Source organism: Neovison vison, chromosome 13 (genome assembly GCF_020171115.1).
Source record: "Neovison vison isolate M4711 chromosome 13, ASM_NN_V1, whole genome shotgun sequence".
In the NCBI taxonomy this organism is placed as follows: domain Eukaryota; kingdom Metazoa; phylum Chordata; class Mammalia; order Carnivora; family Mustelidae; genus Neogale; species Neogale vison.
The window spans coordinates 146,561,520-146,683,415 of record NC_058103.1 but is presented as its reverse complement, the minus strand read 5'-3'; the positions used below and the strand labels follow the sequence as shown (position 1 = coordinate 146,683,415).

Genomic DNA, 121,896 nt, shown 5'->3' with positions numbered 1-121,896 from the left:
GTGCTGCGATGCCATACAGGGGTCCAACGGCGGGAGGAGAGAACGTCTGCACCTGAACGAATGAATTAATGACAAATAGTAGCTTATCTTTCGACCACTGTTACTCAGGATCTAGGGTTGGAAAATCTAACCTCCGCTCGCGGAGCGGAAAGTCTCCTAGTTTTCGTCCTCTCGCCTGTTGGGACTTGCATTGTAAGATCTCTGTGCCCCGCTCCATGAGCAGGTGGGCTTCTCCAGCTCGGAGCATCAGGTGGCCCTTGGTGGGCGGCGTGTCCCCAGAATCCCGCAAGTCTGCAGAGCTCAGCGTCTGCAGCCTGGGACGGCTCAGGGGGACCCCTGCAGGAAGTGTGGCTCCGCCCCCTCGGACAAGGCCCCGCCCGCCCCTCCGCCCCTCCAGCCCCGGCCCCGCCCTGTCTGCGGACAGACTCTGCGGCGCCGCCCGGCTAGCGCCTCCGCCCCCGAGCGCCCGGGCGGGCGGAGTTGCGGGTGAGGGGCGGGATGTTTTGGGGGGCGGGGGTCCCGGTGACGGCATCGGAGCGCGCCGCGCGGAGGCTCGGAGCCTAACTGCACCGGCGGGGGACTGCTCCCACCCAGGCAGGTGGGTGTGGGCCCGGGAGGAGTGGAGGTCCAGGACGGGGTGGGTGGGGGGAGGCGCGCGCTCGCCCCCTCCCCGCTCAGGCCTGGGCCGGGTGGCGGTGGGAGCCGGCACCTGGGGAGCTCTGACAGAGCACGAGGAGCCCCCATCCTAGCGTACCAGCCTCCTGAAGGCCCCTTCCTGGGCGGGCGGGAGCACCCCCTTCCCTAAGCCGGGAGCCGGAGGCCAGCATCCCGGGCCTGGCCGGGAGGAGCGAGCGCCGACGCTGCGAGGGTCTGGTCCGCATTTATAATCACTTTTGCAAACTTCGGAGCCCCTGTCCCGTGCCCGCCTTCTCCAGCGCCCGACCGCACCGGCGGAGTTGTGCCGGCGCCTTCCGTGCGCAGGGCCTCCGGGAAGCCGGGACCGCGCGGCGCTGGAAGAGCTCAGGGTGCGGGGCGCGCGGAGGCGCCCACTGTACTGCGCGACGGTCCCCGCTGTGTCCCCAGGGCCAGGCACCCAGCAGGGACTGGGTGATTGAAGGAAAGAAAGAACCGTTGCATGCGTTGAGAGAAGTTAGTGACAAATCGAGAGCTGTGGGCCCGGTGGGTACGGGGCGGTGCGGGCTGCGGTAAGAAGGGAACCCGGACGGGGAAGGTTTTCGGGGTGCAGTTTCATCATCGCTGCTGGGCAGCCACTAAGCGTCCGACCACGAAGCGGGACAGGAGGGTTCCTGCCTGTGTGTGTGTAGTGCTGGGGGACACAGAGCAGAGGCGCGTCCCTGGCTCCCTGAAGAAGACAGGGCCAGCCTAAGCCCCGGAGACATGGGAGTGTGTTGCAGAGAAAGGTGAGCAAAGGTGGGGTGCAGGAAGTGAGTAGACAAGGTGGGCAGAGCTGTTAAAGTTTTGACTACCAAGGGCAGTGTGGAACCTCTTTTGGGACAGTTTAAGCAGGAGAGTCACAGGGTTGCATTTCCAATTTTGGAAGATGCCCCTAGTTGCCTTGGCGGAGGGCGCAGGGAGACTGAGAGCAGGGAGGCAGCTGGTGAAGGGGCCAGTGGCCAGGCCCGCTCTTTGGCAATAGGATGGCGGGGGGCGGGGCAGCAGGTGAACGTGATCTTAGGATGGAATTGGCAGATCTGGTGGTGGGAACTTGTTCTTGAAGGATCTGACTTTTTTCAGGAAGGTGGGGCAGGGCCTGTGAGGTGACCAAGGCAGAGATCATGGGGGAACCCAGTGGGTAGTAGGGACAGGAGTTCCCTGATGTGGCGGTGGTGGTTGTGGGGTGTGTGTGTATTTTAGGAGATGGGGTCCGGGGGAAGGGTAGAGCGGGAGCAAAGAAGCCCGTGGGAGTCAGGTGCAGGAGTGAGGGCCTATTTTGCCGGTGATGGGAGCCATGACCGGTTACCGAGCAGGTGCGCGTTGGCTGTCGCGGTGTTTGCGCACCAGGCTGGCGCAGAGGACGTTCTGAACGTTAATGACCCTCCCTCCCCTCTCTGGGAGGTCAGGAGCCCCAGGAGCCCCAGAAACCCCAGGATCCGACTCCCGGTTACCTGCAGGGGGCGGTCCAGCCCCTGGAGTACAGGTGCTGACCGGAGGGGTCTCTTTCTCTCCAGGCCCCCACCCTCGCGCCATGGGGCTGGAGACCCAGAGGCTGCCGGCGGCGGCCGAGGAGGCCCCAGTGAGGGTGGGCCTGCGCGTCCGCCCGCTGCTGCCCAAGGAGCTGCTGCACGGCCACCAGAGCTGCCTGACCGTAGAGCCCGAGCACAGCCGCGTCACCCTCGGTCGAGACCGCCACTTTGGCTTCCACGTGGTGCTGGATGAGGACGCGGGGCAGGAGGCCGTGTACCAGGCCTGCGTGCAGCCCCTCCTCGAGGCTTTCTTTGAGGGCTTCAATGCCACCGTCTTTGCCTACGGCCAGACAGGCTCCGGGAAGACGTACACCATGGGGGAGGCCAGTGTGGGTGAGTGACCGTCCTGGAGGCCCCAGCCGCATTGCCGGGCCTCCGTGTCTCTTAAACTTCGGCCTCTGCTAATCCCTGTTGAAGGTGGGAGTGCTGCGCGCGGAGGTTTCCTCCTCGGATCTACGGCCCAGGGTGGGACCAGCCATGTCGGTAGAGTCCTTGGAGGTGGGGGCCTTGCGGTTCCACGGAAATGCGGCCACACTGTGTGGTTGTGGTGATCTCAGCGGGAGGACAGGCAACAGAAGCCGGCTTGTTGTCGGGGTGGCTGCTGAGGGTCAGGAATCCGTGTTTGGGTCAGAGTCGTTGGAATGGGAAGGGTCCTGGGAGAGCCGGGCTTTTTCCACCACGGGGTGAGGGAACAAGCAGCTCCTGGGGCTCAGAAGCAGACTCTTGGGAGAGATGCTGTGGAGCCAGTTAAAGGAATTGCCCCCAATTTAAGTAACACAGACTGCTTTCTCTCTTTCTCTCTCTCTCTCTCTTTTTTTTTTTTTTAAGATTTTTTATTTGACAGAGATCACAAGTAGGCAGAGAGGCAGACAGAGAGAGGGGGGAAGCAGGCTCCCCACTGAGCAGAGAGCCTGATGCGGGGCTTGATCCCAGGACCCTGAGATCATGACCTGAGCCAAAGGCAGAGGCTTAACCCACTGAGCCACCCAGGCGCCCCCAGACTGCTTTCTCTTAGGTTATAAAAGTATCCATATTTGTCAGGAAAAATTAGGAAAATACAGAAAAACATAAGCAGACACACAAAAATAACTTACTTGTTGATTGCTTTTCAGCACTTACCCTGTTAGCATTCCAGTTTTTTTCTCCTGAGGAAATTATTTTACCTTTAAAAAATGGGATTATATTATACCCATTCTTTTATAACCTGTTTTTTTTTTTTTAAGAGTTTATTTATTTATTTGACAGAGAGACAGGGAGAGGGAACACAAACAGGGGGAGTGGGAGAGGGAGAAGCAGGCTTCCCGCAGAGCAGGGAGCCCGATGCAGGGCTCCATCCCAGGACCCCGAGATCATGACCTGAGCCAAAGGCAGATGCTTAATGACTGAGCCACCCAGGTGCCCCTTTTTTTCTTTCCTTAACAACCTATTATAAACATTTCTCTTTATCATTAAATATTCTTCAAGCTAATTTTTTAAAAAAGATTTTATTTATTTGAGAGAGAGGTCACAAGCAGGCAGAGAGGCAGGCAGAGAGAGAGGGGAAGCAGGCTCCCTACTGAGCAGAGAGCCCGATTCGGGGCTCGATCCCAGGACTGTGAGACCAGACCCGAGCAGAAGGCAGAGGCTTTAACCCACTGAGCCACCCAGGTGCCCTGCTTCAAGCTAATTTTTAAATGGTGGCTTAGCATTCTATGGCATTCTATGGTGTATATAATTTATTTAACCAGATCCCCTCTTGGATCTTAGGACATTTGCTTTTTTTTTTTTGAGTTATGCAGAGTGCTGAAGAGCCTCTTATTACTTCCTTGGGATAAATGTAGGAGGTCCTTTAGATAACTGAGCACAGATTATAATAACGAGCTCCCTGTCCCAGGGAGTAATCAAACCAGGAGTATCTGATGATCAGGCAGAGATGTAGTGGAGGGGATGCTTACATCATAAAAGGGGTTGGTGGTACCTTGAGAGGTTTCTTCCAACTCTGACATTCTGTAATTCTGCCTGACCACCCGGGAGTGTGGGCCGGCTCAGGCTCCCCAGCCATCCGGGCCTCTGCTGCTGTCTGCGTCAGCCTCCAGTTGCCGGCAGGGGCCTCTGGGCCCTGAGTCCTGTCCGGCTGAAGGCATGGTGGCAGGAGGCTCTGTGGTGTGTCCCCAGCTTCCCTTCACGAGGATGAGCAGGGCATCATCCCCCGGGCCATGGCTGAAGCCTTCAAGCTGATCGACGAGAATGACCTGCTGGACTGCCTCGTGCACGTGTCCTACCTGGAAGTGTACAAGGAAGAGTTCCGAGACCTGCTAGAGGTGGGCACTGCCAGCCGAGACATCCAGCTTCGGGAGGATGATCGGGGAAATGTTGGTGAGGAACTCCCGGGGCCTCCTCTGCTGGCAGTGGGGCTTCACCAGCTGAGGGGCAGTTCACCAGTCTGCGAGGGGTACCTCCTAACTGGGGAACCCAAGCTCTGGAAGGTTTTGCTTTCCTGTCTCCTGTCTCCCCTGAGTTCAGTATATACGTCTGTACTCAGAGTGCAAGGCATCGAGGTGGGCTTGGGGCAAGCTGAAGCCCCTCTGTCTGGGTCAGGATGGGCAGGACCCCCCCCCCCGGGGGCTCAGTGGGCATGGGGAAGGGGCATCTGGGTCGGGAAAAGCCGTAGGGGGCCAGCCCTGCTCTGTCTGCCCTCCTGGACGGTCAGTCCCGGGCAGCCCCCGCCCCGGGCTCACCACCTTCCGTGCCCGCAGTGCTGTGTGGCGTGAAGGAGGTAGACGTGGAGGGCCTGGACGAGGTGCTGAGCCTCCTGGAGATGGGCAACGCAGCGCGGCACACGGGGGCCACGCACCTCAACCGCCTGTCCAGCCGCTCACACACTGTGTTCACCGTGACCCTGGAGCAGCGGGGGCGCGCCCCCAGCCGCCTACCCCGACCCACCGCGGGCCAGCTGCTGGTCTCCAAGTTCCACTTCGTGGACCTGGCGGGCTCAGAGAGGGTGCTCAAGACGGGCAGCACAGGCGAGCGGCTCAAGGAGAGCATCCAGATCAACAGCAGCCTCCTGGCGCTGGGCAACGTCATCAGCGCCCTGGGCGATCCCCAGCGCCGCGGCAGCCACATCCCCTACCGGGACTCCAAGATCACCCGGTGAGGGCCCTGCGGCCGATGGCCCACGCGAGCAGGGGCGCCTCTCTCGGGCGGCTGGTGGGGAAAAGGGCGCGGGGTAGGGGGAGGCGAGTAGGGGATGGGTCCGGTCTGGCTTCCCGGGCGCGCCGCCCACCAGTCCGAGCTGCCGGCCCGCGGGGTCCGATTCAAGGTCCCGGCGCCCCGGGGCCCCTGACGCGGCCCACCTGGCGTCCTCAGGATCCTCAAAGACTCGCTGGGCGGGAACGCCAAGACGGTGATGATCGCCTGCGTCAGTCCCTCCTCCTCCGACTTCGACGAGACCCTCAACACCCTCAACTACGCCAGCCGCGCCCAGAACATCCGCAACCGCGCCACGGTCAACTGGCGGCCCGAAACCGAGCGCGCCCCCGAGGAGGCGGCGGCCGGCACGCGGGGGCCCCCGCGCCACCGCTCGGAGACGCGCATCATCCACCGCGGCCGGCGCGTCCCCGGTGCCGCCAACGCCCCCGCCCCTGCCGCCGCCGCCGCCGCCGCCGCCGCCGCGCGTCTGGGCGCCGAGTGCGCGCGCTACCGGGCCCGCACCGACGCCGCCTACAGCCTCCTGCGCGAGCTGCAGGCCGAGCCCGGGCTGCCCGGCGCCGCGGCCCGCAAGGTGCGCGACTGGCTGTGCGCCGTCGAGGGCGAGCGCAGCGCCCTGAGCTCCGCCTCCGGGCCTGACAGCGGCATCGAGAGCGCCTCCGCCGAGGAGCAGGCCACGCAGGGCCCCGGCGGGCCGACGGTGGCCAAGGGCCAGGTGTGGCCCCGGGGAGAGAGGGAAGGGGAAGGAAGAGGTCCTTCATCAAGCCAGTTGTGCCCCTGCCCCGTGTCCATCGGCAGAGCCCATTCCCGATTCAGAGACCCTTCTGCTGATCACCTCGATTGCATTCCCTACCCTCCCTGAGCCTCAGATCTCAGTCTGGGAAATGGGGCTAACGTTGGTATCTACCTTTTGGGGATGTTATAAGGGCCGGAGGTGTATAAAGGGCCCAGCCCAGCACGCTGTGGAGCCTCAGTAGGTTGGTCCTAGTAATAGCGGTGATGTTATTATTGTCAGTAAAAGTGTGATTAATAATGGCAAGAGATGGCCGCAATAGCTTGCAGAGGGGACCACTGGCAGGGTGGGCTCTGGAGCCCCGATTGCCAGGCAGGGCCTGCAGTGGAGTCGCAAGTTGGACTAGGGGAGCCCCCAGCAGGGCAGAGGGAGGGCTGGGGTGTCCCAGAGAAAGGCAGGCTTGTCCTGCCAGCTCGTGTCCCTGAAGCCTCTCTCCTTGCCCGGTAGGACGAGGACGGGGCAGTGCAGCTGCTTGCACTGCAGAGCCAGGTGGCCCGGCTGGAGGAGGAGAACCGAGACTTTCTGGCCGCACTGGAGGACGCCATGGAGCAGTACAAACTGCAGGTGGGCGGCGGGCTTCCTCCAGGGGAAACTGAGCCGAGCCTCTCCGCAGCAGAGGGAGTTAGCCAGGGCAGGCTTCTGAGAGGGTGGGAAGAGATAGGGGAGGCATAACTGGGCAAAAGCGTGGAGGTGAGGAACAGAATCAGGTGGATGGGCGCGCGGCGTGGCAGTGAGCGGGCATGGGAGGTGGGACTGGAGGGGCTGCCGGTCTGTCCCTGGAGTCAGGCCTTTTTGTCCCAAGGTAACTGAGTCAGCATTGCTGCTGGCGCCCTCTGGCGGCTGTGATTGGCATGGAAGTGGAGGATTGACACAGAGGACGGGATAGGGCCTAATAGGATGGGGAGAGAATTTGACCCTGAACTAGTGCAGCCTGTGTTGGGGGCGTGCGGCGGCCCAAGAGGTGGTCAGAGATATGTGGCTCTTCTCGGTTTTAGCCCAGAGAGGGTGGGGTGGCCTCAGACCTGTTCTACAGTTCTCTGCACTTCTGCCAGTCAGCGTCCATGCACCCTCCGCATCCGCGTCCCCCATCAGCCCTGGGAACTTGTCTTGCAGAGCGACCGGCTGCGGGAGCAGCAGCAGGAGATGGCAGAGCTGCGGCTGCGGCTAGAACTGGTGCGGCCTGGCTGGGGGGCCCCAGGGCTCCTGCAGGGTCTGCCTCCTGGGTCCTTTGTGCCTCGGCCTCACACAGCCCCTCTGGGGTGTGCCCACAGCCACGTGCTGGGCATGGTGCCTCCTGCCTGCCTTCCTGGAGACGAAGTTGGCCCCGAGAACTGGGGAGAGGTGAGGAAGTGGCGAGGCAAGCTGTCTCTTGAACTGGACAGGCTCAGACAGGGGAAGGGCAGTGCTGGGGAATGTGCCGCTCACCCTGGGCTTTCCTGGGACCAGCTGTGAGACGCCCCTTTCCAGTGCCCCTAGGGGAAGGGCCAAAATTTGGCCTCTCAGAAGGATCTGCTGTCATTGGGCATTCCGGGGCTGGCTGGAGATTGTGGAGTGAGGAGGTTACAGAGGGGATTCTGGCTTCCGGTGCTGGCTGGAAGCTTGTATACCTCCAGGGATGGGGAGCTTATCACCTCTCAGGCCACCCCTTTTGTCTTTGCAAGTATACTTTTCCAAAGGCCCTAATCTCCCTGAGCTTGTCTTCCTACTTATGACCTTTTGGACAAAGGCTGTTCTGGCATCTTCTTCAAAGCTCTGAGTCATGTCGGCTGTAACAGCCCGATGCACAGAGAGGGAGGGCGTGAGTCTGGCAGTAGTCTGTTATACACCCGGTGCTCGGGCAGGTGCAGACTTGGGTGCCGAAGGCCTGTATGCAAAGGAAGGGCAGACTGTCACCTGAGGAGTCCCAGGTGCTGTGGGTGCTGTGGGGAGAGAGGGGGAGCTCCTGCTCCAACTTGGGATGGGCGGCGGGGAGGGGAGGCATGGGATGTGCAAAGACTGGTGATGGGAAATGACTGATGGAGGCTGCCCTGGAGCTTCCTGTCCTGAGGCCATCGGCACTCCACTAGCAGGTGACAAATGGCAGAGAGGCCGGAGCCAAGGGGGAGGCAGACGGGCCGGGAAGTGGAAGCTGCTCATCGGCGGAGGCGGAGGGGGAGGAGGAGGAGGAGGAGCAAGCGGCTGAGCTGCCTCGGACCCTGCACCTGCGCAGGTGAGTGGGACCCGCCGCCCACCTGACAGGAAGCAGCTCAGCGCCCAGGCTGGGCCCAGGGAGGATCCCGCTGGAGTGCCGGGCTGTGCTCACCTCCGGTCCTGTTGGGAGGTACAGATGGGGGCAGTGGGCTTGGAACCCAGGGTTCTCACTGGGGTGAACGTGCTGTGGGATTCAGGGTTCCCAGCCTTCAAGGCGGCCCTCAGTGCCCCCAAAAGCTCAGCCCTGTGCCTCAGTTCTCCCAGGCTGGCACCCTGGGTTCCACTGACTCTGAGGGGACAGAAGGCCCAGTGGCTTCTCTTCCTTCCTCGTGGGGAAGGGTACAGACTCCTGCTTCTGTCTTCCAGAAACGGAATCAGCAAGTGGAGCCAGAGGGTGGGGGCCCGCCCAGAGAGTCCACTCGACAGGAAGGGCCCAGAGCTTACCCTTGAGGAAGTGGGTGCAGCCATCCCGGGGCCCAGAGGTGAGCTGGGTCTGGGGCAGAGAGGGCTCTGACCTCCCCTCCGTGGCCCTGCACTGCCCTCCTGGACGGTCCATGCCTCGTCCCTGGCTGTCTGGCCGCCCCTGCCCAGGGTGTGCCTCTTCCCTCCCCCACCTCCCCCTGTGGGGGCAGCGGCCTTGACAGTGAGCTTGTTACAGTCAGTGGTGGGAGCAAGGCTCCGGCTCGACCCCGTCAGACCCCAGCGGCCATGGCGTCTGAGTGGCGGCTGGCCCAAGCCCAGCAGAAGATCCGAGAACTGGCCATCAACATCCGCATGAAGGAGGAGCTCATTGGCGAGCTGGTCCGCACAGGTGAGGTGGTGGGCTCTCGGGTGGGGCTCCCACCTGGCGGTGGTTAGGAGCGGGGGCCAGACGGCTTGGTAACCAGCCAGCCTCTTCCAGCTGGACGACCTTGAGCAAGTAGGATAGCGCCTCTGTGACTCGGTCTTCTCATCTCTAAGGTGGGGCTGGTAGTTGTACCTGTTTTATGGGTTGTTGAAGTGAGTTAATTCAGCTGGAGTGATGAGGCTGATTCGCATTACCTGGTGGTAGTCGCAGGGTTGTATTCATTAGTGTGCTGGGTTAGGCCCCATGATGCACACGGACTCTCTTGGTCTCAGGGAGCAAACAGTGTCCCCAGATCACGCTGTCCGCCACCGGCGATGCGCGTCAAGGGGCTGGGAATGGTGTGAGGTAATAACCAGCTGAGCCTTTTTATTTTAATAGTTATATATTTATTACAAAATTTCAAACCCACAGGGAGAGACTGGACCAGTGGGGCCCTTACCCACCACCCAGATTTAGCGTTACGAGCTTTTCCCCGCATTCATCTCTCCCTTTTCTCTTTGCTGAGGGTTTCGACGCAAATCCTTGGCATCTTGTCACTGGGCCCCCACACCTTTCGGTATGCCTCTTTTTGGACATTTTAACCGAAATGCTGTGAGCGTATCTAACAAAACTTACTGTCACCTGGATGCCCAAGGCACGGGCCCGTCCCCTCAGTTCCTCGGCAGTGTGTGCAGACCGCTTGTTTGCTGGAACCCAGCTCCCCATGTGTCCCACGTGCTGTGCGTGCTTGTTAGGCCTCTGAAGTCTCCCTTCTAGCTCCTTCTCACGTGTCTCAAACCCCCCACCTCCCAACCCCTGTGTTCTGGGTTTGCCTATTTGCTTCCTTGTGGTGTTATTTAACTTGTTCCTCTGTCCTCAGATTTCCTGCAAAGGAAGTTAATTCTAGAGGCTTAATTATATGCAGGCCCAAGCTCTGTATTTGTTAGCATGTATTAGGTAGAACTAAAGCCAGTTTATCCACAATAGCTGTTATCAATAAGGCTCATTTAAAAAGCGAGCGATTTAAAAGAAAGTAGTTTAAGTAAGTAACTCACGGTACCAGTGGAACCAAAGTTTGGCAAAACCCGTGCAGGTGCCCATGGCGGACAGCCGTCTGGAACCCCGCCCAGGGGAGCGAAGGGATGGTCCCCCCTGGTGGAGGGGGGCCGCCTGTGCTGAGGAGCATGCCCTCCCCCGTCCCCTTTCTACCAGGGAAGGCGGCCCAGGCCCTGAACCGCCAGCACAGCCAGCATATCCGGGAGCTGGAGCAGGAGGCAGAACAGGTGCGGGCTGAGCTGAGCGAAAGCCAGAGGCAGCTGCGGGAGCTTGAGGGCAAGGAGCCTCAGGACGCAGGCGAGCGCTCCCAGCTCCAGGAGTTCCGCAAGAGGGTCGCCGCCGCCCAGAGCCAGGTGCAGGTCAGTGTTGGGACCTTGGGGTGGTGGCTGGAGTCCTGGGATCGAGGCACATGGGCCCCAGGGCCCAAGTTCACTGGAAGCAGTGGATGTTCAGGCCCTCGTGGCCCTGGCTTCTGGCTGCTTTGGTGAATGACCTCCCGGCCTCCCAGGGTGAGGCTGGTGTTCCACAGAAGTCGGCAGTCCTGGGGGAGAAGGGGTCGGCTCAGCTTTAAACACAGCGGGGGCAGGAAGGCTACTCCTGCTGCAGACCAGTGAGAGGGGAAGGGTGGGCATCGAAAGCAAGGTACCCCTTCCTCATGCCACCCTCTCTCCCGCTTCCCTGGCCACTTACCTCTCTATTCCATCTTCCCTCTGTCTTTCTACCCATCTGTCATTTTGTCTGTCTCATCCATACACCCCTTTTTCATTTTGTTGGTTTGTAACCCACTCTGGAGCTTCCCAGGGATAACCCAAAATGGGTCCCACACTCAGAGGGCAGGGAGAAATGGGAGAAAGAGACAGCCACTCCAAGTAGGGAGGTGGCAGGTTTACTAAGCATGGGAACTTGTCTTGGGTGCCCCTCTTTCTGCAGTGGACTCTGACCCATCAGCAAGGCATTGGATTCACTTCAAGGTAGCTCTTTTCATGGCCCTCTGGCTATCTTAGAGGCAGATGCCCCAGGAACAACGTAGGCACATGTAAGAGAGAATACAGAATAAGACACTGATTCCAAATTCCAAAATCAGTCACTGCTTTTTCTAAGAGCCCCATGATGTGATCAATGATTTCTGAGTCCCCAAGGCTGGCGCTGGGATCACTCGGTGTTCACTTATGTTCTCGTGTGACTTAATAAAGCCCATGCGTCAGCAGACTCAGCTGTGAACACACTGCAGTCTGTCTGGATAATGGCACAGGTGCCTCCTTGTGGAGTGACAGTGTCCCAGGCCATGCTGTTTTGGAGGATAGCTGTTCTCAACAGAGACATCAGTGTTCAGTAAGAACAGACTCTGTGGGCTGTCCTCTAAGGCTTGCTGGATGAATTCAGTAAGGGCTTCTGTGTGTGCTGTAACCACCAGGCCAGAGGAGGGAACCAAGATGGCGGCCACATCGTATTACTGGAAACAATGTCCACCTGGCATTGAGGAGATGCAGGTTGGCCCCTTTAGGAAATTGGCCTGGTTGTGCATACCGTGCATGTTGGCTGGGAGAGGCAGCACAGTCTGTGTAAAGAAGGACGGGGGTGGGATGTACCCAGCCCCCACCTTCTTCCCTCCCTCAATGGTGCATATTCCGTTCCACCTATAGTGCATTTCAGCAAGTCCAGCTTGTAGCAGAACAACAGAATCCCCGTGGAGATTGGATAGTTCCCTTTCACCTGAGGGTGTGAAGTCACTCACCCAACCTGATGGGACATCCCAAGGCAGGTTCTGGTAGATGATCCCTTTCCCAGGCATGATGGGGCTTGGTGTTCTCAGCAGCACAGCAGCTTGCTCTTTGGGAAGAGTTGGGACCACGGCTGTTTCCCGTGACTTCTATATCTTTACAGGATTGGGTGCCTTGCTGGGGTCCCCAGTCCGACATATGGGGCAACAGACCCTACTGGTTGATCAGCCAGATGTACGGAAGCCTAGGGCAATACTGTAGTCTACCCAGCCAGACTGGTCTTATGTGTTAATAGTTTAATCTGCTGGGGTTTGGGGGTTTTTTTTGGAAGTATAGTTGACATACAATGTTACAGTAGTTTTAGGTGTACAACACAGTGATTTGACAAGTCTGTGCTTGTGCGGGGCTCACCACAAGTGCAGCTGTCACCTGTACCACCCCACACTGTTCCAGTAGCACTGACTATGTTCCATATGCTGTGCCTTTCATCCCTGTGATTTATTCATTCCCTAGCTGGAAGCTTGGACCTCCCACTCCCCTTCACCCATTCTACCCATTCTCCTTCCTGCTAGCAGCCATCAGTTTGCTCTCTGTGCTGGTGGGTCTGCTTGTGATGTCTGTTTGTGCTGTTTGTTCATTTGTTCTTTAGATTCTGCATACTGGCAAAGATCATATAGTATTTGTCTTTTATTTCACTTAGCATAGTACTCTCTGGGTCCATCCATGTGCTTGCAAATGGCAAGATCTCATTCTTTTTTTAGGGCCAAATGATAGTCGTTGTGTATATATACCACATCTTTATCCATTCATTTATCAGTGGACACTTGGGCTGCTTCCGTATCTTGGCTATTGTAAATAATGCTTCAGTGAGGGGCGCCTGGGTGGCTCAGTCAGTTAAGGACCTGCCTTTGGCTCAGGTCATGATCCCAGGGTCCTGGGATCGAGCTCCGCATCAGGCTGTCTGCTCAGCAGGGAGTCTGCCTCTCCCTCTGCCTTTCCCTTCTGCTTGTGCTTTCTCTCTCTCGTTCAGTCCCTCAAATAAATAAAATCTTTAAAAAATAATAATAATACTGCAATAAACATAGGGGTGCTTGTATCCTTTCAAATTAGCATTTCCATTTTTTTTAGGTAAATACCGATGACTGGATCATATGGTATTTCTGTTTTTTTTTAATAATGTATGCTACTTTTAATTTTAATTTTTTTTGAGATTTTATTTATTTATTTGACAGAGATCACAAGTAGGCAGAGAGGCAGGCAGAGAGAGAGAGGGGGAAGCAGGCTCCCTGCAGAGCAGAGAGCCCGATGTGGGGCTCGATCCAAGGACCCTGAGATCATGGCCTGAGCTGAAGGCAGAGGCTTAACCCACTGAGCCACCCAGGTGCCCTGGTATTTCTGTTTTTAATTTTTGTGGACCCTCTAGACTTATCTTCCATAGTGGTTGCCCTGATTTGCATTCCCAACAGCAGTTCATGAGGTTTCCTTCCCACCCACCACCCTCCACAACACGTGTTACTTTTTAATTCTAGCCATTCCAACAAGCACGAGGTGATACCTCATTGTGGTTTTGATTTGCATTTCCCTGATGATGAGTGATGTTGAGCATCTTTACATATGTGTGTTGGCTGTCTGGAAGTCTTCTTTAGAGGAATGTCTGTTCATGTCTTCTGCCCATTTTTAATTGGATTATTTTTCTTTTTGGTGTTGAGTTATATAAGTTCTTCATATATTTTGGATACTAATCCCTCACTGGCTATGTCGTTTGCAAATATCTTCTCCCATTCCATAGGTTACCTTTTGTTCTGCTGATGGTGTCCTTGCTGTGCAGAAGCTTTTTATTTGGATGTGGCCCCAACTTTATTTCTTCGTCTATTTCCCTTGCCTCAGGGGCCTAGCTGGAAAAAAGTTGCTATAGCTGATGTCAGAGAAGTTACTGCCTGTGCTCCCTTCTGTGATTTTTATGGTTTCAGGTCTCACATTTAAGTCCTTAGCCCATTTTGAGTTTAATTTTGTGTGTGGTGTAAGAAAGTGGTCCAGTTTCATTCTTTTGCGTGTAGTTGCCCAGTTTTCCCAACACCATTTATTGAAGAGATTGTCTTTTTCCTGTTGGATAGTCTTGCCTCCTTTGTTAAAAATTAATTAACCCCATAAGCGTGGTTTATTTCTGGGCTTTCTATTCTGATTTGTTGATCCATGTGTCTTTTTATTTATTTATTTATTTGACAGACAGAGATCACAAGTAGGCGGAGAGACAGGCAGACGGGAGGGGGGAAGCAGACTTCCTGCTGAGCAGAGAGCCTGATGCGGGGCTCGATCCCAGGACCCTGAGATCATGACTTGAGCCGAAGGCAGAGGCTTTAACCCACCCAGGCGCCCCTCCAAGTCCATTTTGGAAAGCTTCCAAATCCATTTGAGGAGATCAGCACTACCCTGATACTAAAACCAGATAAAGACGCTACCAAAAAAGGAACCACAGACCAGTATCTCTGATGAGCATAGATGCAGAAATCCTCAACCAAATACTAGTGAACCAAATCCAACAACACATTAAAAGAAAAATCATTCACCACAATCAAGTGGGATTTATTCCCAGGATGCAGGGAGGGGTGGTTCAATATTTGCGGATCAATCCATGTGCTACATCACATCAGTACGAGAAAGGATAAAAACCGTAAGATCATTTCCACAGATGCAGCAAAAGCACTTGACAGACTACAACGTCCACTCACAATAAAAACCCTCAACAAAAGTAGGTTCAGAGGGAACAAACCTCAACATAATAAGGCCACAGATGATAAACCCGCAACCAACACCACACTCAACAGTGAGAAACTGAGAGCTGTCCCCCTAAGGTCAGGAACAAGGCAGTGGTGTCCACTCTCCCCACTTTTATTCAACACAGTGCGGGAAATCTTGCCCCCAGCAATCAGACAACACAAAGAAATAAAATGCAGCCAAATTGGTAAGAAAGAAGTAAGACTGTCACTATAAGCAGATGACATACTAGGTACAGAAAACCCTAGAGACTGCAACCAAAGAAACTGCTAGAACTGGTAAATGAATTCAGTAAAGTTGCAGGATACAAAATCAAGGTACAGAAATCTGTTGCAGCTCTCCACACTCATAATAAAGTAGCAGGAAGAGAAATTAAGAAACTAATTCAGAATATCTAGGAATAAACCTAACCAAAGAGGTAAAAGGCTTGTAATCTGAAAATCAAAACACTGATGAAAGACATAGAAGATGACACAAATGGAAAGACAGACCATGCTCACAGACTGGATGAGCAAATGTTGTTAAAAGGTCCGTTCCAGGGGCACCTGGGTGGCTCAGTAGGTTAAGCCTCTGCCTTTAGCTCAAGTCATGATCTCAGGGTCGTGGGATCGAGCCCCACATAGGGCTCTCTGTCCACCGGGGAGCCTGCTTCCCCCCACCCCCACCTGCCTCTCTGCCTACTTGTGATCTCTGTCAAATAAATAAAATCTTTAAAATAAAATCTTTTTAAAAAATGGATTTGGAATAGTTTGGGAGCAATGGGTATTAACACTTCTTTAAATATTCAGTTGAGGGCGGCTGGGTGGCTCAGTGGGTTAAAGCCTCTGCCTTCGGCTCCCAGGGTCCTGGGATGGAGCCCCACATCGGGCTCTCTGCTCAGTGGGGAGCCTGCTTCCTCCTCTCTCTCTGCCTGCCTCTCTGCCTGCTTGTGATCTCTGTCTGTCAAATAAGTAAATAAAATCTTAAAAAAAAAAAAATGTTCAGGTGAGAGGAGCCTGGGTGGCTCAGTCAGTTAAGTGTCTGACTCTTGATTTTGGCTCAGGGCATGATCTTGGGGTCCTGGGATCAGGCCCCGTTTCGGTCTCCCCACTCCGTGGGGAGTCTGCTTGATTCCCTCCCCCTTTGCCCTTCCCCCTGCTTGTGCTTTCTCCCTAAAATAAAATCTTTAAAAATAAAGAAATAAAGAGTTGGTAGAATTCACCTATGAAGCCATCTGGTTCTGAACTTTTTTTGGTTGGGAGTTGTTTTTTGTTTTTTTTTTTTTACCAATTTAGTTTCATTGCTGATAATCGGTTTGTTCAAATTTTCTATTCCCAGTTCAGTTTTGGGAGGTTATATTTCTAGGAATTTATCCATTTTTCCTAGGTTGTTCAGTTTGTTGGTGTATCATTTTTCATAGTATTTTTACAGTCCTTTGTATTTCTGTGCTGTTGGTTTCATTTCTGATTTCATTTCTTTCATTTCTGATTTTGTTTGTGTCTTTCCTCTCTCATTTTTTTTTTTTTTGATAGGATCGGCTAAAGCTTTATCAATTTCATTGATCTTTTCAAGGAACCAGCTCCTGGTTTCATTGATTTGTTCTGTGGTTTCTTTAGTTTCTATATCATTTATTTCTTCTCTAATTGTTCTTGTTTCCTTCCTTACGCTGTATTTGGGTTTTGTTTTTCTTTTTCTAGCTCCTTTAGTTATAAGGTTAGCTTTTTTTGAGGTTCTTCTTGCTTCTTGAGGTCAGCCTGTGTTGCTATCAAACTTCCCTCTTAGGGGAAGAGAACCACTTAGAACCACTTTTTTTGCATCCCAAAGATTTTGGAGTGTCGTGTTTTCAGTTTCCTTTGTCTCTGTGTATGTTTTGCTTTCCTCTTTGATTTCTCAGTTGACCCCTTCACTGCCTCGTAGCATGTTTAACATCATGTACTTGTGTTCTTTCCAGATTTTTTTCTTGTGATTGATTTCTAGTTTCACAGTGTTGTGGTCAGAGAGGGTGCACAGGATATGACTTTGATCTTTTTGAATTTGTTGAGATTCGTTTTGCGTCCCAATATATGCTCTATTCTGGTGAGTGTTCCGTGTGTACTTCAATGTATATCCTGCTGATTTAGGATGGAATGTTCTGGATATGTTTGTAAGATCCGTCCTGGTCCAGTGTGTCATTCAAAGCCACCGTCTCCTTGTTGATTTTTCTGTTTGGATGATCTGTCCATGGATGTAAATGGCCTGGTAGAGTCTCCTAATATTATTGTATTAGTATCGATTGCATAAATATTTACAGTTGTTCTATCTTCTATCTTATCTATCTCCAATTCTTGTTGGATTGTCCCCTTAACAATTGTGTAGTGTCCTTTTTTGTTACGGGCTTTGTTTGAAATTCCTTTTAGCCCCATGTCAGTGCCGCTGCCCGGGCTGTCTTCACAGCCATTGCATGATGATGGTATCCATCCCCTCACTTTCCATCTGCAGGCGACTTTCAGTCTGAAACGTGTCATTTGTAGGCAGCACACAGATTGGTCTTATTTTTTTATCCATCCTATATCTTTGTCTTCTGATTGGAGCATTTAGTCCATTTACATTCCAAGTAATTACTGATAGCTATTGTACTTATTGCCATTTTGTTACTTATTTGTTGGTGGTTTTTTGTAGTTCCTCTTGGTTCCTTTATTCTCTTGCTCTCTTTGCATGGTTTGGTGGCTTTCTTTAATGATATACTTGGATTCCTTCCTCTTTATTTTTTGCATATCTGTTACTGGTTTTTGATTTGCGGTTACCAATACATTTGTGTATTATATTCTCTGCACTTAGCATTCTATCTTCAGTTGAGGGCAGGTTGAGTTTGAACCCATTCTTTACTCCCCTGCCCTCCACAGTTTAGGTATATGGTGTCATAACTTTACATCCTCTGAAGAGTCTCTTCACTGAGTTTTACAAATAAACTTATTTTTACTGCTTTCGTGCTTGATACTTTTTTTTACTCTTACTTAACAGTCTTTCCACTCAGAGCCACGTTGAACATTTCTTGCAAGGCTGGTTTAGTGGTCATGAGCTCCTTTAGCTTTTGTTTGGGAAATTCATTATTACTCCTATTTTAGGAGGCCACTTTCTTCTGACCTGCAAAATTTCTGCTGAAAAATCCCTTGTACGTAACTGTTTTCTCTTCCCTGCTTTTTAAAAAAATTTATTTATTTATTGTTTTAAGATTTTATTTATTTGAGAGAGAACGAGCAAGAGTGAGAGAGAACATGAGTTGGGGGAGAGGCAGAGGAAGAGGGAGAAGCAGGCTCTCCACTGAGTAGGGAACCAGATGTGGCGCTCGATCCTGGGACTCAGGGACCATGACCTGAGCCGAAGGTGGATGCTTAACTGAGCCACCCAGGTGCTCCTCTTAACTTTTAAAAATTCTCTCTTTATCACTATTTTTTTTGCCATTTTAATTACCAAATGTCTTAGTTTGGGCCTCCTTGGGTTAATTTTGTTGGGGGAGTTTCTGTACCTCCTGGATCTGGATCTTTTTCCTTCCCCAGATGATGGAAGTTTTCAGCTATTAGTTCTTTTTTTTTTTTTTAAAAGATTTTATTTATTTATTTGACAGAGAGAGAGATCACAAGCAGGCAGAGAGGCAGGCAGAGAGAGAGAGAAGCAGGCTCCCCGCTGAGCAAAGAGCCCGACGCAGGGCTCGATCCCAGGACACTGAGATCATGACCTGAGCCAAAGGCAACGGCTTAATCCACTGAGCCACCCAGGCACCCCTCAGCTATTAGTTCTTGAAATAAATTTTCTGCCCTCTTGGGGCGCCAAGAAGAGGACATAGTCCTCTGTCTCCTCATTTTGTCTGACTCTGTGTCTGTTTCTCTGTGTTCAGAAAGTTAGCTACAGCTCCTGCTCTTGAAATCAGTGCCCTTATGATGAAGAGGTCCCATAGTGCCTGCAGTGCAGTGTCCCCTGTCTCCCAGAACCTGACCACATGTCTGCCCCCAGCCCACTGATGGGACTGCAGTCTGGTGTGTGAGGTCCCAGGTCCCTCTCCTTGGTGGCAAGAGTCACTTTGGAGTGGTGCTGCCTCCTGTCGGGGCTGTTTGCACACTGCTACGCTTGTGGCCCAGGTTTGGATGGGCTCCTCCTAGAGCCGATTAAAGGGGGCAGAGATGCGACCTCCACAGGGACAGGGCATCCAGTTTTAGTAAGGTTTGCGGACTGGTCCTCTGGTGACCGGGAACCTGCCACCATGCCTGGGACCAACTGCGGGGTGGGAGAAGGTGGATCTGTAAAGCACGAGGCACAGAGTGTTTGCAAGTTTTGGGGCCTTCTTCTGGGGGAGGATTCCTGTCTTGCTGGGAGTCTGGCAGCCCTGGCTGCAGGGGTGAGATCCACTTGAGCATGGTGGGATGGGATGGGGCTCAGTGTGCATAAGTTGAGTAGTAAATGTTGGTGCTGCCTGGTTCCTGAAGATGGCCGAGCACTGATGCTGGGGGCAGAAGAGGGGGAGGGTGCCTTCCAGCTCCTCTGTTCTGGAGGAGTCTCCCAGTGACCTCTGTCCCTCCAGAACACCTCCGAGATTAGTGAATTACTCTCCCTCCTGTATGCATTTTTTCAAACCACTGCTTCTGTGCTGTATCTCCTTGGCTCATGTGTTGTGCTGTCTCTGTAAGTGCAGGGATTTAACTTCCTGCCACCCCCGGGGCTCTCCCCTGAGCTGAGCCTGCTGAATTGTATAGTTCCAGGCTCTAAATATGCTAGTTGCTAGTTGTAAGAACTCTGAAAATTTGCCCCCTCCGGTTTTCAAAGCCAAATGCTATGGTAGTTGTCTCCCGTGGTGGCTCCCTGGTGTAAGGGTTTCCCTCCCTTCTTTACTTCCTTGGCATCTGTCCCTCCCGTGGACAGTCCTGTGGTCCACTTAGCTCCCCACACCTCCACCCTTCCCTCCCTTTTTGATGCATTTAGTTGTGGCGTTTGATCTGCCATCCTTGGGTCATTTTCTGGGTCTTTTGGACCAATGCGAATGTTACGTAGCTGTACCCTTGGACGAGGCGAGCCCAAGGTTCTGCCCCTCCCCAGTCTTCCCACACCTCTCCTGCAACTTCCTGTGTCCATTCGGCTTTCGTTGCGGCCATCTGGCCGAGAACCACTGTCCACCCGCACCCATACCCTTCCATCTTCCAGAAGCTCTGGACGGGACTTGGGGCAAGGAAACTGAGAGCAGTTTGCAGACGGTCTCCCCCACTTTTTTCTTTAGTCTCTGTGGGCAGGGCTTTGGAAGATACTAATTTAAGGGGCAGAGAAAGCGTGCAAGTTTTCTTCTAGAAGTTTTGGGGTGATTGCTCTTTCAATTTTTGCCTTTGTTGGGGCGCCTTGGTGGCTCAGTCAGTGAAGCGTCTGCCTTCTGCTCAGAGTCCTGGGATCGAGTCCCACATCGGGCACCTTGCTCAGCCAGGAGTCTGCTTCTCCTTCTGCCCTCCCTGCTGCTCCCCCTGCTTCTGTGCTAGCTCGCACTCTCTCTCTCTCTCTCTCTCAAAAATCTTTTTAAAAAAAAACAAATTTTTCCTTTGTGTGGGGGCATGGGCCACATTGTCCGTTTCCTCCTCAATTACCACAACGTCCTCCTCTTTATTCTGATCGCCTCCTTAGAGAGTCCCTCTCTTAGCGTCTGAACCAGGCTTTGTCCCAAGCCCGGATGTCAACCGGAGGTGTCTTGTGCCCTCATCCTCATAACTTGCTTATTACTCTGCTCTCCCACTTTGTCCGCCAGCTCAGAAAGCAGTAGACTGGGGGACATTCCCGCGTCCGTCTCTAATCTCAGCTCTTCTAACTCTAACTCAGGCCAACGCCTCTAGCTGGGTCTCAGCGGCCACATGAACTGCCCACAGTCAAGGCCAGCCCACTGCACAGCCTTGCCTTCTGCTTCTTTACCCCAGCCCACAAATCCCTAAATCAGCCAGCATCTTCAGGGTGCCCCTGTCCTCACGTGGCCATCCATGAGTATCTGACGTAGGGGCTGCCCCTCCCCGCCACACACAGAAAGCTCTGTGACCAGCTCAGGATTTCCCCTGATGCCTTTTTCCCCAAGGTCCATTCCTTCAGAGGTAATCTCCTTGGGAGCTTCCCAGATGTAACCTTAAATCAGTCCCTGCATCTGGAGGGCAGGGAGAGACCAAAGAGGCAGCCACTCCAGGTTGGAAGGTGGCAGGTTTAATAAGCAAAGGGAATTTATTGACAAAGCTTATCTTCGGTGGATCCCCATGCCCACCTGCTACATCTTGAAAGTTTATCAAGAGGCCTTCACTGGGTTCCGTCTTAGGAACCGTGCAGCGTTCCCAGCTCCTCGTCACTGTCTCAAGGCCATGTCTTTGGAGCCCCCTGTGAGAGCGGGAAAGGCAGGCAGAACCCACATTCCAAGGACAGGGGAGGGGGTGAGGTGCCTCTGATCACCCAGGTCCAGCCCATGGGTCAACCATTGATCACGTCTTTTGATGATCTTCCTCAGCACCTTTGGTCCCAGTGGATGCGACCCACTGTCCGTTTATCTGTCCATCCATATGTCTTTCTCTTGCCTTTTTTTTGATGCTGCATTATCTCTTCATCCTGTTTTTTACCCTTCTGTGATCCCATCCATCCATCTGTCCAGCTGGCCATCCCTCTTTCCTTCCTTTTCTCAGTTCCGGTGTCTGGGAGACACATAGTAGAATGACCGGGAGTGCAGGCTCTGGAACCCGACTGCTTGGGTTTGAGTCCCGCCTCTGCCTTTTACTAGCTGCGTGTCCTTGCTCGGGTTTCCTGACCTGTCAGTGCCTCAGTTTCCTAAGCTGTAAAGTAGGCATAATGGTAATCCTGCTTTTCCAGAGGAAGGTCAGGATCGCTTGATACAGAACATCTGCCGGGCGCCTGGTCCCTAGTTACCATCAGAATGCCCCCATCGCCAGTCTGATGTCCTGGGCCCATGCACATCCACCCGCGCCCACGCCCAGGGGCATGTGTCCCCCTCTGTCCGCCCCTCTATCCCTTCCCCAGCCTTGGGTCCTGCCCATCCTGGTGGAGTGTCCGGCGTGGGGGGTGCGGGCGGCGGCCCAGCAGAGGCTGTGTCGGTCTAGGTGCTGAAGGAGAGGAAGCAGGCGACGGAACGGCTGGCGTCGTTGTCGACGCAGCGCGAGAAGCGGCTGCAGGAGCTCGAGCGGCACGTGCAGCTCATGCGGCAACAGCAGGGGCAGCTGCAGCGGCGGCTGCGCGAGGAGACGGAGCAGAAGCGGCGCCTGGAGACCGAGATGAACAAGCGGCAGCACCGCGTCCAGGTCAGGCTCCCGGCGGGGGCAGCAGGCTACATCTGGGGGAGGCCCCCCCTCCCGCTCCACTTGGGGCTGTGTGACCTCCCGAGCTGGTCGCTTGGCCTCCCTGAGTGTGTCCTCCGGCCTGGGGGAGGGCGGAGGCGGGCTGTGCGTGGAGCGGGGTCCCGTGAGATGCGGGGCGGCGAGCCTATCCCCACAGGGACTTTGGGGAGTCTAGGCAGCTCTTGGAGAGACCCGGCGCACTCCCCCCCCCCCACGCCCCGCCGCTGAGCCTCTCGCCTGGTGCATCCCCAGGAACTGGAGCGAAGGCACGAGCAGCAGCAGAAGATCCTGAAGATCAAGACGGAAGAGATCGCGGCCTTCCAGCGGAAGCGGCGCAGCGGCAGCAACGGCTCCGTGGTCAGCCTGGAGCAGCAGCAGGTGGGGGTCCGCTGCGCCCATGGCGGGGAGTGGGGGGGCCGTTCTCCCCGCTCTGACCCTGGGCAGCCGCCCACCAGCCCCGTTCCAGAGCTGTTTCCCTCCCTGGACCCCCCACCCTCCTACAGAAGATCGAGGAGCAGAAGAGGTGGCTGGATCAGGAGATGGAGAAGGTCCTGCAGCAGCGGCGGGCCCTGGAGGAGCTGGGGCAGGAGCTCCACAAGCGGGAGGCCATCCTGGCCAAGAAGGAGGCCCTGATGCAGGAGAAGACGGGGCTGGAGAGCAAACGCCTGCGGTCCAGCCAGGTGAGGTCCTGCCAGGTGAGGTCCGGCTAGGTGAGGTCCTCCCAGGAGAGACCTGGCAGCTGGGTTTCTGCTAAGTGAGGTTCTGCCAGGTGAGATTCTAATAAGTGGCTCCTTCCAGTTGAGGTTCCTCCGCCAGTGGACAGTAATCCTGCCAGGTAAGGTCTAGACAGGTGAAGCTGCTTCTGGGTGGCGTCCCTGGCAGATCAGTCCCAGCCATGTGATGCTCGGTCCTACAGGACTACAGCCTGCGGGCCCCTGGGGCCTTGGGGGCATCAGGGTGTTTACGCTGCAGGCTCTGATGTGTGGGTAGAAGACGCTGGTTGGGGCTATGCGGGCAGAACGAGGACTGGCAGGTGAAGAAACAGGACGGCCGAGAACCAGCCCTCCCTGGTGCTGGACGCAGAGAGACCCGGGCACGTGGCCCAGCCCACCTCTCTCCACCCCAGTGTCATGGCTTCCTCCTAAATAAGACCTTCTGAGCCAGTTTCCACCTCAGTCGAGCGGAGTCGAGCAGAAGCCCCATGTTGCCACGCAGATGGCAAGGGGGTGTCAAACACAGAACCAGAGCCTGGGCCAGGAGCCGGTGCTCCCGTGAGGTCCCCACAGGGCTCCCAACCCGTTGTTGCTGTCACAGAGCACTCTGGAGGCCAGGAGCACTCGGCACTGCCGGATCGTCCAGAACTTCCCTGTGCTCGCAGAGTCCTCTCTTCCTCCCACACTGGGCTCCTGGAAGGGCCTGCTTTCTTTTGGTCCATGCCATCCTCTTTTTTTTTTTTTTTTTTTTAAGATTTTATGTATTTATTTGACAGAGAAATCACAAGTAGATGGAGAGGCAGGCAGAGAGAGAGAGGGAAGCAGGCTCCCTGCTGAGCAGAGAGCCCGATGCGGGACTCGATCCCAGGACCCTGAGATCATGACCTGAGCCGAAGGCAGCGGCTTAACCCACTGAGCCACCCAGGCGCCCCCATGCCGTCCTCTTTTTTCCAGTATCTTTTCCCGTGCTTGTCTGTGTCCTGGGCCATCCCTGGGGGCCAGCCCCTCCTCCGAGGCCCCACTCCCTGAGCCCCCGCAGGACAGAGAGCCAGGCCTGCCCACTGAGCAGTGCTTCTGGCTGGCAGGCCTCTTGAGGGAAGCTCCAGCAGCCTCCTTTGCCTCCCCGGGTGGGGCTGGGCCACTGGTGTCCACCTGCTCCCGGGTGGGTGGACGGGCCCACTCCCTCCCTGACCCCTGGCGGTGCCGCCCCCAGGCCCTCAGCGAGGACATCGTGCGCGTGTCCAGCCGGCTGGAGCACCTGGAGAAGGAGCTGTCGGAGAAGAGCGGGCAGCTGCGGCAGGGCAGCGCCCAGAGCCAGCAGCGCCTGCGCGGGGAGATCGACGCCCTGCGCCAGGAGAAGGACTCGCTGCTGAAGCAGCGCCTGGACATCGATGGCAAGCTGAGGCGGGGCAGCCTGCTGTCGCCCGAGGTAAGCCCTGCGGCCGGGCTTCACTGGTCCCTCATGCGTCCATGCTCCGCGGCCCAGCCCGGTGCTGGGCCCTGCTGCTCCCCAAATGTGCTTTTCCCGCCAGTGAGACCCAGAGGTGGGTGGTGGCTGGGGGGATGCTGGCCTGGCCCTGGTGCCAGCTCTGGCCCCCTGGGCTGGGACACATGGGCCGGGGCCTTGAGGATCCTACCCAGGAGGACCCCGGGTGCACCCCGCATCCTGTGCAGTGTTAGCCACGTGTGTCGCGCCTGGGCTCCCCGGGTGGGAAGGAGTGTCAGCAGCACAGCCCCGCAGCAGGGAGAGCCTTGCTCAGCCCCGCAGACCCGCTGGTGGCTCCACGGCAGTCCCGCCACGCCTGCCCTTCCGTGTAATGTTCTCGGCTTCCTGGTGTAGACGGCGGGAGAGGCAGGCAGTCTGCTGCGGAAAGCGGCTTCTCAGAGTCCTGGCGGCCCCCTGCGGTCGAGGCTGGACTCCCCCGGGGTCGAGGCTGCCATACAGGGCGGGGACTCTGTTCCTGACATGATGACTGCCTGCTCAGGACGAGGGGACATGCTGTCTCCCCTGTGGCCGGACGCTGGCATTGTCGGCTCAGGTCTGTCACTTGGGGAGTGGGTGCGAGAAGCCAGGCCTCCCCCTGCACACAGGCCTGTGTCCCACAGGAGGAGCGGACGCTGTTCCAGCTGGACGAGGCCATCGAGGCCCTGGACGCGGCCATCGAGTACAAGAACGAGGCCATCACGTGCCGCCAGCGGGTGCTGCGGGCTTCCGCCTCCTTGCTGTCCCAGTGTGAGATGAACCTCATGGCCAAGCTCAGCTACCTCTCGTCCTCAGAGACCAGAGCCCTGCTCTGCAAGTATTTTGACAAGGTGGGTCACTGGCTCCCAGGCCTCCTGTCGCCGCCTTCTGGTGCTTGCTTGGAGGGGAGCGGCAGGGGCGTCTGATGGCAGCTGCAGAGAAGGCCCTGTTTCCTCCCAAGGGCGGGGACAGAATCAGGGCTAACTCGTCTCCAGGACTGCCTCAGACTATTCTTCCTAAATCCTTTCTTAGTGAAAGTAAGACCCAGTCCTCTCCTCACTTTGCCCCTGTCCATTGGTCCCTTCAGTGTACCCATTGGATCAGTGGTTCTCAGCAGGGAGGGTTTTGCCTCCAGGGGACATCTAGCCGTGTCTGGAGAGGCTTCCAGTCACCACCGCAGTGGGGGTGCGGGTCGAGGGATGCCACTGACTCCCCTACAACCTACCAGACAGGCACCTACAACCACACATTTTCTGCCTACCATGCCAGTAGTGCCAGGGTTGAGAAATCCTGGCCACAGGGAGATCCCGCCACTCGAGGCTCTGCCTGGGTGCTTAGGAGCATGTGACAAGGGAGGAAGGAGGTTGAGGCAGGGACAGAAAATAATCTGGTTAAAAAAAGCGCGGACTCTTTTTTTGGCATTGGGCCATCACTGCCTAGAAGACTGTCCAGGTGTCCAAGGCCGTCTTGGCTCAACAGGACCCCCTGGCGGTTTCCTGGTGACCTTCACTGTGGGGCAGCGGTGGTGGCGAGTTGGCCCCGAATCCCGGTCGCGTCTCCCCCCCATCCCGACCCCACCGCGGGCACCATCTGGGGAAGGGAGCCGCCAGGGCCAGGGACCAAGTGTGTCTGGGTTTGGGACAGGTCGTGACGCTCCGGGAAGAGCAGCACCAGCAGCAGATTGCCTTCTCCGAGCTGGAGATGCAGCTGGAGGAGCAGCAGAGGCTGGTCTACTGGCTGGAGGTGGCGCTGGAGCGGCAGCGCCTGGAGATGGACCGCCAGCTGACCCTGCAGCAGAAGGAGCACGAGCAGAGCGTGCAGCTGCTACTGCAGCAGAGCCGAGGTGAGCGCCCCGCCGGCCCCGCCCACCCGCCGGCCCCACCCCCGCTGGCCCCACCCCGCCCGCGGCCCCTCACCCCTCCCGCTCTGGGTCTGTCCGGGGCAGATCACCTCGGGGAGGGCCTAGCAGACAGCAAGAGGCACTACGAGAGCCGGATTCAAGCCCTGGAGAAGGAGCTGGGCCGCCACATGTGGCTGAACCAGGAACTGAAGCAGAAACTCGGTAGCTGGAGCGCTGCGGGCCCGAGCAGGGGTAATTCTCCCCCGAACCAGCGAGCGGCCCCCGTTTGCCCGCTTTTTGCCATGTCGGGCTGAGGCCTGCGGGGAGCTGGGACACCGCGCTAACCTCAGGTTTTCATGGGCGGGTCACGCGTCGCTCGCGGCCTCCGGCTCTGACAACAGCGCCCTCCCTCCCAGGGCCAGGTGCGGAGAAGAGGACGCTGTGCCTGGAGAGCAGAGCGGCCCCCGGGACCGAAGAGGAGCTCCCCGGCGCGCCCGAGCTGCTCCGGCCACAGCCCCTCCCTGACGGTGCCCCCCGCGCCCGGGAAGAGGTGCGGGACTTGGTCCGGGCCCCCCTCCCGCTGACGTGGAAACGGTCGAGCCTGTGCGGTGAGGAGCAGGGCTCCGGGGAGGAGGCGCGGCCGCGGGAGGCCCCCCCCCCGGCAGGGCGGGTGCTCCCGGGTGCGGAGGTGGCTCTGCCCTGGAACTTCGGGGTCCTGGCCAAAGCCCGGCGGGACCTGCGCAGAGCCAGCCCGGGAATGATTGACGTCAGGAAAAACCCCCTGTAGGCTCGTGGGCAGAGCCCGCCTTGGGGCGGGGGACGACCCTCTGAGCCCCCTGCGCAGTCCCGTTGCCTGCCTCTGCTTCTGGGAAGGACAGTCTCGATTTCCCACCGCAGATCCAGGTCCTGATCTTGACCCCGTTGGAGTCTACAAATTCCGGCTACAGCCCAAATGAATGGGACTCAATTTTTTAAATATGCAGACTGATGCCCCCTTTTTCCTTTGAGCTGTGGTACCATATTGCCATCTTTTGGCTTGAGAGTTTGCAGAAGGCACTTCTGGCCTCAAGCCTGCGTCTGTGTGCCTGTCCTTCTGGAGTTCAGCCAGAGCCAGACCCAGAACCGTCAGTGCCATCCGGGTAGGGTTTTAAATGGTCTTAGGTTTATGGTGGGAATGGGGAAGCTTTGCCTATTTTTAGAGTTTTGTAAAACCATTTTATAATAAAGGAGTGTCTCTGAGAGGAGAAATAGGAGTTTGACTTGGTTTCACCTACAAGACAAGAGAATTTGATGAGGACATGACGGGCTTGAAAGCATGTCAGACCCCTGAACCAGGGCCAAGTGAGACCTGCGCCCCCCCGCCCCCGGCCCGTCCTGGGTTGCAGGGCTGACTTGGAGATGAGACACGGCACCAGCTACCACTGGAGCTCTGCCAGGGTAAGTCAAGCTGAGGCCTCGAGGTTTAAACAGAAAGGCACTGAATGCTGCGTAGCTGGAGAGGGTTTTATTAGGACGTGAGGAAGTTAAATTCATTCTCTGTCGGGCACAGCCTTCAGCTTTGGGAGGGACCCATAAGGAGCCCTTTCTCCCACTTCCCAAGTGAGGGGGTGGTTGTTGGACTGGCTTTGGTCTCCCAGACGTGGGGGCTAGAAGGGGAGCCTGCTCTAAGTCCTTGTCTGCCTCCCCTAGCAAGGGGCAGGGCTGGGCGGCAGGCCTCCTGGGAGGGGGAGTAAAACCCGGAAGGGACTCGTGGGAATCACAGAGACCTGAGACCAGGCCCTGGTATCTGCAGGCTCCTGGGGACCAGGCTGACTTCATCTTTTGAGCCTCCTCTGTTCAGAGCGCCCCGCTTCTTCCTGTTTCTGTGCAGCCGGCCCAGGGTGACGTGCGACAGAGTAGTCAGGTCCTGGCTCAGAGGAACTGAGTTTTCCTCTCTGACTGGAGGCCAGAATTCCTGAAACGGCCAGAGCAAACAGCTCTCCAAGCACTGGTCTGTCCTGGGAAGGTGGTGGCTCTGGCCAAGCCCGGCGGTGGGTGTCCTATGAAGTCCCCCACCCAGGTGCATCCCAACTAGCTTATCAGCTTCTTCCGGGTGTAAGTTCTGCTGATGGCGCGTCTCCTGGAGAACGCTCGGCTGAAAGGAGATTCCTCGGCCGTCGGGGGGAGGACCTCTATGTCCTCATCTAGACAAGACAGAGGGCATGCAGGACGTGAGCATGGAACAGAAAAGGGGCTTGAACGGGAGGGGGGTCCACATGCAGAGGACTCCCCCCGCCCCCCCAGCCCTGCCTGCAGCTCACGTGCTAAGGAAGGGCAAGCTGCGCTTTCTGCTGGGCTCTGTGCCCTCACGCCAGCTGGGGCCGGTGGCGGTTAGTGACTGAGAAAGCACGGTACCATGGTCTAAATTCCTTCAGCTGGTTGTACATTTAAATTCTGGTCTTGGGGGTTGTGGCCTCCTGTGTTCCTCTATAGTTCTAGATGTTTCTACCCTGGTAGTGCACTGAGCACCTGCAAGCCAGTCCCGTCCCAGGTGGAGTCGAGGAAAGGGAATCCTCGTGTCCGGAGGCTGAGCACAACGGCCGGTCTCTAATCCTAATCTAAGGACAGAGGTGTGACCCTGTGGGGGTTGGCGCAGACTGCCAGCGCGTCACCTGCCACCTGTGCTGCCCGACACACGCTCCTCAGGTGCCCGGGACTACACCGCACAGAGGTCACTGCTTCCAGAAGCTGTTTCACGACACACTGGAGTTCCAGCGGTGGAGTTTCTCTGGGACGAGCACAGGACCCCACAGGGACAAAGTCCTCTGTCCCAGCTCGGGCACTCCTTCCGACTCCTCCACGATCCCACTGTCTGGCAACCCTGAGCTACCTCTGGGGAGTCCCCCGAAGGAGCCACGTAAGTCTCCAGGACCCTCGCTTAACGAGTTACCTCTGGCCTCGTGATGCTGCGAGGAAGGCGTCCTCCCGTGGAACAGCAGCGGAGAGTGGGTGAGAGCCTGCAGGCCGCTGGCCGAGAGGCAGCTGCGCAGCGCCCAGCCGGGCGGGGGCGTGGAGGCTACGGGAGGGGACAGGGTGAGCGCGGCCCCGCGGCACCCCCAGACAGGGGAGCCTCCCGATGCCTCTGTGCCCAGCACCGCCAGCCGCAACCCCAGGGACGCAGACTCACCCGGAAGGAACACGTCGTCGTCGCCCGCGGAGGGCAGGTGCCGCCCGCTCGCCCGCGGAGATGGCTCCCTGCTCCCGCTAAGCTCTGCGTCTCCTCTCGGCTCCTCACGCGCTCTCTTGGCTGGACCCTCCGCTTCCTCCTTGGCAGGAAGGAGCCTCTTCCTGGAACCCAACCCGAACTGTCCCCAGGAGGCTTCCTCAGCCTGAGGCGCACAGTCCCTGGGAGGTGACTGGTCCGGTAGCCGGCACACCCCCTCAAGCTCAAAATCCCCCAAGAGGGGCGTCCTGCTGCTGCCGAGTTCAAGGCCTCCTCGCTCCCTTCTCTCCTGCTCGAGCAGGGACACACCTGCAAGGTCAGTGCCGCCGCCCACCGCCCTCTTCCTCCGCGGCCAGTCTTTAATGGTGTCGGGAGTGGTCTTCCCGCTGTGCTTGGGAGACGGGGTCCAGGGAACACCGACGTCTGTTTGAAACGGAGAGGGGGTGCTGGAGGGGCAGCGGGTGGGGGTACAGGACTGGCAGATGTAGGTCTGTCCCCCGCTCTTGCCGGGGGTGCTGTGTGAGGGGCGAAGGCAGGGGGGCGACACGTAGGTGGCTTCAGGTTTCCCCGAGGCCTTGGTGGCCCCAGGCATGCTGAGTGCAGGGAGGGCGCTCTCCTCTCCCGGGGATGTCCCCTCCTGTCCCAGAGGCTCGGCTTCGGCTAGGGAGCTGGGGTCTATCTTTTTAATCCGCAGCTTGGGCAGGCCGGAAGCTTGCATCTCCAGCTCCACCTCATAGGCCTGGGGGCTGCCAGAGGCTCGGGAAGGCCGGGTCGGAGCTTGCGGGTTCTCCAGCTGCGTGGCAGCCCGGTGCTGCCTTCTGTCCACCGTGCGGCGCAGGGCATAGGACAGGGCCAGGGGAGAGCTGGGCCCGCAGGAACGAGGGGATGGAGCACTCCCGGGGCTGGACGGAGGCTTCTCCCGGGCCACCACTGTCCTTGACGCCTCACCTTCTTCCGCTGGCATGACGTGACCTGGCGTGCCATCGCTGCTGTGGTGCTCTGCCTGGTCCAGGAGAGCGAGGTCGTCTGTGTCACTCGTGACAAGAGGAGAGGACATACACCAGTCACTCGTGTAGCCCGTCCCAGAATAACTGTGTCTTTCCGGGGAAGGCTGAGGAGAGAGGGTCACTTCCTTCTGGTTCTTTCTAGTGTCTGTGAGGGCAGCTGGGTTGCCAGCTGTGGGAACCCTAGGCACAGCTGAGGTGCTCGGGTCCAGGTTAGGGGTCTCTCTCTGCCTTTTTCCAATTTTGGAAGGGGGCCGAGGGGGCACGGGGCCAGACTGGGTTATCTGCGAGATTCGGGGGGGAGTAGAAGGAACAGGACAGGAGAGAGACAAGGCTCCAGTGGGTGCTTTCAGGGGCTCTTCCCAGTCCAGTTCTTCAGGGGGAGGAGAGTCTATCGAAAATTCCCGAAATGGACTCTTGGAAATCTCACCTAAGGGAGAGGTCAAAGGTTTTTCTAGAGAAAGAGGTGGGGGAGAAGTCAGATTGGTGCTCCTCGGTGTCTTGGAGATTGAGAGGGCTTCACCCTTCCATTTCTGCACGAGCGCCTCTGCCTGAGGAGGACTGTCCTCAGGGACATGGGGACGATAGTGTGTTGGCTCCGGAGCGGCTTCCTGTAGCGCCCCCGAGGCTGCTGCTCTGGGAGGCGTCATCAGGGCAGACCCGACGGGCGTCAGACTCTCACTCCTGATCAGGGCTTCCGGGCCGGAGGGGCTCTCGGGACTGGAAGTCAGTGAAGGTGGCCAGGAACTCAGAAATCCAGGTGACTGACCCCTTGGCCTTTTGGGAGCTCTTGGTGTCTGCTTTTCAAGAGGAGAGGTTCCTCCTTTTGCCAGGGATTGTCCTTTCCGAGGAGTGCCTTTGGGCGGAGACGGTGAGTCCCAGCTATGTGAGGATTCTTCTAAGGACTCCTTAAAAATGACCTGTTTCGCAGGCGCCACCTCCGTCGGGGGCTTCTGCCGACTTTCAGGGGTGCGCAGTGGTATTCGTGGGGAATGAGGGAACCTTCTTGGTGTAGCTTTAGAAGAGCTTGGAGATTTCTGGTTCCTCTTCTTAGGAGTCTACAAAGAGATACTTATTTCAGTGCCTAAATACAATAATAACCTGTACTCACTGTGGAGTATTTTAGTCCTCTCTAAAACAGAAAGGCAAATGGGAGATATCTGGGCAGCCGACAGAATGACCATAAGCTGGCTTTCCAACAGTGACACGTTTCTGCTTCCAGCCATGACCCAGATTTCACTTGGCTACTTTTTCTAGCGCCAAACGTGGAGTCTAATCTTGGGTCTGGGACAAAAAAAGTTTTCATCACATGCACAGGCCAGCTAAACCAGGCTTTGCCTCTAACAACGTATCCCTCCACCGCTCACAGATCCCTTTCTCTTCAAGGAGACAGCTCCTTCCGATCTCTGACTTGGGTCTCCCTCTGCTGTTCACCTGCGTTCAACATGTGCCTGCCACGCCCCCACTATGTGCCAGGCCCCATGCGGGTGTGGGACGGAGGGTGGAGCGTCGAATATACAGACATAAGGTATAGACAACATCTCAGGGAGGAGATCTCCCTCTCTCCCTTTCTGCAAAACGCAGTGACACACTCCCGACAGGTAGAGGAGATCAGACACCTTTTGTTTCTACAACCTTATCTGATTATCTTAAGGGAATCCTGGTCGACTGGGCATTTCACGTTCAATGAGGCACAGCCAGAGAAAACACGGTGTTGCCAGTGCACCGGACAGGGCCGTGCATGGGACAATGTGGGAGCACAAGAGCGGGCCGGCTGTCTAACCCAGCTCGCAGGAAAGGGGGACAGGAACAGGGAGTCGGGTCTTTAAGAATGGGTGTCAGAGGTAGAGGCCAAAGGTGGGGAAGTGGGGAAGAGGGAACTCTTGTGCCTTTGCTCTATAGTCTTCTGTGCCTACAGTGAACAGCAGCAGCTGCGTGCACTCTGATGTTGCTGGGAAAGTGGATTATTGGTTTGGGGGGCGGTGCAGTAGCAGCCCACAGAGGCCCATGCTTGTCTGGGGAGGACTGAACCTGGCCCTAGAGATCGGTGTCTTCAGACCCATCCCCAGAACTTTGTCCTCCCCCAACCTCTAAGCAGTTTATTGGGTTTCCAAACAAATATTTTTTTAACACGAGGGTTCCATTTTAGGAAAACCTAGAAAACCCTGCTTGAGCAAAGAATGGTAGAGCTTTAAGCATAGTGATGCGGTGTGAAAGATCACTCTGGCCTCTGGGGGCAGGATGGACGTGAGAGGGAAAAGGAATGCAGGCAGGAACTGCACAGGAGGGAGAAGAGGGAATGAATTATGAAATTCAGTCTGTAAATAAAAGTGGCGGGACGGACTGATTGGCTCCATCCCAGAACAGAGAGCAGTCCAGAGTGACTGGGTCGGGCGGGCGATGTAAGGGAAACAGAGGACTGACCCCTGCACATTTCAGAAAGATATACACGTAGCGTATGATAAAAATGGTGGGTGACCCCAGCAGACTGGAGGAGAGCACTTCTATTTTCTCCCCCCACCCCAACAACAGCCCCAGCCAGACGGCTGCCTCACGCCCCCACGTACCCAATGATCATTCATCTCGATCAACCCCACCAGGCCTAAAGAGCGAGTAGTAGTGACAGATCACCTGCTTACTTGTTCATCCCTGACAGGCTCAGTGGGTTTTCTGGGCCATGTCTCTGTTTTCCCCTCAAGACCACACTTTTTTAAACACCGAAGAAATGTTATACCTGATAAGCTGTGGGTATCTCAGAGCCTGGTGGGTTTCTGGAAGATCTCTGAATTCGAGCTGAACCCTTCTCTGAGGGACTGACCATCTCGGACAATGCCCCGAAAAGCAGCCTCTTGGGAGAACGAATACTTTGGTTTGGAGAATTTTCTCTTTGGCCTGTAAGTCAAAAACAGTGAGTCTTTCTCAGCTCCTGCCCTCCCAATACTAAGAGAACAGCCAGTCCATAGAAGATGACAGTTTGACAGTGTTTTAAAGCAAGTAAGAGTGGGGAGGAATCCCACCTAGTTATGCCAGTTATGGCTGCCATCTTGAATTTTAATAAGCTGGTGTATGAACTTCATACATATAAGCCCTTATATGTTAGGCAAGTAAAACTATTTGTAAATATAAAAGCACATGACTGAGGTTCCAGACTAATGGATAAAAGCATGAAGGCCAAACCTGTATCACCTTCTAGCTAGGACATCTGAGTGCAGAATGTGAGCACGGGTGGAAATAATGGGTAATTCCTGTTGAATGGATAATTATCCCGTAAGGATAGTGTGGACGACCAGCTGTAATAATCCAGAGGGAGGACACTGTTGACGAAGGTCCTGGATTGTTTGTCATCCTGAACCTCTCATGGACATACCTGTTCTACTGCTCCAGCATCAAGCAAGAAAATGTCAAATTTTGTACTTTTCCCAAAAACACTTCCTGCCAAGTAGGCCTAGACTTCTGAAAGCAGATGAACAAGCATCTTACCTGACTTTTCTTGCTGGAATGAGTGAACTCTTTGCACACTTCGAGACGTTGGCTGAGATCCAGAATAGAAGGAACCAGAATTTGTCCTGCTGAATGACAACTGTTTGATTCGAGGACTTCGTCTCAAGCTTACTTCTGCAAAACCAGAATCCCATTTAGTATCCAGGGAGAAATGCAAGCTTTTTACATTTTCCCATGTATGAAATAGATAAAATTTATGTAATACCACATACAAGATGGAAATTTGACAAAGATGGAGACTTCTGAAGTGTCGTAACAAAGCTACAAAGGTATGATGTATGGCCCCAAATGGTACAAAAAAAAAAACCATTGCCACTAGACTGTCACCCTCACAAGTCTCAACTGCCAGCCTTTTAACCACAATGTTGGGTGGGGGAAAAAAAGCTTTGTATAGTGTGACTCTCGTAAAAAATTTTTTTTAATTTAAAAATTGTAGTTTTCTTATTTATGTTACATACATTTTTACAGAAATGGCACCTGTAAGAGTATTATTAAAACTAAAATGTTAAATAGTATTTCTAAGTGGTGGGATTATGAAGTGACTGTTAAAATTTTGCTTCTGTTTTCTGATTTTTATACAATAAGCAAATTACTTGAATCATTAAAAAAGGTTTTTTTAGGAAACCCCTGCATCACTTTTTTTTTTTTTAAGATCTTATTTCTCAGGGTGCCTGGGTGGATCAGTGGGTTAAAGCCTCTGCCTTCCACTTGGGTCATGGTCCCAGGGTTCTGGGATCGAGCCCCGCATCGGGCTCTCTGCTCGGCAGGGAACCTGCTTCCTCCTCTCTCTCTGCCTGCCTCTCTGCCTACTTGTGATCTCTGCCTGTCAAATAAATAAATAAAATCTTTAAAAAAAAAAAAAAAGATCTTATTTCTAAGTAATCTCTGCACCCAACACGGGGCTCGAACTCACAATTCCGAGATCGAGAGCCACACCCACTGCCCACGGAGCCAGCCAGGTGAGCGCACACGCACTTTTAAAATAAACCACAGCTCTTTGTATTACACAGTGGTCGGCCTATACCCTGAATTCCATTTCTACTGTGGAAAAAGATTTCTCCAGGAGTCCCCTTGGTAAATTCTGTGTAAGAGACCATTTACTAATAAATATTTACTGATCTATACTGTGGACTCAGAGTTGTCACATCTGTAAAACATCTCGGGATCTGCTAAGCGACAGACAACTCAAGTACAGAAAGGTTTTCACAGAAACTAGTTGAAATGCAACACAGAAGAGGGGCTCCTGGGTAGTTCAGCTGGTTAGGCATCTGACTCTTGATTTCGGCTCCGGTCTTGATCTCAGGGTCGTGAGTTCAAGCCCCGTGTGCGACGCAAAACAAATGGAGGCAATACCGTCTGCTCCTTTTTCTGGGGACTCTTCAACAACTTCAATATCAGGACCAGGGTCAGACGACCTTAAGGAGTGACAAGTGTAAGGGTTATCCAGTGTCCCTCGTCATCACTCATGCTCAGTGCACATTAGAGACCCAGCCTCTCACCTCCCACAGCAGCGAAGACCATAGGGTTTAATACCGCCGGTGTTGGCAGGCTCGCGCACAGTACGGTCCAAAGTAAAATATTTAGGACGCTTTTTTGGAAAGCAGTTTTACAATATATAAAAACTAATTAGAAATATGTATGCCTTCTAACCCACCAATTTCACCTCTTGCAATTCGTCCTACAGATTCTTAAACAAGTATGTTAAATCTGTACACAAGTGATGTCTAGACGAAGCCTTGCCGGGGCTCCCCATTGTTCCTGTGAAGGGCAGCTAAAAACCCAGGACGTTATACATAAAATGAATACAGACTAAAAGGTGGTGAAAAGAGGCAGACTAGCTGGGGACCTCAAGATCCCAGGAGAGACAGGACAGTGAGCTCCTGGAGTTACCTTTTTGCTTCATAGCTCCCAGACTGGGTGCTGGGGGGACGGCAGCCCAAATACATCGACAGGTACAAACACTGCCCTTCAAGCCAGTTCTCGCAGCTAAAGAAGCAGGAAAGGGGCAGCCTAGCAGGACGAACTTTCAGACACTAACTGCCGTGGAAAACTGTGGCCCAACCACACCCACAGGCCAAGTTGAGATCCTAGACTTCCAGCCTTGCCCAGCAGCCGTGACTCCCTCCGTCCAATGATGAGTGGTTTTAAAAATGTTGAATATGTACTTGATAGAAGGCTGCTGAGCGCTTGGGCATGTAAGTGCGCGTGGACACACACACACACACACACACACACACACATGAACTATGGACACATGCAACACCACAGATAAATCTCAAAATAATGATGCCAAGTGAAAGAAGGAAAAGTACATTCTGTGTGGCTCTCCAGCCCTCCAAGAATTTACCGAGTGCTCAACACTTTGGTTATAAGCAAGACAGTTAAGACGTGAGTCACAGGAGGCTTGTGGAGACGGACAACAAGCCCATAAGACCATTAGCAAGGCCGAGGCGGTGCACAAAGCAGCTGGACAAGGATATTACTCACCTGCCCTTGATTTGTCTATGAAGGAGCCTTCTGGACACTTGCTTGTGTACGGGAGTCTCAGCCACGCTCCTCGTCAGCAGTCTGTGATAACCTAAGATGTAAACAGCCCAAATGTCATTTAACCTTATCAAAAAGCAGCAGCAAGCCCCAGGGGGACAGTCTGAACTTAGGTATGGCTTACTACTCATGCCGGAGTGGTTTTCGTTTGCACTTCATGGATTCTGGGCTAATGTCTGACCAACCACAGGACTCGATCTAACATGATAACAACAGTTTATCAGCATTACAGACTAAATAATAAGCCAATGTAAAATACTACAAAACTCTTCTCTAATAGGCAATCCTGAAAAACAAAGCAAAAACACTTATACATTCACTCATCAGTGGTTCTTATATGATTAAATGAACTAAAGTATGCAAAAATGCTGATATGCTGCACAGCTTTAAGGTATTTAATAATAAGATCCAGCCAGCTGGCATAAATTTCTACAGTAAAGTATATAACTAAGCTGCTCATGGGAGGTTGAGTTTATGGGAGTTAAAAGTGGCTAGGAAGTGGGATGCCTGGGTGGCTCAGTCAGTTGAGCATCTGCCTTCGGCTCAGGTCATGATCCTAGGGGCCCGGGATCAAGTCCCATATCGGGCTTCTTGCTCAGCAGGGAGCCCGCTTCTTCCTCTGCCTGCCCCCCCCGCCGCCGCTTATGCGCTCTCCCTGTCTCTGACAAATAAAAATCTTTAAAAAAAAAAAAAAAAAAAAGATTCTCTCTCTCTCCCTTAAAAAGAAAAAAAGTGACGAGGAAGAGAAGGGATATCAGCTGGAATGTGGCATAAGGACCTCTAGAAATAACTCTCCTCCATAAAAGGAATGAGAACACTGGGCAAAAATGGGCAAAATCAGTTTTAGAACACTGGAAATTAACCAGTTTATAACAACCCGCGGAGTATTTATGCAAGAAGAAACACTGAATCCTAGTAACACAAGCTTCACAGAATTTTATCTTGCCTGGGTCCTGACGCCCTCTCCCCTGCCCTGCAGCCGTGAGAACCAACTGTCTGCAACCGCCTGCAAACCAACAGCGCGGGGGCCTGTGAATGGGCTGAGCCGGACGGAGGCTCCTCCAAAGTGCCACTCCCAGCTCTCATCATCTGAGCTGTCTGGCAGCTTCCTGCAAAACCCCACGCACAAGGGTGGTCTCTGTTGGACCTCGGAACTCAGTGAGAGCAAACCACCTCTGTCCAGGGAGCACTGACTGAAACCACTTGGCAGTGACCGTAAACGTTAAGCTGCCAGAGGGAGTGGTAACAGCGGGGGCCGACATGCTAACCAGGAGTTCAAAAGGGAACACTGGGGAAGGAGATGTCTACAGGAGCCTTTGCAAACCTCCAACATACTTCTGGGAACCTCAAATTCCATGCAATGTAGGGGCGTGTGCGTGCCCTCGAGAAACCTCTGAGGCCTGAGCTGTCAACCGCGACTAACCTCGAGGTCTCCAGCACTCAGCCAGGCGGCTTACATTTCTCTCTTAGGGCTTGAGCCCAGGCACCTAGGACCCTCGGCAAAGGCTGAGAAACTTACTGGTTCCAGGCACTGAAGGTAATCGGTCCCATCACCAGTGGGACCACTAAGCTAACTGAGCAGACGTCAGCAGCCACACAGGACAGAATACAGGCTTTAAAGAATTAGTTCAGGAAAGTCACCCAGCAAACAACGGCACCAATGGTAACAACCAACCCTGGTTGGGAGGGGCAGGTCTGTCAGAACTGCCTTGTTATGTCCAGCTGTCAATAAAACATGAGACATGCAAGAAGCAAGAGAGTTTGGTTCAGGTGCAGGGAAAGAGAAAAACCAGTCAGTGGCAGCAGTCCCTAAGGAATTCCAAACACTGGATTTGTTAGACCAAGACTCTAAATTAGCTGAAATATGTTCAAGGACCTAAAAACACCACCTTCAAAGAACCAAAGGGAAGTAGGAGACTGAGGACTTGCCCCAAAGACAGGATCAATAAAAAGACAGAAATCCTAAAAAAAGAAACAAGCAGAAATTGTAAAGCTGAGAAATGAAAATATCAGATTTTCATTATCATTATCATTATCATCTGCTTAGCCACAGATATGAGGTAGGAGAAGAGTCAACAAATTTGAAGGGAGCTTAATTTAGATTATCCAGTCTGAGGGGCAGAAAAAGGATGAGAAGAAACTGTCTCAGATACCATCAAGTGCAACATCCACATGAGAGGAATCCCAAGAGAAGAGAGAGAAGCACAAAGAACTTCTGAAGAAATATGGGCTGAAAACTTCCCAGCTTTGATGAAAGACATTACACATCCATGAACCTCACTAACCCAAGTAGGATAAAGTCAAAGAGAGCCACACTTAACAAATCCTAATCAAACTATCAGAAGTCAGAGAGGGTCTTGAAAGGAGCCCAAGATCAGGGAGTTCCTCAAGTACAAAGGAACCTCTAGAGGGGCTACAGCTGGTTTCTTACCAGAAAGGAAGGACAAAAACACTGTGATGATGTACTCAAGGGGCTGAAAAGACTTAGCCAAGAATTCTCTATCCAGCAAAGTTATTGTTCAAAATGAAGGAAATTAGCACATTCCCAGATTAAAACAAACTCCCCCCAAAAAACACAACAGAGAATTTTTAAGTAGAAGACCTGCCCCACTAGAGGGGGTCCTTTAGACTGAAAGGGCACTCAAGGAGAGAGGAATCTGTGGGAAGAATTAGCACCAATGAAGGAACTACATAAAAAAATAATAAAATGCACAACACAAAAGCATTTTTTGTTTGTAACTGTTTTTCTCCTAGGAGTTAAAAGATAAAGCAATAATTATAAATCGGGTCGATGGGGAGCCTGGGTGGCTCAGTCAGTTAGGTGTCCGACTCTGGATTGCGGCTCGGGTCTCAATCCCAGGGTCCTGAGTTTGAGCCCTGTGTTGGGACACCACACTGGATTATGGCACCTACTTTAAAAAAATAAATACAAATGAAAAATAAATTGGCGTTGATGGGCATACAACGTACAAAGATATAATGTGTATAACAGTATAGCACGAAGGAGGGAGTAGGAAACAGAACTGAATTTATAGGAGCAAAGTCTTAGAATGCTACTGAAATCAAACTGGTATTAATCTGAATGAGGCTGTTATAGGATATTAATCATAATCGGTAAACAGGGGTGATGTCCCACAAACTAGTGCCATAGAAGCTCTTGGGGTTGGTCTCTCCACCAAAAAACAACTAGTAAGCCGGGGGGGATATGATCAGAATCAAGTATTTTGGAACTATGGAACCCGACTGGACACTTGTAACAATAAGGGAAATGCTTTATGTGAAAGAGAGATGCTGATTTTCGGGAAGGGAATGCCATGCATGGATAGCTCTGATCTCCTTCCCTCAGCCCTGCTGCAGTGGTGGGGAGAGGCCCACATTCTGGGAGCAGCTGGCTGGTGGTAGAGCAGAGAGACAGTGGGGACTCTGTCCTCCAAACGTGGGGTTGTGTGCTTTGTGGACTCCTGAGTGCAGACAACTGCCTTGGTTTTGGACCTCTCAGGATGCAGCAGCTTTCCCTCAATGCACCCTGGGAAGATTTTTTTTTAATTTTTTTTTTTAAGATTTTATCTATTTATTTGACAGACAGTGATCACAAGCAGGCAGAGAGACAGGCAGAGAGAGAGGGGGAAGCAGGCTCCCCACTGAGCAGAGAGCCCAATATGGGGCTCGATCTCAGGATCTTGGGATCAAAACCTGAGCCGAAAGCAGAGGCTTTAACCCACTGAGCCACCTAGGTGTCCCTACCCTGGGAAGATTTTTAAGATTTTTATTTATTTTGAGAGAGAGAGAAAGAAAGAACATATGCAAGTAAGAGAGAGAGACGCTCAAGTGGATTTCATGTGGAGCACAGAGGCCGACTCAGGGCTCCATCTCACAACCCTGAGATCATGACCGGAGCTGAAATCAAGAGTCGGACGTTTAGCCAGCCGAGCTACCCAGGCACCTCATCCCTGGGAAGATTTTTTTTTTTTTTTTTAAAGATTTTATTTATTTTATTTGACAGATAGAGATCACAAGTAGGCAGAGAGGCAGGCAGAGAGAGAGGGAGGAGGAAGCAGGCTCCCTGCTGAGCAGAGAGCCCGATGTGGGGCTCGATCCCAGGACCCTGGGATCATGACCTGAGCCGAAGGCAGAGGCTTTAACCCACTGAGCCACCCAGGCGCCCCCCTGGGAAGATTTAAAGAGACAAGAATACCTTCTTGTTTTTCCCTTTTTGGAGTCAGACATTTAAGGAAATCTTTGTCAGGTCACTGATTAACCACAGATAGAAACTTCCGTGACCACACACAACATGGAATAATATATGCCTTACAAAAAGTTTGGAAAACAGAGCTGATGCCCTCAATATGTCAAAAACAAAAACAAACAAACAAAAAAACCAACCAGAAAAAACATTAAGGACAGCAAATCAAGTTTGTTTTTTTCTTTTCTTAAAGATTTTATTTATTTATTTGTCAAAGAGAGAGACACGCAGAGAAAGCACAAACAAGGGAAGAGGCAGGCAAAGGGAGAAGCAGGCTCCCTGCTGAGCAAGGAGCCAATGAGGGACTTGATCCCAGGGTCCTGGGATCATGGCTTGAGCTGAAGGCAGATGCTTAACCAACTGAGCCACCCAGGCGTCCCCAAATCAAATTTTCTAAATATGCCTAATGAGCTCAAGAAAATAATGAAGAAGTAAATGAAATCAGGAAAACAATGTATGACAAAATGAAAATATCAATAAAGTGATAAAAATTATTAAAAGAGGGATGTCTGGGTGGCTCAGGTCATGATCCCAGAGTCCTAGGATCAATTTCCACATCAGGTTCCTTGCTCAGCAGGGAGCCTGCTGCTCCCCCTGGCTTATGCTCTTCACTCTCTGACAAATAAATAAAATCTTCTTAAAAAAATTATTAAAAGAAACCAAATTCTCAAACTATTCCAAAAAATAAAACAGGAAGAAAATTCCTAAACTTATTCAACAAGGCCAGCATTATCCTGATGCTAAAACCAAAGACACTACAGAAAACTACAGGCCGGTATCTCTGAGGAGCGTAGAGGCAAAAATCCTCAACAAAATATTAGCAAACTGAATCCAGGAATAAAAAAAATATTCACCACAATCAAGTTGGATTTATTCCAAAGAAGCAAGGGTGATTCAATATTTGCTAAACAATGTGATCTATCACAGGAACAAGAGAAAATACAAACCAAATGATCCTCCCAAGAGATACAGAAAAAGTATTTGACAAACTACAGCATCCACTTATGATAAAAACTCTCAGCAAAATAGGTTTAGAGGGAACATACCTCAATGTAGTAAAGCCATAGATGAAAAGCCCCCACAGCTAACCTCATACTCAATGGTGAGAAACAGAGCTTTTCCCCAAGATCAAGAGTGTCTACTCTCAACTGCTTTTAGTCAACACAGCGCTGGAAGTCCTAGCTGCAGCAGTCAGACAAGACATAAAAGGCATCCAAATTGGGAAGGAAGAAGTAAAACGGTCACTATTGGCAGATGACACAATACCATATAGAGAAAACCCTAAATATTCCATCAAAAAGCTACTAGAACTGATAAATTCAGTAAAGTTGCAAGACATTAGTATGCAGAAATGTTACATTTCTTTTTTTTTTTTTTTAAGATTTTTTATTTATTTCTTTGATAGAGACAGATCACAAGCAGGCAGAGAGGCAGGTAGAGAGAGAGGGGGAAGCAGGCTCCCTGCCCAGCAGAGAGCCCAATGTGGGGCTCGATCCCAGAACCCTGAGATCATGACCTGAGCCAAAGACAGAGGCTTTAACCCATTAGCCACCCAGGCGCCCCAGAAATGTTACATTTCTACAAACAAGTAATGAAGTAGCAGAAAGAAAAAGAAAACAGGAGCACCTCGGGGGTTCAGTCAGTTAAGCATCTGCCTTTGGCTCAAGTCCTGATCCCAGGGTCCTGGGATCAAGCCCTGCTTTAGGCTACCAGCTCAGCGAGGAGCCTGCTTTTCCCTTTCCCTCTGCCCCTGCTTGTGGGCTCTCTCTCTCACTCAATCTCCCAAATAAATAAATAAAATCTTATAAAGTATAAGAAATTAGAAAAAAAAATCCCATTTGTAATTCTACCAAAAAGAATAAAATACCCAGGAATAAACTTAACCAAGGAGGTAAAAGACATGTATGATGAGTACTATAAAACACTGATGAAAAAAAATAGAAGATGGCACAAATAATTGGAAAGCTAGATCACGCTCATGTATTGGAAGATTTAATATTGTTAAAATGTCTATACCATCCAAAGCAACCTACAATCTCTATCAAAATACCAACAGCATTTTTCACAGAACTAGAACAAATAATGTTAAAATTTGTATGAAACCACGAAAGACCTCAATTAGCCAGAACAATCTTCTCAATTCCAGGTTTCAAGAGCTACTACAAAGCTGTAGCAATCAAAACAGTATGGTACTAGCACAAAAACAGACTTAGATCAATAGAACACAACAGAAAGCCCAGAAATAAACCACCCGTATGTGACCAACCTACAACATAGGAGGTAAGAATATGCAATGGCAAAAAGACAGTAACTTCAGCAAATGGTGCTGGGAAAACTGGACAGCTACATGTGGAAGAATGAAACTGAACCACTTCCTTACACCATACACGAAAATAAAATGGATTAGAGACCTAAATGGGAGACCTGAAACCGTAAAAATCCTAGAAGAGAGCGCAGGCAATAACTTCTTCGACACCAGCCTTAGCAACTTCTTTTTTAAATATGTCTCCTCAGACAAGGAAAATGAAAGCAAACAAATTGCTGGGACTACACCGAAATATAAAAAGTTTCTGCACAGCATAGGAAACCAACGAAACGACCGGGCAACCTACTGAGTGGGAGAAGAGATTTGTAAATGACATATCCCAGCAGGGGTTACTATCCAAAATAAGACCTCGGGCAAGTCAACGCCAAAAAATAATCCAACTACATGGGCAGGAGACCTAAAACAGACATTGCTCCGAGGACATCCAGATGGCCAAGAGACACCTGAAAAGATGTTCAACACCACTTATCATCAGGGAAATTAAAATAAAAACTACAATGAGCTATCACATCACAGTTGTCAGAACGGCTAAAATCAACACAAGAAACAAGTGTTGGCGAGGATATGGAAAAAAACGGTAGCCCGGGCACTGTTGGTGGAATACAGGCCGATGCAACCACTGGGGAAAACAGTATGAAGGTGCCTTAAAAAACTTAATAGAATGACCATACAATTCAGTAATTCCACTACTGGGTATTTACCCAAAGAATATGAAACCACTAATTCAAAAAGATACAAGCACCCCTGTGTTTACTCCAGCTTTACAGAGAGCGAAGCAAGTGTCCACTGACAGATGGAAAAAACTGTGGTATATATGCAATAGAATATTACTCAATCCTAAAAAAGAATAAGATCTTGGTATCTGTGACGACATCAATGGTCCTGGAGGGCATTTTGCTAAGTGAAGTTAAGTCAGAGAAAGACAAATACCATATGGTTTCATTTACATGTTGAATCTAAAAAACAAAACAAAAACCCCAGACTCTTAAATACATGGAACTGGGGGTTGCCTGAGGGGAGGTGGGTGAGGGATGGGTGAAATAGACAAAGGAAACTCATTTTCTTTCTTTTTTTCCCCAGAGATTTTATTTATTTATTTGACAGAGAGAGACACAGCAAGAGAGAGAACACAAGCAGAGAGAGAGAGAGGGAGAAGCAGGCTTCCCACTGAGCAGAGAGCCCGATGTGGGGCTCGATCCCAGGACCCCAGGATCATGACCTGAGCCGCAGGCAGATGCTTAATGACTGAGCCACCCAGGAACCCCAGGAATTAATTTTCAATTATAAAATAAATAGATCGGGGCACCTGGGTGGTTCAGTGGGTTGAGCCTCTGCCTTCCGCTCAGGTCACGATCTCAGGGTCCTGGGATTGAGCCCCTCATCGGGCTCTTTGCTCGGCGGGGAGCCTGCTTCCCCCTCTCTCCTTGTCTGCCTCTCTGCCTGCTTATGATCTCCCTCTCTCTCTGTCAAATAAATAAATAAAATCTTAAAAAATAAAATAAAATAAATAGATCAAACAGATGAATAGTAATGCACTCCACCCAGCAAAAGGTGAATGCACGTTATTCTCAAGCGTACACAAAACATTTTCCATTAACAGAACAAATGGTAGAGCATAAAATGAGTCTCAGTAAACAAGATTAAAATACAAGGTTTGTTTTCCAGCCACAATGGAATGAAATTAAAAATTAACAACAACAGGGGCGTCTGGGTGGCTCAGTGCGTTAAGCCTCTGCCTCCTGCTCGGGTCATGATCCCAGGGTCCTGGGATCAAGCCCCACATCGGGCTCTCTGCTCAGCAGGGAGCCTGCTTCCTCCTCTCTCTCTGTCTGCGTCTCTGCCTACTTGTTTTCTCTGTCAAATAAATAAATAAAATCTTAAAAAAAAAAATTAACAACAGCAGGAAATTTGGGAAACACAAGTACAGGGAGGTTAACACATTCTTAAATAACCAATGGGTCAAAAAAGAAATCACAAGGGAAATCAGAAAATATTTTCAGATAATGAAAACAAAATACACCCAGACTTAGAGGATATAGTTAAAGCAGTGCTTCAAAGGGAATTTGCACCTGTAACGCCTGTATTAAAAAAAAAGAAAGATCTCAAATCAATAACCTAAACTTAACCTTAAAAGCTCAAAAAGATCAAACTAACACCAAAGCAAATAGAAGGAAGGAAAGGATAAAGACTGCGTAGGAAACCAATGAAATCAAGAATTAAAAACAACATTAAAAAAAATCAATTAAAACCAAAAGTTAGTTCTTTGAAAAGATCATTAAATTGACAAACCTTTAATTAGACTGACCAAGAAGAGAAAAAACCCAGCCTCCCACTGGGAAAGTCAGGGGAAAGGGAGTGACCGCTAATGGAATGTGGTTTCTTTCTAGAATGATTAAAAACGATCCGCAATTCATGATGATGGTTGCATAACTTTGGGACTCTAACCAACACAGGTGAATCATATTTAATTACTAAAAGAACAAAAAAAGCAAAAAGTAAAACAAACAAAAACCTCCAAAAGATCTGAAAACAACTGGTCACTATCCTTCCTTTCTTTTTCAGTGGTTTTGTAAACTAGATGTTTGTCTGTGGGGTGTACTGGGCAGACACCAGGATTAAGTCTTCATGCAGGCTTGGAGGGAGAGAGACCCCAAGGGGAAGACTGATGGTAACCACAGAGAGGAAAACAGAAGATCAGTGAGCTTCTCCAAGAGTTGGGAGGCTGCTTTGGATACAAGAGCCCCCTTTCTCTTGGCTACCCTAAAATATAGTACCTTTGGTCCTTTTGCCATTGTCAAGTTTACACTCCAGACCTTCCACTGCAGACACGGAGTGGCTTCTAGGCAACCCTCGCTTTGCCAATCTCTTTGAAGGAGAAATCATTTCCTGGTTGAAGAGATTTCTTCGAACTTTGGTCACTTCTGAAAGCATCAAAAAAAAAAGAAAAGAAAAGCAACATTTACTAATATTCACATTTACTAATAGATTTCCTTAAACACTATACTCACATGATGCAAACTATTACCCTTACAAATTCAGTTTATTTATTTATCTGTTCATTTGTCAGAGATAGCACAAGCAGGGCAAGCAGCAGGTGCAGGGAGAGGCAAGCTCCCAGCTGAGCAGAGAGTCTGATGTGGGACTGGATCCCAGGACCTTGGGATCATGACCTGAGCCCAAGGCAGATGCTTAATCAACTGAGCCACCCAGGTGTCCCACAAATTCCATTTAAATCCAACTTTTCAGGAACATAAGTAAGGCCCACATCACTTAGAGGCCGTTCTCATTGTAAAATGGACACAATCCTTAAGAGGTTGGCTAATGTAGATCAGAGTCCTTTCACTAAACACCATTACTATGATGATTTTCCTCGCTTTTGACTACTTTGTATTCCGCTCAGCTCCAAGGAGAGGAACTGCTCCTTCTAATTCCACAAATCTCATTCTTCCTCTTATATTTTACATATTTGCTGGGCTATGCTCTTCCTGACTCCAGGGCATGAGAACTGTGTGACCACTCAGACTCAAAGTTAGGAAAAACAGCTCCCAAGTCAGAAACTACCTGACAAAGCTAGCAGGACGGCTTCTAGTCTGAAGCAAGATGTCCCAGAGGCGGCTACTCAAAAACTCACGAAGGATTAAACTCCTCTTAGAGCAGGTCATTTAAATACAAACCAGGGGCACCTGGGTGGCTCAGTGGGTTAAACCTCCACCTTTGGCTCAGGTCATGATCTCAGGGTCCTGGGATCGAGTCCCATATCGGGCTCTCTGCTCAGCGGGGAGCCTGCTTCCCCGCTAGCTCTCTGCCTGCCTCTGTGCCTACTTGTGTTTCTCTGTCAAATTTAGAAAACAAACAAACAAAAATCTTTAAAAAAATAAAAAAATAAATACAAACCAAATTAACCCTGACCCACAAGCTGGGAGGAGCCCTGATATTTACCCACTGGTGACCGACATTACTGTTAAGGACACCAAAAACACCCAAGTTTCAAAAAAAATACCTGAAATGGATTTAGGACTTGACAGCCAAGTTTGATTTGTTCCTTTGTTTTCCCGAGGTTTTAAAAGTTTAATAGTGACAGAAAGCTTCAAAGAATAACACATTACACATAGACTCAACACTAAAATTCATCAGCCATCAAAATTTGATTTTCTCCCTGCACCTCTCTATGTTTACACAATTTTTCCCCACCGAAGTTGCACAGTAAGGTGAGGACATCCCAACCCGTTAGTTCCCTGCACTTCGGCGCTCATCTCCCAAGATCAGGGGCAGGGCACCCGGCATACTATCCATCCTCCCATTTCTCTCATGGTCTCAGCAATACCCTTACCACACCCCCCACACCGGCCCGTGAAAGTTACGATGGAAGCAGGGATCACGTGGCGCACTCGGTCACGTCAAGTGCTTTCACCCGAGCCAGTTCAGCACCGCTTCGTTTCCTCCTTGTGGCTTTCACAGTAATGGTGTTTTTAAGAAAGATTTCTGACCAGTGATTTTGCAGAATGCAGTGTTTTGAGACCGTGTGAATATCTTATTCTCCTAGCACCGGACATTTGGACGTATTTCATTAAGCAACGATTACACAAAATTCTCATTTAAAACTGTATGCAGCTGCTAAAATATATGCCATTAAGCTGGGTTCGTCACGTCAGTGAATAAATGTGTGCACTGCGAGAGCCCGGCGTACCTTGTACTGGATCTTTCAGCGGAAGTGGAGGCTGCTGAAGAGGACAGAGGCTCTCCTGGAAGAGGAGGAAACCGACGTTCATTTAAAAGAATAAAAATTTCATGTGAAATCCTCTGACCCTTGCAGTTCCACTTGTAGGAATCCCTAACAGGAATACTTATAAAATGCACAAAAACAGATATAGGTTCTAAGGACACGGAAGCCTGCATTATAATACAAAATAAGAAACATCCTCAGTATCCATAGTGAGGGGCACCTGGGTGGCTCAGTCGGTTAAGCTTCTGCCTTTGGCTCAGGTCATGATCCCAGAGTCCTGGGATCGAGTCCCGCATCGGGCTCCCTGCCCAGCGGGAAGCCTGCTTCTTCCTCTGCCTCTGCCTACTCCTCCCCTGCTTGTGTCCAATCTCTCTGACAAATAAATAAATAAAACTTTAAAAAAATATATCCATAGAGTGAAACAAATTTTGATACATCCATCCAAAGCAGACATTAAAACATCAGAAAGACCTCTAGAAATAGAGAAGGAAGGAAGGCCTATCTGTACGTACACAGAAACAAGTCAATGATGGGGAAAAAGAAAAAAACAAACAGAATGAGTACAACAGGTTTGTACAATTGTTTGTAGTGTGTGTGTGTGTGTGTGTGTGTGTGTGTAACAGATAATGAAGACATCTTTGATGTGTGCTATTGGCATATATAGAAAAGGGCCTGGGACAGACACAACAGTCATCAAGGATTCCTTCTGGAGAATGAATGGAGGAGGGGGCAACTGAGTGGCTCAGTCGAGGAGCACCAGACCCTTGATTTCGGCTCAAGCCACTTTCTGAGGGTTTTGAGATTCTCAGGGTTGTGAGATTGGGCCCCTGCGGCAGGCTCCGCGCTCAGCGGAATCTGCTCAAGATTCTCTCTCACCCGCTCTTCTCTCCCCACCCAAAATAAATAAAATCTTAAATTAAAAAAAATAATAATGGAGAAGACACACTTAAGGGTAAAGCTATATAAACCGGAGGATGACTACACACTTTAGGACTTCACTGATCTATTGACTATTCGATAGTCTAAAAATCTAGATGCATCTAAACAACAGAATTGTTTTTAAAGCTTTTCTTTCCAATTATGCCAATATATTTTTTTAAAAAATGAACTACCACATACAGCCTGACTTAAGGAGTGCTAGAAGGACTGCAAATCATTGTAACATCTAGAGAGAAAGGAGGTCTGACACCTTTGTTGCCGTCCACTTCTGGATTTTCTATGATTTCTGATCCGGATTCCAAGGTACACAAGATTTGCATCTTTTTTCAAGGCATACTAAGGATGCGAAAACACCTAACTTTTTTTTTTTAATAATTTTTTAAAAGATTTTTATTTATTTACTTGACAGCGATCACAAGTAGGCAGAGAGGCAGGCAGAGAGAGAGGAAGGGAAGCAGGATCCTTGCCGAGCAGGGAGCCCAATGCGGGGCTTGATCCCAGGACCTTGGGATCATGACCTGAGCTGAAGGCAGAGGCTTTAACTGACTGAGCCACCCAGGCCCCCGAAGGGTAAAATGGTTTATCTTTAACAACTCTGTAGTTCTACAGTTGTTAGATTCCAGTTGAATACTCATTCATAAAACCCTCTCGTTTTATTTCTGTATCCCCCAGGGTCCTACTCCCTCAAAGCAGAGGCACTCCCCTTCAAGCTTATTTATTGTATCAACTCGTGCTAGAAGGAACAGATCTGGTGGCACTACCTCCTGTCCCTTGGAAAAAACTTACGTTTTTTGTAGCTCTCTTGGACACTTTGGGGATCTCAATTTGTCGAAGATTCTGGGAAACCTCTGCAATGCTTTTATGTCTTATTAATGCGTTTTTCCTTTTAAAAATAGAAACAAACAGGCATTACACATTGAACAGAGGTTATGGGTAAACTAGAAAAGAATCAGAGTTGAAAATAATACACTAATTAATAAAAGTCAGTTATCTTGCCATAGGTTTGAATTTGCAGCAAAACACGGCAACCTCACAATTTCCAAAAGTTTACTATCAGTTCAACTAGTTACGAACAATAGGGAGCATCAAGGAAAACAAAGTCACCAAAGCCGGAAGCTTATCTCCTAGAAGGCTCCTAGCTCCTGGAGACCCTACGTGGACAAACAAGGGCACTGTGGACTACATCATCAATCCTGCATATTCGCTGGATAAAATACAGGACGTCAGAGGCTGCATGTTAGGAACGCCTATAGATGGCTTCTGGGATTCAGACAGAAGGACAACTAGTAATTCAACAAATTCTACACCAAGACAACTAACCGCCCTCTGTCCGACCTACAACAGAGCACATAATTCCTTCAACTCCTTGAGCTCCTACCTTCTTTTCTTAGCCGATCTGGTGCGAAGCTCTTCTAGCTGGTCAGACTCCGTGCCACCACACACTGATCTATGAGCACTTGATGGAAGAGGCTCAGAAAGAAGAGGTGATATGTTTTCTTGTGTCACGGAGTCATCACTGAAAAAATCTAGAGGAAGGACACCAGCCAGTTTCTGAGGAATCATAAACCCCAGGCTGTCATAAAGATTTCCAAGTGTCTTCGGGATGGAGTCAATATACCTGCGGAAGAGATTGGTTAACTGTGCGACAGTCACCATTCAGCCCTCTCTGCTCCGCCCCACATCCAGCAGGACAGACAGTCCTTAGAATTCCGTAATTCTCACATATTACCAACCACATGCAGTTCCTGGTAAGACAGTTCTAAAGTTAGTAGTCATCAAACTCACAATCCCAAGATTTCCTCCAGAAACTTTGCTAGGTATGCCGAATCCTCAGTCAAACACACAGTGCGCAGCAAGCCTGTCACCTGAAGAAGATAACCGAAAATGACCACGTGCCTCCTGCAGGGAAGCAGAGAGCCTTTCGGGCTCGTCTCCGGCGGCGGCGCTGGGCTATATACTTGCCTCCTTCACCACCTGCTCCATCTCCGCGGTGCTTTCGTGGACGGACGGGCACTGCAGACACAGCTCCAAACGAAGAAACACCTGAAGCTGGCACCTTGACAGAATGAAATACTTGGGTCATATCCATCCTGAGCGCCATTTAACTACACGCTCCCTCCTTAAGCAAAGATCTGTTTACAGAAGAACTGACAACCGAAAAGGAGAAGAGACACTGCTTTTAAATAGAGTAGCTCAGACTGCACACCCCAACATCGCGGAGAATCAGCCTCTAGGAGCAACTGGCAATCTAGTTTGTATTTATTTACCAATCAGTCATCAATCCATTTTAAATGGATCCAAGCAAATCTTGGAGCTGTTTTGGAGTGACATAAATAAATAAATAAATACACACATACACACATACATACATATATAAAGTAAATATATCAAGGTAGTTACTTACTCTCTGACTTTATCTTCATCTAGTTTTTCCCCAAGATTCTGCCGAAGACTTTTGCTAGTTTTTAAGAGGCTATTTTTCACTTGATTCACGCAACTCATCTGAAAATACAAAATTATTACATAGGAGACTACTGGGTTACATATTATTTCTAATTTATTTCACAGCTGATTAACATATTAAGAAGGCAAGTATGTTCCCTTACGAATTGCCCCCTTATTTCATTTGAATAAAAAACAGTGAAATGAATGTGCAGGGTGCCTGGGTGGCTCAGTCAGTTCGGTGTCATCTTGGTTTCAGTGTAAGTCATGATCTTGGGGTTGTGGGAACCAGCTCCCCCACTGGACTCTCTGCTTGATGAAGTCTCCTTGAGATTCTCTCTCTCTCCCTCTGCTTACATGTTCTATTTTAAATAGTCTTTAAAAAAATGTTCTTTCTCCTTATCTTCAAAAGCAACATGGTAAAAAGTATTTGAGAGCAAGGGGACATGGATACAAGCCTGCATATCTGACCTTTCTTTATTATTATTATTAATTTTATTTTATTTATTTATTTGACACAGAGAGAGAAATCACAAGTAGGCAGAGAAGCAGCCAGAGAGATAGGGGGACTCGATCCCAGGACGCTGAGATCATGACCTGAGCCAAAGGCAGAGGCTTTAACCCACTGAGCCACCCAGGTGCCCTGACCTTTCTTAAGAAAAAAAAAAAAAAAAAAAAGATTCCGTAGGGGTGTAAGGGTGCCTGGCTGTCTCAGTCAGTAGAGCATCTAACTCTTTTTTTTTTTTTTAAGATTTTATTTATTTATTTGATAGACAGAGATCACAAGTAGGCAGAGAGGAGAGCAAAGAGAGAGAGAGAGGAGGAAGCAGGCTCCCTGATGAGCAGAGAGCCAGATGCGGGGCTCGATCCCAGGACCCTGAGATCATGACCTGAGCTGAAGGCAGAGGCTTTAACCCACACTGAGCCACCCCGGCACCTCCAGCATCTAACTCTTGATCTCAGGGTTATGAGTTCAAGCCCCATGAGTTCAAGCCTACAATCAGTCAATCAAACTAAATAAATAAATACATACACACATGAATAAGGACCATAAGCAACTCCTGTCCACTTGAGAGGAGCCTGGCTTTCACCACTAACCATGAATAAAGACAATGACAGCATGGTCTAAACCAGTGGCTGGCAACACTCCCTGTGCATAAGAATCATCTAGTAAGCTTTTTATAAGTACATATACCCAGGAACAAGCCTCAGTTGGTCTTGAAGAAACCAGGCATCAGCATTTTTTTAAATATGTTCCGGGTGAATCTGGGTAAGAACCACCAGCTTAATTCATGCAGCTAACGTGCAGTTCGGGACAGAGATTTCATTAGAAAAGAAGTACGTGTAATTTCCACTACCCTCACTTGGCCTATTTCCTGGCTTTCTGCCTTACCAGTTCACCATGTCCACCTTCCAAGGTCTGGAATTACGTTCACCCCTTTGCTTATCTTACCAGTGAATCACACACCACGGAACAGTCATTTCCCAACACATCTGGCCAAACATGCCCATAAGCATCCAACCGCCCCATACTCTCTTACTTCTAATTCCTTGGTGCCTTTGGATTTTAGGAATGCTTTAATGGTTGAGATCATATTCTGAGCGCATGAATGCAACGTCTTTTCTCCTGTGGCCACAGTCTTTTGGTAATTTTCATGTATGTAAGACAGGAGCTCCTCTTCTGTTTTAAAATCTATGAAAAAAAATCAAACTGATCATCACATTTAGCTGAAGTCATTGTATTAAGTCAGTGGTCAACTGGGAATTTTTGCCTCCCAGGGGACATGTGACTGTGTTTGGGTTGCCAGCCCGGTGGGGATCTAGTGGGCAGAGGCCAGGGATGCTGCTAAAAATCCTACAGGACAAAGGACAGCCCCTACAAGAGATTATCCCACCCAAAATGCCAATAGTGTGGAGGATTAGAAACTGCAGAGATGGTCACTTTAAGGCTTTGCAAGTCAAATGTGCATGTTACAAATTTAAGGATAAACCATTATGGGAAAACAAACAAACAAACAAACAAACTCTAGGGGTGCCTGGCTGGCTCAGTCAGTGGAGCATGTAACTCTAGATCTCAGGGTTGTGAGTTCGAGCCCCACGTTGGGTGTAGAGACTACTTAAAAATAAATTCTTAAAAAAGCAAAACAGGGGCACCTGGGTGGCTCAGTTGTTAAGCTCAGGTCATGAACCTGGCTGGAGTCCTGGGATTGAACCCCACATCAGGCTCCCTGTTCAGCAGGGAGCCTGCTTCTCCCTCTCCCACTCCCCTTGCTTGTGTTCCCCTTTCTGTCTCCTCTTTCTCTGTCAAATAAATAAAATCTAAAAAAACCCAAAAAACAAAAAAAGCAAAACCAAACAAAACTATGTAACCTCCAAACCTAGCAGAAAGGAAAAAGAGGAATAAACAGAACTTGATTAATCCCAAAATCTGCTAAGGAAAAAATAAAAACTATAGAAAGCACAAAATAAGACACTAAAAAAGTCCAAGCTTATCAATAATTATAAACATTTATTTTACAAATGTGCTTGCTGAGTAAAAGAAACTATCAGATTAGATTAAAAAATTCCCTCACATTACAGATGTCAGAAAATATTTAGAATTAAGTATCAATGAAAACAGAATATGACAATCTTGTATAATGCAGTTAAACTTAAAAGAAAATTCATAAACTTAAATAATCCCTTAAAGAAAAAAAAAAAAATAGGGGCACCTGGGTGGCTCAGTCAGTTAACTGTCTGCCTTTGGCTCTGGTCCTGGGATCAAGCCCCATATTGGGCTCCCTGCTCAGCAAGAAGCCTTTTCTCCCTCTGCCCTTCACCCTGTTCATGTTCATGCTCTCTCTCTGCACCCCCCACAATAAATAAAATCTTTTAAAAATAAATAAATAAATAAAAACCAGGGGCACCTGGGTGGCTCAGTGGGTTAAGCCTCTGCCTCTGGCTTAGGTCATGATCTCTGGGTCCTGGGATCGAGCCCCGCATCAGGCTCTTTGCTCAGCAGGGAACCTGCTTCTCCCTCTCTCTCTGCCTGCTGCTCTGCCTACTTGTGATCTCTCTCTCTTTGTGTCAAATAAATAAATAAAATCTTAAAAAATAATAATAATAATAAAATAAAATAAAAACCGATCAGCTAAGGGTCCAACACGAAATAACATGAGAGTAAACCCCAAAAATAGAGGCAATAAGAAAGATAGGAACAAAAATGAATAGGAAGAAAAAAAAAAAAAAAGAAATGAGATCAACAGAAACAAAACAATGATTCTCTGAAAAACCAAATCCAGAAACCTATAGTAAGTGTGAGCCATTTTAAACGGAAGCAAGCATAAATAAGCAACATTAGAATGAAAAAATCTAGAGCAGAAATTTAAAACACTAGGAAGAGGTAAGGTTGAAGTTCATTTTCTCCATAAAGATACCCATTTGTTCCCACACCATTCGTTGAAAAGATTATCCTTTGCCCACTGAATTACTGGGGCACCTTTGTCAAAAAGCTGTGTGCCACTGTCGGGCAGGTCTATCTCTGCTCAGAATCTAGTCTAGAAACTGTTAATAGCACATGGTCTTGAATGCTGTTAATTTTGCTCTCTCTTGAATGAAACATCCACATTCTTGAATACTTTTACTAGCTCATTAAAGACATTCTGTCTCATTCAGACTGATGATCATCTATGAATCTAACATTCCACAGGCCCAAAAAAAAAACCCTTCAAGGAGCAGAATTTATTTATTTAGTTCAGAATTCTCAAAAGAAATCAAAGGTGACATCATGCAGTTATTGCCCGAAGTCCCTAAGCTATCTTTACAGCTCTACCACAGGACTGGCTCTAAACGTGCCCTGAGAAGGAGAAACCTACTGCAATTCTATCCCTCCTTTAGAAAAGAAAGAAAGAATGGCAAAATTAGTATTACTGGATGAAATTCTTCTGCCCAACTCTGAAAGACTTCAATACCCTAGATCGCTGCCAAAGCTTTCCCCTTCCCTTTCTTCCTCCATGCAGAAAGTTTCTTTAACCACTTGTCGTATGGCTGCGCCATGGCCCTTTTGTGACTTTGCGTAGGCCAGTCCGCCATCTAGTACGCCCTCTCTTACTGAGCTGCCATCTCAACAATGCTCGCCCCTCAGCATCCAGCCTGGGCTCCTCCTGGCTCCCAAGAAGCCTCCTCAGCCTATTCCGGCCCAAGGCTGCCCTCCCTGTTCTCCGCTCCTCACATATCTTTAGTTCCCTGATGAGCAAGTCCTTCCTGTTGGAGATTCCTGGCTCTCTTGTGTATTAGGCTGCCTCAGTTCATTGTGTATTTTATATATATGTGTGTGCGCATCTACATATATGAACTATTATCATCTTCGTGGTTGCATCATAATCTCAGACCAGGACATGATCTTCTTTTTATTGTGTTCCCCATAACACACTTTGAGGAATGCAGCCGATGTCTGATAAATGTTCGTTAATTGAGGGATAAAATTAACACTTATAAGAATCTGAGGGTATTAAGAGTCAACCTGGCCTTAGACACCAAAAGGCTATGGAACTGAGGAATACCTTTAGGCTTAGAGCTTCGTAGTGTCCTCCCTCGGTTTTCCCATTTATCTGCTGTCCTCCCACTGGCTGCCCTTGGGACGCTCTTCTCCCCGGCCGCCTCTGGACCACTGTCGGGACACAGTTTCTGCGCCTTCACATTCAGCCTCGCCACGTTCAGCATCTTCAGGGAGCGACACATGGTGCTCATCTTCCGCCGCACGGGAGTCCGAGGGACCCCTCCTTCCAAGACAACAGCGTGCAGAGAAAAGGAAAATAGCTTTCACTTCTGGCAATTTAGGAACCACTTTAAGATGAAGCATTCTGTGAGAGTAGAAAGCGTAGCCCATCGGTGGTTCGTGCATCTCTCTGTGCCTCCAGCCCAGAGTAGAGAGAGAGCTCTTCTTTAAACTGAAGTTTAGGAATGAAACATCGCAACAGAAACCGATGATTTTTAGTAAGGCCAATGCCAGACCCGTTTGGTGTTCCCCGATGGTCAGAGTTGCAACGTAACTCTCCTGAAAGCTACTCTCTCCCACTTTCTGGTACAGTAACTTGTTCCTGACAACTTATTCTAAGGAAGGCACTCAAAGAATAAACCATCTGCATCATGTACACTCTAGTATTTATAATGATGAAAACTGAAAATCTCTTGGACAACGTAAGATTTTTGTAAATTTTGTGAAATTATGAGGCAGAATAGTAACTGAAAAGGCAAGGAAGCAGATAGGTATTTATAAGCAGCACACAAAGCTGGATTTGGAGTTCTGTCGTAACTAAGAATGGAAACAGTTTATTAAGAAAGTAGGATTGTGGGCGATTTTTAAACATCACTTTTGTAATTAATGTCATCTTTTTCAAATTTGGAATAGAAGAACCTGTCCTTCTCTCATTCAGTTACCATTTCAACCTCATTTTAGGGAAAGTTAATCTTTTAAAACATACACGCTCAAACAAGACTGCCTCAAGAAACAGTCGGTGTGCTTACGTTTCTTTTTGCTGTCTTCCTGATTGGACACAGCGGATTCTTCCCGAGACTTCCTCTGGTAGAGCTTGGACAGGCAACACGTTAACTCGCTTTCAGTTTTGGAAGACTCTTCCTTATCAGATGAGGCAGCATGTAGTAATCTGTGAACAAAGCAAGAGGTCCAAGATAAAGCTGAAATTCTGGTATTTCCAAAACGCTTTAACAACAAAATTCACTATCCTTTTAAAAGCTAATCAAAAGATGTCTGCACAAGAAGGCTTCACAAATATTTTTTGCTTGGAAGGGAAAATATCCCCCTCTTCTCACAATTTAAACACTTACACCAGAAGATAGGAGAGAAACATGTAGTAGACCCCCACACACACCCCCACAGCTCTCAGAAGAAACCAACCCATGCAACAGACTTAATAATCACACTTGTAGACTCCATAACTGTGACACAATAAATGTATGTTGTTTAAACCCCTCAAAAAAACAAAAAACAAAAAAACACACAAAAAAACCCAGTCAGAAACGGAAGCTACCTATTCACAAAACCATTAAACATGACACACAGGACTGACTTACTACCAAGATTCTTCACGTCCAAGGATACATGCAGGCAACTATCGCTTAGTTATTTTTTACTCAGTGTCAATAAGTGTAAGACGGTGTAACAGAACATGGTCACAGTGACCCCTAAATCATTCTTTCACACTGTAGTAAACTGATCTGGGATTGTGAGAAGGGGATGAAGCAGGCCGGAGGGGGTGATCACGTGTCCAATGCTTGTCTGCCTAGGTCTACGTGTCAGTCACTAAGCAAACTAAGAACATGGCAACACTTTCAAAATGCATTACTTGTATTTCACTGTCCTCCGTTATGTGGTATTATCTGATTTAAAGTAGGAGGAGGTTATGGCGATGGGCGTTGAATCTGCTGAGGGTCTCAGCTTCACACACGTAGCACGTCTGAAGCAGAGGATTTCTCCCCAAGTGTGTGGGATATCCTTTCACTGAGGGGAGGGTTTGTTTTTCTGTTAATTTAGAACCTATGAACCTTTCAAATACACAGTAGAGAAAGCATTATTAGCTATGTACATCCCAGCAAGATTAAATGTTTGCTAATGTTTAACCCTATCTACTTCAGATTTTTAAAAAAAATATTTACGGCTCCCTGCTGAGCAGAGAGCCTGATGTGGGGCTCGATCCCAGGACCCTGAGACCATGACCTGAGCCAAAGGCAGAGGCTTTAACCCACTGAGCCACCCAGGCGCATTTACTTCAGATTTTTTTAATGAAATTAAGCATTATAGACACAAAAAAAGCCCACTCTATCTTTTCCCATCCCTTCCTTCCAGAGGTATTCCTAGACCTGTGTTTATTCATAGAGACATACATATGTACGGAAACCAACATAAGTTGCTATTTATACATTCTAAGTTTTTAAAAATATCATATATCACACCCATCCCTCTGTACTTTTTTGTCTGAAAGCAACATATTTTTCACGAGCATATAAGTAGTTCTAGCTTCCTCAGTTTCACTACTCTGTAATATTCCCTTGTGTAATTATACCACAGTTCGTTTCTCCATTTCCCCACTGAGACACAGATGATTCTTTCCACTTTTTCACTTTTAACAACTGGCAGTGAGCAATCAACTGTAGCTCTCACGTTTGTGCAAACTTCTCTAATGCAGACACGTGTAAGTGCAATTGCTGGCGGTCAGTTTCTGCTTTACTAGGAATACAATCTGCTCTCTGAAACGCTTGTAACCATTTATAATTCTATCGTCTAAAGTGTTCTCATTTTCCCTCGTGCTAGACCGGATTTACTGACCTAGGACAATCTACTGGTACAAAATAGAATCTTGCAGGTTTTTTCTTATTGTGGTTTTCATTTCCATTTGAGCATTTTTTTTTTTTTTTAAAGTAAGCTCTATGCCCAATGTGGAGCTTGAACTCGGAACCCCAAGATCAAGAGTCACCTACTCCTCGGACTGAGCTGGCCAGGTGTCCCAGCGGTTTCATAGCTTTTCAAATTACTGCTCTGTTGGATGTCATTGCGTGAATTGCTTGTTTGCATTCTTTGCCCAATTGCTTGTCTTTTCCTTGTTGAAAAGGAGCTCTGTACTAATTTGGATACTAGTTCTTTGCTAGTTATATGGATTATAGTCACCCAGGCCTATGACTAGTCCTTTACATCATACAGAAAATTTTAAATTATAGTCATCGATTTTCCTTCATGGTTTGAATGCTTGAGGTTTTATGCAAAAAGATCCATTCCCAGCCTCAACTACTCATTTTCTCTTCTTACAATTTTTATTTATTTATTTATTTATTCATTTTGTGGGGGGGTGGGGGAAGCACGAACACGGTCCCCCACTACCACGAATTATGCAGTCGAGTTTCTCACATTGGCGGAAATTGCAGGGGTCAGCACATCTGGAGTGCAATGGATAAGCCTTGCCCTGGGAAAACCACCTTTGTGATCATGGTATCTCCCCTGCCAGGTGGAGGGGAGATAATTTCTTTTTTTTTTTTTTAAAGATTTTATTTATTTATTTGACAGTAGATGGAGAGGCAGGCAGAGAGAGAGAGAGAGAAGCAGGCTCCCTGCTGAGCAGAGCCCGATGCGGGACTTGATCCCAGGACCCTGAGATCATTACCTGAGCCGAAGGCAGCAGCTTAACCCACTGAGCCACCCAGGTGCCTGATAATTTCTTATAATTTTACTTATTTTTTTTTTAAATTTTTTAAGGTTTTATTTATTTATTTGACAGAGACACAACGAGAGAGGGAACCCAAGCAGGGAGAGTGTGGGTCAGAGAGCAGGCTTCCTGATGAGCAGGGAGCCTGATGCAGGGTTTGATCCCAGGACCCCGGGATCATGACCTGAACGGAAGGCAGACAATTAATGACTGAGCCACCCAGGTGCCCCCTTCTTAAAATTTTAAAGCTTTACTTTTCACACTTGTTTTTAAAATTTTATTAGGAATTTATCATTGTGTATGCTGTGACGTAGAAATCTAATTTTAATCATTTTTTCTTCTAGAGAGCCAACGGTCACACCACCATTTATTGAAAAGTCTGTTATTTTCCAGATTTAAAATTCTGCCTCTGTCATATGCTGGGCTCCCATACAGGAGCGGGTCATTTTGGGGGCACTTTACTGTTGCATGGGTCTCTCTGTCAAATCATTGCACGCATCCCACGCTGCCTTACTCACTAGAGCTTTATGGTAAACACTGCTTTCTTATAGGGGAAAGTGCACCTGTTCCATCTTAGCCCTTTTGAGCTGTACCATGTTCATGAATCAGAAAACTCGTTATTAAGTCAGTTCTTCCCAGACTGACCTACAGACTCAATGCACTGTTGGTGAAAAATCCCAACACCTTTTTCTGGTGGAAATTAACAGACTGATTCCATAATTTACATGGAAATGCAAAGGATCTAGAATAGTCAAAACAATTCTGAAAATAAAACAAAGTTGAGAGGACTAAGACAACCTGATTTCAGTACTCGAGACAATGTGATATTAACACACTGTCCAGACCAGATTCTTTTCAGAAATAGACCTAGATGATGGTGGCCAACTGATTTCGACAAAGCTGCCACAGTAACTCAGTGAGATTATCTTTTAACAAATGGTGCTCGAACAACTGGTTATCTCTATGGCAAAAATAAACCTTAGCTTTACCTCTTAATACTAATTTGAATTTCTTCTATATCTCTTACATTTTTTTTTCTTTTTTTAGGATTTCTTTACTTGAGAGAGAGTGAGGGCGGGGGGCGCGAGCAGAGGCAGAGAGAGACTCTCAAGCAGACTCCCTGCTGAGCACAGAGTCTGACACAGGGCTCAAGCCCAAGACCCTGAGAACATGACTTGAGCCGAAACTAAGAACTGTAGGCTATACTGAGCCTGGGCGCCCCTCTTTGACATTTCTAATGTGGTTTGTCTGGGTGGTTCAGCCTATTAGGCATCTACCTTTGGCTCAGGTCATGATCTCAGGATCCTGGGATCAAGCCCCAAATCGGATTCCCTGCCCAGTGGGGAGCCTGCTTTCCCCCCCTCCCTCTGCCTGCCACTCCCCCTGCTTATGCTCTATCTCACATAAATAAAATATTATTTTTTAAAAAACCTGATTTTGCTATAGATAATTCTATTTTATTTGGCTTCTCAAAGAATCACTTTATGTTTGTTGATTTCTATTGTTTTTTTTTCCCTGTGATTCATGTTTGTTCTTATCTTTTATTACTGTCTTATTTTGGGGGTTTACTCCCTTGTGTTACTTACTGTACTGGACCCTTAATTAACTGGTTTTTAGCTCTTCTTCCTTAAAAGATAAGTTCTATGAATCTTCCTTGAAGTATACTTAGCTACATTAACCAAATGTTATTTTTCATTTTTACTGAGCTTTAATACTATTTTCTGACTTCCATAATGAGTGCATTTTTATTTTTTCCAATTTTTTTTTTATCATGGCAAAATATACATGCCATGAATATAACATCCTAACCACTTTCGAGTACAAAATTCAGGGGTATTAAGTTGATTTATAATTAAGCTACCATCAATCACCTCCATCCATCTCCAGAACTCTCTTCATCTTGTAAAACTGAAAATCTATGACCATTTGAAAATGTTCTCCATTGGGGCGCCTGGGTGGCTCAGTGGGTTAAGGCCTCTGCCTTCAGCTCAGGTCATGATCCCAGGGTCCTGAGATCGAGCCCCGTATCTGGCTCTCTGCAGAGCAGAGAGCCTGCTTCCTCCTCTCTCTCTGCCTATCCCCCTGCCTACCTGTGATCTCTGTCTGTCAAATAAATAAATAAAATCTTTAAAAAAAAAAAATGCTCTCCATTTTCACATAGTTTTAAATATTATGGGACTATACTAAGAAAATGTGGTATGTCACACAAACCAACCCATACGTAGAGAGAAGTGAGTTGATTTCATCAGTCAATATCCAGAGAAATAAAAAAGGTTTACCCAAATGACTCCATCAAACTTGAACTGGCACCACTAAGGTTAGAGCTAGAAAACCACGTCTCCACAACAGCCGCACTCCAGGGATCGGTGCGGCCAAGTTCCTGCTGGGCCCACTCTGGAACAGGAGCAGCTACCGGGACAGGAGCAGCGGTGGGAGAGGACGGAAAGAAAGAGAGGCATTAGGCCCAAAGTGGAAGCACTTGCCCCTCCTTTGAACAGGTGGCACAGGACACACAAAGTCACATCATTAACAACATTCCTTCGTCCACATCAACAATTCCAGTAGGCCTCTGCTGTCTATAAAAAATGCTACCCAGCAATGTACAAACGTAGGCGAACTCACAGTTCCTCAGACGCACCAGACACACGCCCTTCTCAGGGTCTTGGTGCTTGAGTTGCCTCTATCAGCAATGTTCTTCCTGTATTTGCAACCCTCCCACCCCTTACACTCCCCACTCCTTTTTTCCTGCTTTATTACAATGGCACTTATCTCTTTCAAACATACTATGCAACCTCCTTAGTTATTGTCTTGTTTCCTGGACTAGACATATACTAAGAACAGAGACTTCTATTTTGTTCTCTGACACATTGCCATTACTTAGTACAGCGTCTGCCACAGCAGCCACTCAATAAATCTGTGGAATAAATATCAAATTGATTATATTTCTATCCACCTAGCATAAATAAGGTTTGTATTGTGTTAGTAACAATTCAACAGACTGCAAGGTAGACAGAATCACAAGTTTTATATACAGTCTTCATTAAATATATTAATACAAGGTTCACCTTATACCTTTGATTTCAAAGCAGTTTCACAGAAGTGCTTTAGAATTTCTATAAATAATACTGATTTAAATTGCCTGAAGCTTGCTTGCAAGCTTAATTGCAAGCTTAAATTGCTTATAGCTTGCTTTTATCTGTTTTATCTGTTTCATAATATATATTGAGGTTCATAAAGAGCACAGTGAAAAAAATTCTGACAGTGGAAAAAACTATAAACCCACTGCCCGGGAGTATGTTAGTTATTGGTTGCAAAGCTTACCGCAGGTAACAGGATCTTCAAGTGAATTCTGAACCTGATTCAAGACACTATCCATAACATCAGAAACAAGAGAAGCTGTATCCTGGGGGCTCTCTGCCACAACTGTTTGGAGAAAAGGTCTTTGAAATTCAGCCTCCTCAGTGCGGAACACGGTGAGAATTGTAGCATTGGTGGAGAGGGGGGAAATAACTCCCGTGATTGGGGGCCAGCCTTCACCAAGGTCCACACTGGCAACCTATGTCAGAAGTTCTAATTAGTTGAGAAGAATGTTGTCCTATGGCTAAAGAAGAATGTAGCTTAGTAAAAGACAGATTGATAGTTTCTCCTGATGATTATTATTAGAAAAGTGAAAACTGTGGAAAAGACAGACTGGATGGGTATAAGTGCTAGAATTGAATTTAATGACCATATTACCTTAATCTCTCAATTTACAAATAAAAAAAAGCGAAGGTTCCCAGGAACATTTACTAAGCACTTACGATGAGATTATAACTCACCGAGTCCTCAAAACTGAGGACCTCACAACATTACTCTGAGGTAAAAATGATTATTATCTCTCTTTTACAGAGGAGGAATTAAGGCTGAGAAATAAGTAACCTGCTTAAGGTCACCCAGGTACTAAGATGCAGAAGCCAAGAGCACATGAATTCGAAACCCATGCTCTAACCCAATACTATGACTTAAGGGATTTATTCAGATTACACGGTTGGGCAGCAGAGCTGAGACCCAATTCAGACTGCCTGACTCCCTACCCAGTGCTCTATCAGAACAGACAAATCTTAGAACACCGGTTCAGAGACTATAGAGCTTTTCTTTAAGTGTCTCACAATGGGATCCAGAAGATGGAAGCCTTCTGAGGTAACAAAGGCAAAACACAAAGTAAGGTGAGAAATTTGCTCGTCATTTAAAAATAACCATCACCTTTCAACAAAATCTGGATAAATATGTATTTTTCAGAAGACACTATTACATCTACTGTTGTAACTACTGAACACTAGTTACTAGTGTAACTACTGAACACTATTACATCTAATGTTACAGTGCAGGGCTTTTAAAAAATGATATTGATTATATAAAGTTAATAAATATGTAACAGGAAGCTTGCAAAATAACTAGAAACCAGACATTACTTCACCGCCCTAAACTAATATTTGCATTCGGCCCGCTGCCTTTTTTCCCCACGTGACTAAATTTAACTTAACTGGGATCAAGGTACATGCAGTTTTATAAACTGTTTCGTCACTATGGGGCACTGTCATGATGCTACACGTGTCACTGAAACCACGCCGTGTAGAACATTCCTCGGCACTTCATAAACACACTAATTTCACCTCACCAGTGTGGTTTTAGATAAAAAGGACTGAGCATGCGCCAGGTACCTACCAGGTGTAACTCTTCAGCAGCCAGCCTGCTTACCAGCTGCTGGAATAACACCCTCTGAGTTGACCTGTTCTCCGAACTTCGTAGCATCCAGCTCTCAGTGCCCAAAGTGCTGCTCGCTGGGGGAGACCACTGGCTTGCCGTGCCTTTGAGAAAAATTCTGACTGGTTTCTGGAAATGTCTCTGATGCATGGCCAGGGGCTCTAGAGTGACTGTCCATGTTTCTTGAGTCTCTTTGCCTGTTAGAGATAAGGAATATTAAAATTCTAATGTAATCATTACTAAAAATAGATTTAACAGCAAGAAGAAAAAAAATGAGATTGTCAGTGTAGTACTGGTACTGTCCCTTCAAGGTTCATCCCACTGCCGACAGGCTAGCAGAGCGAGTAAGTTTCGTTCTATAGGAAGAGTTACATGTGAACAGAATCACAAGGGTCCAACTGAATGTCAGAAATTCTCAGTAATCATGCCTGAGAAAGAAGTATTCAGGCAATACTCGAGACTTACAAAAAAGACAACATAGCTTAAATCCGTAAAATAGAGTATATCACATCATAAGAGAATGTTGAATTCTAAAGGTTATGTATGACAAAACTACTCTTGGGGCGCCTGGGTGGCTCAGTGGGTTGAGCCTCTGCCTTCGGCTCAGGTCATGATCTCAGGGTCCTGGGATCGAGACCTGCATCGGGCTCTCTGCTCAGTGGAGATCCTGCTTTCCCCTCTCTCTATGGGTACCTCTCTGCCTACTTGTGATGAATCAAATAAATAAAATATTTTTTAAAAAAATTACTCTTGAAATTTCCTTAAACTGTACACAATGAATGTAACTAGTTTTATGTATACATCTCTACAGAGTAGAACTTCTGTGTGGATACGGGATTCAGATGTGAAATTCACTATACAACAGATCATGCAGTAAACTTCTGAGGAGTCTAACATGCTGGCCCTTCCCAGTAAAAAGCACCATTTTCAGAAGCTGGTCACTGATTTGTTATTTCTTCTCTCAATCATTGCTTCCCTATGGCCTTCCATTTATCAGTTTCTTCTATGGGGCGGGAAATCTTACCGCCCCTTTGTGTGGGCACCTGAACAGTATTATCCTTCTTTTCAACAGCTGGAAAATTCTTTAAAAATCACTCAGTATTCTTTTTAAAGGGGAGCTGGCAGTTACCCGGCGCCCGTGTTTTAACACTTCCCGGTGCTACCTGATTCTGCACAGACACCTTTTTTTTTTTTTAAAAAAAGATTTTATTTATTTATTTGAGAGAGAGAGAGTGAGAGAGCATGAGAGGGGGAAGGTCAGAGGGAGAAGCAGACTCCCCATGGAGCTGGGAGCCTGATGCGGGACTCGATCCTGGACTCCAGGATCATGACCTGAGCCAAAAGCAGTCGCCCAACCGACTGAGCCACCCAGGCGCTCTGCACAGACACCTTTTAATTACAAGCATTAATCGAGTGCCTAGACTGTTGGAAAATCGAAAGTGAAAAGCACAGGCTTGCCTGAAAGAAATCAACGTACTGAGACCATAACGCTCCCCGAGAGAGAATATCTGCTTACCTTCAACAGGGAGAAATAATGTTCCTTCCATCCGTGGGAAGGAGGCTTCATAGGCAGAATTATAGAGCAAACAGTTCAGAGTGGCATCAGGTGGCAGAGCTGAAATCCAGGAAGACGGGGCAGATTCACTTGCCAGCTTTTTTTCACTACCACGCAGCATTTCCCCAGCTTTAGTACAGTCCTGGCTGAAAGTTTCGGATGGTAAGATCGTGCCGCCAACAACGTGGAGCAGTTCACACACGGCCCAGTACCCGAGGTGGTCCGGGGAGTCCCACAACTAAAGCAAAATGACAAAGAAACGCAGGGGGCTATAAATGAAGCATCCATAAATCAAGTTTGACGGGAGTGGGAGAAAGTAAAGCTGACATCTACATTAAAGGATCAAGTTATTCGATTACTGTACTTATTAAGACACAAACCATGGCCAGTATCTCGTCACCATGCAGGCTGCTCTCACCACAGCCCTTGTCATCTCTTGCCTGGACTCCCTGCACAGCCTCTCCCTCCTGGGTCCGGCCTCTCCGGTTGCTCTCAGCATTCTCCCAGATCATGGATCTGATCGTGCGACTGCTCTAAAAGCTTTCAAGGACTTCCCGCTGCCTCCACGGTAGAGCAAGTCTTGGGCTTAGCCCAGCCCTAAGCAACCTTTCCAAACACATCATCTTTCCCTCGCCCACCGCTACCCTCCAGGCGCACTGAACCACTCTCTGTTTCCTGAACATGCTGTATTTTATCCTCCATGCTTTGATTCATTCTGTTTCCAGTGCTTTCCCCCTTCTTCCCCAACTTGGGTAATCTAGCTCAAATCCTGCTTTCTCTGTAAAAGCCAGCCTTTATTTCCTCACATAAACAACTGTTCATTCAACCTTCTTTTAACAAACTTTAATGGAGCAACCTTTATATGCTATGGATTAGTAAGACTTAGTCTCTGTCTTTTAGAATCTTAAAGTTGGGGGTAGAGTGAGTAAAACCACAGTAACATGAAATATTTAACTCAGCATCACAGTATAACATGACAATATTCAAACAGTATAGGAACATGACAGAAGAGTGCCTACCCCAAAATAGTTACCCTGCTGGTTTGCTTACTCCACAGGACTTAACAACTGTGGATCATAAATTGCTATGGAATGTGAGGTCTTGCCGGTCATCTCCAGACTTCATATACTCAAGTTCAAAAAGGGCCGTAAGAGTACCCAAGGTCACAACAAAGCAAGGACTAGTCCAAGAACCAAGAACTATCTTGGAGAGTGCTATTAAAATGAGGGTCATGACCCTTTGGCGGACTTGGATGGATCCTTTGATGGATCAACTGACTGGCTCGTGATCAGCATCAAAAAAAAAACCAGAATAGAGTGAGAGAGCCCTGGGGGGAAGGGGTACAAAACAAACAAACAAACAAACAAACAACAACAAAAAAAACAGAATAGAAAATATCAGAGCACAAGAGAAAATATCTCATATAGTGAAGATAAACAATATATTATACAATTTTTGTTCCAGTTATGCATGCCAGCTTGGAAATTAACCAATTAATATTTGCTGTTACCATCTATATGTCCATGCCCATGTTCACCGCTATGGGGAGAATGGTAAGCTAGTTCATATACCATAGATCCTGATTAGGATTTTCTGCCAAAGGGAAACAAAAAATTTTTTGAAATTGTTAGATATTCGGGCTAGAGGACAGCTAGGAAAAAAAAAAACAAAAAAAAACAAAAAAAACTGCTTATCAATTTAAACGTAAAGCTTTTTATTTTTATTTTTTTTTAAGAGTTTATTTATTTATTTATTCATGAGAGCGAGAGGGAGAGAGGGAGAGAGAGGCAGAGGCAGAAGCAGGCTCTCTGAGAAGCAGGGAGCCCAATGCAGGACTTAATCCCAGGACTCTGGGATCATAACCTGAGCCAAAGGCGGATGCTTAACCATCTGAGCCACCCAGGTGCCTGAAAGGTAAAGCTTTAATAAGAGTTGAAAAAAACATCAACTTTTGATGAGAATATAAGCATGATTAGGGACGCCTGGGTGGCTCAGTTGGTTAAGCGGCTGCCTTCGGCTCAGGTCATGATCCCGGCGTCCTGGGATTGAGTCCCACTTCTGGGATTGAGCCTGCTTCTCCCTCTGCCTCTGCCTGCCACTCTGTCTGCCTGTGCTTGCTCTCGCTTCTCTCTCTATGACAAATAAATAAATAAATAATCTTTAAAAAAAAAAAAAAAACACAATCACAAAACAAAAACAAACACCCACAATCACTATGTAGCGGATGGTTACATTTTTCATTTTTATGCATGTAACAGATTAAGTGAGAGACAAGTTTTAGTGATAATTTCAAATCTGGAGATTTATAAACATCCACAAGACTATAAATTCAGGGGCACTTGCTTGGCTCGGTCACTGGAGCATGGGGCTCTTGATATCGGGGTTAAATTCGAGTTTTACATTGGGTGTAGAGATTTGTAGAGATTACTTAAAAAAAAATAATAAATCTTGGGGGAAAAAAAGACTATAAACTTCACAAGAGCAGGAACTACATCTGTCTGGTTCACTAATGGTACACCCAGCATCCAGCAGATATGGAATATGTACGTTCTAAATAAATCAGAGGTACCAAGTCAAAAGCACGCCAGTGGTTTCCTGCGCTCCCTTCTATCCTGTAAGAGTTCTGTGCTTGGATCCCTCTCCCCAAGTCTGTGGGTCCAGGTTCTGTTTCTTCCGCTTCTGTCTCTCAAACTATCAGCTCCGCAAGACAGGACCTCTCCTTCCCTTCTCTCTACCCCTGCAGTGAGAGCTCTCCAGGGACTAACCTAAAACTCCCTTTTGTCTCCACAATGTGGTGGGGAAGAGGCTTTTTGAACAGGAAAAGATGAATCTTCACCAGAAAAGAAAAAATTCCAGAGAAGCTTGTTTGATGGGCATTTTCTTAGGGTAAACAACATAGCAGATGTGAGAAGGGAAACCTCAGAGAAAACCTATCCCCCAGATGGTAGAATGTCAGAGCTGGAAGAGATCTTTAAAAAGACACCGTCAATTTACTTATTGAAATGCTGTTCCAAAAAGAAAAAAAGAAGACTCTCCAAGCCCCATCTGCTAAGATTTATTTCTAGCCAGTATTTGATATAATTCCAGAATAAAGTCTTTGGTGTGATTTGGTATCCATTACCCCAAATCACACAGTTATGTGTTGTGTACTATGTCCAACACACGATTTGCTGCCTTAACAAATTTTAAGTTCTAGGATTCCATTTTCTCCACCAAAGGCCCTTAAACACCTCTGTTCTTTCCTTTTCTCTGACAAGCCACTGCTGCCTTATTTTGCATTTACCATGTCTTTTTTGGGCTTTGTATGTGAAAGCACATTGGAGATTTTAACTTTTTTTTTTTTAAAACATTTTATTTATTTGACAGACAGAGAGCACAAGTAGGCAGAGAGGCAGGCAGAGAGAGGGGGAGGCAGGCAGAGAGAAGGGGGAAGCAGGCCGATGCGGGGCTCAATCCCAGGACCCTGGGATCATGACCTGAGCTGAAAGCAGAGGCTTAACCCACTGAGCCACCCAGGTGCCCCAGGAAATTTTAACGTTTATCATTCTTTAAGTACCTGCTCATTTTCCATTTGTAATCCTGCAATTTAACCCACTCCTAGTTTAGTCACATGTGTTTCCAGTGAGTGGAATCACATCTTTCATCTGATTAAGCCACTGCCCATCAATGAGAAGAAAATCTGCACTTTGACTGCCTAGGCCCTACAGACATGTGCTTTCTGAAACAAACTAAGCTCCTTTCCATTTCAAATCTTTATACCTGCTCTTTGTCTGGAATGTTCTCTCCCAACCTTCCTGTTCCTCCTCCTTTACCTCTCCCGCTCATGAAGCTCCCTCTGCACCTTTCCACCTCCTGTTGCTCACCTGTTTGTTCTTATCTGTTTAATATATGTTCCTCACTGGAAGGTAAACCACCCCAGCTGGCCACCACACCTTCTGCAACTTTTACAGTGCAGTAGGCACTCAATGCAATGGCTTCTCAATGACTTTTTGTTAATTAAATGAAGGTGACAGGAGGAAAAATGGCAAGGGGAAAAGTACTTATTGTGGGCCTGGGTGGCTCAGTGTCTGCCTTCGGCTCAGGTCATGATCTCAGGGTCCTGGGATCCAGCCCGAAGGAGGAGGGCACGCTGCACTGCAGGGAGTCGGCTTCTCCCTCTGCTCCTCCCCCCACTCCTAATCCCTTTCAAATAAATAAATAAAACCTTAAAAACAATACAAATTTATCTCGGGGTACTTAACAGGAGCAGGGGGTCCCACTGCCTAACAAAAATCTAAATGAGCCATTTGTGACTATAATTATCTAAATTTATTCCTTTAGTCAACAAATAGTTACTAAACTGGCACAATGTTCAATACGCATCTTCAGGGGAAACAAAGCCTTTGAGGTATTTTCAGACTAGATGGACGGTGAGAGACTCGCACAACTGGAAGATCTAAAGGGGACAGCGGGAGTGCCACAGAAGCGCGGGGAAATTCGGAAGCGGAGACAGTAGTGGTCACGGGACAAGGCGTTCTAGGTCTGGGCTGGCATAGAAGAGGGAGCACTGGCATTCGGGGTGACCGGGGACACAGAACACGGAGTCAAGGTTTGTCGACCGACTAGGCGATGCTTCCATGTGCCGAGTATTCGTCCTGGGTAGGAAAAACAGCCCCTGCGGAGGCAGAGAAGGGCCCAAATTGGGAAGGGCCTCACACGCGTACCGTAGTGTGTACCAAGGACCTACCTGTCGTCGCAGTTTGCGACCCCGGGACTTCCCTTCTGAAGGGACCCGTGCCGGGGGTGCGTCTCCCCGCTGCCCTGCAGACGCTGCCAGGTTCGGGTCCGCCAGCGGGGCACGGTGCGCCCCGTGCGAGTTCCCCGCGGACTTACCTTCGGCCCCTCGGTGGTATCCAGCCAGTACAAGGTGATTTTTCGGGCGATCATGACCTCCTGGACCCTCCTGGGCAGCAACTTCTCCATCACCTGCTTCGGGGGAGGCGGCAGGCGCCGGGCCTGCGCCTCGCAGCCGGCCACGAACTGCAGCAGCTCCCTCTGCGAATGCGGACAGGGGGCCAGCAGGAAGACCGCGTTCCCAAAGCCCCCGAGCGCGGTCTCGGCCTCCTTGGCCTCGCCCTCCACGTCCAGCAGTCTCCTCCCGCTGCTGCGCAGGATCGGCTTCGTGGGCGACGTGATCTCGGGCCGGTCCCACTGGTAGTCCAGCAGCGTCTCCATCAGGGCGCTGTGCGTGTGGCTGGCCCGGGGCGCCGGGCCCGGCAGGTGGGCGCCGTGGGCGCCGTCCCCGAGCCTGGCGTCCAGCTCCTCCTCGAAGTCCTCCCAGGAGCGGGCCCCCAGCTCGCGGAAGTCAGACACGCGCGACGGCCGGCTCCGCGCCCCCTCCGAGTCAAAGAACTTGAAGGCCCAGCGGACCCTCGCCAGGCCGAATCGGCAACTCAGGTAGGTGAGAAGGCGCAGGGCGGCCCGTCGGACCGGACTCCGGCCGGCGGCGCCGCCCGCGGTGTCCAGCAGCAGCATAACGTTGTGACAGCAGGCCATGTCGGTCGCGCCGCCGCCCCGGGGCTCGGGCCGGGGCCTGCGCGGCTCTCTTCTCTGCCCTAGCTTCCGACAACCAGCGCCATTCAGCTCTTCCCTCAGGAGCTCTCATGGAAAAGCTCCCGCGCTCTCCAAGTGCTCCTGCCATTGGCGGAGTTGGTTCCCAAAGTCAGCTCCTATTGGTCGCTTGCCTTACGTCGCTTACGCGAGTGACTTCCACTCTTGGCGCTGATTGGAAGGGAGGCGGAGAAGGTCTCTGCCTGATTGGTGGAGGGCGTGGCTCTGAGCGGAGCTCCGAGTTCCGGGGGAAACTTAACATTCATTGGCTTGGGCCTTCGTTTTAAAATTTAAAGAGGTTGCGCTTCGGGGGCGTGTCCTTAAGTTTCCCTTTTGGGCCGGAGGCCTGCGTTGGGGCGGTTGTGCGCAGGCGTGGGTGCGGGCTGCTGGGAGGTGTTTACTAAAACTTGCAAACTTGGTACTGGGAAGGCATTGGGGATGGTAAGAAGCCTCCCTCGACTGTCCATGGGGTAGAATCCGATGATGAAGACTTTCGTTTTCTTGTAACTTAAGAAAAAATTATCAACAATTTAAAGTTCACCTCTTTTTCCCCGATGATTTCAAGGAGTTTCTCTGAAGGAGGTGATTAGATCCAAATAAAAGACGTGTACGTACATCATAGTTATCTGACTTGAGAAAAACTGGAAAACAGCGCAAGTGCGAATGACTCAAGTACAGTACACCCTAAAGGGAAGGAACATCATGTAGCTTTTTATAGGTAACACTAGATGAAAAAAGGACCGCGAAACAGTGAGAACCCCCGACTTTTTTATGTGTATATTTTTAAACTGTTAAAACTGGACGGAAAGTTGTCTGTGATGGTGATGACATTATGCTGATTTTTTAAAGTATATAACACTTTTCTAAATTGTCTATAATTCTGTATTGCTTTGTTTCATAGTCGGAGGGGGGAGGGATAATATTTAATGACTAAAAAGTATTTCCTGTTGGAAATAGAAGAAGCCAGATTTCCAAAAGGGCAAGAAGTTAAAGGGATATTCAGGTGGAGTCTAAGGACAAAGGGGGGGGTTGTTTATGGTATACTGTAGGAAGGTCAAGGAAAGGGGGGACCGTGGGTCAAGGTCCCCTTAGAGGATACGCAGAGCTGTCAGGGAGTTAAAATTCAGATGATGAAGATGATATTGGGAGGCTTGGTAAAAGCTGTGGGTTCAGTGCAGGACTCCAGCCGTCTGCAGGGTCTGCAGTGAAACCTCTGTTTCATTCTTGATATAGGTAATTTGTGTTCTCTCTCTTTTTTTAATATCAGTCTAACTAGAGGTTTATCAGTTTTATTGATCTTTTCAAAGAATGAGCTCGTTTCATTGATTTTTGTTTGCTTGTTTTCAGTTTCATTGATTTCTGCTCTTTCTCTTTATTTTTAATTTTTTTAGATTTTATTTATTTATCAGAGAGAGAGAGAGCGAGCACAGGCAGACAGAATGGCAGGCAGAGGCAGAGGGAGAAGCAGGCGCCCCGCCTAGCAAGGAGCCCGATGTGGGACTCGATCCCAGGACGCTGGGATCACGACCTGAGCCGAAGGCAGCTGCTCAACCAACTGAGCCACCCAGGCAAAGATTTTATTTATTTATTTGACAGAGACAGAGATCACAAGTGGGCAGAGAGGCAGGCAGAGAGAGAAGAGGAAGCAGGCTCCCTGCTGAGCAGAGATTTCCCCATGCTGGATCCCAGGACCCTGAGATCATGACCTGAGCCAAAGGCAGAGGCTTTAACCCACTGAGCCACCCAGGCGCCCCTCTCTTCTTCGTTTTGCTTTACGTTTATTTTGCTCTTCTTTTTCTAGATTCCTTAAGTGAGAATGTAGATTATCGAGGTGAGAGTTTTCCTATAATGTGGTATGGAAATATTACCTCTTTCCTAAGATACGCATTTAGTGCCATAAATTTTCTCAGCACAGCTGTGTCATAAATTTGGACACCTTATTTTTTTCCCACATATCTGCATATTTTAAAATTTCTCTTGAGAATTCCTCTTTGACCCATGGATTAATTTAAGTGTGTTGTTCAGTTTCCCATTGTTTGCAGATTCCCTGTTATCCTTCTATTTTTGATTTCTAGTTTGATTCCATTGATTTGGTGGACACACTCTGTATGATTTCAATTCTTTTAAATACATTGAGGTTTATTTTATGGACCAGGATATGATCTATCTTTATATATGCTCCTTGAGCACTCGAAAACAGTGTATATTCTGCCACTGTTGAGTGGAGTGTTCTAAAATACCAATTAGATACTGTTGGTTAGTAGTGTTTTTGAGTTCTTCTGTGTCTGTGCTTTCTGTCTAGCTGTTCTATCACTTATTGAGAGAGATGTTGAAATCTTCAACTCTAATTGTGGATGAGTCTATTTCTCCTTTCAGTTCTATCATTATTTTGCTTTATGTATTTTGCATCTCTGTTGTTTGGTGCATACACATTTAGAATTGCTATGTCTTCTTAGTGGATTGACCCTTCTATCACGATGTAATATCTCTCTCTATAACTGGTGATTTTCTCTGCTCTGAAACACTTTGTCTGCTATTAATATAGCTCTCTTGCTTTCTCTGATGAGTGTTTGCATAGTATATCTGGTTTCATTCTTTTTCTGTCAACCTTTCTATATCATTATATTGAAGTGAGTTCCTTTACATGACAAATAATTGAGTCATTTAAAAAAATCTGTTCTGCCAGTCTCTTTTAACTGATGTATTTAAACGATCTGTGTGTAATATATAAGGGCTTAAGTCTACCATTGTATTTTTTTGTCTGTGGGGTTTTTTGTTTGGTTTTAGTTTTTAGTGTCTGGTTTTCTGTTCTTCCTCCTGCTTCCCTCATGAACATTTAAAATTTTTTTTTATTTTTTTAAGGACGTTATTTATTTATTTGAGAGAGAATAAGAGTGAGAGAGATCACAGAGGGAGAGAATGGGAGAAACAGACTTGCCTCCGAGCAGGGAGCCTGACAAGGGGCTTGATCCCAGGACCCTGAGATCATGACATGAGTGGAAGGTAGACACTGAACTGACTGAGCCACCCAGGTGCCCCAGTTGAACATTTTTTTAAAAGATTTTGTTTATGGGGCACCTGGGTGGCTCAGTGGGTTAAAGCCTCTGCCTTCGGCTTGGGTCATGATCCCAGCATCCTGGGATTGAGCCCCGCATCGGGCTCTCTGCTCGGCGGGGAGCCTGCTTCTCCCTCTTTCTCTGCCTGCCTCTCTGCCTACTTGTGATCTCTCTCTCTGTCAAATAAATAAACAAAATCTTTTTTTTAAAGATTTTATTTATTTATTTGACCCATGAAGTGTAATTATAATGTGGTATGGAAATATTACCTCTTTTTGAGTCCCTTACCCTCCTCACTTAAAATTGTCTTAACTATTTCCTTTGAAAATATTGATAACCACACTAGTTATCATTTTTGCCTTAACCATCAAACTAAACTTATAAAAAGAAGTAAAGCTTTTTTTTTTTAAGATTTTATTTATTTGACAGAGAGAGATCACAAGTAGAGAGAGAGAGAGGAGGGAGCAGGCTCCCTGCCTAGCAGAGAGCCCCATGCAGGACTTGATCTCAGGACCCTGAGATCATGACCTGAGCTGAAGGCAGAGGCTTAACCCACTGAGCCACCCAGGCAGCCCAAGAAGTAAAGCTTTTTTAAAAAGTACCCATACTTTTCCTCTTTCCATTGTTCTTTCTTTCTTCCTAATGTTCTCAGATTCCTTCTTCAATCCGTTTTTTCCATTTTACAACTTCCATTAGCCATTCTTTTAGGGTAAGTCTGCTTGCAGTAAATTCCTTAATTTTCCTTCATCTGAGAACTTCTTTATTTTCCCTTTATTCCTGAAGGACATTCACCGGATATAGAATCCCGGATTGACAGTTCTTTTTGTTTGTTTTTTCCCATCACTTGAAAAATGTGGGGCTGCTTCCCCCACACACACACTCTGTGATCCCCTCCGCTGACACTGCAGGTGGGGGAACTGCGTTATAGGGTGGGGGGTGCCCTGTTTCTCCCCTGTTCCTCCTCTAACATAACCCAAGAAGGGCAGGGAGGGCATCTTCTTCCCAATGGATGGATTTGGAAGTTGAGGTACCCTCAGGGATCTCCACTGCCTCCTTATGCCTGGCACCTGTTAAGTATAGGCTCCCACTTGGCTGAGGGGGCTGGGATATCATTTGTTTGGGGCTTTTGTTTGTTTGTTTGAATTTGACTGGACTGGAGTGATTAATGTCCACAAGTTTTCTGTCTTGTCTGCCCCTGTCCTGTCTTTTGACTAGAGAAAGCAGACTTCTCCTGGGGCTTTTTGTGGGCTGCAGCCATTGAGGTATTAGGACGCAAGCTTCTCCAGGATCCAGTCAGATCTAAAAGAGCAAAAGAAAACCCAAGAAACTCACTGCCCTATCATTCTTGGCATCTCAAGTTCACTAGCAAGTCTGTTTCTTCTCTCAGCCTCAAAGAGTCTTCCCATGTCTGGTTTACACAGACTGTCCAGGGGTTTTAGCTTTACTTAGTGGGAAAAACAGGAGTAAATATGTCTAAACCCATTTTGTCTGGAACCGGAAGTCAGGAGGCTTTTTTATTATAACCTACACATTACACTTTATTCCGGCCCTTTAAGATTTCGCTTTACTTTCTTTTTTTTCCCAGATTTTATTTATGTTTTTGAGAGAGAGAGAGAGAGAGAGCATGACCAGGAGAAGGGGCAGAGGGAGAAGCAGACTTTCCGCTGAGCAGGAAGCCCAAAGCTGAGATGGTGACCTGAGCCAGAGGCAGAGGCTTCACCAACTGAGCCACGCAGGCTCCCAAGTGTTCGCTTTACTTTCTAAACTTTGAGTTCTTAGAGGGCAAGAACTGTGCTTTATTTGTCTATGTATCCGTAGTGCCTAGCAGGGTAGCAATAAATTATTTTTGTAATTGAAATGTAGTGTGTTATCAGGCATTTTCCCAGGGTGGGAATTTGTGCAGAAACCGCTATACTACCACTAGAGGGCAGTAGCAGCACCCTTCACTAGGGGCTCCCAAGCCTGCGTGCCCCACTGCAGAATGAAAGCTTTTCCCAGAACTGCTTGTCCTTCCTCTGGGTGAGAAGAGCCGAAGTCTGGGAACTGTCATTGGGCCTCTCAGGGAGAAGAAAGGACCTTGGGGTGGCTGGCAAGGCTGCACCTGGAGCACACGGGTCCCATTCTTTTGGAGCACAATGTGTTCTGTGTTCCTGTAAAGACCGGGGAAGTCATTCATGTTATTTCTAGCATCTCGAGGGACAGTCGTGGTTCTGGGCACTCGTCACCGTAATCCTGCAAGGCAGAATTATTTCTTCCCCTTTACTGAGGAAACTGAGGCTCAGATGGTCTTGCACAGCTAGTTAGAGGGAGCACTGAAACTCATACTGCTTCCCACCTGGCGTTCCAAGGACAGATCCTCCCTGGACAGGGTGGTCTGGAGAAGGGAGACTAGGCCAGCCCCCCACAACCAGCAAGCCTCTCTCAGCCCTGTGTTCTTCATCCTTCTCTAATGGGATGATAATCCACTTTGCTTTTAAGAACTGTGTGATTGGGTTGCCTGGGTGGCTCAGTCAGTTAAGCATCTGCCGTTGGCTCAAGTCATGATCCCAGAGTCCTGGGATCGAGCCCCATATCAGGCTCCCTGCTCAGCGGGGAGCTTGCTTCTCCATCTGCCTCTGCCTGCTGCTCCTCCTGCTTGTGCTCTCTCTTGCTCTCTTAAATAAATAAAATCTTAAAAAAAAAAAAAAAGAAAAGAAAAAAGAAAAAACAAGAACTGTGTGATGTAGATCCAAGAGCCAGCAGGACCCAGTACAAAGTGAAAATGTAGGACCCCTTATTAAAATAATTCAAAATTTCAAAACAGTAGAGCATTAAACCAAGCATGGGGCCCTTCTAATCATGAGGGGCCTGTGTGACCGTCCAAGGCACGCATCAGTGAAGCCAGCCTTGTCTAGAGCAATAGCAGAAATAATGAAATCATAATAGCTTCCTTCTTTAGCGCAACTACTCTGAACTAAATTCTTTCACTTTAAATATTTTCTTTCAGCCTTTCTGGGGGTTTCTCCCCCTTTGTGTGGGTTTTGTTTTTTGTTTGTTTTTTCAGAAAGAGGGAGAGAAAATCTTAAGCAGTCTCCATGCTCAAGCCAGCGGGAGCGTGACGTGGGGTCTGATCCCACAACCCTGAGATGATGACCCGAGCTGAAATCAGGACAACCGAGCCACCCTGGCACCCCTCCCCTTGTATGTTTTTATCTCTACAGCGAGGAGGTTGGACTAAACCAGAAGTTCTTAACCCTGGTTACACATTAGAAATACCTAAGGACTTTAAAAAACCATCCAAACCTGGCGATTCACAGACCTATACCCCTGGGGCTAATAATACATCATATGTTAATTAAAATAAAATAAAATAAAATAAATAAAATAAAATACATCCAAAGCTGGCCCTACCCACTGCCCCCAAAGACTCTAGCTGAATTGGGTGGCAGTGGGGTGCCAGGCTATGTCACTAAACTCCCCCCCCAGTTCTGAGACTCTGGTTCCTACTTGAGGGCAATGATGATAAAAATGTCCTTCCTCGGGGGCACCTGGGTGGCTCGGTGGGTTAAAGCCTCTGCCTTCGGCTCAGGTCATGATCCCAGGGTCCTGGGATCGAGCCCCACATCGGGCTCTCTGCTCAGTGGCGAGCCTGCTTCCCTTCCTCTCTCTCTCTGCCTGCCTCTCTGCCTACTTGTGATCTCTGTCTGTCAAATAAATAAATAAAATCTTTAAAAAAAAAAAAATGTCCTTCCTCGGAACGCCTGGGTGGCTCAGTTGGTGAAGCAGCTGCCTTCGGCTCAGGTCATGATCCCAGTGTCTGGGATCGAGTCCCACATTGGGCTCCTTGCTCAGCAGGGAGCGTGCTTCTCCCTCTGCCTGCCTGTGCTCGCTTTCTTGCTCTCCCTCTCTATAACAAATAAATAAATAAAATCTTAAAAAAAAAAAAAATGTCCTTCCTCTGCTGGCCACCCCCCCCCGGCCCCTGACCACTCCTGCTCCCATCAGACATGGAGCCTTGAGGTCTCAAGTCTGGGAATTTTGACTGGCAATGACATGAAGAGTGTGTGTCCTTGGTAGGTCTGGACAAGGGGTGGGTCTTCTGCGGAACTTGTTTCTCTGCCACAGCGGTCATTTGCTCAACTCTCCATTCTGCTCAGGGCCCCAGTGCTCCTGGGGGTCTCGGGGGAAGCCATGCATTTGTGGCGGTCTTCCTAGGCCTGAAGGATAAACGATGGCTTCCCTGACCCTTCTGGGAACTGTCCCCTTGCCTGGCTTCCCTGACAGAGCCAGGGCTATGTGCATAAAGCCATGAGGGAGAAGAAAGCAGAAAGGAAAATGTTTATCACACACTTTCTGTGTGCCTGGCATTGCACTAGGAACACTCACATTTAATCTTCCAAACCCCTTCTAGGTAAGTATGTTTTTAAATCTCCATTTTAACAGTTCAGAAAAGCTAAGTAAGGTGCTGGGTGTCACACAGCTCACGGAGTGGTCCCTCTACTTACTGGAGGGGCAGGGCTGTGGTTCAGACGTGTGGTGGAGTGGGGGGTGAAGGCTGGGTGGTCCTTGGTTCACCCCTGCCCTGTCATCTCTCTGACCCCTGCTGGCCACAGGCCTGGGACCCCAATCTCTTGTTCAAACCTCATGTCTACTCCTACCCCAGCAGTGTTCTCTGGTTTCCTGGGTCTGAGGCCAATGTGATCCTAGGGTCTGTGGGACTGGCCCTGTTTTCTGGCTGAGAAAACCAAGCTGTGGTTGAAGCCAGTGAGGCATGGCCCAGGCCTGCCTTATCAGGCTGGCACAGGGCTCAGAAATCCTTCACCCTGGGTCCTGTGGAAATGGTTTGGAACACTGGGTCCATTCACTGATGTGAGAACCCAAGGATGAAAGGAAGGTCCCCTGGGAAGGAAGCCCAGGCTCCTCACAGAAGCCCATTGGGAGATGGGGCTAATGCAGCAATCCTGGGGCCACTGAGCGGGCTGAAACTCCTTCTAGAATCGAACTTCTCTGAAGTCAGTTATACTGCCCAAAGCCTGAGTCTGCTGCACATACTAAGGCAGTTCTGGGAGAATGATCACCAGCCTCAGGCTCCGCCCACCGGAGGTTAGACTCACCTTTGAGGAAGGGTCTCAAATTCCCCTCCCTACACTTGGCAGGGTCTTGTAGAAGCTCAGGAAGACTGTGGGGCCTGGCGGATGGAAGAGCGGGAGGGACGGAAACCCCAGACAAGTTAGGGGGGTGGGCAGGACTGCAATCTCCCTAATGGATCCAAGGCCAGACCAGAGAGGAAGGCTGGAGCTGATGTGGAGGCCCCACCCCCTAGGAATCCACCCACCCCACCCCTTCAGCAGGGAGGACCTGGGCTGGGCTGAGCCAGTGAGGCCTGGACAGGCCAATAGGTGCCAGGACAAAGGATTTCTATCCCATTGTGAATCCCAGGGCTGCCAAGTGGTTTAGGAGTGAAGAACTGGGGAATCTTCTTTTAGTTCATTCTTCAAAAGCATAGGTCAGATGAAAAATATTTTGTAAGATGAACTGTGATATGGGATGAGAGACAGTCTTGGAGATGGAAGGGGGTGATGTTTGCACAACAGTGTGAATGTACTTACTTCATGCTGCTGAACTGTTCACATTAAAATTGTTAAAACAGGGGTACCTGGGTGGCTTAGCCATTGGGTGTCTGTCTTCGGCTCGGGTCATGATCCCGGGGTCCTGGGATCGAGCCCCGCATTGGGCTCCCTGCTCGCCAGGAAGCCTACGTCTCCATCTCCCACTCCCCCTGCTTGTGTTCCCTCTCTCGATGACTCTCTGTCAAATAAATAAATAAAATCTTTTTAAAGATTTAAAAAGTTGTTAAAACAGTCAATTTTATGATATATTTCACTACAACTAAAAAAAGAGGAATGTGTGAAACTGCAGTTCTCTTAGAAAGCATGTCAGGCCAGTCTCATCTGAGGCTCACGAGAGGATTCCGTTGTGCTCTATGAGCACCGGCGGGCTGTGGCCATTCAACTTTTGAGGAAGGCATTGTCTTCTCCTCAAGGCTCACAGTGACCCACCTAAGGGGTTAGAAATGGATTTTAAAGAGCCTAACAGATGTGCCTCTCTCCTCACTCCTTCTGGCTATCCTTAGGTCCATGAGACAGGATTTTCTTTCTCCAGTACTACTTGGGGATGAGTGTGATGAATGAGCCAATAGATCAGGTCTTTGTTCAGGAAGCTGCTTTTTTTTTGGCCATTGTGTTTTAGGACTGATAGGACTTATTTTTACAAAATCACAGCTGATTTGATTGTGTGGAGTTTGTAGTGGAGAATGTAGGCATCCAACCTCAGAGAGCCAGATAATGACCCAGAGGAGAAGGCACTCTGGGCAGAGATCCCATAATGCTCTGTGTAGGGGTCTGTGGCCATATGCTAGGAGCACAAGGAGCCCCAGGAAAGAAGGGACTTCCTTGCCTGGAGCATATCTTAAAAACTCACAGGAGTGGATCATATTGTGTTTTTAGACTTTGGCAACTTGTATACTGAAACAGGAATGATAAAGATTAACTTGGTCCCTGCACGAGGATGGAATCAAATTTGTGAAGCATTCCATATTTTTTTAGTATTAGATAGTTGAAAAGTAAAATTTAAAAAACAATTCAATCTGGGGGTACCTGGGTGGCTCAGTCAGTTAAGCATCCAACTCTTGATTTTGGCTCAGGTCATGATCTTGGGGTTGTGAGATCAAGCTCCACATCAGGCGCCACACTGACCTGCTTAAGATTCTCTCTCTCTCTACACCTCCCCTCCCTTAAAAAAAAATTCAATTTACAATAAAAACAAAAAACCAGAAAATACTTAAGAATAAATTTAACAAAATATGTGCAAAATTTACTCGGAAAACTAGAAAACATCCCTGAGGGAAATTTTTAAAGGATCTGGACCCATGGAGAGACATACCATGTTCATGGATTAGAAGACTCCGTACTGTTAATTCTCCTCAATTGATTCACGGATTTAATTCATAAATCATAATCTCCATAGCCTTATAGAATCAGGAAAATTGACATGCTGATTCTAAACCTTATGCAGAAATGCAAAGGACCCAGACTATCCAAAGCAATCTTGAAAAGAAGTTAGAAGTCTTACATTACCTTACTTCAAGACTAAATATAAAACTACACTAATCAACATAGCATGGTACCATTTTAAGAATCAACCAATAAATCAACGAGCAGAACAGAAGCTGAAAATAGACTCCCCCTTATTTAGTCATTTGATATTTGACAATAGTGCCAAAGGAATCCAAGGGGGAGAGAAAAATCCTTTCAATATATGGGGCTGGAATAACTGGTTATCCAAATAGAAAAAAAAAAAAATGAGCCTTATCTCCTACTTCACACCATACACAAAAAGTAAGTAACTCAAGACAGATCATAGTTGCAAGCATAAAAGCTAAAACCATATAAAGCTCTTAGAAGAAAACAGAGAATATCTTCGTGGCTTCCTAGGAAACACAAATGTTTCTTAGGAAAGCGAGCCTGCTCCGTGGGGAGGCTGCTTCTCCCTCCTTTCTGCCTACTGCTCTCCCTGCCTGTGTGCTTGCACTCTCTTTGTGTGTCAAAATAAATAAACTCTTTTTTTTATTTTATTTTATTTATTTATTTGACAGATAGAGATCACAAGTAGGCAGAGAGGCAGGCAGAGAGAGAGGAGGAAGCAGGCTCCCTGCTGAGCAGAGAGCCTGATGTGGGGCTCGATCCCCGCACCCTGGGATCATGACCTGAGTCAAAGGCAGAGGCTTTAATCCACTGAGCCACCCAGGCGCCCCAAAATAAATAAACTCTTAAAAAAAAAAAGATTTGGGGTGCCTGGGTGGCTCAGTTGGTTGGACGACTGCCTTCGGCTCAGGTCATGATCCTGGAGTCCCGGGATCGAGTCCCGCATCGGGCTCCCAGCTCCATGGGGAGTCTGCTTCTCCCTCTGACCTTCTCCTCACTCATGTTCTCTCTCACTGTCTCTCTCTCAAATAAATAAATAAAATCTTTAAAAAAAAAAAAGATTTTTTTTGGAAAAAGACTTTATTTATTTATTTGACAAATAGAGATCACAAGTAGGCAGAGAGGCAGGCGGCAGAAAGAGAGCAAGGGAAGCAGGCTCCCTGCTGAGCAGAGAGCTCCATGCAGGGCTCGATCCCAGGACTCTGGGATCATGACCTGAGCTGAAAGCAGAGGCTTTAACCCACGGAGCCACCCAGGCGTCCCCCCCAAAAAGAAAAAAAGATTAGAACAGATGTTTCACAAAAGAGGATATATGAATGGATAATAGGAACACTAAAGACAGTATTATTAATAATCAGGGCAATGCAAATTAAAATGATAAGATCCTACTACATAGGTGATAGAATGGCTAAAAATTTAAACAACTGACCCCCACCAAAGGTTAATGAGAATAAGGAACAACCAGAACTCTCATATATTATTCGTGGGAATATAAAATAATACAACCACTTTAGAAAAAGCCAGTTCTTTTAAAACTAATTATACACCAACCCTATGATCCAGGAATTCCACTTCTAGGTGTTGACCTGAGGGAAATGAAATTATGTCCACAAAAGGACTTACACAGGAATGTTCATAGCAACTTCTTCACAATAGCCAAAAAGCTGGAAACAACTCAGATATCCATCAATAAGAAAATGGGTAACAGTGCTATATTCATAAAATGGAATATTACTCCAGATTAAAAAAAAAAAAAGAACAAAGTATTGGTACGTGTAGTAACATAGGTGACTCAAAACCATGATGTTGAGTGAAATAAGCCTTCACAAAAGAGTATATTCTGTATGATTCAATATCTGTAAAGTTCTAGAACAGGTAGAACTAACCTATGGTGGAAACAACCCAAACAGTGCTGTCCTCTGAGAGGCTGGAGGCAGATATTGACAAGAAAGGGCACAAGGAAACGTTCTGGGATGCTGGTAGGGTTCTAGGTCTTGTTCTATGTCTTGGGGTGTACAAGTTTATGTATTTGTGAAAATTGGGCAAATGCACACTTAAGATTCTCTGTTTCATTGCTTGTAGATTTCACTTCAAAAAAACTAAAAACAGGGGCGCCTGGCTGGCTCAGTTGGTAGAGCACGCAACTCTTGATCTCAGGGTCATGAGTTCAAGCCCTGCATTGGGTATAGAACCTACTTAAAAATGAATTTTTTTTTAAACCATAAACAATACTGAGCTCTAGTTAAAGATAAATATACTGAAGTAACTAGGGGGAAGTTACTGATGTCTGCAATTGACTGTGAGATGCATAAAAAAAATAAAATGTATTGACAGAAGGATGGAGAGGTAGGGAGATATAATAAGGCAAATATAATACAATGTTAATAGTAAACATTGGGGGATGGTATAGGGCTTTTTTCACTGTGAAAACCATTATGTTTGAAATTTTTCATTAAAAATGTTGAAAAAGGGGGTACCTGCGTGACTCGGTCAGTTGAACCTCTGCCTTCAGCTCAGGTCATGATCTCGGGGTCCTGGGATCGAGCCCCACCTCGGGCTCCCTGCTGCTCTGCAGGGAGTCTGCTTCTCCCTCTGCTCCTTCCTGCACTCATGCGCTCTCTGTCTCAAATAAATAAATAAAATCTTTTTTAAAAATCTTGTAAAAAGACATATAGCTATACCATGGAGTAGCATATACCATTTATGTGAATTTTATCACAGACCTGTACCCCTGGGGCTAATAATACATTATATGTTTATTAAAGAATAAAAAAAATTAAAAAAATATGTGAATTTTATATGCTAGAACAGGAATGTTCCAGACAATTCTTGAATATATATTTCCTTTATTGGCCTGAAGTGCCCCTTCCTCCCAACACTTAACCATAGTGATTCCCGCCCCCCCTTTCTCTTGGGAAACAAAACATCCAGCAAATTGTGCCTCGTGGCTCTGGTTCTCTCCGTAGCCAAAGATTCTGATTCTGGCAGTTTTAATTTGCTACTAGAGACTGGAGGGGACTGCCCACTGTGCTTGTCTAAAAGAGGTAATCCAGTTAGAGTTGACTATTTAGAGGATATCAAGGCCTCTGGAGGACAGATCCTTCAGCATTCGCCAAGTGGAGACACAGCGGGGACCCGAGGCTGGAAGGCCCAGCACCCCACACCGGGCACTGTGCAGAGGCTGACTTTGGTCTGGAGCTGGAGGTCTTTGGAGGAAGGAAGCTTTTTATCCCAGCCCTGGGGGAGTAAAAGCAAGAGTTGGGGTGGGGTCTGCTGAGCCCATGCTGGGGAGCTGAACATCAGGGCACCAGGCCAATGGGACCCTCCCAGGTCTCTATGGGCCCTCCCTGCCTCCTGGCCCACTGGCTTTTACTCCTAGGTTGGATGATTGCTCAGTTAACCTGAGAGCCCAGGGGACCAGCCTGAACTGCTCTTGCCGGAACTGGCAGGGCTTGGAGTGGGGATAGGGCTGGCTGGTGAAAGGCGGTATCCACGGGCAGGGACAGAGGAGGGAAAAGACAAGGACGACTTGACTTCTCTCAGCTGAGGGCCAGTGGCAGCCTGCCTGGTCAGCCCACCCTGCCATTAGTGTGGTAACTGGGAGTCGTGAAGATGACAGGCAAGGAGAGTGGATGATTAGGGGTGCCGTGTCTCCCCAGGGGCCTCCAGGCCTGGAGTCCTTGGATTTAAGCCTCTCTGACCTCGTGCCCATGACCATGGTCACCCCCATTCTGTGTCCTTGCTTGTTACATCTATTCTTTGAGTGTCTTTGTGTGCTTTTCCTGATTTCTTTCCTTAAAAAAAAAAATTATCTCTCATAAAAAAGTAATATGTACTTATCATAGAAAATTCAGATAAACAAATTAAATAAATGGAAATAATCACCCAAAGGTAACCTCTATTAAGCCTGCAATGTGTTTTCCTGACAATGTTTATTTCCCAATGGGTATCTACCTAATTTAAAAAATGAGATTATAATATGTGTTCTGCTTTGTAGCCTGCCTTTTCTACTTAACAGTACATCATGGAGGTCTTTCCTGGTCATGAAATACAAGGAAATAATGATCATTTTCGCTTGCTGCTTAGCTTCCCAATAACACGGATGTGCACTAAGTTGTTTAATCTCCTCTTAGTGGAATTTAGATTCTTAAAGTATTTTGCTATTATAAACAGTGCTGTGACTATGAACATCCTTGGACTCAAATCTGCCCTAGTCTGTGATTTTTTTTTTTTCAGGAATTCTTTGATGTGGAATCATTCTCTTAGATGGAAGGCAGACTGCTTTAAAGTCTTTGTTGACTTTTTTTTTTTTTTTCTGAATGTAAGGGACATCTGATGTGCTTCCCTGCTCAGAATTCTTTGTCCCGCTTCTTCCAATAACAGCCTTTTGCTTTTCCCTTAGGGAGCCACACCTCCCCTATACTCTCTGGCCCTTGTGGGCTGTCAGTCACTATGAACCTCTCCTCTACAGGGCTGAACTTGCCACTGGAGGCAGCCAGAGTACTCTCTTCCCCTGCCTGCATGTTCAATTCAGAGATGGGCATAAGATCCAAAAAGAGTTAATCAGAGTACTCCCTGAGACTTTACATGAAGCTTCTGTGAGAGGGGGCTTTTTCTCTCCCTTTTTGATCAGAAGCCACAAAGATACAGGCTTGAGGCTCTAAGACGCCATCTTCCCTGCCATGTAGATCGAGGATCATGAGAATAAAGCCGACACAGTCAGAGAAACAGTCAAGAAATAAGGAGTCAGAGCCCTGATGGTCTTAGCCATGTCCTGAATCCAGCTGTGCCTGAAGCCATCCCTCCCTCGGTCTTCCCAGTGAACTGAGTCAATGACTATCCTTTGCTTGTTTGTTTAAGCTAGTTTTGTACTAGGATTTTGTAAACTAGTTTTGTCCTTGGATTACTGTCACTTGTAAATGAAGAAACCCTGAATGATACACCATGCTGTCCTCCTGAAAAGTGACACAAATGTACACTCCCGATAGCATGGGATGAGAACGCCCATTTCTAAGGACCTGCTGCTTGTCACCCACGTAAGAGTATATCATGGAGATCTCACCTTGTCACAGTCAGGAAGGTATGAGAGGGACACAGCATAATCCCAAGGAAGTGGGACCAAATGGGGCAGCTGACAAGACAAACCTAGATGATTAGAAAATTATTCCTTGGGACGCCTGGGTGGCTCAGTGGGTTAAACCTCTGCCTTCGGCTCAGGTCATGATCTCAGCGACCTGGGATTGAGTGGCTCATTAGGCTCTAGGCTTGGCGGGGAGCCTGCTTCCTCCTCTCTCTCTGCCCATCTCTCGGCCTACTTGTGACCTTTCTCTCTGTCAAATAAATAATAAAAAATCTTAAAAAAAAAAAAAAGAAAGAAAGAAAATTATTCCTTAGGATTCTGCATGAAATGAGCGTATTCACAGGCTACAGTGAGTGGAGTAGTTCATGGATACGTGGGTCCTGCACTGATGTCTATTATGTTTAAGAACAAGTAATCAGGGCACCTGGGTGGCTCAGTGGGTTAAGCCGCTGCCTTCGGCTCAGGTCATGATCTCAGGGTCCTGGGATCGAGTCCCGCATCGGGCTCTCTGCTCAGCGGGGAGCCTGCTTCCTCCTCTCTCTCTGCCTGCCTCTCTGCCTACTTGTAATCTCTCTCTGTAGAATAAATAAATAAAATCTTTAAAAAAAAAAAAAAGAACAAGTAATCAACAAGTAAGAACGACAACACAATGACAGCAACAACAAATGCAGAGACATTTGATTGCCCGTGTCTCGTAGCATAAAACCACAGAAACTGAAAACCCGAGGTGGCAAACTAGCACACCATAGGCTGTATCCAGCCGAGGAACATGGTTTATTTAACCTGTCCACGGCCTTTAAAATACTTGGAGAAGGAACCTGAAACTCCTGCAGAAATGGCTAAAGTCAGGGCTGGAGCAGGAACAGTTCCCTTGGGAATGAGAGACATCAAGTTGTGCCTGGAAGGGGAAAGGTGACCAAAGGCAGCAGACAGATGTCAAAAAAACAAAAAACAAAAAACAAAAAAACAAAACCCGAAAAACAAACGAACAAAAAACTTCCCAGAGAACCATCTCGAAGGGGTCTGCTGGCCAAAGGCAGTACAATTTGAGCATCGGAGAAGAATAAAGGATGTCATTGATTACACAACATCGAATACAGAAAAATCCAGCCATCCACAATGATGCTAAAAAAGGAGAACACTTTGTCATTTCAGTCATTCCCCCTTATCTGTGGTTTCGGTCAACTGCAGCCTAGAAGGAGACAATCAGAAGGCCAGTAGAAACCTAAGGCTAAGCCACTGGCCCTACGTCTCCCACTTCGCTTCATCTCGTCACACGGGCATTTTATCATCTCACCTCATCACAAGAATGAGTACAAAACAATGAGGTATTCTGAGAGAGAGACTGCATTCCCATAAGTCTTATTATAGTATATTACTTACATACGATATATTACATACAGTATTACTGCTCTTATTAGAATTGTTCTATTTTATTGTCATTTATCCCTTACCGTGCCTAATTTATAAACTAAATTTTATTGTAGGTATGTATGCCTAGGGAAAAACATAGTATATCTGTGGTTCAGTACCATCCATGGTCTTAGAACATACCCCCAGGGACAAAGGGGATACGGAATTGGCCAAAGCTCTTACGCCAGCTCCTTACTCTGAGAAATGTTAAAGCCAAAACATGACGCGTTTTTTTTCTGTCTTCCAGGAGGAACCCATAGTTCCAGTTTCAGGAAAACCACGTAGCCCCAGTTGATGACACAAGAAAGCTCTTCCATCCTGAGCAATGCCGGCTTGTAAATGTTGAAGGCATAGCAACCCCCTCTTGCGATCCCTAATGAAGTAATTGATTAGGGCAAGGCGTACCAATGGAGGCTAACCCATCCAGTAAAGTGTTTCTGAGGCAATGACGGATCTAAGGAAGAAAATACGTAATTGTAAGGTAGGGAATCATCTCAACCTAGTGTTTCATCGGACATCTGTACTAATAGCAACAGCAACCTGGGCCTTCTGAGATCACGGATTAGGCATTCCGCATCACCCCACGACACATTCTTGCCAAAATGCTAACATAAATTTAATCCAGCCTTTAGATCTAACTTCCAGTTTGCAGGAAATGCAAAAGATAAATGAACAAGGTAAGTGACACCACAAGGAAACCATCAGACCTGTCTAGATTAATAGCACCGTCGACAAGACACTGGTCTGAGTTCTTCAAATCGGTGTCCGCAAAAGCACACACACAAAATAGCAAAACAAAACAGACGGTCTCTTCTAGATTAAAGATTCTTAAGACACATAACAATCAAAACCAATTCTTGGTCCTCGATTGGACTCTGGTTTGAACAATACATCTAAAGCATCACCTTTGGGGTAGCAAAAGAAATCAGAGTAAAGATTGTTAACTTTAAGTATTATTAAGTAGCTACTACTTGGGAAAGTATCTGTGTTTTGAAGAGACACCTATTAAAGTACTTAAGGATAAAATATTTTATTAGCTCTTCTGATTTTGTTACATTAAAATACTTCAACAGGATGGGCCTCCCTGGCTGGTTCCGTTGGTGGAACGTGTGGCTCCTGACCTCGGGGCTGTGAGATCAAATCCCACATCGTGTGTAGAGAGGACTTAAAATAAAAACTTATAAAATACATAGGCAGGACAAAAGTAGATGAAACATGGCAAAATGTTCAAAGTGTTAAATCTGAGTGACGAGTGTATTTGGATGTGGTTGTTCATTATACCATCCTTCTATTTTTCTGTACATTTGGAGTTTTTTGTAATAAAATTTTTTTTAACAGATCAAGAATATTTGACCAGTTATTGTTAAATCTGGAGGTTTCATGTAGAGAAATCCACAGAGTTATCTGGTCACTGGGTCCGTATTTCCAGGTGGAAACATCTGAGGAAAGGCCTCCCCTTCAGTCTTTCTGCCCCGAGCACACCCTTCTGTCCACTTCCTTCACTCATTTACCTGCCTGGCCCTTGAAAGTATTTGCATTTGCCTACAAAGACCCCAATCAAACATTCGAACAATAATTAAAGCATCACTTATGGGATACAGAGAGGATGCAGTCTCCTGGCAAGGAGGCAGGACCAACTTTAGGAGCAAGAGGGTGAGTATCTCGGGACCCAGGCAACAGGGTCGGGGCCCAGGGGCCATTCTCAAGGCAGGTCATTGGCTCCGGTCATTGTGATTTTAGGTCACTGATTATGTGTGAATATTTATCCTTCCTCTTGGCTGCCCACAAACCCCTTTCTGGTGTTTAGGATGGCGTCCACCTTCGGAGTCTGTGTCTCCCTAAAGTAGAAATCAGAAACGTACCTTCCCAGCTTCCTTCGCAGTTGGGGCATAGACGTGTGACCGGTGTCCACCGATCAGATGCTTGGAGCCTAGCAGTTGGGGGGTGAGTGCCAGTTTGGGGGTGGCGGCGGCAGAGCCGGGTGCTCAGCATCGGCCCTAGGAGGGCTCGCATCCGGCCACACTCCACTGGGGCGGCCATGAGGTCTCCTTACAGTAGCTCGGCCTTGTCCCAGCGCTCAAGCCCAGCCTCTCGTCCTCACAGCGCTTCTCAGAGGCACACGAAAGCCTTTTCTGCTTACACGCACACCAGTGGCTTGTTTGCAGCCAACAACCCTGAGTATCTGTCACCTAATCTGCCCAGGCCTGTGACTGAAGAGTGAAGGAGAAAACATTGGTGGGAGAGAGTCAGAGCCCATTTCATCCACGCCCTCCACTTCCCCCAACCCCAGTCATTTGGGGAGCGAGCCCCCACAAAGATGTGAAGTCCCAGGGTGCGGGAGGGGCCTCAGCAAGACAGGTGCTGAGTGAGGGAATCCCTGTTCCACTGGTGAAGTCTGCCAAGCGCAGTCTTGTCTACCTTGGCAATGAACTTCACGTTTCTTGGCACGGAAGGGTCAGTCTTCAAAATCAGGTCATACAAAGGAGAGCTGAATGCCTTCCAAGCCAGCCCAGCACATTTTCCCTGGGGCCTGTTTCAAACTTAAGGATCTCCTGTGATGAATGCTTCCTTCCAGATGTTCCCAGAGCCCAAGGGGTAGTATCGCCCTGGTCCTGGGACCCCATGCGCCTTTGATCCCCAAGATTCCCAGAGACCAGCTGCAGTAGATATGGTGGTGCAGGGGCGGGGAGGAGGGGAGGAAAGAAAAAGAAAACCACGTCCATAAATTTAGAATTTGGGGGAGCTATCCAAATCTATTAGCAGAATGATAGAGAGGAACCGTGTCTAAACAGTGCGCTCTGACTCAGCTCTGTGGGTGCCATTGTGGGGATGGAACCCGTGCCTGTCCTGGGCCCCAGCTGTCTACCCAGAGGCCCCTCGTAGCACACGGTGGGCAGGAGGGGAAGACATTCGCTGCCCGTGACCCACTCCCCCAGCCCAAACTCCTCCCTAACCACCCGGCTCTGCCCACCTTCCTGCCTCTCTCTGGGACCTGACCCAGGAACGTAACTCTCCAGGCACATGTGGAGACAAGCCAGCCACCAGCTGCACTCAAACTCAGGAGTCGTGCCCGGGTGACTTGGACCGCAGATAATAGTAAATAATAGCCAGCATTTCGGTAGCACTTTCCATGTGCCATGCACTGTTCTAAGAACCGCAAATCAAGCCTTGGTTTAATGTTTTATTGTCTCCACCTAAGAAAGTGATGGGAAAATGATCATAATTCAGATTAAACTGCTAAGTGTGTTAGGTCTGTGGCCATTACGCTCAGAATAGCACGCGCACACACACACACACACACACACACACACAAGCCTGAGGAAATATTCTCTTACCACTGGAAAATAATTCTCTGCTAAAGCAAAGCAACAGCTCACGTTACTGACTAGTGAGTGAGGTTCCAACAGTTCCAACACGTCTTGCTTGTTTCATTTCCTCTTCCTCGTTCACATCAACGAGAAAAGTGTTCACCAATTTTTACGTTAAGACGACAGTGAATGGCAACCGTAAGCTGGCTAAGGAGGCAAGAGTTTGGCAAAAATCAACCAAAGCATTTGTGTGAATCAACTGTGTAGAATTTATAGTAAATAGGGGTGCCCAGGTGGCTCAGTCGGTTAAGCGTCTGCCTTTGGCCCCGGTGATGATCCCAGGGTCCTGGGATCGAGCCCCACATCGGACTTCTTCCTCAGTGGGGAGTCTGCTTCCCCCTCTGCTGCTTCCCCTGCTTGTGCTGTCTCTCTCTCTCTCTCTCTCTCTCTCTCTCTCTCTGATAAATAAAATCTTCATAAAAAATTTACAGTAAAGTGTATGTTTTATTATTATTTATAAATGATGGGCCATACAGTCTTTGCATCAGTAAAATACATGTATATATGCATGCATACATTTTCCCCTACATCCTGGGTGGACCCAAAGGTTTATCTTCTCGTCTCTCACAGGGTGTTGGGGAAGGGAAGGCAGCAGAATGCAAGCTCATGGTCTCCAGCGTCCTACAGAAACCCTCAAAGTACTGGCAGGCTCTGGGGCTTCTTAACTCCAGTTTGCAGGTCTGTGGATTGCTCATTTTTGTGTTAATTCAGTGATTCATTTAAAAAGACACTGTGTTTCATCTTTTCCTCAGCATTCAATTTTTTAGTTTTTTTCCCCTGGGAGAACTTCTCAGGTATCTGATCTACCACACTCCTATTTTTGTACTGACACAAAAGCACAGGGGGCCCGGCTAACCTAGGAAGCAGGCTTTGTTTATTTGTTTTCTCTGTCTCGCCCACAAGGACGAAGACTCAGTCATCTCCGAACAGGAAGCAAATTAGTGGATGGTACCTGATTACTGTGTCATTTCCAGTCTTCTCATGAAACGTGTGGATTTAGGGTGTGAGGTTTTGGGTAACTACATTGTCCTGAGCTTGTTTTGTTGGGTTTTCATTTTGTGAAGGGTATAGGTGGCTTTGGCTTGGGGGTGAATTATTATTGCTACCATCACCATCAACTTCGCCACTATCATCAAGACCACCATGACCGTCACTGTCATCACCGTCACTGTCATTACCATCCTCTTGGTTCTCCTCCAGCCGCACTCAGTTTGAACCACATTCCATGCAAGGGGGGCCATTCATTTTAATTGTCACCCTTGGCTAACTGGTACCAGCTGGGTCCCTGCCTTAGTTTGCTGGGGCTGCCAGGACAAAGTACCATAGACACAGACCAGGTGGCCTAAACACCAGAACTTTATTCCTCACTGTTCTGGAGGCTAGAAGTCCAAGATCAAAGTGCTGGCCAATCTGGTTCCTGGTACAACCTCTCTTTCTGGTTTGTAGCTGGTCAGCTTCTCACTGAGCCCTCCTCCCACAGAAGAGAGAGGACGCATCCCTCTGATACCTCGGCTTATAAGGACACTAGTCCTATCAGATCAGGGTGCCACCCTTATGACCTCATTAAACCTTAATTACTTCCTTACTCCAAATGCAACCCCGCTGGGAGTTAGGGCTTCACCTTTTGGGGTTTTTTTTGGGGGGGGGGGTGGCACAATTCATCCCGTAGCTGTCCCTCTGTCCAGCTGAAGGCCCAGCATCAGCTATAGAGTTGGACAGACCCAAGTTCAAAGCCGAGCACTGCCACTTACTTTGTAAAATATTTCACCTTTCTGACCCTCGGTTCCCTATTCTGAAAAGTATATGTTACGTCCCAGTTCAGAACAGCGCTATAACTAGTACACAGCGCAAGGGCAGGCGGAGCTTGCACAGCGCCTGGCAGACCTCAGGGGCTCTGTAGGCAGTTTCCAGGATGTCACTCCAAATGTGGTTTTTGGCCCAGCAGCATATCGCCTGACATCAGGACAGAAAGACAGAATGCCAGGCCCCATCCCAGACCTGACAAGTCAGAATCTGCATCTTAGCACCAATCCCAGTGATTTGAACGCACGCTGAAGTGTGCGAAGCACTGAAGGACTTAAGGGGTGTGACTTGCCCCGGCAGGGTCATGAGACAAAATTCAGGGGGGCTGAGGGAGGGAGCCAGGGCCAGGCTGCACTGTGAGTTCCCTTGGCCAGCTCAGCCCTGAAGAATGCTGGATGGGAAGAAAGGAAGGGAGTCTGAGGAATGGGGACCCCTGGCAAAGCTCTCAGCCATGCACTTGCACTGTCCAAAGGACCCCACTGGTCGAGGTCCCCATAGCTGTGCTGCTTTCCAAGGAGTCTGCCTGCAGCTCGGGCCGGTGGTCACTGGCGGCTACAGAAGGCCAGTCCTCAGCCAGTTCCTCTCTGGTCTGAACTCCTAGTTGTTCCCAGAAGCTGCTGTTTCTCATCTCTGGGGCTTCACACCTGATGCTTTCTCTCCCTCCTCCCCCTTTTCTGCTGGCTCCTTCCTACTCCTCTCCCGAAAACTTGGCTTGAAGGACACCTTGGAGTAGTGGCTACCCTTCCCTTAACTGCTCCCTTCCCAGCTCCCTAGCCCCGGCTCAAGAAGCCTTGCCACCCACAGGGAAGGGGTGTGGGGCCCCTGCCCACCTTCCCCTTTGGTTTTTTGGAAAATTTTCTGTTCCGAGGTTGAGCTGGAGCTGGAAGGCTGCCTCTGCCACTTCCCAGAACAAGTCTCTGAATTTCTAGAAGCTTCACTCTCCTCATCAGTGAAATGGATACACAGTTCCCTTGAGAATTAAATAAGATCTGGGTGTAGGGCCGGCAAGCTTTGCAGCTACTACCAAGAGTACGAGAAATAGCACGTCTGCTCATTCTCTCAATCAGCTTACGTCCAACTACCAGTAGGCTGCAGGGACACTCAGTCTCAGTCCTTCCCAGGGCCTCCTTCCACCCTCTCCCCTCCACTGCTCCTGCCACTCACACAGGAATCTTGGCAACTTTCATGATGTGTGGTGAATGGGAGAAAGGCCCTAGATCTCGAGTCCCACTGTGGACGTCAGCGATTGGCGTACTTGAGCGTGTAGGGTAGTGTAGTGGTTGAGAGGGAGACTCAGGGGTGGCTCCCCACTCCACCACACACCAGCTGTGTGACTACGGGAAATTCGCTGGACCTCTCTGATCCTCAGTTTTCGAATGAGGATGTTGATAGTACCAACCCTAGAGAGTTGTTCCAAGGACTCAAGCTGATCCACAGAAAGCACTTTAGTAAACGTAAAGCTCATGGCACCTAGAAAAGGTTAATCCAGGGAAGGTGATTATTATTATTACAGCGCACAATGTGAGATCCCTGAAAATAAAAATTGTCCAAAGGCACCTGGGTGGCTCCGTTGGTTAAGCCGCTGCCTTCAGCTCAGATCATGATCCCAGAATCCTGGGATCAAGTCCCACATCAGGCTCCTTGCTCAGCGGGGAGCTTGCTTCTCCCTCTGCCCCTTCCCCACTCATATTCGCTCTCAAATAAATAAATAACACCTTAAGAAAAATAAATAAATAACACCCGCTGGATTAAATTTAAAAAATGAATTTCATGGAAACCTTTCAAGTGAAGAAAACTTCTCATGTCTCCTGTACATGCCCCCCAGGGACATGATAAAGGATGCAGATGAACAGCCAGAAGAGAGACACATGGGGCGGGGCAGGGACTGGGCGGGTCCCTAAGGCAGGAGCTTCTGTCCCCCTGGCGTGGGGATGCCTGACCCTCCCCATGTGGACGTGTTCACCAACCTGGAAGCCTGCCAAACCCTGACTGGGGATTTTATGGCTGCCTCATGTTGGCAAGGTCATTTCCAGCCCCCCTCCCCTCTCTGCAGAATGGGGTGCTCCTGAGAATTCCAAGTTTCTGATCATGGGTCAGTCTCTCTGATGAGCAGCCTAGAAGCTATCTAGGAGCCCACCCAGAGTTATTGCCCGAGAACAAAAGACGCCCCTGTGACCCAGGAAATTCCAAGGGATTTAGGAACTCTGTGTCAAGAGCTAGGGTCAAAGACCGAATATTAGAACAAAAGATGCTCCTAGTGGCCTTGTCACTTAGCAATCTACAAGGGTTTTGTGGAGTCCCTTAAGGGGAACTGGACAGAGACACAGATTTATTTATGTCGCATCTTTACCTTGCTTTCACACCCAGGAAAAGATGACAAAGGGGTCACTGCCCAGCCCTGCGGATCAGGTGCTGGCTGACTTCCTTAGACTCTGGTTCTCTCTCTCTCTCTCTCTCTCTCTCTTTTTTTTTTATAAGACAGAGAGAGCAGCAGGTGGTGGGGTGGGGTGGGGGGAGAAGAGGGAGAGGGGGCTCGATCTCACAACCCGGAGATCATGAGCTAAGCTGAAGTCAGGTGGGGCCCTTAACCAATTAAGCCACTCAGGCACCCCTGGACTCTGGCTTCTAATCTCAAGCCAAACAAGGCCCCAAGTCAGATCCAGCAGAGAACTGGCCCAGAGGTCCCTTGCCATCTTCCCTAGAAGCAGGAAGGCTTTCTCCAGATTCTACCTTTTTTTTTTTTTTAAAGTAGCATGGGGTTCAAACTCACAACCCTGAAATCAAGACCTAAGCTAAGATCAAGAGTCCGACGCTGAAATAACTGAGCCACCCATGAGCCCCCCACATTCTTATTTAGGACCTTTCCCTTTTCTGGGGCGCTCCAAGGAGCCAGGGCCCTGGGTGAGGCCCGGGGATGCTCTGGGCAGTCTGGCTTATACTACCAAACAGCCCCCATTCTCCCACCTCCCTGTCTTTCATCTCTGAGACTCCACACACTGTTCCCCTCTCTGCCTCCGTACCCAGCAAGGCCCCCAAGAAACCTTCCTGCTCCCTCTTATCCATGTGCCTTATCAACATCTCTTTTTAATCGGCTGGCCTCAGCCACTTCCAGTCCCCAGAGGTGAAGGAGGCACCTCTCAGGCCGTCTGGCGGAGCCAGCACCTTGTCGCACATGGCGGGACCACTTCTAGCCTTGGTTTTGGGGAGCGGCCCCCATGTCTGCTCAGACTGCCATTCCTGGAACTGTCTGGCTTTCTCACTACTCCAGGTACCTACACCATGTAGCTGTACCCCCCTACTCAGGACACAGGGAGAGATAGACAAATCCACTCTGAGACAGACATACGCTTCATAAAGAAAACAAGCATCCACTGGGTTCAGCAGGGTCCATGGTGGTAGCTGATCCTTCATCCCAGGTAAGCACTCTGGGGCCTAGAGGAGCCCAGGACTTTTGGACGCCCTTTCTTACGTTATAGAAAACAACATTTTAAAGGATCCCCCCTTCCACACACATTTCACATTAAGTATAAACTTGACATAGAATTGTTTGAAATGATGGGGGACATTTCTTTCTCTTTTTGTTGCCAAAATATATTTTAAACTTTCATTGCATTTTTCATGTTAAAAAAAAAAGAAATACAGAATTAGCTTTATTATTATAAATAATAACATGGTATGGTAGTCACCACCCCACCCCACTTAGAAATAAAAAGTTACCAAGAAAGTTGAAACATTCTGTAGTCCCCTCTCCCCTCCCTGCAGAGGAAAGGACCATCATGAATTTGGAGTGTCCCCATTTCTTTAACCTTTTTTTTTTTAAGGACTTTTTTTTTTATTTAAGATTTTATTTATTTATTTGACAGAGCTAGAGAGCACAAGCAGGGGGAGCAGCAGAGGGAGAGGGAGAGGGAGAAGCAGGCTCTCCACTGAGCAGGGAGCCACTGAGGGGCTGGATGCCAGGACCTCGGGGGTCAGGACCTGAGCCAAAGGCAAACACTTAACCATCTGAGCCACCCAGGTGCCCCTCTTTAAACTTTTTATATATAAATATTTACATATCTATACATTTTAAACAGATTTACATTTTTTGCATTTTTCAACTCCATCCCAGTGATCAACTTAAACGATTTTTACAATTTTTGCCTTTCAGGTATTTGGTTACAAATTACTTAAATTATGATTGGCTCTGATTTCTTATCATCCCTGCAATTCTTGCAGGATAAGAAAGCCTGGCCTAAAAGGAATTTCTAATGTCACTAAATGTTTAGGAACGCAGTTCATAATGTTAAAGTGATAGTGCATTTAACAAAGCATTCACTAATTTTGACTTTACAAGTTTCCTTTCATAGTTCGAAGCCAGTCATTTTTCTCTAGGTCTAATGGACGTTTCTGCAGATCAGAAAACCTCTCAGGCCCTACCCTGCAACTAGAGTTTCTGGGAGCAGCACAGAACGGGGTGGGGGGGGCGCTGGGGCAAGAAACAAAGGCTGCCGCTTTGCCACGCCCACTGAGCCCAGCTCGGCCAGAACCCTCTAGGATCTGAGTTCACTTACTCCAATCAAGCGCAATCAGGCGGGTGCTACTGCTCCCCCCACCAACCAACCCACCCCCACTCTCGGGTAGAGGAAGTAAGCATTCCTGAGCCAGGAGGAACCAGAGCTAGGACTTGAACCCAGGCAGTCTGAACCTTTCTTGGAGCTGCCTTCTCTGTCTGAGCCACCCTTGTACGTACACGGATGTGAATTTCCTCAAAACCCTCACATGGGCTAAGGGATCCTTAGCCCCATTTCACAGGAAGGCAAACTGGCTCAGAGAACCCCAGGTCACCCGGCTGATGGCTGACGGTGCTGGCGAATGCGGGATTTGAATCCGCATTTGTGTGATTCCAGATACTGCCTGTGCTTTTAAAGACACCAAGCTGCCACCCCTCCTGAACTTGCCACTTTGTAACCAGGCCGAGTCCCCTCCTGGTCCCTTGTAGGGGCAGGGCCCTGCAGGTGTTGAAGGGAGGTTAACAAGGGGACACCAGAGGCCAAACCAGTGGACCATCACCACGATGTCCCGCCTCTGTTAGCAGGAGGCCCCTGCAGGAGTGGGGCAGAGAGAGAGACTATTTATTTGCCAGTCCTTGCCCCCTGCTCCCTCCTCCGTCCGCCCTCTCCTCTTCCCTCATCGCCCCAGCCCAGGGCCCCGTGCTGGTGGCTGGGAACCGGCTAGCTGTTTCGCTTGCTGCCGATAGTCTCAGCTGAGTGCCTCTCCTCCCCCCGCAACTCCGGCAACTCCCGCTTATCTTGGGCCATCAGAATCTCTCCTGCCTTACCCACCACCACCCCCCTACCCCAGCCCAAGGTCACCTCCAGAGGGCTTGGCGCCTCACTGCACAGGCCCCCTTCTGCCTGGACCTGGGGGATGGTTTTAAAGCGCCAGCCCCCTTCCCTGAACCCTCAGCTTTCCACGGCAAGGAACTGGGTCAGAGTGACCCGTGCAGGGGAAAGGACGGTGGGCGATAAACTAGGATTTTGTCCCAGGCTCTGAGCCTCACTCATTGTATAACCTTGAACTAGTCACGTCCTCTTTCCTCTTTCCCGGATCCAGTTTTCTCATCTGGGAAGAATGTGGCTGGACCAGCGGCTTCTCCAAGATCTTTTCCTTCTAGGAGAATGTGTGACTCAGTCTCTACCCTTCACTGTTGAGACTGTGACAGGCATATGTATATATGGGTGTGTGTATATATATATGGGTTTTTTCTTCAATTAGTAGTACTACTGGCAAACTTGTCCCCTACCACCCAGGATGAAGTCTCACTGACTGTTCAGCCCAGAGAGGGAAGAGAAGGCCGAGAGGGAAAACTGAAAACCCATCGGGGTGGGGAGGTGGGGAGCAGAGGCTGAAGCAGGAAGGGGAAGGGAATCCCAGCGTTCAAATTTGGCAAGGCACCAGAATCAGAGATGGAGCTTTTGAAAGCGGGGTGCCCGAGTCCTCCTACAGACCCATTAATTCAGACCTTGGCGGGGGCAGGGGGCTTGGGTGTTCATGTGTTTTAGAAACTCCCCAGATGAGTCCGTGGCACAGTGAAAGTCCCCACACTGTTTGGGAGCACTGGTTCTCAAAGTTGAGCTCATCTCTGCACCCCAGGAAAGGCTTGGGACACACAGGGAGGGTGCTGGGCCGCAGGGCTATTTCTGACTCAGCCGGTGGGGGGGTGGGGGGGGTGTTGGAGCCCATGTTAGTTTCCTACTGTTGCATTTTTCTTTAATTGATGCAGAGTCGACACACAGGGTTACAATGGTTTCAGGCGTACGACCTAATGATTCACTCTACGCTGACGCTGTGAGCCCGCAAGTGTGGCTATCACCTGTCACCACGCAGCACTGTCACAGCATCACCGACTATGTTCCCTATGCTGTGCCTATTATTTCCGGGGCTTATTCGTCCCATAACTGGAAGCCTGTATCTCCCACTCCCCTTCACCCATTTTGTCCATCCCTCCTCCCCTCCGGCAAACAGCAGTTTGCTCTCTGTATTTATGGGTCTGTTTCTGATTTTTTATTTGTTTTGCTTTGTTTTTTAGATTCTACCTATAAGCAAAACCATATGGAATGTGTCTTTCTCTGTCAGACTTCTTTCTCTTAGCGTAATGCCTTCTGGGTCCACGCCATTGCTTGGTTTAGCAGATCGCCACAAACTTAACGGCGTAAACAACACAAATCTATTACCTTATGTGCTGGAGGTCAGAAGTTCGAAGCGAGCCTCAGCCGGCTGACGTCAGGGTGCTGGCAGTTCTGCGTTCCCTCTGGAAGTACTGGAGGAGGCAGGTTCCCTTGTCTGTCCCAGCTTCTGGAGCCCCTCTGCCTCGGTTGGCTTGAGGTTCCTTCCTCATTCAGAACCCACAGTGGTATCCTCCTGCTTCCCCTTTGTCCACATCTCCTCTCTGCCCCCAACACACCTGCCGCCCCCTTTCACTTGTAAGGAACCTCTTGATTTTACTGGGCCCACTCAGATAACCCAGGATAATCTCCCCAGGTCAAGACCCTTAATTTAATCAATTTGATGGTCCTTTTACCAAGTAAAGTAACATTTTCACAGGTTCTGGGAATTAAGAATTGGGAGGGGGGCAGTATTTTGCATACCACAGGTCCCAAGAATTTACATTTCTAACAGGTGTTCAGGTGAGGTTACATGTAGTTGGACTGGCGAACCCTTTTTTTTTTTTTAAGATTTTTATTTATTTGACAGAGAGAGAGATCACAAGTAGGCATAGAGGCAGGCAGAGAAAGAGGGGGAAGCGGGCTCCCTGCTGAACAGAGAGCCTGATATGGGGCTTGATCCCAGGACCCTGAGATCATGACCTGAGCTGAAGGCAGAGGCTTTAATCCACTGAGCCACCCAGGTGCCCCATGGGGGGACCCTGCTTTGAGAACCACCAATTTATAGTTTACAGAGAAGGGGAATCCAATGAGTCGAAGCCATACTGAGAAGTGGGTGTCTAGGGGAGGACTTTGCCTGACATTAGGGGAGATGATTTCGCTTTTCTGCCCTGACCCCAAGTCCAGGAAAGCCTCCAGGAAATGCATAAAGAAGACATTCGAAGTAATGAGTAATAAAGTAATCAGTGTTTCCTTTCCATGTGACCATGGGGAGACCCACCCCAGAATGAGAGCAAGTGGAAGAGAGGATTAGGAAATCTTTCTTCCCATGCCTTGGATGCTGCAGATGGCCCCCCACAGGACAGAGCCATGTATTATGAAAATTCCAGAGGTCCAGGTGACACCGAGAAAGTTCATGTCCCTGAGGACTGATACCTTTTGGCCCTACTGCCTGGAACGTTCCCCTCCCCTCTCCCGACTCTAGGACACTAAGTCTCTTCCTCTTTCCCTTCCCTTCCCCTCCCTCCAGGTCCTGTCCAACCTCCAGGAAAGACTGCCTTCTGGACCCCTTCACAGATTTCCCTTCAGTGTTTCACCGCGTCTTCCAGGTGCTCAACATTTTCCCTGACCACTGAGAATAGCACTCATTTCCTTACTGTTTCTCTGTTTTGTACTTATTTGTATTCGGTTTGGGTTCAGAAAGGTCTTAAAACAGATTCGCCCATTGACTCACATCTCACATTAACTCCGCAGCTAGAAGAGGCCTGCCTGATGCAACCTCTTCAATTCAGCCAGAAAAAACATTCCAAGGTTCCCACCCTCCTTCCCCCGCCCCGTTTGCAGCAATGGGGCAAGACAAGCGTCTCCTGGACACGTTCTCTTTTAAAAACATCTTCCTGGGGCATCCAGGTGGCTCAGCTGGTTAAGCATCTGACTCTTGATTTCGGCTCAGGTCATGATCTCAGGGTTGTGAGATCAAGCCCCACGGTGGGCTCTGAACTGGGTGGGGAGCCTGCTTAAGATTCTCTCCCTCTTCTTCTCCTCTGCCCCTCCCCCAGCTCCTTCTCTTAAAAAAAAAAAAAAAAAAAAGTCCTCTTCCTTTGGTTCTGGGGATCAAGTGGGACCATAACTAGGGTGACCCTAGTTATCACCAAAACCAGAGTGAGAGGGGCCAGTATTAATAATTACACCAGGACAGCAGGTGTAAACAGGCCTGCCTTGGGCCATGGGACACATGATCACTCTAGCAGGACGGCTGAACGCCACCCACCTGCCCACCAGGAAAGCGTCTTCGTAGCCTTATGACTAAAGGGACCCGAGAACTTATCCTCCTCCGCACCCAGTGAGGGGCTGGAGGACCAAAGAGCCGTGCAGGTCTGGCCTTCCCAGAGATTCTCAGGGCGCCCTACACCTGGCTGCTCTCTGGATGGCCTCCCTACCCGCCCAGAGCTGTGTACACATAAACAGAGGCCCCACTCGACTGCCCCTGCCTAGGAGAGGGCAAGTGCCCCGCCAAGTGCAGCAGAGCTCCGGTTTCGGGTGCTTCCCTCTGGGTGACACCCACTGAACCAAAGCTCTAGGTTGTGCAGTTCGAATGGGCTAGAGCCGCGCCCCCCTCCCCCGCCTTCATTTTCACTTGCACAGCTAGTGCGGGTTGGAAATACACGCAGGGCTCTGAGATTTTTCTTACGGAGGGACCCCTAGGCACGCTAGCCCTGGCTTCTGCCCTTGACAGCAGTGTCCCCAGAGGCCAAGCCCCACACCCGGGTGCTTCTCACGCCGTGATTGCATCATCACGCTAGCTGCCTCGTCATTGGCGCACGCCGGTCACGTGGTCGGATCCCGGCATTAAGGGGGGGGGGCTTGGCGGAAGCACGTGGCTCCAGAGACCCAGTGAATTGCGGGCGGCCTGTGACAGTCTCTCGCGATCAGTAACAGACACCTAGACCCATGCCATGTTATGACTGCTCTGAAGGCAGTGAGCCGCTGCTGAGAGACGGTCAGAGGAGGGACTTCCGTAGGTCCATGGGGACATCGCCCCTTCTCTAGTGTTGTTGACCTCATGGCCTGCTGGGGACCCCACATCCTGCTAGTTCTTCCTGCAGGCCCTGCGCTCTGTGCCCACAGCCCACGGTGGCTCCTAAGCTTGTGTCTCAGCCCAGGGACTCGCTGGCCATCGGCTGCCTTCTGGGTCCCTACACTCCAGCCCAATGAGACCCTTCTCTGGCCTGCACTTCTTCATTGTGTGTTGTTGGGGACAAATAATTTAATCAGCTGCAACTGTGTCTCCCTCCACGGGGGATACTGATGTCACTGTGTAGGCATTAGGGATGGGATAATGTTCAGGAGGTGCCCTGCTCATCGTAGAAACTCACCCAGGGATTACTACGCCTACTGTGTCCCATCTTAATGTTAATATATTGTTTCTTCGTCTTCACTGCCTGCAGGGGGCTTCCTTCCAGGTCTTAACAGGCTTACTGGAGAATTAGTGGAGGTGATTTACAAGCATGAAAGCACCAGAAGGTTCTGCAGAAACTCTCACTACCAGGCTCTCCACCTGGAGATAACATGTTCAGCCACTTATCTGACCAATGCATGGGCCCAAGGAACAGGGGCATGTTAATCCCTTTACCACGATCACATAGCTGCAGTCATCTGTAATCTTGCAATGTCCTGTGGTTAAGCTAAACTCTCTTCCCCGGCTCGCTCCGTTACTCTTGCTTTGCGGTGCTTTGTTCCAGCAGGAAGAACACCAGCTCTGAGTCTGACACTCAGCGAGCTGAGTCTTGTCTCAGTCTCATTTCGACCAGTGAAAAGTTGTCTCCAGCTCACAGACTTGTGAGGCTTATATGAGGTAATGTATGAAAATCTGTCCTGTGGCAGGACTCAATATATGCAGTTTTTTCTTTAAGTTTTTTTTTTTTTAGATTTTATTTATTTATTTGACAGAGAGAGTGATCATAAGCAGGCAGAGAGACAGGCAGAGAGAGAGGGGGAAGCAGGCTCCCTACTGAGCAGAGAGTCCGATACAGGGCTCGATCCCAGGACCCTGAGACCATGACCTGAGCCAAAGGCAGAGGCTTAACCCACTGAGCCAGCCAGGTACCCCAATAAATGTAGGTTTTATTGCTTTTAACACATTATCTTTCTTTTGATTGAGAATATACAATGTTTTGTGGGGCAAAGTAAGCAACCAAGTCAGCCAGAACGTCTAGTTTTTATTGCTGTTTAGCAAATCATCCCCAAACATAGCAGCTTAAAAAAAATCTTTTGGGGGGGAACATCTGAGTGACTCAGTGGGTTAAGCACCTGACTCTTGATCTAGCTTAGGTCTTAATCTCAAGGACATGAGTTCAAGCCCTATACTGGACTCTACCCTGGAGGTGGAGCCTACTTCTTTTTTTTTGCTCATAATTTTATAGGTTAGGAAATTGGGAAGACTCACCTGGGATGTTCTTGCTGAGGTTCCCCCAGGCAGTTGTGGAATGGGGCTGTCATCATCTGAAGGCTCTACTGGGCTGGACGTCCATGATGATACTCACTTCGTAGCAGTTGAAATGGCTGTTGATTGGGAGCTCCATCTGGGACTGTCCAGTATCTTGGTAGTTGGATTTGTTTTTTTTTTTTTTAAGTTTTTATTTATTTATTTGTCAGAGAGAGAGAGAGAGAACAAGCAGGGTAAGCAGGAGGCAGAGGGAGAAGGAGAAGCAAACTTCCCACTGAGCAAGGAGCCCAGTGCAGGACTTGATCTCAGGATGCTGGGATCATGACCTGAGCTGAAGGCAGACGCTTAACAGATGGAGCCCCGCAGGTGTCACTTAGTAGTTGGATTTCTTATATGGGGGCTGGCTTCCCCACCAGAACAAGCCTCTTAAGGGGACAATCAAAAAAAAGACATGGCTTCTTATGACCTAGTTTTAGAAGTCACAGGGCATTCAATTCTGTCATACTTTACCTGTGGAAGCCTGCTCAGACTCAAGAGGAGGGGACTTAGACTCCACCTCTCCATGGAAGGAGTGGTGAGGTTATACTGTCAACAAGCCTGTAGGGTGGGAGAAATGACTGAGGCCATCCTGGGAAAACTCAATGTCGCATCCTCCCAATTCCTTTGTCAGTTGGGGCTTTTTCTCAGACAGGATTCTTGCTCATAAACTATAGAAGTTGGTCTTGGTTAAATAAAGCAAAAAATTTTGTAAAGCCTTTAGAGCTCACAATCGGTGGAGGCTGGAGAGCCAGGACTGGCAAATGGGCCAGAACCAAGGGTGTCTGGAGGCCTGGGCAGCAGGTACCCCCACAAAAGAGGAGCATAGAGACTGTCCCATCTAAACAGTCTAGCCCATCGCTGCTAGAATACATAGGACCTTTAGGTGCCCAGCTTCCTTGAAGCATTCTGAAGACCAAAGCCCAGGAAAAGTGAGTTCATGGGTTGAGTCACATGCTTTCCTTCTAATTGGGCCAGTGTAGACAGAGGGAGGGCCCACTGCTACATTTTGCTTTCATATTGGGATGCTGGGACACCTGTTTCGGAGACTGTACACAGTAGGAGATTCTTCAAAGGAGAGGCAGGATGCTATGGAACAGGGGGGAAGTAGATGCTGGATGTTCCCAAACCACAGGTGTCCGCCAGAGAATCCTCAGACCCAGACACCCCTCTGCAGTGATCAGTCCCCCGGTACTGAGAAGGAGGAACAGAATGAGCTGAAGAAGATGCTCAGAGTCAGCAAATTATCTTCTTAAGGACTTAAAGGCTGTCACTTAGAGGAGGCATCTGTCTTGTTCAACATGGTTGTAGGACAGATCTTTGGCTCCTTATCAGAAAGAATTTTCTTTCTCTTTAAACAAGTTATGACATGTTTAATGTTTGAACAGGTAATACGTTCATTAGAGAAGTATTAAAGGCACATAGTGAAAGTCTACCTCCCTTCTCCTCCTGCTCCTCAGTCCAGTCCCCACCCCTGCCCACTCCAGGCACTCATCTTAGTAGTGACTTGTGTATGCTCCCATGAGGGTTTGTTGCCTTTTGCGCTTTTTTCTTTTAAGTTTTGTTTATCTAAGTAATCTCTACACCCAGCATGGGGCTCAAACTCCTGACCCTCAGATCAAGTCACATGATCTTCCAACCAAGTCAGCCAGACACCCCTCCTTTTGAGTTTTTAAAATTTAGCATTTAGGGGCGCCTGGGTGGCTCAGTCGGTTAAGCCTCCAACTCTTGGTTTAGGCTCAGGTCATGATCTCAGGGCTGTGGGACTGAGCCCACGTATGGGGCTCTGTGCTCAGCGTGGGGTCCGCTGAAGATTCTCTATTTCCCTCTGCCCTCCCCCCCCCACTCATGTGTCCACACTCTCTCTCTCTCTAAATACATACATAAAATAAAATCTTTTAAAAATAAAATAAGATTTAACTTTAAGTTGCGGTAAAATATTACATAGCATAAAAGTTACCATTTTAACTGTTTTTAAGTATACCACTCTGTAACATAAAGTCCACTCACACTACAAATATCATGACATTTTTCATCCTTTTTTTCATCCTCCCAAACTGAAATTCTGTTCCCATCCCATTACACATGAACTCCTAGTTCTCCCCTCCCTCTGGCAACCACCATCCTTCTTTCTGTCTATGAATTTGCCTATTCTAGGTCCCTCATGTAAATGCAATCGTACAGTAGTTGTCTATTCGTGTGACCGGCTAATTTCAGTTCACAAAAGGTCCTCAAGTTTCATCCACGTTGTAACATGTGTCGGAATCTTCTTCCTTTTAAAGGCTGATTCATATTCCATTATACACATATACCACATTTCACTTATCCCTTCATCCATCAACGAACACCTGGGTTGCTTCCGACTTTTGGCCATTATGCACAACGCTGCTGTGAACATGGGTGTACAAATATCTTTGTACACTCTGCTGTCAGTTAACTGGTGGACGGAATGATTACAGGGAACAGTCTATTCAAAACAGAGATATGTGGAGAGGTCCATTTTTGGAAGGAAAGAAGGAAAGAAAGAAGAGAGAAAGACAAAGAAGAAGGAAGGAAGGGAGAGGGAGAGAGGGAGGAAGGAAAGGCAGGAAGGGAGGGAGGGAAAGAGAGAAAGACAGGAAAGAAGAAAAGGAAGGAAGGACGGGAGATTGATGATCAATAGATCCATCTCCGCAGTGTTCCTTTCAGGACAGAACCTCTCCCTTTCTCATCTCACGCATAGTCACCTCAGTTGCAGATATTGCCCAATTCTTGATTTTTTTACCACAATTTTTGACATTAACGAATGACGCAGTTGCTGATTTACAAGCAATTTCTTTCTAAAACTTGTGATTCAAACTCCACCACGCTCTGTAGTCCACTTGTGTCTGTGTGTCCTAAAAATGATGCCACAAGGGCTGCATCTTCCCCAAGATCATTTTTAACAGTAAAACCCGGGGGGAAATCCTAAATGTTCAAAGAAGTTAAATAAATAAATGACGGGACCTTCATGCACTCAAAATATTGGCCACTGCTATCACGATGCAAAAATGGACTTGCTGATACGGAAGAGTGTTCACAAGGCATCACTGAACGGACACAAGCAGGTTGCAGTGCCCAATGTACAGTACAATTCCCATTGCATCTGCTTTCAAAAATCCTTTCTATATTTAAATATGTTAATGTACATACATGGATATATAAATTCTAGAATGATAGCAACTACATGTTGACAACACTTACCTGGGATTTCAGGCCATTCTTGTATTCTTTGTTTCTATTTGCTATAATGCGCTTTCTTTCCTTTATATTCAGGAAGAATAAGAAGGGTATCATCATTTTGTGGAAAACATTAAATTAAATGAAAGCACATTTCCCCGTAAGAACGCAGCTCGGGAATTGTATGAATCAAGTGGAAATGAACAAGAACCAGATCTAATAGCAATTCGCCACGGAGCTCTCCCTCGGTCCCCCAGAGCTGTCTGCCCTCACCCACCAGCCTGTGCCCATCACCGCCCCTGCAACCCCCAGCTCAGATGCTCAGGGACTGCCAGCCTGGGCTGCCCCTGTCCCTGGGCTGGGCCTGCAGCGGGGGCCATAGGGGTGGGATGTGGAGCAGTCGGAGTGCCAGCTGCCAGAAAGCCTGGGGTAGTGTTGCTATGGGCAAAGCTCTGTCTATGGAACAGGGGTGAATTCGGGCATCTGTGTCAGCTCTGGGCAGGGAGTACCTGCTTCCTCCCCTCCGCCCTCCCTTCCTCCCTTCCCCCCATCCTTTCCATCCTCCTGTCTCACTCTTTCCCTCCCTCCCTCATCCTTCCTCTCTCCCTTCTCCCTTTGCCTTTCCCTCCATCCCTTCCTCTTTCCTTCCTTCACTCCCTTCTAATTTCCAAGCATGTCAAGCACAAGGGACACAATGGTGACCCCCCACTGCCCCACCCCCACGGATCTGTAGTCTGGAGATGGAAGGAACTGAGTCCACAGTGTGCTGTTGTATGCTCAGAACCCTGAGGGAGGGCTTCCTGGAGGAGGCAGTACCTGTGTTGAATCCTGACAGATGCGGAGGAGCTGGTCAGGAAGGAAAATGGATAAGAGCTAACACTCACAGGTAAATCTGTTGTTGCTCTGGGCTCCTGACAGGCCTTTACAGAACCAGCCCCACCCAGAAGCCCTCCTTGGCTGGGACAGACTCCCTGGCCATCTGGTGGCCCGGCCTCCCCATCGACCTAGCTCACTGGCCCTGCAACGGCGGTAGGTCATGATGATCAGGCTTGGCTCCAGCTCGGCCCATACATTCAGCTGAATCAGGAATCATCTTTGGGCTCAGGGCTTTCTAGAAGGGGCCTGCCCCACAGCTCCAGACAGGTCACGCCCAGGTTCTGTGTTCTTGCCATCAATTTGGCAATTCTTCCTGATTTGGAGCCCCAATCCTTCCTGCTGCTTTTAATCCAGTGTCCTTTGCTTTATCCCCAAGGATTTAAAAACTGAAAACAAGAAACTGGTCGCCTCCCTCTGTTGGAGAACAGCTCTCTGGTGCTAGACAGGCATGACTAGGTGTGTCTCTGTCACCCCTTGGCTCTTGGAGCCACTTTTCGGGGAGCTTTCTCACTGCTGTCATTTCTGCCAAGGGCCCCTCCTGGATATCCTGATCCACCTGCCACATCTGGATTGTAATTTGACAAAAGACCTAATCAGGGATTATTAGCGCTTGTGAATAAAGCCACTGCCCTCTCCAAATTTCTCTTGGTTTTAAAAGGCTTCCATGTGAACATAGGCTTTGGGGAGGTCAGGCTCAGGACGAGTCATGCTGGAAGGTCAGACATGGGAGCTGGAGACCAGCAAGAGAGGTTTGGAACAAGGGAGAGGAAAGAGACCCACTGAACTCTCTTAAAGAGAGGAGAAGAAATAAACATGCATGGTTGTGAAATAACATTTCAATAAATTCTATTCCAAAAAGGAGAGAGAAAGAGTGGGATTGGCAGGGAAGCTGCTGGAGGCAATCAGAAGGGAGCGTCCACCATAGAGAGGGACAGACGGAGAAGCTGGAAGAGTTGCGGGGGGTCGGGGGCAGACCTCCCAGCTGAGCCGGCAGCCACAGAGGGACCCTGGGCTGAAGGAGTAGAGCCTACAGCATGGTCTAAGGTTGGGGAATGAGAAGAGCGGCCACAGGGTCCTTATTTCTCTCCTTCCTTCATTCTATTAACACTGCTGGTCCGTCTCAAAGTCCTGAAAATGCATCCTGAATGCTCTGTGGTTCCAGAGACCAGCCCACCGTGATTCCCCTAAAGGGGGTGGGGGAATGTCCCGAGGTCTTCAATCCATCCTGATCCAGGCACAGACCAGCCTCACCGCTCACTGCCCCTCCACCAGGTCCCTGATCCCCAAGGCCAGAAACTGACAGGGGAGACAGACCCATAGACGTAGGCTTGCAGGACTTACTGCTAAGAGCTATGCTGACACAGCGCCGAGAGCCGTCTGAAGCTCACGCATTTGTTCACTGCTTCCGCATGCTGACTCGTGCAGGCCCTGCTCTAGCCTCTGAGGATACAGAGCTGAGCCCGACAGACCAAAATCTCTGCCCCTTTGGAGCTTGCATTTCTTTTTCTTTTGTATTGAGGAATAATTTATATATAGTGAAATACATTAATCCAAAGTATAAAGCTTGATACATTTTTATAAACGTATACATCTGAGTATCCACCACCCTCAGTCAAGAACTGTCCCCCCCACCCTGGTAACCACTGTCCCGGCTTCTTTCACCACCGGTTACGTTTGCCAGTCCTCGCAACAATCAACAAAACGAGACAAAGGGCAACCTACAGCATGGGAGAAGATATTCGCAGACGACATACCTGATAAAGGGTTAGTATCCAAAATCTATAAAGAGCTTATGAAACTCAACACCCCCAAAATGGATAATCTGATCAAAAATGGGCAGAAGAGGGGCGCCTGAGTGGCTCAGTGCGTTAAAGCCTCTGCCTTCAGCTCAGGTCATGATCCCAGGGTCTTGGAATCGAGACCCGCATCAGGCTCTCTGCTCATCAGGGAGCCTGCTTCCTCCTCTCTCTCTGCCTGCCTCTCTGCCTACTTGCAATCTCTGTCAAATAAATAAATAAAATCTTAAAAAAAAATGGGCAGAAGACATGACTAGACATTTTTCCAAAGAAAACAGACAGAGGGCCAACAGACACATGAAAAGATGCTCAGTATCACTCATCCTCAGGGAAATGCAAATCAAAACCACAATGAAATGTCATCTCGCGCCTGTCAGAACAGCTAAAATCAACAGCAAAGGAAACAACAGGTGTGGGCGAGGATGTGGAGAAAGGGCAGCCCGCGTGCACGGTTGGTGGGAACGCAGGCTGGGGCAGCCCCTGTGGAGACAGTATGGAAGGTCCTCGAAACCTTAAAAGTAGAACTGCCCTATGAGCCATAATCACACTACTGGGAATGTACCCTAAAATACAAAACACTAATTTAAAGGGTTGCATACACCCCAAAGTTTATAGCAGCGTTCTTTACAATAGTCAAATTACGGAAAGAGCCCAAGTGTCCATCAATAGAAGAGACAAAGAAGATGTGAGAGATACATAAGGAATATGGACTATTACTCCATAAAATATTATGGGATATTATCCTGCCATAAAAAGTGAAATCTTGCCATTTGCAAGATTTGCAAGACACGGGTAAAGCTAGAGTATATTTCGCTAAGTGAAATGTTGGTTAGAGAAAGACAAATGCTATTTGATTTCACTCCTATGTAGAATTTAAGAAACAAAACAAACGAGCAAAGGGAAAAAAGAGAGAAAGAGACAAACCAAGACGTAGACTCTTAACTATGGAGAACAAACTGGTGGTTCCCAGACAGGTGGGGTGGTGGGGGGATAGGAGATGGGGATGAAGGAGGGCCCATGTCACAATGAGCCCCGGGTGACGCATGGACGTGAGGAATCACTGTACTGTACACCTGATATTAACATTACACTGTATGTGAACTAACTGGAATTAAAAAAAAAAACTTTAGAAAAAGTTGTCTACCTTTACTTTTTTTCTTTTAGTTTTATTTATTTGTCAGAGAGAGAGAGAGAAAAAGAGAGAGAGCACACACAAGCAGGGGAGCAGCAGAGGGAAGGGGGAAGCAGACTACCCGCCAAGCAGGGAGCCGGATGCGGGCCTCAATCCCAGGGACCCGGGATCATGACCTGAGCCAAAGGCAGGTGCTTAACCCACTGAGCCACTCAGGAACCCCATGTCTTTGAAGTTGATGTCAATGGAGTTGACAGGTGCATATTCTTTGGTGGCTGTCTTCCTTCCTTTCTGTCTGGGAGAGCCATCTAAGTGGCTGCACCTACCAATAGCTACCTTTTTTTAAAAAAATTTCTATATAAGGTGCCTATAAGTGTTGCATGGTCCTGAACCTTCAGGAAATTATTCTCAAAATAAATGCAGGTGGGGCACCTGGTGGCTCAGTGGGTTAAGGCTCTGCCTTCAGCTCGGGTCATGATCCCAGGGTCCTGGGATCCTGCCCCACATTGGGCTCTCTGCTCAGCTGGGAGTCTGTTTCCTCCTCTCTCTCTCTCTCTCTCTGCCTGCCTCTCTGCCTACTTGTGATCTCTGTCTGTCAAATAAATAAATAAATCTTTTTTTTTTTAAATGCAGGTATGATGGAATATGATTCAGACATAAAAAGGAATGAAGTAATCATGGGGCACCTGGGTGGCTCAATAGGTTAAGCGTCTGCCTTTGGCTCGGGTCATGATCTCAAGGTACTGGGATCGAGTCCCGCAGAGGTTCTCTGCTCGGTGAGGGGTGTGCTTTTCCCTCTCCTTCTGCCTGCCATTCCCGGGGCTTGTTCCCTCTCTCTCTCCCCCCCAAAAAAAATAAATAAAATCTTTAAATATGGCGGGCGCACCTGGGTGGCTCAGTCATTGGGCATCTGCCTTCGGCTCAGGTCATGATCCCAGGGTCCTGGGATTGACCCCCGCATCAAGCTCTCTGCTCAGCAGGAAGCCTGCTTCTCCCTCTTCTACTCCACCTCCTTGTGTTCCCTCTCTCTCTGTGTCTTTCTCTGTCAAATAAAATCAATCAATCAATCAATCAATCAATAGAGGGGGAAATATAATCATATACATGTGACAACATGGATGAAACTTGAGATCTTTAGGCTAAGTGAAATAAGCCAGACCTGAGCGGACAAATCCTGTAGGATTCCACGTACAGCAGGTACCTAGCGTAGACAAATTCACAGAGACAGAAAGTATATTAGAGGTTGTTACCAAGAGTCAGGAGGACAAGGGGTGGAGAGTGAGTGTTTAATGGGCAGAGCTTCCCTTTGGGGAGACGAGAAGGTCTGGAGATGGATGGTGGTGATGTTTGTGCAACAAGATGAACATAATGGACGTTGCTGAATTGTACATTCAAACATGGGTAAATGGCAGATTGCAGATTACATATATTCTACCACCATTAAAAACAACCCCTCGCTAACAAGATACACGAATGCACAGAACCCACATGTGCTGGGGGCCAAGGGCATACCTGGACGTCCTCCAAATTAACTTCCATGTAGAATGCAGTGCTTCTGAAAGGTTATGTACTGTAACTATGCTCCCTGAAGCTTACCCATGCACTTTTAAAACTCAATGCTAATTGCAGCCATTGTTTAGAACTTAGGCCAAAAAAGATGTTCTGGGGTAGCGGATATTTTATCATTGTTCGGAATGGCTGATCCTGGTGCACGGTGATAATAAAAGCAGATTATCTTTTTTTTTTTTTTTAGACTTTATGTATTTATTTGACAGACAGAAATCACAAGCAGCCAGAGAGAGGGAGAAGCAGAATCCCTGCTGAGCAGAGAGCCCAATGCGATGCGGGACTTGATCCCAGGACCCTGAGACCATGACCTGAGCCGAAAGCAGAGGCTTTAACCCGTTGAGCCACCCAGGCCCCCCCACCTTTTTTTTTTTTTTTAAGTAAACTCTGCCCCAGCATGGGACTCAAACTCACAACCACCAGAGATCAAGGTCAAACACTACCAACTGAGCCAGCCAGGAGCCCCCAAAGCAGATCGACTTTAGTTTTTATCACTGTCCTAAATTCTCTACAAGTACCTCCTTATTGCCTGCACACTAATTGAATTGCAGCTACCACCTTGCTCTGGATATATGCCTAAGAGTGGTATTTCTGAGACCAGAGTAGGGGTAGGTCTGGTTTTTACTGATTTATTCTCCCTCTGGCAATGTAGAAATGCTCCAGCTGCTCTATATCCTTGACAACTTTTCTTACTGTTGATCGCTTCAATTTTAATCATTCTGATGAGTATCACAGAATCTCACTGAGGTTTTGTTTTGCATTTCCTTGATGACTAATAGTGTTGAGAGCCTTTTCATATGCTTACTAGCCCTTTAAATAGCCTCTCTTTCAAGTCTTTGCCCAAATCTTGGTTGGGTTGGTTGTCCTTTTCTCATTGATTTGAAAGAGATCTTTATATATTCAGGACATGAGTCCCTTGTCTGATATATGCATTGTGAAAGTCTTCGCTTGCCCTTTTTTTTTCTTTTAAGATTTTATTTATTTATTTGACAGACAGAGATCACAAGCAGGCAGAGAGGCAGGCAGAGAGAGAGGGGGGAGCAGGCTCCCCACTGAGCAGAGAACCCAATGTGGGACTCCATCCCAAGACCCTGAGATCAAGACCTGAGCCAAAGGCAGAGGTTTAACCTGCTGAGCCACCCAGGTGCCACTTCTCTTGCCCTTTCACTCTCTTAATGACATCTTTTGATAAACAGAGGTTTTTACTTTAATGAAGTCCAATCTATCAATTAAAAATTATAATCAATATTGCTCTGTATATTAACTAAAACTTAAATTAAAAACAATTATAGAAGAGCCTTTTATATCCTGCACAAAAGATCTTTGCCTGTTTGTAAAGATTCCCTCCTGTGTTTTCTTCCAGAAGGTTTACTGTTTGGTTTGCACATTTAGGTCTCTGACCCATCTTGAATTAATGTGTATGGTGTGAGGAAGGGATCAGAGATCTTTTTCTCCCCCCCCCATGAGCATGCATAGAAAAAAACACTGGCCCCCACAGAATTGCATAGGCATCTTCCTTGTAACAAGTTACCATACATGTATCGATCTACCATGAACAATTTTAAAGATACCAATTTCTAGATCCTCAACTTCTCCAGGTCCTTCTTTCTAAAATGAATCTGTTTGCCTCAGTCAAACATCAAGCCAGTTCTCCCTTCTAGTCTCACTTAGCTTTCCAAGTAAGGTTTACTTTTCACCCAACCCCACTCTGACCATGGTGCATCATCTAGATGTGTGCCAACCACTGGGGACCAAACAAAGGGATAATTAGCACGTGTACACTCCTGAGGGAGGGACCCTTCAGAAAAGCACACTGAGTATCAGCTATAAATATTGGTGACAAAGCATTTTCTGACATTGAAGGGACCAATTCTAGGTGACAAGACTCTGCATACTATTTAGCTTAGAAGTAGAATATGGAAGTGAGATGGTTGTCACAAGGCTATGTATTAATATATTTATCTGAATTGAAAAATGTATCCAGATTTTCTTTTGACAAAGAGTCTAATTAAGCCAATGGGTTTGGCAATGGATTCTGATGTTGCTAATTAGCTTCTATGGCAGACCTTTTCCATAAATTAAATAAATCAAGTATGCGACTCTGAGATTCTGGAGAAATGATTCTGGAAATGATATATTTGCAGCTATTAAAATTATGATGGGGGGCCCCTGGGTAGTGCAGTTGGTTGAGAATCAGACTCTTGGTTCCGACTTCAGGTTGTGATCTCAGGATCATGAGAATGAGCCCCAAGCCCAGCTCTACCCCGAGTACAGAGTCTGCTTGAGATTCTCACTCCTTCTCCCTGCCTCTCTGCTTGTGCTTTTTCCCTCTCAAATATTTTTTTAAAATAAAACAAAATTATGATTAAAAATCTGGACATCAACTTACAAACATGAAAAGGGATATGTTGTTTTCCAAAATCCTTTTAGGGGGCACACAAGCACGAAAAGTCTGAAGAAATCTGATCTTGGGAAGTGGTTCTCAATTCTGGGTACAACTGGAATTATTTGGGGAGTTTAAAAGAAGATGATGGGGGCGCCTGGGTGGCTCAGTGGGTTAAGCCGCTGCCTTCGGCTCAGGTCATGATCTCAGAGTCCCAGGATCGAGTCCCGCATCGGGCTCTCTGCTCAGCAGGGAGCCTGCTTCCCCCTTCTCTCTCTCTGCCTGCCTCTCTGCCTGCTTGTGATTTCTCTCTCTGTCTAATAAATAAATAAAATCTTTAAAAAAATAAAAATAAAAATAAAAGAAGATGATGCCTGGGCTTCACTCCAGGCCAATAAAATCAAAGGAGCTAGGAGTGAGGACTTTTTTAGAAGCTCCTTAGGTGATTCAAAGGGCAGCCTGGCTGAGAAACACTTGCTTCATTTGCTTCCTCCTCCACCCTGTTCTGTTCCACTCGCTCTAAACACTGCTCCCTTCCTTCCCACCCAGTGCCCGAGGCTGTCTCCCTGATGCACGCCCATGGCTAGCTCCATGGGAGGCTAAACATCGCCTCCTGGGCATTTACATGCCCTTCAAATACAGCACTCAGAACCAGGCTCGGCAAAATTTGGATTATATATCAGGAAAAATGTGGGGGTGTGCACCTCAAAATACATATATTCAAAATAAACCATATCTATATGTTATATATCTATATAAATGTTATATATAAATCACATATACATGTTAAGTACTTATACTTCTATATAAATTTATATATATGTATTTATATACACATATATGCATATTATACATACATATATTTTACATACATATTATAGACACATATATCAATGTTATATATGTCTATATAAATGTTCTATATATAACTATGTTAATATGTCATGTGTCTATAAAACAGTTGAGTGTCTATAAAACAGAAAATAAGTATGAGACTAAAAATGAGTATAAACACGAGCTCTAGTATTTTCTCTCCATAGCCTATGGATGACCTGTGTTTTTTGCTCATGTTGGTCCCTTGTCCTGGAATTCCCTCCCCTTGTCTTTCACTACGAACTTCCATTTAGTCTTCCAGAGCCAGTCTGCATACCTGAGACTCCCCCGCAAATGCTCCCACTTCCATGGGGCCCCCAGGGCACTCTCTACGGGCCAGCATCTTTTTTTTTTTTAATTTTATTTATTTATTTGACAGAGAGAAATCACAAGTAGACAGAGAGGCAGGCAGAGAGAGAGAGAGGGAAGCAGGCTCCCTGCTGAGCAGAGAGCCCGATGCAGGACTCGATCCCAGGACTCTGAGATCATGACCTGAGCCGAAGGCAGCGGCTTAACCCACTGAGCCACCCAGGCGCCCCGGGCCAGCATCTTGACGCCTGCTGTGCTATGTTAAGGCGTTCATTGGGCTCTCTTCCCTAGAGGCTCAGGAACGCGGAGAGCAGCACCTATCATAGGATCTGGCTCCTGATAGGTCTGCAATAAATGTCTGCGGGCTGATGAAGAGATGGTCAAAATACCTAACGATCAGTAGGGCAGTGGGGTGGGGGTGGGACCGGGAAGGGTGGGGGTGGGGAGAAGGTTCTGGAGGGTTCCCATTAGAAGAATGTTGAAGCTCCAGAGGCTGGTTTCGGGGAAGCCAGGGGTCCAGGTCGTCTGGAATGGAGAAGGATGCTGGCTTAGCCATACCACCGCGTACTGGCTGTACTTTAGTGCTGACAGCAAATTCCCAGACACCTGGCTTGGAGACTTTAAAATTGTCTGGAGGGGGGCGCCTGGGTGGCTCAGTCATTTAAGTGTCTGCCTTTTGCTCAGGTCACGATCCCGGGGTCCTGAGATCAAGCCCCTCATTGGGCTTCCTGCTCAACAGGGAGCCTGCTCCCCTCTCCCTCTGCCTGCAGCTCCCCCTGCTTGTGTTCTCTCTCTCTCCCCGTCAAGTAAATAAATAAAAATAAATAACCATAAAATGAATGAAATGAAATAAAATAAAATCGGAGAGCAGCACCCTCGTTTGGGCTGCAGAGAGAGCTCCAGCTGCCCTGGGTAGGGATGGAGGTAGGGGTCAGCTCATGCGTAAGACCCCTCCCTTCGTTTCTGACTGTCTGGAATGCCAGGCCTGGCCAGGCACCCTGAGGCCACTGGGACCCCTCGAAGTACACTGCAGGGTGGAGCACTGGGGTGCTGGCAGGGAAGAACTTCCCTGGGCCTGCAGGTGATTAACAGGGCTTGGCCCGTCTCTGGTCACTTTCACGGGTCCCCTTGGGGTTGTCACTCACTGGATCCCCAGGGAGAGCCACCAGGGCAGCGATGGAGGGAAGAGCAGCGTGTGGGGTAAACCAGGTCCAGCCTTCCCTTCCCCGCTCTGTGGGAGGAAACTGCAGAGGTAGACCAGTACTCCCACTGGGGCTTGTCCACCCGCCCACTGCCAGCCAGGAGCAGGGCTACGCCAAGAGCGGCCTTCTGGCTCCAGGCAGGAGGCAGGTGTTCAGCCCCGCTGTCCGGCAACGTTTGCAGCCGTCTGTAGTTGTTTCAGGAAGGAGTGGAGGGTGCTATGGGCTACCGGCATTCAGGAGGCTGGGATGTCATCTAACACCCTGCAAGGCACAGGACAGCGTCTGCAATAGAGATTTTGGGGGCTCACAATGTCACCAGTGCCCAGGCTGAGAACCCGGGCACCCCGCCCCGTGCCCTCCTCCCTCCACATCGTCCTTTCGGTTGTCCCACTCCCTGCCTGGCACACCTGGCCCTCCCCGTCAGCTTCTGAAACCCCTTCACGGCCGAGACTGGCTGCCATCCTCTAGCTGTGTGACATTAGGCAAGTGGTTTGAATTCTTTGAGTCAGAATCTCCACCTTGATTAAAAAACAAAGGTGCCTCCTGCACAGTCAGCACAGTGAGGAGGAGACACAGGGATGTCCAGGGAAAGCCTAGCTCCGTGCTTGGCTTCCAGGCGCTCCCAGTTCCCAGAGCATCTGCCATTATATTTTCTGCTTCCGCCTTCCCCTGGACCACTGTGAGTTGTTTGTGAGTCTTTGGACTCCCGTACCCACGACATACTCTGCAGTGATCCGGGCTGACCCCCGTGAACTGTGGGCCCTGACCAAGCAGAGGCCACATCTTCACGGCTCAGTGGCTTGTCCAGGGCCTGGCATGGAGGGGGCGGGTGCTGGTCCCTAGGCCGTAAGGAACACAGAGAGCCAGGGAGGCAGGGAAATGGGGGAGCAGAGAGTTTAGGCAGAATTTGAGCTGTAATCAGGCAAAGGGTGGGTGTGGGATTCCCCTTGACCCTAGGACTCTGTGGCTTTGCCCTAGACATTGGGAAGGCAAATTTGTCCTACAGACATCAGAGACTTCCCATGATGGCCCCACAGGACTTATCTCCAAACTTCTTGTTTACAAATTTTCAAGGTCTGCAGAAAAGTTACAAGGATAGTAGCACGCAGGCACCTGAGTGGCTCAGTCAGTTAAGGGTCTGCCTTCAACTGGAGTCATGATCCCAGGGTCCTGGGATCGAGTCCCGTGTCGGGCTCTCTGCTCAGCACCGAGTCAGCTTCTCCCTCTCCTTCTGCCCCTTCTCCTACTCGCGCTTCTGCGCTTGGTCTCTCTCTCACAAAAATAAATAATAAAATCTAAAAAAAAAAAAAAAAGTATAGTACAGGGGCACCTGGGGGGCTCAGTCATTGGGCGTCTGCCTTCGGCTCAGGTCATCGTCCTGGGGTCCTGGGATTGAGCCCCACATCAGGTTCTCTGCTCAGCGGGAAGCCTGCTTCTCCCTCTCCCGGTCCTCCTGCGTGTGTTCCCTCTCTCGCGGTCTCTGGCAAATAAATAAATAAAATTTTTAAAAAAAGAATAGTGCATACGCCCTTCACTTGGATTTGTCACCCCTGCTTTTCCGGTCTCTGTGTGTATCTCTCTCTTTCTCTCTCTCTCTCTCACACACACACACACACACACACACACACTTGAGAGTTGTAGACAGGACATTCCACCTCTAAATTCTTCCCCAGGCGCGTTCTAAGAACCAGAACATTCTCCTACACAACCACCTTGCCATGATCATCCTCACAAACCTCAGCACTGATGAGTCCCCTAGCTAGCATATGGTTCTTTTTTAGCTTTCCCCAGTTGCTCCAAGAGTGTTCTTTCTTATACAGAGCTTTTTGTTTTGATCCAGGAGCCAATCGCAGATCAGTCAAAGCACTGCGGGCACTTGTCATGTCTTTCTAACCCAGCTCCCCTTCTGTGGCATCTGAGACACCTGCTTTTTATTTATTTATTTATTTATTTTAAGCCTCCAGGCCAGTTCTCTTACAGGCTGTCCCTCAGTTTGGGTTTCCCACTGCTTCTGCATGACTGAATTCAGGGCAAGTGATTTTGGCAGGAAGAGCATGGACAGGAAGCTATGTCCTTTTCAAAGCAACCCACCAACCAGGCAGAGCAAATAAGATGGCCCGTTCCCCACTACGGTCACCTTATTTTGGATCCCGCAGGTTGTCACAGAGGAGGGAACTTGGTGGGGAGCCCCGCATCCTCTCCCCGTCCCACCAGGCTGGCCTGGCCAACTGGAGAGCTCCCCGTGGGTGTGGCTCTGAGGGAATGGAGGGGATGGTGTGCGTCCAGGACTGCTTCCCAGGGCCCCAAACCCTGCTCCCAGCCCTGCAGTTCTGGGGAGGACGTGGGGATCCCTCTCCAGGGCCCTATCTTCTACAGACTTTTCAAAGAGCACTGAAGGAGAATGCCATTACCCAGCATCATAGAAGCCTCCCTTAATTGTATTTATGACATCGCATCATTTACGAGGGACTTTCCCATTCATTTCCAGTTGCAAACAAGAGCTACCGTTTCCTCCAGCAATCGCCATCCAGCCCTCCTAACCGCCCTGCGAGGTGGATACTACTGTTGCACCATGGTGCGGATGGGAGGATGGAGTCACAAAGCGGTTAAGTGCCTTGCCCAAGTTCACCCAGCTCGGAAGTGACCAGACTCAGGGCACGCAAGCCCTGGCCCCTTTGAACCTCGGCCAAGGTGCTAAGCATCAGGCTGCTGTTCTCCTTTGAGCATCACAGCAGACTGCAGTGGTGAGCAGGCACCTACCCATTTGCAGATGGAGGAAATAAGGCCCAGAGAGCTTGTGCGTACCAGCAACTTGACAGCACCGGGACCGACTCAAGAACTTGTGAGCCCTGGCCTAGCGCCCTTGCCACAACCTCGGGCTGCTTGTGGGAACCAGGCCACAGACGCCAAGAGCACTGATGGTGATCTGTCCTGAGGGACAGGCGCGGAGAAGGGCAATGGCAGTGCCTGTCCCTGCACAGCTCCCTTGGCACGGTCACCATGCCTGGAGCAGGGAGACCCTGCCGCAAAGCAGGACAATCTGAATCAGCCCTGGCCCAAACCACATGGCCGCTGCCGCCCCCACCTCCAGTCCTGCCAGCCGCCGTCACTGCCACACCCTACCTCTCCAGCGGGGGAAGGCACCATTCCAACTCGTCACCCCTGCCTGTCATTCCCATTTGTCAAGTCACCCACATTTTAGGAGGAAGTGGCTAGCTCCTCTGGCAAATCCCGGCCCGGCCCGACAGACCTGAGCAGCCAGTTTCTGAACCCTGATCTCAGAGGACAAGCCCAGAATTCCAGGCTGCTGGTGGACAGAGGAAGTACCAGGCCAGGATGGGGAGGTGACCTGGAACCATCAGTTGGGGGGGGTGGTGACAGAGGAGACAAGAAAAGCCAGAGGGCAGAGAAGGAAAGGTCTACCTCCTACCTGCTCTACAAATCCTAGATCGGTTCTACTCCACGAAGCCCGCCCTGATCACCGCAGTGCCCACCAAGCACCCCCAACTACCTGGGAAAGTCTTCCCTTCTGCTTTAACCACCAGGGCCAGTCACTTGGGCCTCCTCCTGGGTAGTATAAACTAGGGGGACATCTCTGTGGGGCTCTTTGGGCCAAAACTGAGCTGTGCATGCGGCAGGTGCTCTGGACACACGTTGATTACTAGAAACTGAAAGAGTTCGTTCATTCATTCAAAAAGTCATTAATGAGCAACTGTCTTGAGTTAGGCTCTCTTCTAGGGCCTTGGCCTGGGGGCTGGCATTCTGGTAGAAGGCGACAGCCCACAAACAGACAAAGGAACAGATCACGTGAGGCCAGGGTTGGGAAGAAAGTTGAACGCATGAATGCGTGCATGGAGACCAGGGACAGGAGAAAGTGGGCAGAGGGTTGGGGGGGCAGGGAGAGCTCCCACCTTCCCGCCCCAGCTCCAGCCCCGCATCACGCATCACGATGGAAGCCCAGACACTCTGTAGAGAACCAGCCTCTTCGAAAGTGGGGCGACCTGCTGGTCTGGCCTTGCTTTTGGTAGCTGAGAAAAAATATTCTGGAGGAGACATTTTCTTCTAGGTTGCTGGGGGCAGGGGTCATTTTTTCCCCCAGAAGCACCAGAAATAAAACAACTGGCTGTGGGAGGACAGGGGGACTGGGAGCTCAGTCCGCCACAAAGACCAAGGGCAGCCGATGAAGGGAACAGCTGCTCTGGGACATTCAGGAAAGTACGGAAGCATCTAAGTGCTGCTGAAGGTGCCAGGCCCCAAAGTCGGGGTGAGGTGGGACTAGAGCCAGCAGAAGAATCTTTTTTAAAAAAAGATATTATTTATCTATTTGAAAGAAACAGAGAGAGAGAGAGAGCACACATGAGCATGGGGAGGGGCAGAAGCAGAGGGAGAAGGAGATACCCCACGGAGCAGCGAGCCCAATGTGGGGCTCCAACCCAGGACCCCAGGATCATGACCTGAGCTGAAGGCAGATGTGTAACCAACTGGCTCCACAGGTGTCCCAAATCTTCTCTTTCTTTCTCTATTTTCCTGCCTCCCTTTCTCCCTTCCTGCCTCCCTCCATCCCTCCCTCTCTCCACATCGCCGGACCCCCTCCCCCAAAGTGACCTTCCTACTCCCAGCCCCCTCTTGTCCACTTTCCATGTCCTTTTCCTGCATGGCACTCATCACCCTCACACATAGCGTACAGTTCTCTATCCTGCTTCCTTTTGTCACCCCCGCACCCGCAACAATTTCCATGGAGACAGAGATTTACCTCCCAGCACCTAGAACAGCGCCTGGGACACAGGTGCTCAAAGAATTTTATTCTCCACTTCCTTCCTCCTTCTCGCTCTGCATGCATGCTGTGCTGTGGGCAGGGGAGAGAGTTAGACATAAGACACGTTCTTCTCTGAAAGGGGCTCGTGGCCCCCTGGGGAATGGATGACTCCAGAAGCCCTTGTGTTCCCACG

At 48.6% G+C, this 121,896-nt stretch overlaps 2 protein-coding genes and 2 non-coding genes across 7 annotated transcripts; 2 read left to right on the top strand and 2 right to left on the bottom strand.

Annotated features, from left to right (window-relative positions):
• The first annotated feature begins 573 nt into the window (after window positions 1-573).
• On the top strand, window positions 574-34,407 carry KIF7 (kinesin family member 7). 3 transcript variants are annotated; one of them, XM_044231476.1, is made up of 19 exons: window positions 574-598; window positions 2,190-2,537; window positions 4,359-4,559; window positions 4,940-5,333; window positions 5,550-6,105; window positions 6,631-6,747; window positions 7,297-7,524; window positions 8,250-8,392; window positions 8,740-8,855; window positions 9,032-9,184; window positions 10,412-10,614; window positions 21,828-22,025; window positions 22,314-22,439; window positions 22,565-22,741; window positions 23,988-24,203; window positions 24,881-25,087; window positions 25,881-26,079; window positions 26,182-26,328; window positions 26,493-27,585. In XM_044231476.1, exons 2-19 carry the CDS (start codon window positions 2,207-2,209, stop codon window positions 26,861-26,863), a joined length of 4,083 nt encoding a protein of 1,360 aa, XP_044087411.1. In that variant the 5' UTR covers window positions 574-598; window positions 2,190-2,206; the 3' UTR covers window positions 26,864-27,585. The 3 variants fall into 3 exon arrangements, 1 of the variants encoding a protein (XP_044087411.1); XR_006381739.1 differs by lacking the exon at window positions 574-598 and adding an exon at window positions 32,815-34,407 and having other exon boundaries at window positions 2,108-2,537; window positions 26,493-29,594; XR_006381740.1 differs by lacking the exon at window positions 574-598 and adding an exon at window positions 27,869-27,939 and having other exon boundaries at window positions 2,108-2,537; window positions 26,493-27,513.
• On the bottom strand, window positions 27,562-71,115 carry TICRR (TOPBP1 interacting checkpoint and replication regulator). Of its 2 annotated transcripts, XM_044231475.1 has the most exons (22): window positions 70,366-71,115; window positions 65,455-65,731; window positions 63,900-64,135; window positions 62,517-62,751; window positions 61,475-61,604; window positions 56,506-56,645; window positions 55,542-55,760; window positions 52,542-52,693; window positions 50,963-51,060; window positions 50,521-50,614; window positions 50,344-50,423; window positions 49,937-50,176; window positions 49,345-49,441; window positions 47,584-47,638; window positions 45,671-45,817; window positions 36,271-36,361; window positions 35,137-35,198; window positions 33,763-33,897; window positions 33,017-33,174; window positions 29,243-31,340; window positions 29,006-29,131; window positions 27,562-28,259 (listed from the first exon to the last, which is right to left on the bottom strand). In XM_044231475.1, exons 1-22 carry the CDS (start codon window positions 71,026-71,028, stop codon window positions 28,147-28,149), a joined length of 5,646 nt encoding a protein of 1,881 aa, XP_044087410.1. In that variant the 5' UTR covers window positions 71,029-71,115; the 3' UTR covers window positions 27,562-28,146. The 2 variants fall into 2 exon arrangements, with proteins under 2 accessions (XP_044087410.1, XP_044087409.1); XM_044231474.1 differs by having other exon boundaries at window positions 29,006-31,340.
• Window positions 58,842-59,005, bottom strand: LOC122894766. The gene has a single exon (XR_006381836.1). It is a non-coding gene; the product is annotated as a U1 spliceosomal RNA (small nuclear RNA).
• Window positions 71,116-80,613: 9,498 nt separating the features above from the next.
• Window positions 80,614-80,718, top strand: LOC122894934. The gene has a single exon (XR_006381924.1). It is a non-coding gene; the product is annotated as a U6 spliceosomal RNA (small nuclear RNA).
• The last annotated feature ends 41,178 nt before the right edge of the window (window positions 80,719-121,896 follow it).

What these genes read in the sequence shown, in the direction of transcription:
- TICRR (XM_044231474.1), bottom strand. Translation starts at nt 71,028, where the DNA reads ATGGCCTGCTGTCACAACGTTATGCTGCTGCTGGACACCGCGGGCGGC. An exon ending in CTGCTGAAGAGTTACACCTG is followed by an intron (nt 62,752 to 63,899) that starts GTAGGTACCTGG and finishes CTTCTGACATAG; the next exon opens with GTTGCCAGTGTGGACCTTGG. An exon ending in CATAGACAAATCAAGGGCAG is followed by an intron (nt 35,199 to 36,270) that starts GTGAGTAATATC and finishes TCACTCCTTAAG; the next exon opens with GTCGTCTGACCCTGGTCCTG.
- KIF7 (XM_044231476.1), top strand. Translation starts at nt 2,207, where the DNA reads ATGGGGCTGGAGACCCAGAGGCTGCCGGCGGCGGCCGAGGAGGCCCCA. An exon ending in CCGCCCAGAGCCAGGTGCAG is followed by an intron (nt 10,615 to 21,827) that starts GTCAGTGTTGGG and finishes GTGTCGGTCTAG; the next exon opens with GTGCTGAAGGAGAGGAAGCA. An exon ending in AACGCCTGCGGTCCAGCCAG is followed by an intron (nt 22,742 to 23,987) that starts GTGAGGTCCTGC and finishes TGCCGCCCCCAG; the next exon opens with GCCCTCAGCGAGGACATCGT.